Source organism: Melospiza melodia, chromosome 26, assembly GCF_035770615.1.
Source record: "Melospiza melodia melodia isolate bMelMel2 chromosome 26, bMelMel2.pri, whole genome shotgun sequence".
Classification (NCBI taxonomy): Eukaryota; Metazoa; Chordata; class Aves; order Passeriformes; family Passerellidae; genus Melospiza; species Melospiza melodia.
The window spans coordinates 1,049,374-1,171,269 of NC_086219.1; the positions used below are offsets into that span (position 1 = coordinate 1,049,374).

The 121,896-nt window shown below is 46.5% G+C and overlaps 6 protein-coding genes across 17 annotated transcripts; 3 read left to right on the forward strand and 3 right to left on the reverse strand.

Annotated features, from left to right (window-relative positions):
* The first annotated feature begins 15,994 nt into the window (after nt 1-15,994).
* On the forward strand, nt 15,995-37,814 carry PIK3CD (phosphatidylinositol-4,5-bisphosphate 3-kinase catalytic subunit delta). Of its 2 annotated transcripts, none has more exons than XM_063176819.1 (24): nt 15,995-16,069; nt 21,416-21,489; nt 21,853-22,016; nt 22,736-22,964; nt 23,531-23,754; nt 24,513-24,692; nt 25,292-25,441; nt 25,722-25,811; nt 26,553-26,774; nt 29,544-29,640; nt 29,945-30,075; nt 30,671-30,730; nt 30,876-31,043; nt 31,524-31,645; nt 31,808-31,951; nt 32,162-32,261; nt 32,845-33,023; nt 33,226-33,335; nt 33,595-33,673; nt 33,887-34,054; nt 34,394-34,517; nt 34,743-34,888; nt 35,128-35,260; nt 35,772-37,814. In XM_063176819.1, exons 3-24 carry the CDS (start codon nt 21,876-21,878, stop codon nt 35,907-35,909), a joined length of 3,135 nt encoding a protein of 1,044 aa, XP_063032889.1. In that variant the 5' UTR covers nt 15,995-16,069; nt 21,416-21,489; nt 21,853-21,875; the 3' UTR covers nt 35,910-37,814. The 2 variants fall into 2 exon arrangements, with proteins under 2 accessions (XP_063032889.1, XP_063032890.1); XM_063176820.1 differs by having other exon boundaries at nt 24,513-24,638.
* Nucleotides 37,815-37,949: 135 nt separating this feature from the next.
* CLSTN1 (calsyntenin 1) lies at nt 37,950-67,593 on the reverse strand. Of its 4 annotated transcripts, XM_063176821.1 has the most exons (19): nt 67,344-67,445; nt 58,502-58,624; nt 54,741-54,770; nt 53,176-53,371; nt 51,541-51,749; nt 51,167-51,316; nt 50,883-51,068; nt 49,546-49,794; nt 48,568-48,689; nt 47,663-47,825; nt 46,517-46,567; nt 44,706-44,863; nt 43,932-44,080; nt 43,223-43,449; nt 42,755-42,925; nt 42,055-42,200; nt 41,328-41,463; nt 40,892-41,076; nt 37,950-40,278 (listed from the first exon to the last, which is right to left on the reverse strand). In XM_063176821.1, the coding sequence occupies exons 1-19, from the start codon at nt 67,408-67,410 to the stop codon at nt 40,084-40,086; spliced, it is 2,913 nt and encodes a 970-aa protein (XP_063032891.1). In that variant the 5' UTR covers nt 67,411-67,445; the 3' UTR covers nt 37,950-40,083. The 4 variants fall into 4 exon arrangements, with proteins under 4 accessions (XP_063032891.1, XP_063032892.1, XP_063032893.1 ...); XM_063176822.1 differs by lacking the exon at nt 54,741-54,770 and having other exon boundaries at nt 67,344-67,593; XM_063176823.1 differs by lacking the exon at nt 46,517-46,567 and having other exon boundaries at nt 67,344-67,593.
* A 13,338-nt stretch (nt 67,594-80,931) lies between these two features.
* CTNNBIP1 (catenin beta interacting protein 1) lies at nt 80,932-102,047 on the reverse strand. Its single transcript, XM_063176773.1, has 5 exons — nt 101,988-102,047; nt 91,567-91,656; nt 88,976-89,097; nt 88,458-88,548; nt 80,932-82,764 (listed from the first exon to the last, which is right to left on the reverse strand). Exons 3-5 carry the CDS (start codon nt 89,069-89,071, stop codon nt 82,706-82,708), a joined length of 246 nt encoding a protein of 81 aa, XP_063032843.1. The 5' UTR covers nt 89,072-89,097; nt 91,567-91,656; nt 101,988-102,047; the 3' UTR covers nt 80,932-82,705.
* A 2,713-nt stretch (nt 102,048-104,760) lies between these two features.
* On the reverse strand, nt 104,761-113,429 carry LZIC (leucine zipper and CTNNBIP1 domain containing). 4 transcript variants are annotated; one of them, XM_063176771.1, is made up of 7 exons: nt 112,453-112,959; nt 111,286-111,421; nt 110,703-110,801; nt 110,153-110,248; nt 108,295-108,376; nt 107,296-107,358; nt 104,761-105,608 (listed from the first exon to the last, which is right to left on the reverse strand). In XM_063176771.1, exons 1-6 carry the CDS (start codon nt 112,551-112,553, stop codon nt 107,300-107,302), a joined length of 573 nt encoding a protein of 190 aa, XP_063032841.1. In that variant the 5' UTR covers nt 112,554-112,959; the 3' UTR covers nt 104,761-105,608; nt 107,296-107,299. The 4 variants fall into 4 exon arrangements, with proteins under 4 accessions (XP_063032841.1, XP_063032840.1, XP_063032839.1 ...); XM_063176770.1 differs by lacking the exon at nt 104,761-105,608 and adding an exon at nt 113,411-113,429 and having other exon boundaries at nt 106,957-107,358; nt 112,453-112,594; XM_063176769.1 differs by lacking the exon at nt 104,761-105,608 and adding an exon at nt 113,165-113,229 and having other exon boundaries at nt 106,957-107,358; nt 112,453-112,594.
* On the forward strand, nt 112,812-118,990 carry NMNAT1 (nicotinamide nucleotide adenylyltransferase 1). Of its 5 annotated transcripts, none has more exons than XM_063176765.1 (5): nt 112,812-112,917; nt 115,305-115,472; nt 115,902-116,085; nt 116,251-116,396; nt 116,772-118,990. In XM_063176765.1, the coding sequence occupies exons 2-5, from the start codon at nt 115,355-115,357 to the stop codon at nt 117,188-117,190; spliced, it is 867 nt and encodes a 288-aa protein (XP_063032835.1). In that variant the 5' UTR covers nt 112,812-112,917; nt 115,305-115,354; the 3' UTR covers nt 117,191-118,990. The 5 variants fall into 5 exon arrangements, with proteins under 5 accessions (XP_063032835.1, XP_063032834.1, XP_063032833.1 ...); XM_063176764.1 differs by lacking the exon at nt 112,812-112,917 and adding an exon at nt 113,201-113,282; XM_063176763.1 differs by lacking the exon at nt 112,812-112,917 and adding an exon at nt 113,569-113,710.
* Nucleotides 118,991-119,526: 536 nt separating this feature from the next.
* RBP7 (retinol binding protein 7) lies at nt 119,527-121,293 on the forward strand. Its single transcript, XM_063176772.1, has 4 exons — nt 119,527-119,683; nt 120,207-120,385; nt 120,642-120,743; nt 121,051-121,293. Exons 1-4 carry the CDS (start codon nt 119,569-119,571, stop codon nt 121,099-121,101), a joined length of 447 nt encoding a protein of 148 aa, XP_063032842.1. The 5' UTR covers nt 119,527-119,568; the 3' UTR covers nt 121,102-121,293.
* The last annotated feature ends 603 nt before the right edge of the window (nt 121,294-121,896 follow it).

Consider the following 121,896-nt stretch of genomic DNA (forward strand, 5'->3'; position numbering starts at 1 on the left):
TTCCAGGACATGTACCCGGGCGGGAATTACCACCTCCGCCGCCGCCGCCGCCTCTGCCGCCGCCCGCCCGCATCGCCGCCGCCGCCCTCGGGGATGGCCCCGGGCCCCGCCGAGCCCCGGGCCCCGCCGCCCTCGGGGATCGCCCCGGGTTCCGCCGAGCCCCCGCAGCTCCCCGAGCTCCGCCCGGGCCCCGCCGCTCTCCGGGCCCCGCTGCTCTCCGGGATGGCCCCGCCGCCCTCGGGGATCGCCCCGGGTCCCGCCGCTCTCCGGCCGCCGCCGCCCTCCAGGATCGCCCCGGGTCCCGCCGAGCCCCGGGCCCCGCCGCCCTCGGAGATGGCCTCGCTCCCCGCCGCTCTCCGGCCGCCGCCGCCCCGCCCGGTGCCCCCGGGCTGGCCGCAGGGGCCCTGGGCAGCGCTGGTGCTGCCCCGCCGGTACCCGCAGCTGCCGGCCCGCGGCCCGGCCGTGCCCCCGGCGCTGCCGCTGCCCGCCTGGGCGCTGCGCCCCGCCGAGCCGGGCACGGCGGGCACCTGCGAGCTGGGGACGAGGCTGTCCCGCGGCCTCCGCTGAGAGCCCGGCTCCGGGCAGGGCTCCGGGCAGCATCCACCGCCGCCGGATCCCCGAGAGCCGCCGGACCTGCCCGCAGGGAAGCGCCGCGCCGTGCCCGAGATGCGCCCCTGGTCTCCGAGGGGACCGCACCGGGCCGCTCCTCTGCCCCCGCGGGTTGGGTCTGGGGAAAATTGGGATTTTGTTGTTTGAGCCTCCAGGCAGCCCGAGGGAGCTGCAGCGAACGGTGCCGCGCGTCCTCTGGGTCTGAAGGGAGTCCTGCACAGGCCAGTCCTTGCCTCATGCACGGCGCTTATTCTTCCAAGGGTCCTTAATTTATTTTGGAGCTTTTCTTTCAAGATCTGTGGAAAAAAATATCAATATAGGTCTGGTTTTGGTCGAAAATACCTTAAACGAAAAACACCAAAGATACTTGGATTAATACTGGAAATCTCGTGGGTTTGTACTTAAAGTGAATTTGTATGGGATTTTTCGTACAGGTTATTTCATATTGATGCTGGTTATGTATGTTTGCATACGTTCATTGTTAATTTTTTTCTTATAAACCATGTTGTAATTACTGTGTAAGGATCTCTTCCCTTCTGATTTCAGGGGGAGTAGTTTTTATGCTTTTCTCTCCAAATAACGGTTCGGAGACAAGATATGCTTCCAATAAGAACCATGTTTTAAGTTTATGAGAGAGAAGAGTTCAAATACTGTTATGTGAGGAACAACACTTGTTGTATGTTATATTAATAAAGAGTATTTTCTAACAGTGTGCTTTCATAATTTAAATTATATTGATGCTTTTCTTGAAAGAAGATACAACTGAAATTCAGTTTTATAGTTGCTATTTTATAACTTTTATACTTAAAAAGCGATTCTAAGCGTCATATTTAAATTCCACCAACACGATGAAAACAGAGCTGGAAATATCTTTATATATTCCATTGCCCAGGTCCAGTTCATGGGAACTCCTCAGGATCCCTGTGTGGGCCCAGTGGAGACTGAAACTGGCCCCAAGAGGGGATTTTTAAGAGGGTTTTGGCGGTGGATTTGGGATTTTATATACTTTTATTTTATTTTATTTTATTTTATTTTATTTTATTTTATTTTATTTTATTTTATTTTATTTTATTTTATTTTATTTTATTTTATTTATAAACCCCTCTCCCGTAGATGAGTCGCAGCTGTGCCCAGTTCCGAAGGGCCGGGCAGTGATTGCGCCCAGGTGAGCCGAGGGGCGGGGCCTGTGAGGGCGGTGCCCCTCACGCTCCTCACCCTCACACCTGTGGCTCGGCGCTGATGGGCGGGGCCTGTGAGGGCGGTGCCCCTCACCTTCCTCACCCTCACACCTGCGGCTCGGCGCTGATGGGCGGGGCCTGTGAGGGCGGTGCCCCTCACCTTCCTCACCCTCACACCTGCGGCTCGGTGCTGATGGGCGGGGCCTGTGAGGGCGGTGCCCCTCACCTTCCTCACCCTCACACCTGCGGCTCGGCGCTGACGGGATCCGGACTCGCCCCCCGGGGGGATCGGGAGGGTCCCCACAGCCCGGGGGTCCCCGCAAACTCCCGTGCGCGACCCGGGGTTGTTCCTGGAGCAGCCCAGCACCCACCTGGCCGGGAAGGACGGGGCTGAGCGGCGACCATTCCTTCCACGAGGTCAGTTCCGTGGGCCGAGCTCCTTTCCCGAGGTTGGGGACCCGCTGCCCTCAGCTTTGGGGCTGTCTGGGGTGCAAAGGCGCGGGCAGAGCTGCTTTAACGTGCCTTAAGATTGCTCCTGCCGGGATTGTTCCTCTTAAAAACGAGAGACAATAAGAGTGTGTAAAGTGAATTCCGTAGCCCGGGGTGTTTTCTGAGGGGCTGCCAGGCGCTCGGGCAGTTTTGGCCGTTGTGGGCTCAGAGTGAGGATTTTTCCCTCAGCGCTTTGTGTTGCGGTAGCGGCGATGGGCTGCAGTGCCCGGCGCAGGCAGGGGGAACACAGGAATAAAGCGCTTTTTTACGGATATTTGCGGCCATTTGCAGCAACTGGCCGCTAGACGGGCGCCGTGCCGAGCGCTGTCCGGGCTCCGCGGCTCTCCGGGTGCGGCTGCCGCTAGATGGGGCGGCGGTGCCGCATGGCCGGGCATGGGCTGTGAAATACCGGGGCTCCCCGTGAGATAAATATCGGGCCCCCTCTGGAAAACGGAGCCGAAAATGCGCCTCGGTGCTGTGCCAAAGAGCGGTTCTGAAAGGCAGCCCGCGGAGATGGGAATGGTCCGTGCCGGCTGCACCTGCGGGCTCCTCCTGCAGCATCCCCGTAGTGCTGGGCTGGGGAATCCTCCCCGAGGTGAGGACGAGTTCGTGGATTCCCAGTCAGAGCAGTAGGGATGGCCGTGGCTGAGTTATCTGTGGGTTTGGATTGCAGGCTGCGTGTTCTGCCTCCTCCAGCTGCACCAGCCTTGCCTTTCTGTTGTAGCAGGTTTGGATAATGAGCAGAGCAAACAGCTCAATCTCTTACACGGGTGCTCTGATGCACCGCACAAGAGTTAATCAGCACCGCTGTCTGCCCTCTCCAGAGGCCGCTTCACTTGTCAGCAGGGATGGTCTCTTACAAAGAATGATTCAGAGCATTCAGATAAAGGCCCTGCTCTGAATCACCGCTTGTAGGAGCATCTCTCTTCATCAGTGATTTAAAAAGACAAAACCAATCTAAGAGCCTGGGAAGGCTGGTTACCTCTGATAGCAAAAAGAGGTGCTGGGAATCCCCCTCAGGCTCACTCAAGCTCCCTGCAGCCCCTGCCTGGCTTCTGTGGCTGGAACAGAGAGCTGCAGCATGGGCTGCACTTAACCCAGGGCATGGCTCATGGTTTGTAGTTTCCTTGGCGGATCTCAAGGGCTGGGGCCTCTCCTGAGTTCTGAAAGCTGAGGGTCCTTGCTGGTAAGATTCTCCCTGGGGTTTGTGGCTGCATTTAGAAAACCTGACCTCTGCTTATTTTTCTCCGAGTTATAGCCTTGGGTCAACATTCTTATAGGTTTTATAAATAAACTCCAGCCCAGCACATCCCCTTGTGAGCAGCAGAGAGGCTTTGGGCCGGACTGAGGAAATAGAGCAATCCCCTTTCCCACCAGTAGATATCAGACTGTCTAAGTCTCTCCTTTGTGTGGCCTCATGCCTGTCCTTCCTCCTTGGTTTTGGTGATTAATAATGGTTTTATGTGTTATGTAGAAAAGCAGGACAATTTATCTGCATGGGGCTGGGTTAGTACAGATGCAAAAGACTTTTGATTGACCAAAGCACGGTGCAGTGCCGATGTCTCTGTGTGTTAATGCCTTGATCTGATGCTGGGCTGTCGCTGGCTCTGGGAGGTGCCAGGTCTTTTGTGCCTTCCCCTGTGCACTGGCCCAGGCTGTGAAGGCTCATCCCACCCGAATTCACCTGGATTTTGGAGCACTGCCCAAGCTGTGTGTGGTGTTTGGCTTTGTCCTGGCTTTCAGCATCACCAGAGTTCCCAAGACATTTCCTCCTTTCCTCTTTCATCCAGACACAGCACAGCCAAGGTTATGTGCTGGGTGAAGCTGGGAATATTTTCTCTGCTTTGGAAGATGAGGTGCTGGTGTGTTTTTGGTGCTGGCATGTTCTTGGTGGTTTGCTTGACTTTTCTGTCCCCTACCAGTGTTTTTGCCCCAACTTCTTGATGTTTCTTCATCTCCACCCTTTTCATCTCTCAGCCTTGTGTTGGAGACTGAGGAGATAAGGGTGTGAGCAATGAAGAGTCCTGCAAAGCATAAAATTTGTGTCACAATTTGCCAGCGTGGGGTGAGTTGGGAGAGCTGTAGACAAGAGGACCTGCTGGCTTTCCTCAAAAGAGAGATGTGACTCAGAGTCCTCATTCCTTAAACAATTACATGGGCATAGAGTGGTGCAAACACCTGTTTGGACTGCAGCAAACCACAGACGGAGCTCGGCCAGCCTGCAGAATGGTCCTCGGGGATCTTTGAAGCAGCAAATCTGAACTTTTGAGGGTAAGGGAGTTATGAGCTTTCCCTTGAAGGCTGGGATGAAGTCTGGTGTGAGCCGTTCCTGGCGCCCTGTGGCCAGCAGAGCCCGGGAGCTGCCGCTGGGTTTCCCCTCCCTCCTCTCCGGCCGCCAGCTCCGTACCCGGTTTCCCGTCAAGGGCTGAGCGTTTCTCATCGAGAATGTGGCCTGTGGTGAGGGGGTGGGAAGGGAAGAGGGGGTGGGGTGAGTGCAGGGGAAGCTGGGGCTACTGCACTTTCATGCCTCAATCTGTATTCTCTCTCTCCTCTGCATGGCTTCCTGTTTTTTCACACCACTGCTCTTAGAAACAACAAGCTGCGAGAGAGCGGGACAGGGCTGGCGGTTGGAAGGAGCCCCTGGAAACACCTGCAGGAGGTCTGGGTGCAGGCTCTGGAAAAGGCAGGGCGTGTTTGTGGGCTCCCCAGGTGTGGTGCTGTCCCACAGAGGTGGCTCTGGGGAGGGGATGCTGTGCTGTCCCTGTGCTCCCCATGAATGCCCTGCTCGGTGCTGTGCCAGCAGCAGAACTGTCCATTCATTCTCCTCTTTGAGTTGTTTTCCTCTGCTGCCCTTGAATGGACAAATCTAGAATTTATCCTGTTCTAGGAGTGTCTACTCAGTGTCAGGATAATGCTGAATGCTGAATCACTGGTGCTGCTTCCTGCAGAATCCAGGATCTGATGCTTGGAAAGCCACCGTGCAGCCCAGGTTTGTCAAGTGTGGGAAATGAGGAAGGATCTGGTCTGGAGAGCACCAGTGAGGAGCTGCCCTCCCTTTCCATGACCCTGGGCAGCTTGCACAGCTGGACAAGAGTGAACTCTCAGGGAAGTGGTTCCCAAACTGAGAGCCAGGGTCAGTTTTATCTGAAAATTCACAAAGAACTGAAAATTCTCAAGAGCTGTGACTTCTGTTTTTAGGGGCCTGACAGGATTCTTAAAACACCAAGAAGTTGCATTAGGAACTGTGCTGTCAGTGTGATTTCTGTATTTACTGCCATGTTTCCTCCCCACTGTTTTGAGAGGGGGGAAATGGCTTGTTTGACCATAAGTAAATGGCAAAATTTGGAGAAAGGTGTCTAAAATCTGTAATTCATCTTCAGAGGTGAATAACTGGGTTGAGGCTGTGCCACCTGGGCTGTGTCACCTCAGTGTCTGAGCTGTGCTCTTGTTCAATGCTGCACGTTAGAGAGGCAGCAGGAGCCCTGAGCTCTAGCCAGTGTCATCACTGAAGAATGGGAGATTATTTTTAATCAGAAATCACTGTGCTGCTCCCTCATCTGCCAGTGAACCGAAGATCAATCCTCCAGAAGCAGCAATTTTTGAGGGATGGAGCTCCATGGCCCAGGATGCTTTGGCTCGGGACATGAGACAATTGGGAGTTTCTGAGATGCAATTTCTCACAGTGACATCAGGGCTTTGGTTTGTTGCTAAGTGACTCCCAAAGCTGCTCCTCTGGCTAATGACCACTGAGGGAAAGGTAAATAGAGGGTTGGGCTGCACAGCCTTGCTCTGGCACCCTGCTCTCAGCAGGAGGAGGGTGGGCAGCCAGGGAGCACAGCTGCTGCAGGAAGGAGATGAAAAATGGGCAAGATTGCAGCAATTATTGAGCCTTGTAAAAATAATTAGCCAGACAACAGCAGGCAAATGGGCCGGGAGGAGAAGGAAAAACAGCTGCCAAAGCAGAGAGAGAGGGAGGACGCTGCTGGGGATGGGAAAGGATGGGGAATTAGGTGAGACTCCCTTTTAATCAGTGCCTGGGGAGAGATGAAAAATAATGAATGAGCTTTGCATGCACAATGCACATGACAGCGGGACAGGGAGGGAGGGGACATCCCCTCACTGAAGCTGCTGCCACCAGAGGCTCCTGCAGGTTGAGTGCCATTTTTGGGGCTTTTCAGCAGTTACCAGTGGTGCCAGGTATGGTCAGTGATGCAGAGAGGGGAGCACAGCTTCTGCAATGTTTGCCTGACTTATCCGGGTAGGAATTGGTGCCAGGGCTGCAAGAGAACTGGACAGAATGTTGGTTAGTCCAGGTTTCTAAAGGATGGGAACAAATTTCTGTTAAGATTCCTTTTTCTCCTTCCTTCTCTGGTTCCTTGCAGAGCCAGCAGCAGGCCCATGAATGATTTTTGCGCTGTAATGCTGTGGTCTCTGATCTGTGGGCAGAGCTGTCTGCTGTGCCACAAGGATGCAGTTAATAAGATTTGACAGCGAGTCTCTACCATGTGCTAAATGTCACTTGGTGGTTGGTGATTTCATGGTGACACTCATTCATGTCTTCCAGATTAATTCCAAGCGTTCTTATCCTCCTGGTTCTGTTTCCCATGATGACTCTTCCCAGCACCTCTGTTTAGAATTTAGCAGGAATCCCTTCCTTGCTCTCTAAGCTCTTGCAGAGAGATTTTTCTGCATTACCTGAGCAAATAAAAAGGATTTGGGTTTTGTAAACCTGTGGAGCACACAGACAGCACAAAAGCTACAACTGCCTTGTATATTTGAGGACACAGCCTGTCACTTGGATGTTCTTAGTCCTCCCACCAGAAATTTTTCTTCAGTCAAGGCAACCAGCCAAAGAGGGGAGGGGAAAGGGAGATGCAGTGCAGGGAGAAGCCCCTGTGCAGGGAGCAATCTGCAGAGCTGCTGCTGCTGATGCTGTGCTCCTCTCCTGGGGAGAGCCAGCTGCACTTGGGGAGCACAGGGTGATTCACTCACCCCTAAGATCTAACAGATAATCTTCACGAGGTAAACAAACAAGTGCCAACCTCAATTACTACTAGAGTTCAGTTGTGTCTCTCTGTAATGGAAGGTTTCAGGGGAATTTTGGGGGAATTTGTGCTCATGCAATCAGAGCTGCTGACTTTTCATTCAGAGCAGAGAAAAACATTGTATTCAGAATCAGTTATGCTGCTGACTGGGTTTTTACGGCCTCTTCCTCTATTTTTTGTGACATAAGAGAAGCAGTGTGACTGGATTTAATTTTCTGCTGTAAGACTGATCCCAAGGCAATGAGTGGGGAGCACTGCTGGACAATTCAGAGTCTCCTGCCAGTGGAAGGAGGCCACTTTTCCCTGGACCAGTTTGCTGGGCTCCCTCAGTCTTTGCTAATTCACACGAGGGCTTGACATGAGCTTACCAACAGCAGCTTGCACCTGCGAGGTGTCCAAAGCACAGCCAAGGTAACAGGCACAACCATCTGGTGATGAGCTGGAAACACTGAGCGTCAAGGAGGTGATAAAAAATTAATCAAGGTTTGATTGTGCTGTGGCTGGTCACTGCTGCCCAAAGTGGCTGAAGGGCACTGGAGGGACCTTGCTCTGTCAGCTCTCTCCTATGCAAGTTTGTTGGGTGTTGTCATCTTGATTTTTTTGCAGCTTAGCAGGATTTGATGTGCTATTTTTTGTCATTTGTAAGCTGAGTAGATGCTTGGCTGCCTTTCCTCCTGTGGTCAGCTGGAACCCCACAAAAGAGGTTCAGGAGGAGAAGGGGAAAATGCTCTGGCGCTGCGGACTGAGCGATTCTCAGTGCCTGTGATAAATCTGTTACCACCAAACATCCTGCCGTGCCCATTGCCAGAGATAAGGGAAGACAAAGATTGGGTAAAGATGAGAGCCCTGGGGGACCAGAGCTCAAATGAGATCAGATGCCTGTATTTGTATTTTGCCAAGAGGAGGGAGGCACATTTCAAATCCCTGCGGGCCTCTGCTGGTTCTGGTTCAGCAGTGAAAACAAGAAGTGTGGGTTTGGAGGGGTTTGTGATTTGGCAATCTGAGGGGTCTGTGCAAATCTCCAGGTTTGCTCTGTGCATCCTGGCAGTGACAGAGCTGAGTGTGAGGAGCAGCCAGTGCTGCTGGTGTCTGTCCTCACCGTGTGGTTCCCCAGGCACAGCGTGAGCAGCAATCAATGAAGCTTTGAAGGAAGGGGAGAGTGGTAAATAAATAATGCACAGGGAGGAGCAGGCAGGGCATGACCCGTTAGCAAGGAATGGCTCTAAGTGGGTGCTGGCAGTAAAAGCCCTTCTGGCCCATGGGAGCTCTGTGCTTTGAATTTGTCTGGCTGCAGGGTGGGAGCCAAGAGATGAGGGTGGCAGACTGGGAAATGGCACAGGGAGAGGAATCTTTCTGGTAAAGGAGAAGTCCAAGGAGGGGAAGAATGTATTTTTAGTGACAAAGGGCTTCTGAAATGTTTCTGTTTCTGCCACCGAAGGAATCACATGTGTAGCCAGTAGTTGTGTTTTGGTTGGGGGCTGCCGAGGGTGGGAGGAATGTCTTTCAAGGCAAACTCTTGTCTGAAGAATTGAGTGAGTACCTCAGTTCCCCAGAGCACCCAAAGCACAGGGCTGTGTGCTCATTCCATTCCCAAAGCCCCAAAGGGTGGCTTGGCAGCGTTGCTGTGCTGTCCAGAGCAGCACACACCTGTGCAGCTGGTGCTCGTGGAAAGAAGGAGGATGCAAGATTCCATTACATTTTCCCATCAAATCTCCAAGGCTAATTCAGAAAGCCAAAGCCGTGCTCAGTGCTCTCCTTTTTGGCAGTGCTGTGCACTTGGTTCTGCTCTGTTGGCATCCCAGCATCCTTCCCCTCCTGCCTGTGAGCTCTGGGCTGTCACTGTCCCCTCCTCACCCTGCCATTCTGTCCCTTTAGCCAGCAGACTCTGCTCTGTGTCTCTGCCCATGGCCTTTAAAGAAGAGCAAACTGAAAATCTGGCTCCTGACTGCAGCTAGTTTGCAGCAGCAGCTCAAAACACCAAACAGAGTGTGACTGGGAGGAAGGAAATGAGAGGTTGAGTTTTTTCCTGTTGCAGGTAGCAAGGAAATAAAATAGGAAATTTAATGCAAAGTTACCATCTTGCTGAGCCCCCAGCACCACAGGCTGCAGGTGCTTTGTGGCTGCTTTTGTCTGATGGTTTGTTCCTCTCTGTGCCAGGGTAAATTCTGGATTTCAGGTCCATGTGGTGCTGCAGAGCAGCTCCCAGCAGAGACCCTTCGGAAAAGGGACACCCAGGAGGGGGGATAATACTGAGTTAGAATACAAGGGGAGTTGCTGGGAGCTGGACATTCTAATTCAGACCCTGGCTATTGGGGCCTGGTGAAAATGGACCTGTATCAAATTCAATCCAAGATCCTGACAATTTTCCAGCCCAGTGAATGAGTGGTTGCATGAGCAAAGGTTCCCAAACTCTGTAATTTGTGTTACCTTGCTGCCATTCTGGGAAAATGGAAAAATCGCCTGGGTGCTCAGGTGCCTCCTGCTGCTGAGGGGAGACCCACCCTCACTCAGACCTGGCTGCTGCCATGGTTTTAATGATTATTCTCCCATAACAAACAATGGAGTTTTTTACTTTACTTTTTGAACCACACTCGCCTTTGTAGCATATAATCCAAGTGTTTAACACAGTCAGGACTTGTCCTGCAATTTCCCAGTCCTGGTTCTGTTTAGGCTGGCGGGACTCTTCCCTTCTGTGAAATACATCTTCTCTTCTTTGTCAATGTTTTTAAAGACTTAATGAAAACAAACATTATCTATTTCTAGACCAAAATTAGCGGACAAAAATTTTGTGCTTTCCCGCTACTGAAAAGAATTTGTTTTTCCTTCATCACTGTTCCCATGGTAAAAGTTGTTACCTCCAGCTATGTAAATGAGCCTTCATCAATATGTCTCAGGTGGAAATTCCCCTTTTTGCAAATGGAAATTTTCCTGTGGTAACAGTAAAAATAATTTTCTTTCAGCTAGAGCCATCTCTCATTTTAGAAAAAAAAGAAGAAAAATTCCATTCACATTCCTTTTCTCCTTGTTGTCACTGGTGACTCATGCAATGGCCTTTGCTACTTATTTCTGACTCTTAAGTGATTTTTCAGGTGGCTGCTAAAAAATTCTTAAAGCATTTGTCACTGGCATCTGCCTCACTTGGTAACACGATACATAAATTCTGATTTTCATGCAGAGAGCGTATTCATTTGGGTTCTGAATGTTGCTTAGTTTGGAATACACATTTTAGATGTCAAAGCTAAACAAACAAAAACCACTGAAATACAACAAACTCTTGAGTCTGTGCAAAATATTTAGCAGAGGCAGGCACCTGCATCTGCCTTCAGGGTGCAGCCACCCACACACAAAGCTGCAAGATCCGGTCTTACTGGAAACAATTAATAAAGACCCCCAAAATTCCCAAACGGGATGAAGGGCTTTCCTTTTAGCACTGTGACTTTGTCACTGAAGTCTGTTTTTTGTGAGCTCGAGCTGTGCTTCTGAGTGTGGGAAGACTGTGTGCTGCTTTCCTTCTGGTAGCAAAGAAAAGGATCCAGAATCCCCTAACAGTAATTTCAAGAATAAATAGCGTGGTTTAGTTAAATAGGCAGTTGCAATTCATAATGGAAATGTGTGGTTTTAAAGATCACTCATTTGTGTTGCAAAGAAAGAAAACAACAAGAGAAAGGAAAGTTGTTTGTCCGTCCTGCAGAACAGATAGTCAGAAATGGGATGGAGCTTCTGGCATCTGTTTGACATTTTTTAGTTTTGTATCAAAACTCATTTTCAACAGAAGTCAGCTCTTGAGTGGCATTCCCTGAGAGGGGAAATGCTGTGTTTGTGCTGCAGCCATGCTCAGTGATGAAATCGTGGTGTGTTGTGACATTGCTGCTCTGAGCTGTGCAGCTCCACCAGCTGAAGACCTCGGCTGGGTTGTACAAACAGCAAAGCCCCCCAGAACGCCCTGTGGAACGTGAAGGAGCATTCCCAGTGCTCTGCATGCAGGACAAACAGCAAAAGCTGTGCCATTGGCACCGTGTGAGGAGCAGAACACGAGCCCCTTACCTGCCCTCAAAGCCCTGGGTTTGCACAGCAGCCTGTGCAGCTTTGCTGGGCATTTTTCTTTATTTGTGGGGTGTTTTGCCCAAACAATCTCCTGTATTTTTGCAGTCGGTAACTCCCAGTATCCCTGACAGAGCTGTAGCCTCAGGTGCCTGGCAGGGCTGGGCCAGCAGCATCTCCTGCTTCAGTTTGGTTGTACCTTCTCTCTGTTCTGGGGATGATTCGCTGTTACAGCACCCACCATCCACAGAACCTGCCTTTTGCCTCAGCACTGACTCTGGCACGGGCAGAGGTGATAACTCAGAAATTCTGATGAGGAAACAACGAGGAGGTACCAAAGAAGCCCTCATTTTGATAACTCTGAGGCAGAGATGCCTCTCGGGATTGCTCTCCTGTGGTGCTGCTGCTGGCCAGGAGGGAACCTCGGCAGCTGACTCAGGCCGTGCCTCGTTACAGTTCTGCTCTGCCAACGTTTACGGGAGAACCCGAGAGGAACACGTTGTTCCCAAGTCTGCAGTATCCTTCTTTTAAATACATAGTCACACAAATAAACCAGTGTTTTTATCTGGGCAAGGACACCAAATCAGGCCACTTTGGCCTTCAGCAAGAGGGCTGAGTGTCTTTGGCGTCATTCTCCCTTCTCTCTGTCATTTTGGGGTCACGAGATTGACGGCATTTCAGAAGTTTTTCAAACAGACTGCTCAGGTCCTTGAATCCCACCCCCTAATACTTCACCATCAGCTCCTCACAGCTTGTGAAAAGGTTTTTTAAATGGCATTTTTGTTTGAATGCACGGTCATCAAAGAGAAAACCGTGCTGATGCTTTGTTGTGGTTTTAGTCTCTAAAATCTCTCTTGTGGCAACATCAACAAGTAAACTGTGGCCTGGTTCCTGAAAGAAAAACAACTCATGTTATAATCACGGTGTCCTCAGCTGTCCCAAAGGCTGAGCTGTGTCACGTTTGTCTTCAGGGCAACATCCTTCTGAGCAAGTTGTTGGAGTGTAGATGGAGAGGAGAGGGAACAACGCTGGTTTGGGGGTGGGTGAAGGATGTCTGTCTGTCAGGGTGTGACAGACTAGGGGTGTATGGAGTGATGAGTCCAGGGAGCAGAGCTGGGGGCTCTGGGGGGATGCCCTTGTGCCTGTTCCTGTGCTCTGTGAGGTGCAGGTACAACACTTAGTGCAGTTTATCCTAATTCTCCTCATGTTGCTTGACAGGCATGGTGCTCGCTTGCAAGACGACCTGGGTACCCCAAATATATATATATATATATGTCTCTGTGTGTATGTGTGTTTAAATAAATGTTCAAAGCGTGTGTGTACATATATACATATGTGTGTGTATACATGTATATATGTGTACGTATATATATGTGTGTGTGTGTGTATATGTATGTGTATTTTAAAAAATCTCCAAAGCATGCAGCAGAGCAGCTCCCAGCAGACACCCTTTAGAAAGGCAGTGGGGATAACGTGTAGCACTGTAGTATTATTCTATAGAACTGAGAGCTTATGTGTAACATGCAAAACCAAACAGTGACCTTCAAATATTGGAGCAATTTGGCTTGGCCAGAGGATCTGGTGTGGCCCGTGGCTGTGCTCAGGCAGGTGAGCCCCACGGCTCAGCACTGACAGCCAGCGTGGATCAGGGCTGCGCTTTGGGTGGCTGTGATCCTATTTCACATCTTGTTGCAAAAAGAGCAAACAAAACCCCCGTCCTTTGAGTTTTAAACCCAAGCGGCTCCCAGCCGTGTCTGCAGCCCGGCGCGGTTTCCCCGCCGAGCAGTGTGAACCTTGAGCAGTGCTAACCACATGGAGCAGAGCCTCTACTCTCCTCAGGCTGCTCGGGCTTCCTGTTTGCCTCCTGGTGCAATGAAATGCAGCCACTCGGGCCTGTTTGTTTTTTTGTTTGTTTGTCTGTCTGTCTGTCCCATGCTGGTGAAGGATGAGGGAGACTCTTCTGTCCCTGTCTGGAAGCAGGGAATACACCTCCAGAAGTGTCACTATTCACATCTGCCCAAATCCCTGTGGCTTGGGACCCAGGAGGGCAGCCAGGGTGTTTGTGTCTCTGGGTGGAAGAATTCTTGCTGGGTGATCCTGGAAATACCAGGCTCTGGTGGTTCTGTGTCTCATTGCCATCCTCCCTCCTGCTGTTTCTCTGGAAAAGCTGACCTTGTCTCATCACTGGGTAAATTTCCTGAGAGTGGGACAGTGGAGACTGCTAGGCTGGGCTCTGCATCGTTCCCCAGGCAGGATAAGCACCCCCAGACTCAGCAGCAGCGTGGAATTGTGTGGTTCTGCAGATTCACCAGATTCAGTGGCACAGAACACATGCCCACAGGCAGAGGGAGAGCTTGAGAGCTGAGAACACAAAATTAACCTTTCAGAGTTCTATGAACAATCTGGGTGAATGCGAAGCAGGCTGGCATGGAGTGGAAATGGACACTGTGATCTGGTATGCCTTGCATGTCCCTCATGTCGGGTGCATTTGAAATAATTCCACTTGCCCTTCTTAGCAGTGTTCTCTTCCAATGCATTAGCCCTGTTTGGCTCTCGATAACACAGAAGAAAACTAAGTAACCCTCCCTTCTGTTCTTCCTGGAGGTCTCAGATCTTAATCTTAGTAGGTTGTGGTTATTTTTTCTGACCGAGTTCCTTTTTCCCTTCCCTTCAGCTTATGATGTCCAATTTTTCACAGGACACGTGGGCAAATGCCCTGTTGGTGTTCAGTACAGCTGTACATGTGAAACTTGGAGATGATGAATAGAAAAGCTGTTGAAAAGGAAAAAAAAATACAGAACAGAAACCAGAATTCCTGTAAACAGTCTGTTAAAAATATCTTCAACACATGTCAGGGCTGATGATTTAAAATAGACAATTTCTGAGCGTTATAAGGTCACATGGAGACACGATAGTATATTCAAACGCAGTTGAACAATGAATGTTTCAACAGTCACATCTTGTACTGTTGGCAAGATATCTGTGTTGCCAGCTAGTAATGTTCAGGGGAAAAAAATGAGTCAGATTGCAAGAATAATGAGCTTTTCTTGGACGTTAATATAGAGGGGGAAAAAAAGAATTTATACCTTAATCATATGTCTCAGCAAAAGCTTTAGGAAAATGGTGATTCTGGGAGTCGTAAAACTGCAGGACCAGGTGAGGTGACGCAGTAGCACAAACCATGCACTGTGCCAGGGCTTTTTGCTTCCATGTGTGGCAGTAAAATAATTAAAATCACAAATCCACATTCCCAATATTTTCTCATTTGTGACCTAAAATACGGTGGGCATTTCAGAGGAGATGTGTGAAAAGAGAGAGACTTTTCAGACGAGCACATGGTCTTTGAGTATCTAATTGCTGCTGAAAATTTAATGAGACAGAGAGGAATGATTGTCTTTGAACACTGGAAACATTTCTTGTCCCCATCTGCTGCTGCTTTGGAACCAATGATTTCCCGTGGCAGTTGGGAGAGCTGCACTGAGCAAAGGGTGCTGGCAGCCCCCGGGGTGTGAGAAGTGGGGAACTGGTGGGACGAGACCTTGCACAGGGCTTTAGTGCCTGGGTGGGCATCCCCTGCAGTGCATGGACCTGTACAACAGGTTGGGGAGAGAAAAAACCGAGTGGATAACCCTGTGTGTCATTGGTATCCAGCATTTAAAGGAGGGCTTGGTGGAAGTGGAACACCAGGCGTGTCAAAACCTACCCTGCTCCTCCTTTGGGCCCACGGGCACCTTGCCTGCCTCGGAGGTTTCCTCTCATCCCCCAAATCCACTAGACTCTGCTTTGGGATTTGGGGTATTCCCCACCCTTATTGCACTGTTACCCACTGCTAGTGCTCAGCAAGGTCTCTCCCCTTCTCTTTGGGGCTCTCTCCTTGTCTCCTACACTCCACGTCTTTTTCCCTCTGAATGTCCTCCCTGTTTTCCTCCCAGACTCGGTGTCAGCCAGTTTCTAGGGTTCCCACATGAAGAAAGAGCAGTTGTAGGACTGAGGCAGTAAAAGGAACGCTTTCCAGGAAAGGAGTGAATCCCAAGCCGGTTTACATCTCCTGTGCGGGCAGTTCCACGCACAGCTGTGCTCGCAGGACCTGCCCTCGCTGCTGCGCGGCCCCGGAGCGAGCCGCGGGTGCCTCCGGTTCGCCGCCAGTGCGGCACAGGGGGGCGGCCACGTCATGCTCCGGACACTCGGTGCGCTCGGCTGCCGGTACCGAGTGCTGCCGGTACCGACCGCAGCCATCATCGAGTGTTGCCGGCATCGACTGCTGCCATCACCGAGCGCTGCCCGCACCGACCGCAGCCGGTACCGAGCGCTGCCATCACCGACCGCAGCCGGTACCGAGCGCTGCCATCACCGAGCGCTGCCCGCACCGACCGCAGCCGGTACCGAGTGCTGCCATCACCGAGCGCTGCCATCACCGAGCGCAGCCGGTACCGAGCGCTGCCATCACCGAGCGCTGCCCGCACCGGCTGCTGCCGCGGCCGCGCCTTCCCCGCCGGCATCTCCGCTGCGTGCGGAGCGGGGCCGCGCTGCCGGGCCGGGGGCACCCGGACGGCACAGAACGGCCCCGGAACAGCACCGGGGCGGGGCGGGACTCGGCGGGCGCGGCCCCTCCGCCGCCCCTCGGCAGGCGGGGCCGGGGCGGCGCCGGAGCGGGGCCGGGAGCGCGGGAGCCCCGCAGCCCCCGGGACCCCCCGGCCGCCAGCGCAGGTGAGCGCCGCGACGGGGCCGGGCCGGGGCTGGGGAGCGGGGCCGGGCGGGCCGGGGGCTCCGGGGTGCGCGGCCGGCGCTGCGGGGCCGCCTGCGGCAAATGCCGGCTCCGCTCGGGCGCCGTCAGCGAGCAGCGCTGCTGCTGCGCTCGGGAAAAGCGCTCCAGCCTCACGGAGAGCGGGCTCGGCACAGCCGCTGAGCGGCCCGGGCTGCCCAGGGGCCGACGGACGGATGGATGGATGGATGGATGGATGGATGGATGGATGGATGGATGGATGGATGGATGGATGGATGGATGGATGGATGGATGGCTGTTTTGGCCAGTAACCACTCATCACCCCCCGCCGGCCCATTCCGCAGGGTGCTGCTGGTGTCTGCCTGGCCTTTAGGTGGCTTTGGCACATGGCGCGTTGTCGCCACGATTGTCCCTCCCGGGTAACACCTGGTCATCAGGATCTGCCCTGGTGCAGGGCTTGTGCTGCCTGGCTCAGCTGTTCATGTGTGTATCTGCTGTGGGTTAGCTTTGGATCATGTTTTTGGCAGGGCATGAGAGTCTTTTAAGAGCTCCAGAAGAGAGTCTGGAGCATGGCACGCTGTATGTGCCTGAGGTGGGAACCTGGAAGGTGAATGTCATGATGGAAGTCATTAGAAACCCGTGACTTGTGATTTGTTTCCATCAACAAGATGGACTCTGGTTTCTGGTGTTGTGGAGCCGTTGGGAACAGTTGAAAAAGCCTAATTTCAGCAACTTCTTCAGCTGGAAGCTTTCGTTTATCACAACTTCCTCCAACTCCCAGGCTCTGCCTGTTTTAGCAGTAATAGCAAGGGTGCAAGGATCTCGTATCCCTTTGCCAGCATTTAAGAGTTACAACACCCCTCGTGAGTTACAGGCTGTACTTGAGCATGTGAGAAGGCTGAAACACGGAGGAGTTTGTTGTTTGATGTTGTGCAGCAAACAGTTGTCAGGTTTGGGAACAGAGCTGTGCACAGTGCTGGTTTTCAAGCTTTTGCTTTAACCACTGAATATACATTTTCCCACTAGCTAGTTCCTCAGGCAATACTGTGAACTTGCCCAAAAGCTGATTGGAAGTTGCCACCAAGGTTCTCAAGTCTCCCATCAGATGCTTTTCTAGCTGTGTGATGTCTCTCTGTGGTTGATAGTGTTTTACTCCCAGAATGAGGAATGGCTTTACATTTATTTTTCTCTTAAGTTTCTTTGCCTGAACTCCTCCTTCCCTCCCTCTGGCTATTGCTCCTGGTTGGATCTGAGGTTCTGCTGAGCCTGAATGATGGCATATTGCTCTGGTGCTCTTCTGCAGCTGGGAGCCCCAAAACTGCAGCCTGTTTTTATCACCACATGTGCATTCTGCTTTCCTATCTCTTCTCTTGCTGACAACCCCTTTCATCATCAGCCCTGCACACAAACAAGGTTATCCCCTGTTCAGATCACATTAGTGTAGTTCTGCTTCCATTACTTTTCCCTGTGAGTCTGTTTTGTGGGAGTGTGTGTGTGTGAGGTGGGCATTGAACAATTTAAAAGCTCAAAGGAGTCTTTATTTCATTAAGAGAAGGGCCCAAGCCAGGGGAGTCTTCCCCAGTGCTTGTTTAAAGCTTGATCCTTGAAGTTTCCACATAACCAGAACAAATCCATGGATGGTAGGAAAATCCATGGTTCTCCAGTGACACCTGGATGCACAGAAGATGCTGATTTTTGTTAATTAACTGCTGGTTTTTATCAGCACCTCTGGTAGGGAAGGGGATGCTCTGTAGTGTCTCAGAGGCCTGAAGAGTTAGGTGGGGGCATTTTCATCCCTTGCCAGGGACAGTTCATGGTACAGCTACATCCATCTAATGGTTTGTGTAAGTAAAAGTCAGATTAATCAGGGGCTCAAAAATATCTAAGAAAAGGCATTGTCAAAGCAGCATAACTGTGTCTGGTATGTAGAGTTGGATGAACAATGAACTGCTGTTGAAAGAATGAGTGAATCAGTGCAGGCAATTGTGTGGCAGGATAGGAAAATCTATGCACAAAATGGAAGCTGATAATATGAAAAAAACCTATATTTGATTTTTATATTTGGTGGAGGTAGAAGTCGTAGGATGATAAACCAAGTAAAGGGAATTAAATATTCTAAACTAGGGTTTGAGGAAGATAAAAAGCCAGACTCTTGATTTTAGGGGTTGTTCAGTGCTTGAATGGTTTTCCACACTTTTCTAAGGAGTCCCCAGTGTTTTCCTACCTGGTTCATGACCTGAGTTTGACACTTGTGGGTGTGTGGAAGGAGGAACCAGAGACAGAGCTGTGGTGTAGGCTGGGTCTGTACTGAGGTTTTAGCCCTGTCCCAGAGGCTGAAGGAGAGCAGAGATGGCCCCGTGGCACAGCTGAGACGTGGATCCTGTGTTACAGGAGGCTGCTGGAAGCTGTGACAGAAACATCTGGGGCACAGGAGCAGATCTGGCCTGTGATACCAAAGGGAAGCAGCTCCAGCCCGGGTCTGTGTGTGCTGGGGGGACTGGCACTGCTGGATGTGAGTGCCCAGCTAACCCTGCCAGGGTTTGGGTTGCTCTCCCAGCTCCCATGTGCAGGCACAGTTTGACACACTCACCTGCTGCAGGATTCTTCCCCATCTGCCTTGCAGGAGAATTTGGGAGTTACTTTTACTGTCAGTCAGTGCTGAAATGACCTGTCTGCAGTGTGGGCTTGTTCTACCCTGTGACCCCAACCAAAAACTCAAGACCCAGCTGAAAACGCTGTCAGAGCACACTGAAGTGCTGTGAGAGCTCAGAGCTGGCTCAGCTCTGCCCAGGGTACTGACTGTGTGCTGAAGCCATGTCAGACACCTGGGTACCCCAAAATTCCATGGTCTCCTCCCCCAGCCAAAGCCATGCCTGCAATGAAAGTGGCTTCCTGCAGTCTCCCACGCAGCACATCACCTGTGAGCTCTGCACTGCTCATTTCCTATAAGCTAAGAGGTATTTTGGTAGTCCTGGGGGGTTTTGTAATTTTGCAATTTGTTTGTGGGTGTTGGAGCTTCCGTGTCTGTCTGATGCTGCAGCCTCGCAGGGGAACGCTGCTCCATGTCTGATCTTTTTGCTTTCTTTTTTGCTTTTTTTTTTTTGCCTTTTCTTCTCCAAAGCAGTTGCATGTTGTAAACACCAGAGCTGTGGTTCATAAACTTGACAAGAGGAAATTGAAATTTGTGTTAGTAGGTTTTATGTTGGCTAGTGGCTTGTTAAATAGTGGCTGGGTGGTTTCAGATGTGTCTCTTGGACTCTGCACAAATTTACCTTTCCTCAGATTCCTCAGCTGTGTTCTCTCCTGTAGCTGATGCTGTGCCTCTATTCCCTACATGGCATTCAGTAAAATTGAGAGTTTATTTCTCTCCTAGTGCATGGACTTATCCCATGTGGGAATCACCTCCCCTCTTTGCTGAGGATACACATTTATTACCTGCACACTAAATAAATACTACAGGGGGAGAGCAGCCTGTAGCTTTCCTGCAGAGTGAAGAATAATGAACTGAGGCAGAAGGCACAGGGGAAGTTGTGGAGTTGCCTTCATCTAAAACCTGAAATTTTGTCTCATGGTTATTTTCCTCCACCGCTTTTACTGCCCAGTGATGAAGAGGTCTGGGCTTTAAAAATTGACAATTATATTGGAGAATTCTTTTTTTTTTTTTTTGGAAGACTGCTGCAGTGAAAGACAGGGAGTATATCTCAAATTACTCCAGTAGTGTAAACCCTGCCAAAAAGGAGTGATGCTGCACTTGGCTGTTCACAAATGGCAGAACAACCCTGAGAAAAGGGAATTGTAATTACTTGTACACACGAGGTCAAGATAGTGCAGACAAGGTTGGAGAGCTCTGTTCAGTTTCCCAAGGCAAAGGGGAAGAGGGAAGTCAGGCAGTGCAGAAACACCCATCTAGGCAGAGCTGGGCTCATGAAAGAACTGTCTCATCAGATCTGAGCTCCAGCAAGGAGAACATTCTGAATTTAGCGATGGGAAGGGGAGAGACTTGGTAAACTATGTATTAGAAACTATGGAAGTCCAGAGTTATTCTTCCTTTGGTATATTCACACCAGGAAAAAATCCTGCATCCTCTGAATCAGGGAGTTTGGCAAGACAACGTGCTGATCTTGAACTGACACTGTAGTGCTCGTGGCTCAGGCAGGCACTTCATATTCTCTGGGATGTGGTGCCAGATAGAAACCCTCAGCAGGAGGAAGCAGCTCAGCCTTGGCTGTGTCTCTGTCTCTGCTGGTCAGCCGTGTTGTGCTAGTTTGCTGATTCAGGCTGAGGTAGCAGATACACCAGAAACCTGCTGTTTTTAGTGTTGATGGGCAGAGAACAAGGCCAGCTTGTTCTGCTTTATTCAAACTCATAAGCCTTGCGTCCTCCCCCCTTGCTGCCCTCCCTGCAGGCCCGGGGTGGTTTGTGGTGATGCAGGCTCTGTGCTGAGGAAGCAGGACAGATAAAACACAGCTCGTGTTTCTGGGAATCCTGACCTCACTGCTGACAGGGAAGTGGTGTGCTCCCAGGAGCTGGCAGATAAGCTGCTGGGCTCCTTCTCCTTGTGCTTGCTGGAGCCCAGGGCTGGCTCCTGAGGAGCTGCCAGCAGGACTCTGTGGTTTGGGAATCAGCTGCACTTTGCTCAGCTCCTTTCCAAGTCCCTACAGCCACGGCTGCAAAGCTGCGCTTTAAGTTGTGAATGGGGAAATGCTGTGCTGGGCTGAGGAGAAGGGACACAGACTTGCTCAGGGCTGAGCACCTTCCAGGCTGTACCACTGGGATGTTCCTCTGCTGACCTGGCAGGAAAACGGTGAGAGGCAATTGGGGTGAGCTGGTTTCTCTGCTGGGGTGCTTGCAGAGAATTGGTTGGAGCCACTTCCCTGCCCAGTGCCAGCAGTTCCAGAGTCTCCAGCACGTGGGGACACCACTGTGCCACTTGTCACATGTGCAGGAAACCAGAGGTTTTATTGCAGGAGCATTTTGCTTGTGGGCAAATGGATGGAGACTTTGTTACAGGCCTTTGAGAAAGGAAATGTCTGACAGGCTGCTGGTGAATGCCTTTTGTGTCATCCTGTGTTTGGAAACAGCAGCTTGTACCTGATAGCGTTCAGATTCTTGTTCTTTTTGCATTCCTTGGATGTGCTGGAAATAAATTGTAGCATCCTGCCAAGGGACAGGCTGCAGATGGAATTAACAAACTTATTCTGACTACCTCACCCTTCAAATTCATTTTTCTATACTTGTAGAGAGGAGATATACAGCAGAGTATTATTTGTTTGTGTGTATAAATTGCATGCATACTTGGAACCAGCAACAACCCTTTCTCCCTCTTGCAGACTGGAACTGAGCTCTGGAAAAACAAAGTGGAGCTTGGAGCATGTGGCCTGAGGATTGCCTTACACAGCCAGGGGTAGGAAATTGCTGTTTCTCTTGGCTGCTTGGTCATAGATGAGCTATTGGGACAATGCCTTTGTTCTCCAGAGAAGATAATTCTCTTATTTCTGTGTCAAATGCAGGTGTAGATGTTAATCCTGGCCTAGAAGGGATTAAGAGAGGGTTGCATTGAAATAGAAGCAAATGCTATAGTTACATGTGGCTCAAAGGCACTGAAGTGGAATTTTTACTAATTTACTAACTTTTCATGAGCTTTAAGGCTGTGCTGACCTTCCTTTCTTTGGGTTCTTTTGCACATTAATTTTCTACAGAGGCCAGCCCAGAACTGAGCAGATAACATGTAGTCAACAGCACCAGATTGTTTTCCCTTTTGTTGCAGGTGGTAGCTGAGCAGTGAGCAGGATGCCCCCAGGCATTTACTGCCCTACGGAATTCTGGTCCAAGGGGGAAAACCAAAGCATCCAGGTGGACTTTTTGCTGCCCACAGGAATATACCTAAACATCTCAGTGCCCTGCAATGCCAGCCTGGGCACCATCAAGCAGGTAACAGCCTCCTACCAGCTTTGGGTGACAGTCTGTGTTACAGCCAGGGTCATCCACTGCAGAGCTCTGCCTCCAGCAGCAGGCACTTAGGATGAGTCAAAAAAGGGATGTGGAGTCATGTGAGAGTGCTATCCACAGGGAGAGAAGCATCCTTGGGAACTGGATAGTGTTGACAAGACTTGAGAAGCTCTTGGCTCCTGTCCTTGGCATCCTGACAGATTTCATGTTACTGGGGGCAAGTTACTTAACCCAGTTTTGTTTCCAGTGTGAGTAATTGCTGTGTTGCACAGGACCAGAGTCAGCAGGTGCTTACTGTGAGATGTTCAGGTGGGGGTTATTTAAATGCTCAGACTGAGGGGTTGACATTGCCCGAAACAAAAGGCAGGCATGAGGAAAGGAAGTCAGTTAAAGGCACCTACAAATAAACCTGCCCAGCAGTTCAGCACCAGCTGCAGCCACCAGACCTGGCTGAGGAGCAGCCTGGGAGAGCCAGGGGGCTGTGGGGAGCTTGGGCTGTGCTCTGGCTTAGCTGTGTGCTGGGGGACAAGTGGTGGGTGACAGTGGCAGGGTGAGGGCTGGACAGGCCCCAAGGGCAGCTGGGTGGCAGTATGGAGGGTGGCAGTGTGTGCTGAGGGACAGGAGCAGGGTGACAACAGCAGGGTGACAGTATGGTGACAGCATGGTGACAGCAGTGCAGTGACAGCAGCATGTCCCCGCAGGTGCTCTGGAAGCACGCGCAGTATGAGCCGCTGTTCCACATGCTCAGCGACCCCGAGGCCTACGTGTTCACCTGCATCAACCAGACGGCCGAGCAGCAGGAGCTGGAGGACGAGCAGCGCCGCCTGTGCGACATCCAGCCCTTCCTGCCCGTGCTGCGCCTCGTGGCGCGCGAGGGAGACCGGGCCAAGAAGCTCATCAACTCCCAGATCAGCCTGCTCATCGGGAAAGGTCAGCCCGCCCTCATGGGCACAACATGGCAGCTGGCTCTGGGGGCACACGGCCCTCATGGGCACAACATGGCTCCGGGGGCACATGGCCCTCATGGGCACAACATGGCTCCGGGGGCACACAGCCCTCACCCTCATGGGCCCAGCATGGCTCTGGGGGCACACGGCCCTCATGGGCACAACATGGCTCCGGGGGCACACAGCCTTCATGGGCCCAGCACAGCTGATGGCTCTGGGGGCACAGATATTTCTGCTGGACACAGTGATATTTCTCACTTTCTGTCCTGGACAGCTTGGCTGCAGGGTGGGACACTGGGACAGCAGCAGGATCCTGCAGGGCATGCAGGGCACAATGCCTGTGCAGGGCCAGGGAAGGGGGTTGCAGAGTGCTGGGCCCTGGGGACAGTGCCACTGCACATCTTCCATCAGGGGCTGCTGGCAGCTCGGCTGACTCTGCTTTTGGCCACATGTTAAACACGTGTTCAGGGAGAGATACTGAGGAAAAGGCTCATTTCTCCCACTGGCTGCAGATGCTTATTTTGCCCTCCTCTCCTGCTCTGCACCCAGGTTTGCACGAGTTTGACTCGGTGCAGGACCCGGAGGTGAGCGAGTTCCGCACCAAGATGTGCCAGTTCTGTGAGGAGAAGGCGGCCCAGCGGCAGCAGCTGGGCTGGGCAGCGTGGATGGAGTACAACTTCCCCCTGCAGCTGGAGCCCGCCGCCAAGGGCCTCTCCTCTCTGCAAATCCCCAACAAGAACATTTTTGTCAACATCAGGTTCCAGTCTGGCGGGGTAAAGCACAAAACTTTCCTGTCACGGTGTTTGGTGGTTTGTGCTTTTCCTTTGGAAACCTCTGTGTGTGTGTGCAGACAGAATAATGTGTGCCTGGACAGTGATTGCATGTGTTCAGTGTTCATTCTCCAGATTGCTTTGCCTGTGGAGAAGGTTGGGAGGGAGCTGCTCTCCCTCCTGAACGTGCACTGGGTGTATTGGTTAGCTGAGGTTGCTGCATGTACATGGGCTGGAAACCTTTGTGGGTTTGGGTGGGAATCCAGCACAGAATGGATTGGAAGCTCAGGAGCCTGCTCAGCAGACACTGCTTGCAGGCACTGCTCTGTGCTGCCCCTGGGCCTCTGAGCTGTTCCTGCTCCTGCCTGGGCTCATGTTCTGCCTGTTGTGCCTGGGCACGAAGCAAGGTCACCCTGGCAGGAGAACAGCCTTCAGAGCAGTGTGTTTGAGCATGGGGACCCTTCCAGTCCCTGCCCTGCTGCTGCAATGACTGTGGGAAGGTTTTAAATGACTGGCAGCCACATAAACTGGTGATTCTGCTGAAAATTGAAGTTCCTGTTTTCCAGCCTTGTGCTTACACTGCTGAACCTCGCTCCTGCCCAGTTTGGCAGGAGGAATATCTCTGCTTACCATAGGCTGATGTGTGTGATTGTACCTTCCCTGCTGCTCCTCACTGCCAGCAGCAGGAATGCTGCTCCCAGTCTGTGCCACGCCATCCCTGTGCTGGTGTCTGACACTTTGCTGTGCTGTTGGGATTGCAGGAGAGCTTCATGTTCCAGATCTCCCCCTGGGAGTTCCCCATCGCCCTCATGACCTGTGCCATTAAGAAACAGGCCACTGTGCTCCGCCCCGAGACCGTGCAGCAGCCAGAGGACTACACCCTGCAGGTGAATGGGAAATGTGAATATCTCTATGGGAACTACCCCCTGTACCAGTTCCAGGTGAGCCTCGTGTCTTGCTTTGTCAGTGGCTGTTCCCACATGGCCTTCTCTTGCTGGGGACATGGGCTGGGACATGTTGAGAAGGAGAGAGTGCTGTTTGCCGGGGTGCAGCACATCAGTGACAGCACCTGGATGCTATTTAGGGTGAAAGGTACTTCCAGCAACCTAACCAATCCTTATTTTGGGGGGCCAATAGTCTAAGCCTGTCCCTGGGCGCCAAGTGCTGTGTAAATACATTTACAGGCTGTGGTTCTGGAAATATCTGCATGCTTGTATGGTGGGATGAGGGTTCTCCCATTGAAAGTTGGGCAAGTAATCCTGAATCATGTGCTCCTCTGGCAGGGCAGACTGCTGCTGGGAGTGCTGAATCCTCCTCAGTGTTTTCCCTTAATGCAGCCATTTGAGTCCATTGATGAAATGCCAGCTATAAAAGGCACTTCATATTCTCAGCTCTGGCAGCATGAGGCCAGTGAGCTGCAGGTTTCTAAAGCAAGAGGAGATAATGGAGAGCTGGGATTGGATTGTTGCTGTGTCCTTCCCGAGTCCCTGCAGGGCTCCTGCCCGGGCTGGTGGCTCTGGCTGACCCTGTCCCCTCTCAGTACATCCGCAGCTGCCTGCAGCGGGGCCTGACCCCCCACCTGACCATGGTGCACTCCTCTGCCATCATTGCCATGAGGGACGAGCAGACCAACTGCATCACCAGCCCCCCAAAGGCGGCCTCCAAGCCCCCTCCGCTCCCCAAGAAAAAGGTAGAGGGGACAGGGACCCCTGGGCTCCTCTGCTGGGGACACGCTGGGCTGGGAACAGCAGTGGGTGCTCCCTGCCCTTCTCAGGGCAGGTTCCCAGCTTTGAAATAGGGTGGCAATTTCCAGCCAGCCTTCCAGCCCCCTCCACAGCTTCTCTGGCTGTTTCAGGCTTCTTGCTCTTTTCTGTGGGACCCAAAAGCATGGAATGGGAGATGAGTTCTGGTGGGGGCCTTGAGAGGCCTTTGTTGCATCTGTTTCTAATCAGAACCCTTTCTGTTTGCAGCCATACTATGGCTCTCTCTGGTCCTTGGAGCAGCCTTTCTACATCGAGCTGGTGCAAGGCAGCAAGGTCAATGCAGATGAGAGAATGAAGGTGGGGACTGCCTCACTCTGGGGTTTGTACCTGTGCTTTCCCAGTCACAGCCCTCTGGTCTGTGTGGGGAGGACAGGGGTGGCTGGCAGTGTGACCTCACCTGCTCCTGTGGGGCTCCATTCAGCCCTTGGGCAGTCGCTGAGCTGCAGCACAACAGGGATGGGGAGGGAAGCGGGCAGACAGCAGCTCAGCATTGGAAAGAGCTGCTGCCCTGAGGTAATGACATTGTACAGGGCAGGGGACACCCAGCTCTGAGAGGAGTGATGGGAGAGGTGGTGGCTGGCAAAGGGAAGGCAGGAGGCAGCAGAGGCCTGGGATGTGTGGGGTGTTTGCCATGAGGGGGGAAATGAGGAGAAGGGGAACAGCTGCCCTTTGGGAAAGGAAGGAAACTGGGCAAGAACATGCCGCATTAATCAATATGCAAGTCTGCATGAAGTGACAAGATACCAATGCCCTCACTGAAGCTGAGTAAAGAGAGAGACTTCAGAACTGAGTGTCTGAGTGACCTGGGACTGAGACAGGAGAAGGACACCCTGTTCAGTGACCTGGGAATGAGACAGGAGAGGGACACTCTGTCCAGGGAGAGCTGCTCTAAGGAGAGAGTTCAGAGCTGAGTGTCTGAGTGAGCTGGGAATGAGACAGGAGTGGGACGCCGTGTTCAGGCAGAGCTGCCCTGTCCCCTTCCCCTGCAGCACACGGACAGTCCCGCGTGCTCACGGTGCTGTCCTTGCTGTCCCTCAGCTGGTGGTGCAGGCAGGGCTGTTCCACGGCACCGAGATGCTGTGCAAGACTGTGTCGAGCTCGGAGGTGAGTGTGTGCTCGGAGCCCGTGTGGCGGCAGCGCCTGGAGTTCGACATCAGCGTGCGCGACCTGCCGCGCATGGCCCGGCTCTGCCTCGCGCTCTACGCCGTCGTCGAGAAGGCCAGGAAGGCTCGCTCCACCAAGAAGAAGTCCAAGAAAGCTGTAAGTGAGGCCAGCCTGGGGCTGCAGATCGCATCTTGTGCTCCTGAACCTTTTTGCTTTCAGAAAGGTTCGTGTTATTAAAGCAGCGTACAGAGCAATGGCCAGTAACTGCTCCAGCAGGAGCAGGAAGCTGAGAAGTGGCTGCCTGTAAGAAAGGCTGTTTATGTGCAATTTCTTCTCTAGAAAGACCATTGAGAAACATAGCCAGCATCTGACTGGACCTAAAGAGGAATCACTTATCTTGGTGTCCCTGTTTCGCTCTTCTGCAACTTCCTTGTTCTGTAGTTGAGGTTAAACCATCATCTCTGTTGCATTTTCTTTCTAACAAGGTCTTTCCTGCATATCCCCAGTGGAGCAAATTGCCAGCTAGGGAGGGGGAATGAACTGAGGAATGTAAACATTGGTTATGGCAAGGTAACATTAAAGTGTGGGTTCTTCAAGGTCACTGTTCAGGTGTTGCAAACTGACCAAAGTGTTAAATCACCTTGGAAGCTCTTGATCTGAGCATCTTAATCAGAGGTAGTGGTATTTCTCACTTTCCAAAACTTCTACGCCATTAATAATTTAGCAACTAAAACAGATCCAACTGCAGCTTGTGATTTAATTGCTGATTTCCCAGAGAGGTAACATAAGCCTCAAGCTCTGTTCTTTATGAGCAGCAAAGGCATTTGTGCCTCTGCAAATTATTGTCTCTGTGACCACAAAGACTGTTCCCGTGCCTTAAGGGGATGGTTACTCATGCCATCTGTGCTAGAGTGCAGAGCAATGAGGCACTGGTGAGTGTGATGGGAAGATTTCAGTTCTGCTCACTCCTCCTCACTGCTGGGAGGTTCACTGAGCCTTGTTGTGCTGACATCAGTGGGGTTCTCAGGGTTGCTGTGCAGTCATGTCTGGGAGCAGCAGCCAGCTCACAAATCCTGCTTGTGGAGACCAATTTCTGAGTTGAAGACTTCAGACTGGAAACATTTTGAGGCCAGGACCAGGATTAACAGTTTTATTGTTTGGTTTCTTTTCTATTTAATAATAGCAGAACCCCAGCTCTTGTTGGAGGCTTTTGTTGGACAGAAGATCTGATTCATCCACAGGCTGGATGGTTGTGGTCACACTGGAATAATTTTCAGTTTTGAAGCAGTCAGAAGGAAATCTTGCTGTTCTGATTGACAAAACAGAGCCAGTCTGTTTAGCTGAGTTGTTAAGGGGATCTTATTCATGTGTGTTCTGGTGCTGGGGAAAGGTGGGTGCATTCTGATGAGCTTTTAGTATAAATTACAACATTCACCACAGCTGAGCAGTGAAAAAAGGAATTTTTCCCCATGGTGAGCTATAGCTCTGAGTGAGGTGCCCAGAAATAATCTCAAATGATTGTTAAGGGCAGGTTAGCTGATTTTTTTTGCTTGTTTGCTTTGACTGTTATTTTTTCCTTACTCAGAGGTTAATTCCATACATGTTGTTTATATGCAGACTGTCCAGAGCAGATAGGTGGGACTAAATCATTTACTACCACAAAAGCAGGCATGTTTGCAGGCTGGCTGGATGAGTCAGAGGGTTAATGTCACCCAGAGGGTTGGCTTTCAGTGTTTCTCTGAATCATGCAGGAGATGGCTCTCTTTAGAGTGCTGGATCCTTGTTTTGCTGGACCTTATCCACCAGAAATCCTGCCTTGTGTTTTGGCAGGCTCTGAGTTGTGGTTAGATGTCATTTACTCTGTTAGAAAAGGTTATTGCTGCTGCTGGTGTTTTATTTGGCTTTTCCCTGTTGTCTGGAAGCTGATGTCTCAAATGTGATTTCACTGAAGATATTTGGAGTAATCAAATCAGCTCCAAGGTTTGTGAGAGGCCGCTTGAAGTGACTCATTTTGTCACGTTAGAGGGAAATGGGGGCTCTGTAACCTCCTCCAGTGCTGGGGTGTCCTGTGGGGTAAGGCTGCACTGCCTGGAATGTTCCCCATGGAACCAGATGTGTCCCTGTGGCTCCATCCAGCGTGGCTCTGTTTGTGGGTGCCTCAGTGCAGGATTTCTGCCATGTAACCCCTTTTCCAGCTGTTTTCTGTGCTGTGCTCTGAGCTCTTGAGTGCTGCTGCATGAGGTCAAGTGTTCCATTGGGGAACCTGACTGCAGGAAAGCTGAGCTCACTTGTGGAATGTGTATCTGCTCTAGGGCTGGGAGCTGGGTGAGGGCAGGGGATGGGTTCTTTGTCTTGGCCATGTCCCAGGCACTTTGCTTGCTGGAGTCTCCCTCCTCTAAAATGAGGCTGGGTTGGATTTGTGGGGTTTATTTTGGGGGTGTGGTGAGGGATTGGCAGCATAAAGTTTGATTTCTATAGATAGTGTTTGTTATTGTACAAAGAAGCCAAGCCTTTTTTTCCTATTATGAGCTATTTCTAGCATCCTTTGCCTTGTTTCCCAAAATCGTGCCTGCTCTGTGTTCCCTGTTTCAAAATTAAAGTTCTTCTCCCTCCCCTCAAATGGTAAAATGTATGAAATGTGTAATAGTTTCCTCAAATATTGACTGTAGAGTAGCAAGGCCTTTTTGGAAAATTAGATTCTTCAGCTTTGCCAAATCTCGGGTGGCGAAGTTTCAGACACATTTGTGGGGAGCGTTTGGTGCCATTTGGCACCACACAAAAGACCCCAGGTTTTGGCAGGCGCCCGATGCCATCTTGCACTGTTAATTTAGGGCAATTCAGGAGGGGAGCAGGCAGGTGTCCCTGTGCAGGGGGGTCTCAGTGCCCTCGGGGCAGGGCAGCCCCCCACCAGCGCTGTCTCCGCAGGACTGCCCCATCGCCTGGGCCAACGTGATGCTCTTCGACTACAGGGACCAGCTGAAGACGGGGGAGTGCTGCCTGCACATGTGGTCCTCCTTCCCAGGTAGGGCACGACAGGCAGCTGCTCAGGGGCACCCGCAGTGTCCCCAGCAAGTGGAGTGGCCTCTGCCCTGAGCTGGAGCCCTGCCAAGGCAAGGCTTTGTTGAGCTTGGCTTTGCAGGTGTGGCCTGAGTGGTGGCTGCTCACCTGAGGGTGCCGCGTGCCCCTCACTGGGGAAGGCTCAGGAGGGTGAAGTGCTCGTGGCCAGGCAGTGCCAGGGCAGTGCCCAGGGACAGCCTCTGCTCTGCTTTCTGCACCAAAGCTTTGCAAGGTTTGGGCTCATGGGTTTTGTGTACTTTGTTTTTCAGATGAGAAAGGGGAACTTCTGAACCCCATGGGCACAGTGCAGTGCAACCCCAACACTGAGAGTGCAGCAGCCTTGGTCATCTGCTTCCCCAGCGTGGCAGCACATCCTGTGTACTACCCATCCTTTGAGCAGGTGGGGCACAGGGACACTTGTAGGAATTCCCTCACTGTCCCTTCCAGTGGGGAACCTCTGGAGCAGCCATCCACAGGGACTGGGTGCAAGCAAACTTGATTAATAGATACTGTTAACTGAAAATTTCACTTTATCCTCTCACCTAATGGACCTTTGAGTGAATACTTTTCTGAGCTATGAATTACTGAGGTAAAGCTGCTCTAATAGATGAGCATTTGTTTAAAAAATGAGTTTAACTGAGCTGCCTTCAGACTGCATTAGGCTCTGTAGGAAGGAAGAGGAATAAAGGGGAAATGAGTGAAAGTAGGCAGCTCCCTCCCTTTCAGCAGAGTGATAACATGCCGTGTGTGAGGTGGAGATTTTCCATCTGTCACTGCAACTGGCCAGACAAGTGGAGGAAGAGATGTGCCTGGTTTCAGGGGAGGAAGGAGCTCTGTGCTCCCCAAGAGGCAGGGTCTGGCTCAGAGCCTGTGCCAGGCACAAAGGGGAGCCAGACAGGGGGCAAGGGACTGCCCTCCAATGCAGCATGAGGTGATGGTGCCCACAGTTACAGAGGAACTGAGAGCCTTTCTCACCCTCTTTATCTGTGTCCCAGCTGCTGGAGTTGGGGAGGAATGGAGAACAGCCCCGAGCTGCCCCAGAAGATTCTGAGGAGGTGAGTCTGCTGGCATCAGTGTTCAGCTGCTGCCAGCCTGGTTTCATGGGCTGCTTTTACCCCTTGCCCCTGTCCCAGCACTTTCACCCAGCCCTGCAGGGCCCCTGTGGGCTGGCTGAGCCCAGGGTGTGCTCCTGCCGTGCAGAAGCTGCAGCTGAAGGAGATCCTGGAGCGGAGGAGCCACACGGAGCTGTACGAGCACGAGAAGGACCTGGTGTGGAAGATGCGCTACGACATCCGCGACCAGTACCCGCAGGCGCTGGCCAAGCTGCTCGTCATCACCAAGTGGAACAGGCACGAGGATGTTGCCCAGGTGAGGCTGCTGGGGCTGGCAGCCAGGGCTCCTGTTTTGGTCCATCTTTCAGTGTTTGCATTCCTGTGCTGTGTTTGGGAGCCTGCCTGAGCAGGGGTTTCACAGTTTTCTCAGGGAAGTTCCCAGCTGAGGTCTGGCTCTTCTGGGCTCTGTGTGGTTCTGGGAGCTGTCCCAGATTCATTACTGGCCAACAAGGCCTTGTTTATCCCTTCAAGAAACCGGAGACAAAAAAAAAAATCTGTATAATTCTTGGCAAAAAAAGATATCTGGATTGAATATTCTTGAATAATAGTAAGAGATCAGCACACGCCACCTCAATGGATCAGTTTTTGACCTGGTATCTGCAAACGTGCTGTGAGGCATCTATAAATAGTGATGCCCTGTAAGGAGCTGCTCTTTCACCAATAGAATTTCAGATTTATATCCATTGTCATAAAAGCCTTGTTCCTTTTTTAACTATTTTCTTTTTGATCATTACAGATGATTTCTCTGCTTCAGACCTGGCCAGAGCTGCCTGTCCTGAATGCCTTGGAGCTGCTGGATTTCAGCTTTCCTGACCGTTATGTTGGTTCCTTTGCCATCAACTCCCTGAAGAAGCTGACGTAAGTGCTGGCCCCAGGGGAGAGGCAGAGCCCTTTCTATTTCTGCTCAGGGCTGCTGAGGGGCTGTGAACAGCAGTGACAGCCTTGCCTTTGCAGCTCTTACAAGAACATTCATGGCAGTGAATACAAGGTCGTGTTTTCATGTTTCCTTTCTGTCCACAGGGATGATGATGTGTTCCAATACCTGCTGCAGCTTGTCCAGGTGCTCAAGTACGAATCCTACCTAGACTGTGAATTGACCAAGTTCCTGCTGGAAAGGGCATTGTCCAACCGCAAGATCGGCCACTTCCTCTTCTGGCATCTGAGGTGAAGAGCAAATCTTACAGGCTTTTTCTCAAAACTCAAGGGAAGCCAGCATTTACTGAGTCCTTCATTGCTCTGTGAAGTGGGAACTGCTACTTTTTACCTCGGGTGCCTCAATAATAATTATTCCAGGAGGACACAGTATTGTTTTTTATTAATTTCTTTTTGTCTTTTGTGGCTCTGCTCTAACTGCTCTGCCTGCTCCCTGCCCAGGTCAGAGATGCACGTGCCTGCTGTTTCCCTGAGGTTTGGGCTGATCCTGGAAGCCTACTGCCGGGGCAGCACCCACCACATGAAGGTGCTGATGAAGCAGGTACTGATTGCTTTGGGCCCTCCCTCTGCCTTGGGGCTGGTTCTCAGCTCTTGGCTTGCCCAAATTAATGTTAGCAGTAGTACAGAAAAGCCTTGTGAGGGCTGCTGGCTTTGGGGTCCCCTGTGGCTCTGGGGGTCTCACCCACACAGCTGCAGTGTGTGTCTAGAATGCTCTGAAATGTGCAGACCACTGCTACTACAGATCAGCTGTTCAGTGGGAGCTGATCACAACCAGAACTCCCCAAAAGCAACCAAGGGCAGGCTGGGCTCTCAGTCTCATCCTCTGCACTCTTCCAGCCAGGGCACCTCGCTTCTTCCTTTGGAGTGTGGTAATGTGCTTTATTCCTGCTGCAGCCATTATCCTGCAATGCATTTGTGCCCAGCAGAGTATCCACAATTAATTATGGATCTTCCTTGAGCAGATACTACTAAATTTGTTTTGCTGCAGTGTGTGAAATTGCTACAAATTGAAGAGGAAGTAAGAGATGGAACCAAGGTTTACATTTCACAGGAGATTTTAATGTTTTAAACTTTCTCCAGGAATTTCCTATTTGTTAACCCTGTTTTATCCCTCCCATTTTCAGGGAGAAGCACTGAACAAGATGAAAGCTCTGAATGACTTTGTGAAAGTGAGTTCTCAGAAAGCCACCAAGCCTCAAACCAAGGAGATGATGCACATGTGCATGAAGCAGGAAACCTACAGGGAAGCCCTTTCCCACCTCCAGTCCCCCCTGAACCCCAACATCATCCTTGCTGAAGTTTGGTAAGGGACAGATCTGCACCTCTGAATTTGTGTGAATTTTGTGCTTTGTTTCACACTGGAGCCAGGCTTTGGGTTATCCCAAGGTTCTTTCCTCATGGGAGTCCCAGGTCCAGCAGTGGGTGGAGTTGCTGTAGGACTGGCAGCTTGGATGGTTGATATTTTAATAGATGGAAACTGAGGGTAATATTTTTATTTCCTCTAGTGTGGATCAGTGCACCTTCATGGACTCCAAAATGAAACCTTTGTGGATTGTATTTAATAGTGAAGAGACAGGTGGAGGTGGAGTGGGTATAATTTTTAAAAATGGAGATGGTAAGTGTTTATTATGCTTGTGAAAATATGTCTTTTAGTGTCAAGTATTTACGGGGTGAGTGGGCCTAAATCTGGACCATTAAGATGTTGTGTAAATTAGGAACTTTAATGGTTTTGGGTGAGTTTTTGGTAGTAATCTGAAAATTAATATTAATTCCCCTCTATATTTCACCTGCTTCCCCCTTTAATTAAGATTTTAGTGCAGTAATTGGATACCTTTGAACAGTAAAATGATATTTTCCTGTGCAATGCTGCCCAGATCTGCGCCAGGACATGCTGACTCTGCAGATGATCCAGCTGATGGACATCCTGTGGAAGCAGGAGGGCCTGGACCTGAGGTGAGCAGTGTGCCCACAGCTGTCCTGCACTGACAGGGTGCAGGGGCTGCTTTCTCTGCAGCTCCGTCTGGTGTTCTGGGCAGCTTCTGTGGGCTGGGGAAAGAACTGCAGAGCAGAAAGGGAGGAGACAGGGCAGGCAAGGGAAAGGTTAAAAGTCACCACCGTGCATTTGTGGGCAGGATTTCAGTGGAAGGGTTTCTTTCATCTCTGCAGGATGACCCCTTATGGCTGCCTCTCCACAGGAGACAAGACGGGGCTCATTGAGGTGGTCATGCACTCGGACACCATCGCCAACATCCAGCTCAACAAGAGCAACATGGTGGCCACGGCTGCCTTCAACAAGGACGCTCTGCTGAACTGGCTCAAGTCCAAGAACCCGGGGTGAGGGCTCACCTTCCCTCCCTGCTCCTTTCCTTCAGCTCTGCACAGCTCCAGGCTGTCCCACAGGGGCTGTGGCTGCTCCCCTGCCTGGCACACCTGGAGGCCTCATGTGCATCTCATTTCCACTGAGATTGTGGACACCCCCTTATTCAGAGCCCTTCAGTTACAGACAGTTCTTGCAGCTCATTTTTGTGCAGCAGGGGTGGGAGTCCTACTCCAGAGAGCACTGTGGGAATCCAAACGAGCTCCCCTCCCTTCTGCAGCTGAAAACAGCTCTCCCCGTGGGGCTGTACTGGAGTCCAAAGTCAACTTATCTTTCACTCTTTCTTCCCTCTCCAGAGATGCCTTGGACCAAGCCATCGAGGAGTTCACCCTGTCCTGTGCTGGCTACTGCGTGGCCACCTACGTGCTGGGCATTGGGGACCGGCACAGCGACAACATCATGGTCAGGGAGACGGGGCAGGTAATGGGGAGGCACCTGGGCACGGGCGTGGTGGGCACCTGGGCATGGGCTCTGCCCAAAGCAGGGCACCTGGGCATGGGATGGTGCTCTGCCCAAAGCAGGGCCACTCTTCTCTCTCCCAAAACTCTATGGCCAGGATCTGCTCAATGCAGTAACTGAAAGGAGCTCAGCTCTGATCAGCTAAAAGAGGTAATATTCTGAAAATATTTTTTTTTTTATTTGCAGCTGTTCCATATTGATTTTGGTCACTTTTTGGGGAACTTCAAGACTAAATTTGGTATTAATAGAGAACGAGTCCCTTTCATCTTAACCTACGACTTTGTGCATGTCATCCAGCAAGGAAAAACTAACAACAATGAGAAGTTTGAAAGGTAAGTGCTGGGAGTTAAACTTGACTTCAGCTTTTGAAGCTCTAAATTTTTAGTATTTATTTCCACCATTAGTATTATAAGTATTTAGTATTTATTTCCACCAACGTGCAGCTTATAGCTGCCTGTACAGATGAAAGCAAATAAATTATTAACTGGAGAGAGCAGGGTTCAGACTGCTTAAGTGCTTTACAGAATGGTGGAGCTGGCAGTCCTCACTCCTTTGGCTGGTCTTTGCTCAGGTTCAGGGGTTACTGTGAAAGGGCCTACATGATCCTGCGGCGCCACGGGCTCCTCTTCCTGCACCTCTTTGCACTCATGAAGGCTGCTGGGCTGCCAGAGCTCAGCTGCTCCAAAGACATCCAGTACCTAAAGGTAAGAGGCAGAGCCCACACAAGGGGGTAAAACTGAGCACCTGATTTTGGCTGGGGGAGGAGGAGGAGGTCAGTGGGCAAGGCCAGATTCTTAAAAGCAGATGAGCTCCAGAACAGTGAGTGGATGGACAATGCCCTGTGCAGGTCCTGGTGCTCAGAAACCTCTTCAGGTTCTGCACCTGGAGGCAGCAGGAGCCTGCTTGCAGGGAAGAAGGCAAAGCCCTTGGCTCTCATTTCCTAGTTTGCCTCCTGAGTCGTAACCACCCATCCCTGGCAGGTGCAGAACACTTTTTCCAAGAGCAATACACAATGTGCTCTTTCCTGCACCAACAGAAGCAGAGGGTGCAAGTGTTTATCAGAGAAAAAGCCTCCTGCAACTGCAGGAACAAGTAAAAATAATTGATGGACACTCCATTGCTCCTTTCAATTGAGTAATTTCTTATGAATAAATGTCTTACTGGGTGAGCAGTGACTTGTTCAGTTGTGCACTGATTTGTGCCTCCTGCCTACAGGACTCCCTGGCCCTTGGGAAAACCGATGAGGAGGCACTGAAGCACTTCAGAGTGAAGTTTAACGAGGCCCTGAGGGAGAGCTGGAAAACCAAAGTGAACTGGCTGGCACACAACGTCTCCAAGGACAACAGGCAGTAGAGCAGGAGCTGCCCAGCACTGACAGCCAGGTGCCTAAGGACTGAACAGGGGTGCAGAGTGCAAGATCCCCCACCTCGTTCCCAGAGACCAGACATTGCTGCATGACTGAAAAACTGTTGGCCTGTCCTCAGCCACCCCACCCTGGCTGCTGAACATCCTTGGGGGACAAGGAGAGACGTGAGGCAATAAAACTACTGCATACAGTGAAGGTAGGTGCAGGTACTGTACCCTTGAGAACTCCTTCAGCTTCAAATGCACATTTGAATGAAGTCAAGACAGTTGTAACACCCCTCCAGTGTGCTAATGTCTGTGTTTCTATTTTCTTGAAAATTTAGCTGAGCAGAGATCCCCCTATGCCTGTAGCCTATCTAGGTCACCACTATTACAGCTTAGAGGCATTAACTTCAGCATGTGGTCACTCCTGCCCTGTGTCAGTGGCCACTGAGGTGGGTCAGCTCAAAGCACACCAAAGCTGACTTGGATAAATGCTTTTATTCTGCCTTGAGACAGGATAAAAACATCCAGGCTGTCATATTGCTTTCTGTCTGCTCCAGAAGCCAAAGTGTTCTGAAACTGAGCTGGAACTCAGCTACTGCTGTCTAGAACTGATGGCACAAAAGCAGCTTTGAGGTGGCCATTGGATCAGGTACTTTTGCTTTCCAAAGTTAGGCTTTAGTTGAGCCTCAAGTAATTCCATTTCTGCATTTATTTTGGTTTCAAACGTGAAAACGCTAAGATTGCATTTTCAAATTGAAGTACTTACTGCTTTTCATAACAGATGTTAAGCTGTGAGGTCTATTCATACAAACCCTGTTGCCTCTCAAGCACCTGTTGGTAGAAGCAGCAGTTCTGGCATAGAAGACACCTCATTTTAATTTAATCTAACCCTGGGAGAGCCCCTTTTCCTACACCTTCAGATGATACTGTGACTGAAGCACTCAGGCTCTAACAGCTACTTTGGTACTAGAGGGAAATACTGCAGGATTTAGAGCTCTGTGCAGGCTGATCAGTGAGAAACAGCCCTGTGCCTCTGCTCCATTTTAGAGAGTAAATATTGCTATTTCCTTGCTTATTAAACTAATTTACAGAGCAAAAAGTATGCAGAGAAAGTCCTGGGCCCTGTGCAAGGTGAGATGCACTGAAAGCACAGCCCCAGTCAGGTTCTTGTGGAAGGGAAGACACTACAATTCCAGAGCTGCAAAAGCAATTCTCTTGCAGTGCCAGAGCCTGGTGTTCAGGGTGCTGCAGCACTGGCCCCTGCTCTCCTCATCCCTCTCACAGCACAAAGGCCAGGCCCTCACAGATTGCAGAGCAGTGGCTCCTGTCCTGTCCCTCACTTTGAGAAGTGCAATAACACAAAGGTGTATCAGTATCAGCTGCAAGAACTGAGCACAGTTTTACAGAGCTTAGTCTGGAAAACTTGACTTACCTACGAGCAGTAAAAATTCAGTGAGTCATCGTGTGGACCTTCTTTTTTGTACACCCTGGGAGGGCATCTTGGATAAATCTCTGAGAGCTCTGTTGGGTCAGCAAAGAGCCTTTGACTCCAAACTCACAAAGCAGCAGCTCACCTGATGGTTTTCAGCAAGCTGACCTGTACTAAAGACTGAAACTTACAGAGTTTTCAAAAATGTTCCATTTCATTACAAGTGGCTTCTCATTTTTACAAATATGCTCAGAATGATAGACTTATTTCTATTTATTTAGAGATGTTTCTGTCATTATTTTTTTTTTAACTCTGTACAAACTGATTGTGCTTATTCTGTTGCCTTTGAAAAAGAAGTATTTTTTTAAGCCAAACTGTGGTTCTGCAAGAAGAGAATGTTTACATGTTTAGCTCTTCAGTTGCGGTAGGTACATGTTTTGTAAATAAGAAATAAAAGATATTGACAAATTGTACACAAATGCTGCCAAGTCCTTCTGTGTTTGAGAGCAATGACCACAAAACTCTCCTACTCCCCCAGCAGAGGCAAATTAATACAGTTTATATAACTGGATTCTATTTTGTTTCACTCAGGAAAATAAAAAATGCAAACAACCTTTAGAACCAGAAATTTATTGTAGCTTATAGACTTTCCAAACTGACCTGTTACCAATATACACATCTGAAAAGTTATACCCACAGTGGCTACAAACTGCATCAGGACATTACAACCCCTCAGTATTACCATTAAGTCATGATCAGTTTTGGTCTAAAATACAGCAGCTACAGCAACAGTATATGGAAGGATAAGTCTTCTACACATTAACACAGGACAACTGTCAGACATAAGTTAAAAGTTTCCCAGTTTACTTAAAACTAGCAGTTAATTACCACATAAGTAGTCAAAACCATTTTCCCATTTTAGAAATCTAAAATTTTACATTAAAAAAAAACCAAAACAACCCCCAAAAACAGTAAGCTCTGGTGTGGGTTCTTTCCCTGCTGCCAGGTCCATCTCTATTGTAAAGGCACTCCTCAGTCAGGCTCCCCCAGAGCAAACCCCATCAATCCTGGGGCTGCTCTGGGGATCCAGCTGTACAAACACGTGCTCAACCCTGATCTTTCACCCCTCTGTGCCCCTCTCTGGCCCTGCCCTGGCCTGGCTGGGGCACGCTGGGCTCTGCAGCCACAGCCAGGAGCAGCGGCTGGCGCTTGGCTTACCGTGCTCAGGAGGGAATGCAGGCCCAGGCTCCTGCTGCAGGCAGAGCAAGTTACTCTGTAATCCACCTCCACACAGATCAAGCAGAAATTCATTATTCACGACTCTGCATCAGACCAAATAAAGTTAAACAACCCTGCCTGACAGAAAAAACAGCCCCCCATGTTTGTACCTTCCAGCTACTGCCCTCTGCAATCCCAAATTGGAACTGGGATCAGAAACAACCCAAATCATATGAATTAACATGATTTCCAAGGGTTTCTGGTTGGATAATTTATGCTACAGTTTTTCACCAGCAGGAAAACACAATTACTAAGTGTAAACAAAGGCTTAAAACACCGACAATCTGTACAAGGGGCAGCAGGGGAGGAGCAGGAGTGTCCAGTGGTATCAGCTACACCCCAAACCCTCCCACTTCCAAATTAGAAACAAATGAACAAAAACCCCCCAAATCCCTATCCATGTAGACTGGTAGCCCAGGTGCTCAGACTCCCCTAGACCCCAGCCTGTCTGCAGTGTGCACAGCCCACGTTGGGCTCCAGGCACTCCCCAGAACTACCAGAAGCTGTGGCCACAGCCACAGCACACAGATCTGCCCACCATGCATGTAGTGTTATTTCCCCGATAACTTAAAAGCCTTTACGGCAAGCCTCAATTGGAGAAAAAAATAAAATTAAAACCAAACTGTAGTGCACAGGGGAGCTGAACCTCTGCAGAGGCTCCTAAAGCCTTTACAACTTCTCACAAGCTTTTCTGTTCCCTCTGCAAAACAAAAGGGAGATGAAAGAAGAGGAAGGAGTTCAAGGAGAGCGGGGCATGAGCACACATCGCAGTCAAGGCCAAGACAGAGTTACTGAACATCTACACTAAGAACTGTGCCCGTGCTCCTGCTGCAGTAGGATGAGACTTGGAATAGTTCATGCTGCATGATTTTTCACTTTAGCATGTTTTAAACCCCAATCCCTGTTTTCACTACCACAAATGACATAATTACATAATTCCAATATATTTACAAAATATTAAAAAGTCTTGTTAATCTTCTACATATTAACCTCATTCTGCCACTTTACACATGCACTAATTCGGGGGAAAAAAAATTAAAAGAAATCAACAGGCTGAAATGAGCAGCTTTACCCTTTGTCAACAAGCAATCCTTGCATCTTTTAGAAAAAGGAACAAAGCCAAGTTTGTTTCACTGAGCAAAAAAAGACAGTTCAGAAATTCATGTGCAATGGCTACAGAGCTGTAGAGTCACTTAGCTGAGATGACATGAAGAAAAAAGTGCAAGGTGGTTCCTCACAGAGCGTAAAAAAAATCCAGTCACTGAGGCATGGCTGAAGGAAGAGGTGCTAACTACAACCCTACACATCAGGAACTAGCTGACAGAACACAAACACGGCTGTGTGGGGGTTCAATCTACTGGCCAGAATGAATTTTTTTGTTTCAAACACCATGAATCCTTGGTACCAATGGAGTGTGTTACAGTGGAGTCTTCTAGAGCGGGAACATAAAGACAAAGGGAGCAGCTAGAATCAATAACTGAGGGTAGAGTCATCCCATTCCAGCTGCTGCTGTCTGTTAACATTCTGTTGGTCCTCCTCCTGCTCTCCCTCTTCCTCCTCACTGCTTTCAGACTCTGCACTAGTGATGTCATCTTCTTCTCCATCTTCACTTTCTTCTTCCTCCTCTTCCTCCTCCTCTTCACTGCTGTGTTGATCCTCGTACGTCTGTTCAGACAAAAATTAGCTGTCATTACCATACTGGCTAAAATTATTTTTGCTCTTTATTCAAGGCTTTATATTGAGGAAGAGCTATTGCAGATTCCTTGCTGGATTTAGCAGTTCAGCAGGAATTAGGCAGAAAGCAAAAAAGACAAAGGAAGCAGCACATTGTAAAAGAGTTCTGTGACAATCCTGGCACATCCTGGCACTCTACACAAATTGGCTCTGAAGGGTGATCCACTACTGCAAATTCTACTGGAAAAGGATCTTACAATAGGACACGGAGCATGAAGGTCACACATCTTTCTTGCCCCCAATTTTCTAAAAATTCAGATGTCAGCCACAGGAGAAGGAAACATCATAAACACAGATGTTCTGACAATAAATTCCTGCAAACACAGGCTGTGTTTAAGGCTCTGAGCACATGATGAACCCTAGTGCTGGACATTGGCCTGTAAAATCCCATCCTCCTTACCCCTGCAAGATCCCAACCAACTGCCCTTGGCACGTGGCACATTTGCTCTAAATTCCCAGGCCATGTCTCTGGCCCGTGCTCAGGGCTGGTGCTGCTCTCCCCCCGTGCCCACGGGCAGTAATGCCAGCAGCTGCCCAGGGTTACCTCCATGGGGTTGACAGTGATGGTGAGGGCAGAGTCGTCCCAGTCCATCTCGTTCTCCTTGCCCGTGTCCTGGTCCCGCATGGTTCTCTGGTGCGCGGCGCGGATCCGGAACACGCCCAGGATGATCATGAACACCAGGAAGCTCACACAGACCACAATCACCACTGTGGCTGTGCTGGGCACAACTGCAGCCAGAAACACAACGCTGGTAACTCTCATAGTGCTGACAAAAAACCCTCCCATCACCTGCCAGGGGAAATGGCTTTACACAAGTATTTAATTATTATTTTTCATATATATTACACAAAGGCAGTTTGTATACAGCCACTTAAAAGGTTAGTAGGAAAGTAAGAACTAGGCTTCATTTCCTTAAATATAATTACATCAATCTGAAAGACAAAAAACCAGCTCAACTTCAATGGCTGAGAATGCTGACCTGAAAAGGGATGAGGGTTTGCCAAGTTGTGACCAGAGAGATCAACAAAGGAATGATGCACTGGGTGAATGAACTGTGGCTGTGCAGCAATGTGATTGGCATGTTCCACTGGGCTGGCTGTGTGGATAACATTCACCTGGAGACAAACAGAAAGTGTTAAACTCCATAAACCCAACAGTATCATTCTGAAAAGATAAAAATAAAGAGAAAAAATTAAATTTTAGTGCCTTAAATGCCATTTTCTGCTGTACTTCCATCTACTTGATGTAAGCATACTAAATAATAATTAACCTGTAACCTGCTGCAGAGAAAATGCAATTTTAGCCTCTCTGTGCTTTAACATAATCCCTTAGCATCAGAAATTTACACAGTACAGTGAAGGGCCCGGCACATCCATCTGTGGCACCCCTGAAGTGTCACATAAAGCTCTCTCAGCTCTCTGGGTAGCACCATTCTCACTCCATTTGCTAAATTAATAATCTGTGTTCTCAGAGCAACCTTTCCACCTTCACACCTCCATTAGCCACACTATTTCTTCTACAAGCTATTTTATTTCAAGCTGAAACACAGAACTAAAACCACATTTCTATATAAAACACTGCCTGAAATGCTCACATTTCCTGATACCGATTTACAGGACAAAACCTACATCAATAACTGCTCGATTATCTCTCGGCTGAGGGACACATTTGCGTGCTGCAGGCCCCAGGCCCGGGCAGGGACCCACCTCCACCTGGAACTCGTTGCTGACGTAGCGCCCGTTGAGCTCCGAGCAGAGCAGCTTGAACTTCCTGTCGAACAGGGACGCCGTGCGCCAGTTCCTGTAGCGGATCAGGTGCAGAACCTCCTCGTAGTTGGCCATGGTGTCCACCCCTGGGGACAGACAGACACTGCTACAGCTCTGCCAGGGCACCACCTCAGAGCCCAGACAAACAGTACTCCGTGGCTTCACCTGAGGCTGCTTGGCCAACAGATTTTTAAGGATACAGAAAGGGTAACAGCAGTGACACACACGTGTGGCTCCACTGAAATCCTGTGGGTTGGTTTTGTGGTAAAATCCTAAACCCAGAGAGTCTTTGAAGGGATTCTGGGAGCTTTTCTATGGAATACTTTAACATAACAGAAAAGAATGATGCGTGCTCCTAGGCACTGGAGTACCCATGGAAGGAACAAGCCTTTTTTGGGGCAAAATCTAACTGCAGTTCCACAGCCCAGAGGTGACAGGCTATTTGGAACAGAGTAAAGAACAGAAGGATAGTTCTAGAATGCTGTATTTTCTAGAATCACAGCTTTCCACAGAATTGCTGTGCTTGGAATTCTAAAAGAAATGAAGTATTTGGAGTAAGGTGTTAGAAACCACCTCTCTAGAACTGCTCCCTGTGTCAGTCTCCTCATTCCCTCCCAAGAGCAGCAGCAGGAACCCCCACCTGTGATTATCATGCCCAGGTTGGAACTGCTCATCTCAATGCCTTTCTGCTGCAATCGTGTCATGTCAATCTCCAGGCTCTCTTGCTCCTGATTTAGTTCCTCTCCCAGCACCGTCACCTCACACATATCCAGGTTGTGCATGATCTCTTCAGATACCAAAGACTCTTGAACTAAAAATGAGAGAAAAAGCCAAAGATTTAAGCAGAAACACCAGAACAAATATTAAAATCTAGGCCTGAGGAGAACAAGTATTCACGAAATAATGATTTAAAAAATAAAACACAAAATATAAACAAGGGATATTTACATGAGGATAACGGCCTGGACTTATTATCATTTCCAGTTAAGTTTTTGTTAGCCCAGACCAGAGGATCAACACCTTTTTTCTCCTTACTGGATTGTGTACTAAAAGCCCACGGCTCTGTGCAGGAGGAAGATCCTGCCCGAGGGGAGGGTGGGACAGTTACCTGTAGGATCCTCATCGCCGTCCCCCTCGGGCTCCACCTCCCGGGTGATGGTGCTGATGATGCGCAGCTCCGGGAACAGGGACACGCCCTCGGAGCTCTCGAACTCTGAGGCGGAGCGGGCAAAGTGGTTGATGCCACTCAGGCTGATTTTTGGCTCCTCTGGCTGCAAGACCATGACATAGCCCTCCACAGAGGGAATGGAGACACAGGCCTCTTCATTGAAACACCTGAGAGACAGAAGCAGTTTTGCAGTCAAGGTGATTGTTTCAGAGGGAAGCACAATTACACACTGTAATTGCTTTATAAATTTTTGAAAAGCTGTCTCAGACCCAGGAGTCTTAGATAAATTCATCACTGCCCTGGAAAGTATGGAATAGCCACCAAGGGAGCAATCTCACAATTAATTTTTACTTACAGTTACCATTTGGCCTCATTTCTATGCTTTGACTTAGAGCCACAGGTAACCCCTTTAATGAAGCTGTGAGACTGGAGACACTCCCAGCACTCTGGCAGTACTTTGCTCCCCACCTTACACACTCCCTACTCCATTCTCAGGCAGAGAACAGAGCACTGTGGATAACATTTGCTGTACTGCAGTGTGGGATGGTCACACAGCCCAGGACTCCTTTGTTTCTCCCAAGAGAGGCCCATGAACACCAGGCTCCACCAGCCCCTCACAGGGATGCTCCAGCTCAGCACCAGGACACACCTGACAGTGCTGGTGATCTTCAGCCTGCGGATGCCAGGGGTTGGGAACTGGCGGGAGTTCAGGTAGGAAATGTGCTGCATGGCCTTGTCCACTCTGTCAATGTCATCCCCTTCTATGGTCAGCGTTGACTGGCTCGGGTTCATGTGGATCTGAAAACAAGGAGGAAAACCGTAAGAGAACACCCAGCTGAGTGACATGATCTGCAATTCAAACTGGAGCTCAGCACTGATAAATGCAGGAGAACTGCATCCATATTCAAAACAACAGGGTCATTATTTCCCAGCCTGGTGGCACACAGCCTCAGCTCCCTACTCACTGCCTTACCCCAGTGTCATGTATTTGTGTTTCATTCTTTAAGAAAAAATCTAAGCACATATTCTAGTTCTGGTTCTAGTAATACAGAAGAGAGACAGCTAAAAAAATAAGAGAAATTTAGCTCTGTTCACACAACCTTGCTACTGAAAAAGCCACGTAATCTTATTTTATGAAGCTGCTTGTTAAACATCTCTTATTAGACAATCTGCACAGCTGGTAAAACAGAGGCTTACAAATATGGAGTATCTCTTCAAGACTTAAAAGACAGCAGAGTAACTTACATTTTTAAGACCAGGTTTATAAAAGAAAAATTTCCTACTTTTATGTAATATTAATGCAGAATGCTACAAGAGATGAGCTTGTTATATCTGGGGCACCCTGTTAACTCTGCCAGCAAAACTTGTAACTCTGATCAGAGAAGGAATATACACGCTCCCCTTTGTTTATATGCAAATTTACCTTCACACCTTTACCAACACCATCAGCCATCTGCAAATCCAGCCCCTCCTTGCAGGTGTAGAGGCAATCAATCACCTTCTTGTTCTCCAGTTTACCAGAACGGATCATCAACCCTGCCAGGTTGCCTCGGAAAAACTGAGCCATGCGCAGTTCGCCACCTTCAAAACACGAGGGAGGAAAAACCTTCACTTGTCATGATTCTTTCTGCTTTTCTTTTGTAAAACAACAAGTATGCCAGCTGATACACACAGCATCATACACATGCAGGTTAGTTTCCATCCATTCTGGGTGTTAACCTTGTGATTATGTCAGGCACAAAGAAAGAACTGAACAGTTCACCATGCACGTGGCCTTCACAGAGCTGTGGCCACCTTGAACTGCCTGCTCCATGACAAACATCTCACAAGAAGCCCCATACAGCGAGGTGGTGCTCAGAAATCAAACACAATGGGATGAGCCATGAAACCTGAACCTTCCCGCTGGGTAACACCTCCTCCTACTCAGGACACAGGAGAGGATCCCTCCAGCTTGAGGGATCTCCACCTAAACCAGCCCTGCAGGCTCTCCCTGCACTCCAAGGGTAGAAAGGAGCTTTGTAAAGTCATTCAGCTCATTCTGAGAGGTGACCAAGAGTCACCTGCCCCCTCTAAAGGTGCCATCTTCTCTCTGCAGATTCAAAAGAGCAGTTTAAACCCAGGTAACTCAACTAAGTCTGATAAGGGCAACCTAACAAGCCCTTTATTCCTCAGTGTTTTTGAAGATGATGTCACCATGATCAACTAGTCCATCTTGCTAAATCCTGGGGCCACAAAACACCACCTGGAAATGTGCATTTTCAAGCCCATTACTTACTAAGCAATCTGACTTTGGAAAGATGTCTAACCTTGTTTTAGAAGTTTTAAGTGATAACAGATCCTTGCTACAACTCAAATATTCAGTGGTGAAATGTCCTGTTCCAAATTACACCATTTTCATATAGCTTCAGCTTCTGGAGCCCCTGGATGCTGCTTCCTTCTTGCCAAATTAAAATGTGATGCACAGCTAGAAACCTCTTGCCAGTTCCATCCAGACTATTCCAGCAATTCTTAAACTTTACAGGGAGGGTACCCATCTTGAATTCACTTTTAAAAATATACACTAATTTTAGGTATCCCAACTCAAGACACCGAGCTATCACTAAAATTTGTTATGAGGAAGTAACCCTGTAGCAAATCTGAAATACCTGGTACCCAAAGCTTTTCTGCTCATTCACAATTACAATTTTATATAAGTATCTGTGAGTATCCCCTGTAAATTACAGGTCTGTGGTTGTGAGCAGCCTGACCTAAATATGAGATCAGTCTTGTTCTGAAGAGGAGCAAAGGTACCCGAGTTCCAGAGGTGCTGCCCAATGTACTGAATAAATTCTATAATAAAGACACACTCTACATGCATAAATACATACATTTATATAGGATGGTGTGTGTTTATGCTTTAACAAAACTGGATGAAAGAGATTATAACTGATATTTACAACAGCAACTTTTTTCACCACTTCACTGCAATCACAACCGTTGCAGATTGTACATGGAAGTACATTTGGATGCAACCAAAAAAATACCCAAAACAAACAAAAAACCCCCCCAAAACTAAGCAGAAGTCAGCTGATGATGCTCTGCAAATAGAAGCACAATGAAGACACAAGCCTAGGAGAGGATTATGTGAAGGTCAATGGCCCGAATGCAATGCCTGCATTTCATGCTGTGTGCGAGATGAAGCAATGTCTTGGCTTAAAAATGAAATAAAACAGTAGGGAAAAAAACTCCAGCAACCTGCAGAGGTCTCGGGCACAGTTTCATTGTCATTTTCACTTCCTGTATATTCTGTAGAAAAGCAAGACAAAGAATGGGACACTAGGGAAAGGACCAAGTAGTTACAATTTGGCAAACTCTCAAATCCCAGAAAATACAAAGCAGCACATCCCCCAAAGCTTGCTTATACTGGACCCAGCTCCTCAAGGATTATGAGTTCTTGGAAACAAAGAGCTGCAGTGCAGGGGAAGACACATCACTGTGCTGGTACAAGAACAGTCATGGCACCACAGCCCAAAGAGCCCCACACACAAGCAGCAGCAAGAGCTGCAGAACCAGGAGAGGAAAGCTCACACAAACCTTTGTCTTTAGTAAGACAACACAACTCTAACAACTGGCTCCATATGAGGGGAAATTAATGCAAGAACCAGACTAATACAGTAAATCACCAAAAGGTATTGAAAGGTAATCAAAAGAAGCCATTATCAACACAGATTTCTTAATCAATAATATCGAGCAGTCAATTTATCAAATGGAAGCACCAAGCAATGAAAATCGGCTTCTAATTTTTTAAAAGAAATGTTCCAAGAACTTCTTTAGAAGGATAAAATCTTTTGTTCCTTGGAGACAAGCTGCATACACAACTTAGTGCAGCCTAAATAGAGCAGACAATAAAGCAGATGTCTATTTTTATAAGCAGAAATGGTAAAATACCCAAGAGACAGCACTGCTTGTGTTGCTCTGCAGAGCTGTCTGCTGGACAGGCTTCCATTGTTGAGAAGACTTTTCCTACAAGATGCTTTTCAACCTCCTTGAAATGAAGTGTTCTGCTTGGTAACCTGGAGTATATGAGGCACTGTTACAACTACTATTAAAAAAAGCTAACAGTATTCCCCACGGCCACCACAAAAATCATGTTGATGGAATACAGGCTGGTGAGCAGCCTTGCATTTCACACACCTGTGGCCAACGAGAAAACAAACAAACACTCATGGAAAAAATTACTCAGAGGAAATATGTGATACCAGCTTGGAGCAAAACCCATCTGCAAGAGGCAAAACACGTTACATTTCACACACTAAAAAGACCTGCTGGGTACCTTTAGATAACCACAGAGATTTCATTAGAAAAAGTTAATTAGAAGTATTAACAATTGTCAGTATTTACCTTGCCAGCATGCTCCAACCACCAGCTGTGTTTCTATCTTGGAAGGGTGGAGTGGGTAATCCTCAGTGACTGGGAAGGGATCATAGGAAACCCCATCCACGTACAGAGACACTGCAGGAAATTCAACGTTGACCACGTAGTGGTGCCACTCTTTGTCACACACCTGAACAGAGAGTTTTAAAAATTCTGTCATTTTGTCCCCATTACAGTTCAGTAATGAGCTGGTCCCATGTTTAGCATAAACATACATGCAGATGTACCAATGACCTACAACACAAGCCTGTACAGACACAGTTGATCTTTCACACACATGGCACACATCTGAAAAGCAAACTGACTGCCAAACATTAATAAAAAGTTTCTTTATTCTGTTGCCAATACAGGAAGCTGCATATACTTCCTTTCCTTTAATTTTTATATTAAATAACAGCCTATTCCAATCTAACAATACATTTCTACATGCATGCACATCCTGAAATACTGTTATAAGACAACCTTACTTGACAAAGGACAGGTATTTGCAGAGAGGAACTGTTAAAAAGACAGGACTATTTATCACAGATCCACGGGGCTGAGAAAATGTCACATGCTCAGAAGCACTTGAATGCTATGATCAACCTGGAATAAATACCTCCTGCTTTCTCATGCACTCCACATTAGAGTGCATCTAGTGAAGACAACTGATGTCACAGCTCTAAGACTGATGCTGTACTTTCTACTTTATATTCAAGATGAAAAGCTGAAGCTGAGCCTGCCACTCAATCACAAGTGAAACAAGCACTGCTGGGTTCTGCAGAACAGGAGCTTGGAGGGGCAGGAAGCATTCATCACTAAGGACACTGCCAGGGCTGTTAGTGGCTGCTGGCTTTCACCCTGGCACTGTACCCACGAGCTCCCAGGCTCACCTGATTGAGCTTCCAGTGGAACTCAGCAGGCTGGTAGGACTTTCCCTGGGAGGGGTCCTGGCGGAACAGGAACACCAGGCGGCAGTTGTGCACGTACAGGGCGTAGTGGTGCCGGTTCATATCTGCAGGCAGTTCAGTTAACAGCGTTAGCTCCTGCTCTGAACCTCACCAACAAAATGCACCTGCTCTGCAATCTCACACTTCAATACCAAAGGCACTGGTAGGCAGTAATCAATGCAGAAGTAAATCAGGCAGGGTAAGAGGAATGTAAAACATCTGCAGCAGCAGTGAAGGCAAATGCTCTTGAAGAACCCATGAGGCTCCAGGACAGACAGAGAAGTCTCTATCCTAACCCAACCTAAAGCAAGGCACAGCACTGAAGAGCCAGAGATAAACCTGTCAGCAGGAGAAAAAGAGCTCTACTTGCAAACAGAAGAGCTTTATTTTGATACAAATAGCAATTATGGAAACAGGGTTATCACATTTCCTTCCTCTTAATGGCATTTTCCAAACTATTGTTTCTGTGTCATAAGCAGAGAGTGAAATTATGCACAGAGTAAAAAAAAACTTAATCTCTGGAGAAAGAGAAATTATATCCTCCTAAGGAAAATAAAGATATAGCAGCAAATGCTGTCACTAGAGCTGATATGTGTGTCTTAATGTTTTTAGGCAGCATCAAGAACAAGGCTATCTTTGGAGATGCAAACTCCAGGCTGCAGTGCCAGAATAAGTAATCTACCACAGTAAAAGAAGTGCATGATGTAAACTGAAATAGAATTAGAAAAACAAGTCTGCCCAATCTGAAGATACATAATCGAAGGCCGAGCCTAAACAGAAGCACAACAGTGATTTTTAAAGTCAACCTCATATAAATTCCAAGAAAACCTTAAGGTAGAGAAAACACTGTCACATGTGCTGCCAGAGCACATAAAAACCGACCAACCACAGAGACTGTTTATAATTGAAGTATTGACAAACCTGTCTTGTCTGAATTGCACAGAATTGTCTCTTTCTCCTTGGTTCCGGGCCCATGCCTCATCCACACTGAAATCATGAAGGGCTCTTTGAGATTGACTGTGACAACACCATCTGGAATCTTCACAGCCTGGGTGCCGTTAAACTCAAAGACCTGGTCGCTGTCATGGCCATTATCCGTGGGCAGCCCCACAGTCCAGTTAGCAGCACTGCTGGGAGGGGGCAGCAGCTCAGCTGTGCCAGAGGCAGCACCTACAACACAAATGATCAAATCAAAACAGAAATTTAAAAGACCACCACTGGTTTCAAATTCAACTGTTTATCTCAGCACTAATTTCTCAGCACCAACTGTCAGGATTATGCACTGCCATCACCCAATTCTCCTTTTAAACAGTGTAGCACTAATTACAGGCATCTAATACCATGGTAACTTCCACAAATTTCACTTCTGGTGGACAACTAATCTCATAATAAGCAAATTCAACCTCCAAAGCTATAGGATCTGATTCTTCCTCTATCTCAGGAAGCCTTTCATTAATGCCACTTGTCCCTGAGCCCCAGGAGCACGATGCCTTTCTCTGGACACTGTACTTAGCTGTGAGAGCAGAAGTGATCCAGCTGAAGAGCGTGCACAAGCACCCCCTCCCAGCCCCCAGCACAGTCAGCAGCAGGTACCCTTAACGTCACACTGACCTCAATCAGGGAACAGCGCAGCAATTGCCTGGGTCTCTGGGGTTACATGCTACTCAGACTTTCAATTACTTTCAACTGCAGCCGAAGGCATAAATCATGAGTGATAATTTATCCTGTAATCTCAATTCTTCCATATGGCTACAAAGAGCTCCACTGACTTTTTGTAAGACCTTTAACTGCAGTGTAAGTGGATGCCAAGGGCATTTATTCCTAGGGCAAGCACGGTACAAATTTAACTGATCCAAGTTAAATGGTTTTTTCTTGGTTTTCTCTAGTTTTTCATCATGTATTTCTCAGATTGCAGCCGTTACATCCATCATGCTGAGAAAAGTAGAGGCTTTAACAGCTATACCCTTCCACACAAATTCTTCCAGCTCTTCAATATGAATCTCATGCAAGGGACATTATTAGTCTATGTAAGACAGCAGAGAGGCAGAAGAAAGAGATTCTTTACCACATTTGAGAATTATTGTAGAAGTCACCTTCAGGCAATTTCATGCCTTTTGCTGCCAGTGAGGAAATGAGTTGAAGGAAACTACGTGCAAATGAAGACCAGATCTACTCATTGATTTCTGGTCTAACATAAAATTCAAAGTAAAACTAGTAAGCAAGAGAGACCACTTTTATTTTAACAAAAGCCTTCTTACCACAAAGCCTGTGGATGGATTTCTCAGAGTAGGTGTCTCTATCACAGCCTTTACCAATATGGTTGGTTTCTAGTTCCACTGTTGCTTCCACTGAGGTTATTGGCTCATCACATGTCTCCAAATGCATCCCAGGGAACAGAGCCAAAGAACCAGTGCCAGGCTCGTATTCTATTCTTTTGCTCCAACCTGAATATTTATTCAAAGAAACAATATTAAAGATCTCTCGTGTTTAACTGAAGGTACCAGTAAATGCTAAAAGCAGAGAGGAAAGACAGCAAACTAACCTTGCCAGCCAGGCTTGCACGTAGGCTTAACGCTAATTTTAACCAACACATCTTCAGCAGCTCTCTTCTTCCCACAGTCATAGGCTGTTACTGTCAGTTTATACTGGTGTTCTTTACCATAGCTCAACTTTTCTGTGTTTTTTATATAACCTGACACAGAAAAAGGGCAATTGTCAGACAACAAGACAATTCTTCAGGGTCTGCATACAATGCATCCAGGTACCATCTATGTACTTCATACAGACTTGAATAAACTCATCTGCAAGTGCATTGCCCTGCACCGCTTGACTTTTCAGTGCCAGGCTCCAGGCCCTCCTGGCCAGGGTGGCCCCATTCTGTGCCCAGTGCCAGCCCACCCCAGCTCCGTGTCTCACCGTCCTTGTCGATGGCAAAGGGCACATCTGGAGTCACGATCTCGTAGCTGCAGATCTGGCTGAACTGGGGCGAGCAATCTGCATCCACGGCCTCCACCTTGAGCACGTTGTCATACCTCTTGCCCTCGATGACCGTGGCCTTGTAGGACTTCTCCTTGAACACCGGGGCGTACTCGTTCACGTCGTTCACCTGGATGTGAACTGTGGCCCTGCAATGACACACACAGGGCCTGCACACCCTGCTCCCCCAGCACTGCATACAGCAGCTCCCTCTGGATCACCTGGATGTGAACTGTGGCCCTGCAATGACACACACAGGGCTCCCAGGGCCTGCACACCCTGCTCCTAGCACTGCATACAGCAGTTCCTTCTCGTTCACCTGGATGTGAACTGTGGCCCTGCAATGACACACACAGGGCCTGCACATCCTGCTCCTGTTGCAAGAATTACACAGCTAGGTCAAACCAAGGAATAAGAAAGGAAAACCTGTGTTGAAGGTCTGTTTCCTGGGTACTTTAAACAAGGAAAAATCTGCATTTTACATTTGTCTTTTTTCCCTCCAGTCCGCTTACTTCCATGAATGTGAAGGTTTGGGTTTTGATTAATAGGAATATTTGCACCTGGTTCTGAATGACTGCTACTTTTCTCCTGTTCAAAGAAATGCTTTTTGGGTATTACAGGTTCTGCTAAATCAGCTTCTTTTTCACATAAAGCCATCCTTCAGCATTCCAGCTCTCAGAAACAAGCAACCACTGACTAATAAACCCAGCAATCTCAACTACCCTAACTAGGAAAGCAGTGGATGTTTCTTTAATGTATTGCTATATAAAACTCAAACCCTTGTATAGTCATAGAATAGAAAGGTTTTGTTTGCCACCAAGATGACCTCTGCTACTCTATTCCTCATCTTATTTATGCCTCTCTCTTTGCTTCACACAACTGCTCCTCTCCCACATGCTCTGCAGATGCTTACACCAGAGTGTCAAACAGTTATTCTCAAGTGGGTTTTCTAGAGACAATTTTATATTGTGGTTTTTCCTTAGAAAAAGATAAGCTAAAGACTGCTTTGTTCCCATCCTTTAATGTAGGCAGAGACGAGCCCCATGCTGTTGATCTTGGGTTCTCTGGTGGGGCTGTCTGGAAATGATAGAAACATGAATGCTTTGACATTTTGTTAAGCTTAATAGACTGACTTCTTGAACCAGTTTTTTGGATTTAGAAACTGAATTCCAAAACAAAGTCAAGGCCTGTTACCCCATTGCAAACTCTACCAACTCAAGACAGATTTTAAGTGTATCAGCAGTTTCCCTGCTTCTATCCCCAGCTGGTTCTCTAATATAAACCCAGAGACATCAAGGGATAAATCACCTAAGATACAAAAGAAGGGATGTCCAAGCAGTTCATGTCCATTTTGCTGCTCTTTTAATCACTATTATTGCCCTGCTTGAGCAGGGAGCTTGGACCAGATGAGCCAGTGTGGTCCCTTCCAAGCTGGCCCTTTCTGTGGTTCCGTGAGAAGCCTTCCCGGATGAACACTTGGTTCACATTTACTCTCAATACACAGACCATAAATCACCACTACAGGAGACCCCCTTGGAGCCAAAGTCTCCCTCAGCCCACCCCAGGCTGACTTACTTGTGGGATTTTTTGGCATTTGCTCCATCTGGTCCCTTCCCACAGTCGTAGGCCTGGATGGTGAAGGTGTAGTCCTTCTGCAGCTCACAGTCCAGCTTTTCCTTAGAGCGTATGATTCCCTCACCAGTGGATTTATCCACCACCACTGCTTCAAAGGGAACATTCTGCCCGTGGATTTTAAATCCACAAATCTCACCTACAGAGTTAAAGTAAAGATAGGTTAGAACTGGTCAACACGATGATGCATTTCTAAAATAAATGACCAAATATTTTGCAGCCAGGGGTTTGTGAGGGTCTGTGGACAAAGCAAGAGCACTGTGCTTTAAAATGGGTGAATTCTGGGAACTTTAGTAAAAAGAAGCAAACGTCTGCCTTCCAAGCAACTTGTTTACTTTGCATCCATTCATGCAGGAGTACAAAAGAGAAAAAGAGAAATGTAGACAGGCATTTCACAGGAGTACTTGAGACAGCTCTAGGGCAAGAGTAGATCTTATGTGAGCATACAGCCAAGGCCACTGGTAATACCTTCTATGCCAAGCTACTGGCAATAGCTGGGCAGCTGGTTTACTTTGACCAGAGCAAGAGGTTAAAATGCACAGTTACAAGTCAAGGGATGAAAAGGCTTCAAGTACAGGTTCAGCACCATAATTACAGAAATTCTGTCAACAGATCAAAGGACAAAGTCTTCCTGTGCAATGTACCTGGCTAAAATCAGGGAATCAAAATAAACTACTGAATGAGAAAGGTAGAAATACCAACTTCTCAGGCATCCATTTCAACAGCTATCTACTAACACAGGCCAAATGTTAGTCAAGGAAGCTCACAGCAAATGTTTTAGAAGGCTTTCCTTCTAGTCAAACTCTTCACCCTACAAACTTGGAAGAGAAGTCCCCAGCACATCATTTTCATCATTTTTAAACACATCACAGCTCTGTCTGGCACAGCTGGGTGAGCCCAGTACACAACAAAAGCCACTCAATAAACTGCCTGACCACCTACACTGTGTTTTTACCTCTGCAACTTGTTGTATTTTGCTGGGGATTTTCTTACACCAACAAACCCCACTGTTTTGCTGTTATAGTTGCAGTGGTTTCTTGGTACCAACAAAACACTCCTAATGAAAACATGTCTAGAGGTATTCAGAAAATGGGGGTGATTCATATTTTAAACCACTGAAGTCAGTCCTGAAGGGTGTGTGCTGCAGGAAGGTGCTGCAATGCTTCAGCACTTCACAAAGCATGTGGAACTTCAGCTGTCCCAAAGAAGTGATCTACAAGGGAAATTATCAGAAAATGCCAATTTTCCCCAAACAACTTCTTCAATGTCCCCACAATGTACAATAACCCCAAATGGTTCAAATGGATGTCTGATTTACAGATATTTCTAACCAAGGGTTTGGTTACATAACACTTTTAATCAATATATTTTAAAATAGAAAAAAACTGGGAGAATAAATGGGACAAAAGAGCATGACAGAATCTTCTGTTTCAGTGCTGATTCCCCATTTCATAACCAAAGTTAGTAGGTTAATATTCATAAAAGGGATAGAAAGAACCCTTTATCACCTTCTTTGGTGACTGTCACCTCAAAACTCTCTAAAGGGAAAAAAGACAAACCCATGTCAGTAACAGGAAAGGTTGAATGGGAGCAAATAAGGAAAAGGCAAAGATGCACACATTACACAGAAAAGCTTTGGAAAAACTGTATTTTAAAATTCCAGCGGTGATTTGCTGTAACTGTTACAATTTTAGAGTTTTAGTTATGGTAAATATGATTTAATCTTTTAACTCCAGGTTTTCATTTGGAGAATTTTGCAATATTTCATATGATCAAGGCTTTGTTTTCTCCTTTTCTTTTTTTAATAATACCAACTGCTAAATGAGATATTTTCAAAACTGCATGTTGATGAATAACTGCCCATAAAGTAGAATTCATCTGAATTTATTTACATTATTCTGTATAAAGTATTGCCATAATTAGTGACTAAAAATATACACATTCAAATGTAATCCTGATGAACACAATTTTAATTTAAGGAATGTGGAGAGGGAGCTATATGTTTTCCTAGCAGCATAGCATCAAATTTGACACAAAAATGGATGAAACACTATTGCAACAAAATTTCCTCTTAGGTTTGCTACCAGCTATGCAAGTGAGCCACGGATGGGACATGAGCAAAATCTGTTTGCTTAGGGTGTTATCTCCTCTATAGGACATTTCTTTTCTAAAAATCCCCCTCCCAGCCTTGCCCACAGCAGCAGAGCTCCCTTCCCAAGCAAACTGGGGCTGGTGGCATCAGCACTGTCCCATCCCAGCATGGGAAGTGCCTCCAGGGAGAGGGACCCCAAGGGCTTGATGGAATTTGGGGGGTTTTTTTAAAGAATCTATAGAGATTCTGCTAGATCCTTTTCAAAGCTCTCCACAGAGTCACGCTTTAAATTAAAAATTCCTAACCCCCACAAAATACTACTTGCATCCCAGAACAGCAAGGGGGAAATAAAGGACTGTGGCTGGGAAGTGGTTTTCCCCAGGGGTGGGGGAAGAGGGACTGAAGCCCTGGTACAGGCACATCAAAAAACCACGGGAAACACTTCAAACATCTGGCTCCAAAACCCTGCACTGCACATCCAGCTGTGTGAAGGCATCCAGATACAGTAGTGCTGTTTCAAATGTAACAGAAATTCAGTTCCTTTATGCACAGTAAAGGGGAAATCCCTGCTTGACAGCTTCAGCCATCAGATTGGTTTTAGGCACAAACAATAAACATACAATAAAAAATGTAACTGTCCTTTCTTTTATTTTTATTTTATTTTTTTTCAGCAAAACCACTTAGGATCAAATTCCAACATGATTCAATTTGTAATGTAGAAAAGAGTCACTGAGGAACAAGAATGGTCACTGTCTTCTCAAGCAGATGTGTAACAGTGATGGTGCAGAAGACTGATTCCATCCTGTCCCTATGTGCCAGGCAGCTTGACAAGGCAAGCTGGCATGACTACATTCACCCTGTTTCCAAAAGTGTATAATTTCACAATTAAAACCATACAATTAACCTGAGAAATAAAAATCTACATAATCCCACTTATTTTTGCACACCTGAATTTTAGGGTCCTACCCAGAGCACAGAGTGAGCACAGCAATAAATGTTACTTTTACTTGCCCCACAGTTCATGTACTACAAAGCATCTAAATGAACTCGTTTCGAGATGTTTCGACATGCTCGAAATTGAAATAAAGCAAAAAAGCTCTACTTAAAGTATTTTAAATCTGCAGACAGTTCAGAAGTTTCACAGCTCAGCTAGAGGGCACAATTAATTAAAATATCCAGCCTTTTGAAGCATGAATAAATTTGATTTCTAAGCAGGAGCACAGCAGCAAGGGCTGAAGCAGGCAGTTAATCCCGAGCAGTGCTTTGTTTGCTGTGAAAGCACATCAGGCCCGTGGGCTGCTCCCACTGAACCCCAGTGCTGGGCACCAGCAGGGTGTGTGCAGGACAGCTGTGAGCACAGCTGGGACAGGCAGCACTCACCCACCCGGGCTGCAGGACTGCTCCATTTCATGGGCACAAACACTTCCACAGAGCCCTTCAACATCTGTACAATTCATACCAGGAATTTCTATACAACCCTCATGTGCCATACTCTAAACTTAATTTCTTTAAATCCATTGCTCTGTTCTTGCTGTTTAAGAAATGTCCATTTTTGAAAGTCAAAATATATTCTTTATACAAATATATTCTGTTTATATGATTTCCCATTGACAAAAATGTTCATTTAATGAAAGCAGGTTTATACAATTTAGATCAACCCAATGGGAAAAGTCTCATTCAAGAAATGCTTTGACATTGGATTTTCCTCTGCAAACAAAATATTTGAAGATACTCTGACAGTACTTTCTTGAAAGCATTCCTATTCAAGAGGTATAAAACTGCCATTTTCAGAATCTGTTCAATGCTGCTGAACTACCAGCACCTACATTTAAAGCATTTAAGAACTGCAAGAGGTGATTCACGTTCTCCTCATCCCTGAGAACACAAGTGAGGCTTCCCATTCCTCTTCTTAATTAACAGATTTTGTGGATCCCAACACAATGTTCTGCGTTTGGCAATGAAAGTTTTGTCCACAGACAGCAGTTTTATTTCCAGTTAAGACAGTAGAAGAGCCTCTGCCATATGTACCCAATGCATGAGGAAGTTTGAATTTCAGAGGTTTAGCATTATCTCTCAACTTCTGAATAGCAAATTTACCATTATCTTCAACTTCATTGGAGATAATTACAGCGTTATGATAATGAACAAAACTGTTACTTTAAGCAGTACCCCAAGAAAATTGTGACCAAACTGCCATAAAACTGCAGCATTCAATGCAGTCAGCTGCTGAACCTTTCAAATGGCTCTTAATTTAATTTAATCACTCTCCTATCTCTTCCTCCATGAAGCCAGGCTAAGCAATGCTCCCAAAAATGGCTCATGTCACATCCTTTAGGTACTTCACTAGGATTCTTAACTCTCAAATTTTGCTTAACCAAATAAGCTTCTCCAAATATCCAATTTAAGCTTGTGTTATCCACTACAAGTAATTTAAACGCCTACAGATGCCCAATGGTATTTTTCAAACACATCTTTCTAACACTGTCAAATTCAAAAAAGGACTTTCCTTAATACTGCATCCAATTCATGAATACAGTATGCATAAACAAAAGTTTTCAGAAAAAAATCTACTGCAGAAGTTTGTAAGAAAATTGTCAGTCCTATGTTCAAAGTGAAGAATCAACCTACACTTGGCAAATATCTTGTGTATCATTCTCTATATTCTTCACTGGAGGAGAAAAAGCCTTCTCTTCAGCCAGAGGAAGTTGTACAGTTTTCAAAATACCCTAGACTGTTAAGCAAACTTATCATAGACATGCAATCCTAATTCTACTAATTAGTATTTTCACTTTATTAAGACACAAATAAAAATCACTAAGGAAACCAAACTCTTCAGAATGGTAAGAAAATCATTGTTTCAGAAGTCCCACGCTGAATGCTGTGAAATGTGGAATCTGAAGGACTGAGGAACAAGATAGACACTATGAAAACAAAAATAAACCACCAGAAAAATTACCATGTACACATGAAATTGAAAGAAGTAAGGTACTTTCTGTTTTGGATACTTGGATACAGCTGCAAACCTGAAATAAAACACTGGTCCATGCACACACATTTCCTAGGATCTAAAAGCTTTGAAATGTTATGCTGCTGTTAGGGAAAACACACTAACACAGAGCATTGCCCCCAGGAAAGCATTTGCACATCTTCAAACAGAAATGCAGATGAATTCCTTACCTGCAAATCGCAGAGGTGCATCTTTGTCCAGGGCTATTAGAGGGGGGTCCAGGAGCACCGTGTTGTCATTTTCTGTAACTATGCCATGATAAGTTGTTTCAATCCATGGCTTATGCTTGTTCACTGAAGGGGAAACAAAGTACCAAGTCAAAACAATGGAAACTGACAATATCTTTAAAAAATGTTTTATAATACTAATTTCTGTATTTTCCTCTTTTGCAATTCTGAATCAAAGTTTTAATAAACTAAAAAATTTGAGACAAAATCCTGGCTAAGTATGTGCAGAAAATTTGAGCGTCCCTGTAGGCTTTCCAAAAGTAACTCAGAGAATTTAAATTAGTTTCTAACTATGCTGGGATTTAAGATGCCCCTGAAGTGCAATTCAAAAACCTGCTAACAGCGATGGGGAGCTGCTGCCTTCAGTGCCGAGTGTGACACCAGCAAAATCTCAGTCAGAAACAAACCAGAGAACACGAAACACCAGGGTTTGTTTACACCATGCTTCCCCCCACCATGCAAAACCTGGGATACAGCTGCTGCAATATTCTTCAGAACATGAAGACTTGTTCTCAGGTCAGCTTTTTGTCCTGCATAGAGGGTTTCACTATCATTAAGAAAAGAGGTGGAAAAGAGAACAAGCTTCATTTCTTTAGTGGCTGTTTCAAGATACTGGGAAAACACTAAGAAATCTCACACGAAAGAATCCTTCACCTCTGCACAGAAGAGCCTCAAACTGATCCCCTGAGCCTGTCTCAGGATGACTGGTCTGCCTCTGCTGCAAAGAAACGCAGTCTCTTTCCCTGTCAGCCTCAAAAAGAGTTTTTTCTACTACATCACTAAAGATGCAAGATCAAATCATGTTACCTACTAGGCTGTCATCTACTGCGTGACAATCCAGCAGGAGAGTCCCTTAATTATTAAACATTTAGCTTTATTTTATGATCCCCAGCTCAGGTGCTGGAGTGTGACTGCCTGAGTTTCTCCTGGATGGTTACGTTTCCTTAGTAGCACAATTTTCCCACACGCAATTCTGGAAAATTTCATGTATCCAGCTGCTTAGAGCCTACTGGAAAACATCCTAAAGGGCCTGAAAGCTGCTCCTTACCAGACAAAACCAAGTAATCTTCAGCAAATGATGCATATAAGAAATGCTTTGCTAGAGGTTACAACAAACCCACCAAAGAGCATTCCATAGGCAATATCACCCAGGTTCTGGTCTGCAGGAGATCAAGAACTTAAAACTTATGAAATAAAAGTAAAATATACACTACAGCTTGAACACTAGCACACAGCTGAGTCCTGCTATTTCACCTCTCAAGAATTATATAAGCAGATTGTCATAAGGCAGGCAGAGATGGAAGGCTAACCCAGACTCTTGAATCCTGTCTCTTCAACCAACCAAAATGGATTCATGTCTTATGCCATATGCTTACCTAGGGGAATTAACAACAGTGATAAAAGGACACTTCAATAAAGGATTAAACCTAGAGAACTCATACAGGAAACCATAATACTCCCAATATGCTTCCCTCTGCAATCTTTTACTAGTTAGTAGCAACAGCAGACAGGATATATCATCTTCACCCATAACAATGCAGCAAGAAAGATCTCACAAGGAACTGCTTTAATGCAAACCCTGTTTAATTACTCCATGTGGTTTTACTTAATATGGCAACACTCTCTTTACCGCCTCAGTAGGCTCACACAGGCACACTTCCAGCATGCAGCACAGCACAGAGGCAGCAAATGCCAAGCACACTGCTCCATTTCCCCAGAGCAGCTCCCAGAACACGGCGTTTCAGAACAAACCTGCTCCTCTCAGGGGCACAACACACACTCCTCCCTGCCAGGGAAGGTGCCAGCACCTGCCCAGCTCTGAGGCTCCCGTGGAACACACCCACAGCTCTAACCTGGTCTCAAGAAAACCATCTCACCAGCATAGCTTTGGCTTCAGCGGCACAAGGAGGTCACAATTGTGTATTTTTATGTCAGTACATCCAGGACTGTTACACCCCAACTGAAAATCTGAGTCCTTTCATCTGTTCAGCTTCATTCTTGCAAGGACACCGCATAAAATACCAGAACAGATCTCTGCCAGAAAAAACCTCCATCTCCATTCTAATGCTTCTGAATGTGGATTACAAAAATACTTAGGTTTTTTTTAATGTTCTGAGAAATCTTCTCCTAATTTAGCAACCTCCTAAATCCCACTACTGCTGGGTAGGGAGTTCTATAAAACCTTGAAGTACTGTAAGCACATATGAACAGAATTTTGAGTATGCTGAGCATCTGCAGAGTCTAGTGAACCTTCAAACAACAGGCCCAGTTGAAAGCAAAGTCATGTCTTTTTATTGTGCTGCAGACAATAAAATCATAAAGCTTAAACCCCTTTGTGTTTTGGAAGGCTAAAGCATCACCAGATTTTAAAACATAAAGCTTAAATCCCTTTGTGTGTATGAAGGCTAAACATCACTGGATTTTAAAACACAAACTTACTGCTGAATACCCAGGAAAGGCCTGTTATCCATATTTGTGATCTACTGACTTCAGCATAACCACACACTGGAAGGAATTCTCAAGCTAGCATTTGAAATATGAAGTACAGCTTACATCACTGCTTCCCTTCAATCAAACTGAACCAAGTATTATCCTGATCTCAGCTGCTTAAATAGCATTAAATGCTGGACTGTGAAGGGGTGGTTTAATTGTCACGGAACTCCTGCAAGCTACAGAGGCTGTTCAAAGACAGACTGGTAATTTCAAACCAGAACAGCAGCCTGTCCCAAGCTTGACACTAACCAAGTGCCCTGAGCTGTTAATCTCTTGCCATTTAACTGGGATAAACTACACCAGTTTCCTTGAAATACAATATTCACACTATTTGTAAGTGCCTCAGCTGGAATCTGCTGTAAATCCCAATGAGCATTTCATCCAGTCAGGCGGGGGGAGCCGTGCCGGCACAGACTGGCAGACTTTGGGCACAGAAATGCCAAGGCCAGCTCAGCAGAGGCATCTCCCCATTTCCCAGGTGTCACCCTGCACAGGGACACCCCTGCCAGCCCTCCCTGCTGCCCAGCCTGACAGGACACGTCCCTCAGCAGAGCACAGCCACCTCCCAGGCCTGCTCTCCGCAGGTAACTGCTGCTGCTGCTGCACGGGAGGCACTGCACGTGTGCCTCCAACCCCAGCTTTGAAAATACCATTGCTCGTTGTCTCCTGGAGCAGAACAGACCATTCTGACCGTGCTGCAGCAAGGGGAATGCTCCTCAAAGCAAGGATGGATGGCTCACGCTGCAGAACACAATCCAGCAGATAACCAGCAGCAACCTTTTCCTGCTGCCTAAAAGAATTAATGAATGTAAACGAACAGGTAGGCAGGGCAGCTGGGTTTAGGGCTAGTATGGAAACTTTAATCACAAGCTATTAAGACAATCAGATTAATTCAGCTCTGTAATTTTAAAGCAAATACTAAAATTAAATGTACTTATCAAAGTCCTTTCTGAGGACTTCTGTTTTCTTCTTACAAGTGGTCGGAAGTTTATTTGACTCAAATGGGATCTGGCACCTACATGACCAAAGACTTAAACACACCTCACTCAGAAAGGACTGTAGTTGGAACCCTTTTTCTAGATAACTACTTCTAATATACTTCTGTATAGCCATGTTGCATATTGTTAGAACTGAATCAAGATGATTCATGTAAAAAAAATTCTTAAGAACTAACTGGTTAAACATACTAAACTTAGTAACAAGTACTAAAGTTTGAAAGCTATTTTGTTCAATCTAGTGACAGAAACAACAAAATCCTCATTCTGAAAATGTACCTTTGAGACCTCATGAAAAATGCATAGAAAAATTCACAAAAAGAGAACTATAGTCTCTGTTAATACAGATGAACCAGTAAAGAGTCCTTTACTTGTCCTGAAGGTCTGACAAAAACTGATTACTGTGTATCTTTTCTTAATTGTCTTGCTCTGGATGCAAGAGATCACAAGGAAGCCTTTCAGCGAGACAATAAAAACTCCAACATGTCTTACCTTGAACAGCTGTAATTTAGTACTGTTCTGATGAAATTTGAAGCTGTATCATTAAAAGAACAAATCTGTGTAGTACCTAACCACAGAAAAATACAGTCCAGCCAAGGAGTGAAGAGCTACACAATAAAATATGCTTCTCCACCCTGAAAGCAAAGCTGAATAAGAGAAGGCGTAGCCTGGCCTGATTACAATGTGTGTTCTGTCCTGCCCAGCCTGCCACTCACAGCTCCAAGAGAAAAGACCCAGGATTAACTTTGGGTATAAGAACTTGAAATAAACCAGTGGTAATAAAAAGATGTATTGTGTTTGTTTATTTAACTGGGTCTTCTCAAACCTAGAATTTTATCACAAGTCGTTGTCCTACAACCAGGTCCAAACAATGGGATAAAACTGAACAGAAGTTCTGCTCGAATCCTGACTTCCCTGATAGTGTGGAACTTACCCACAGCATGAGGCTCCAAGACAAACTACCATTCCCACTGCTGGGAACTGGAGGCAGCAGCAGAGCACGAGGAGTGAAGCCAGGAGACTCACCTGGAACAGCCAGGAGATGCCCCGGGACATGGATTAAGTGAGGGCATGGATATCCACCATTGCCCTCTGTGGTCCTGGCTGAAGGAAAACACAGTGGCTGAAATTCATCCCACACTTTCACATCTCTGTTTGGACTCTGCCACAGTCAAGGAGCACTTCTAACTCCTGCTCTGGAAGCTCACCAGCCATACACTGGAGCACAAGATAAATTTATAATCTATCAGTTGCCCACACTATCAGCCTGTACAATTAACACTACCTATTCAAACCAATAGCTGTAGGGATTCAACAGGGTTTCATTACATTGGATTTTGCCTGGAGAAAAATCACTTGTTTATCACCACTTACAGAAAGTTTCCTGTTCTCCACTGAACCAGTTGCCTCTATCTGATTTTATTTGTACAAAGATAGATGAAGTTTTGCTGTAAGCCCGATGAAACTAAGAGACATGCAAATGACTGATTAGAAACTATCTGCAATTTTTACTAACCACAACTGCAACAGAAGAAACATTCAGAGCACCCAAGACCTCAGACAGACAATATACTGACCAAATTTGAATTTGGATAAAAGCCTGTCAGAGAAAACAAAGATTCCACCACAAAACAGTTTAAATAGGATTAAGACAACAAAGCCTTAATTTCAAGTGAAATTTAAAATGTTTTACACTAAACAGAAGACTGAACTAGAAAACATAAGCCTTTAACTACAAACACTAATTTAATAAATGTTATCTTAAATGTTGCTAATTATAGTGCAAGACTGGAAACCCCTTCCCTTTTAACTGCAGTCATATATATAAACTTTGCTCCTTGAAAGGAAGCAGTATTCAGAAATACAGCAAACATCAGCCCAGTATAGCTGGCACTTCTGGCTCTTCTTGTTGACTCCATTTAAAAACAGGGAAACCCACTGGGAGCAGTAGCTGCAACTTGTTTTCAACCAGACACAAAGCAAGTGAGATGAGACCTAATACTATAAACAAAGGACAGACAGACACTTCTTCAAAGGCACTGAGGTTTCCAATAATCCCTTCTAAAGACTCCTAAGGAGGTTTAGTCCCTGCAGAAGCCAATGTGAGTCAATCAGTACAAAACAAATAAATTAGAGTGCAAAACAAGATTTATTTAAGACCAAGGCTTCCGCCTCACTGAACTCTCCCATGCTGAGGTATCATTTCTGTCTTTGACAACAATGATAATGCTACAAGATATGTGGCCTTTAACACCACAAACCACGTTTCAGAGAGACTTCCCCCAACGGAACTAAGGAGAATGAGATAAGGCTCAGAAAAATGGTAGAAGAGCTTTTCTTCAGAAAACTCTAATGCCTGTAGATGTTTTTTCCTCTCTGCATAACAGTTTCAGAGCCACAAGCCACTCAGCTATCACATATCTGGGCTTCAGGCAGGAAACACTGCTTTACCCAGAATACCAGAATGCTAACTGTGAGATGTTCACATTATGCAGAGCTGTGGCCTAAGCAGGGTTTAACTTCAACCCTTCTAACTTCCGTGACACACTGAAGCCCATGAGCCCAGCTTCTTCCCTTCTCCTTAGAAAAATCTTTGCAATTGTCTGCAACTGGTGATTTTGTGTCTGCAGAAACATTACAACCTCAAACCAAAGATACATACGTTTATTAAGTCTAGAGAAGTTTCTGTTGACAAATTTTCCGGCTATCTCAGCACAGACAGCACAACCTGCAGCCTGGTAACAAAGGAGAAGACAACCAGCACGGGAGTATTCCAAACACAATGTACACCGTGCTTGCCCAGACCACCTCTCCTCCATTTCGGTTTCCACAGCAGTGCATTATTTTAAATAACACATACAGAACAAGAGATTGAAATTGTTTACATGAACAGATGGCTGTATATAATGCTCCCCCAAGCACCATACATTGTAGAGAGGTCTAGTACTGGTTAATTCTCTCTCTTCTCAGTGGTTTCTTACTTTCATAAATACTTGAAGGCAAAAAAGTCCAGGCCACATAAACAGCCAAATTGTCTCTACATAATGCTTTAGGGTAGTGTTACATTTCCTAGCCTCTAGAAAGGAGAAAGAAACCTACCTAATCTCCAGCCCTATATTTAAAAGGCTGTTCCCATGTCAAAGAAACATCTGCAGCAAGACTGTGGTAGTAACAAAGTGGTTTGTGGTTTGGATTTAAGACATCCACAGCACCACAGAACTTCCTGAAATGATCACAGATCAGCAAAGTTTCTTCAAGGTAGTATTACTTCCATCAATACCCTTTCTAAATGATAGTGAGTTGGAAGGGCCCCAAGATGACAGAGGTCTACCACTCTGCCTGGTCAGGCCCATGGAAGCAGCTCCACTCCACTCTCCATCCTGCTCTGGTCAGAGACACACAGCTGCTTTAGCCACAAAAACAGCCAGAATGCACTGCTAGGTACTGCTATTCCACTGCAACAAGCTTGGAAAATATTTGGGTCAACTTGATCAATCACAAAACAAATTCGATTAGATTTAAGAGTTTTGCATTAGCTGGACAGGAAAATGCCTCTTTAGAACCCAAAATTACTCTCTGCACCCCTTAAAATAACTACAGGGAAGATGGTAGGTCAGCTAGCTCACGCCTGCCTTTTGGGCAAGATAGCATCCCCCAAACTCTATTTCCCTTTCTTTCCAACATCAAAAGAGAAACCACTTTTCACTCCCCTGTTCCAACAACAGGAATGGCAGAACCAGCAAGTCCAACTGTACTTGGAAAAAAAAAAAAAAAAAAAAAAAAAAAGGAACTGCCAATACATCACAAAATGGAAAGCTTACCATAAATGCTTCTGGACAAATGCCTTTCCTAACAACAGGGAAATAAAAACGAGTAGCCCTTGCAGCTTTTCAGGTGTCCTCCAGAGCTTACTTGTCACTAAGTGCATCTCCACGTAATATTATTAACAGGCCTACCTACAGCAGCCAAAACGCTGCAAGGACTAAGGCAACTGCACACACTAAGCCGAAGCAGCCCTCATTCTGTAACTCAGTTATGTGTGATGAAGTTAAACAGATCAGGACCTGCAGTCCAGCAGCTCTGTAGGTCTGACTGAAAACAGGTACTGCCTCCAACAAGCTGCAGAAAATCTGCCTACCAATGCCGTTCTGGGTAATGCTGCCTAAATTTGCCATTTGTTTCCAAGCAGCTTTCTTGGAAAATGGTTTTTTGATCTTAATCTTATTCCTGATTTCAAACGGTGGAATTCAAAGACACCGTGCTTGTGTACTGGTGTGGTAAATACTACATTTAACGATTCCAAGAATGCTGGTGAACAGATTGTACTTGAGGGATCTTACTCAGGTAAATAATGGCCACTGTTAGAACAGCTGGCAGAAGACTTCCTAGACATACTACAGCATCAGCTTCTTCATGCCACATAGGGAAACTGCATCAAGATGGGTCCGTAACGAGCTGGTTTTTAGATCAAGAACTTCCCTTCAACGTATTTATAAGCCATTTTACAGCTGCACTTCTAACGTACGCTGCTATTCAATGCTCTTAAATCTCATCATGCGATCAGCTGAATCTTGCAGAAGCAGCATTCCCGATGCCAGGGGTAACCTTCAGGTGAGGAAGCGTCTCCGAGCCTCTCACTGAAGCCTGCTGGGGAGCAACCCCGCAATGCGTATGATGCTGCTGCTCCTCGGGATCAATCAATAGCCACCAGGCCCGCGCTCGCATCGCCAGCCCGCCCGCTCCGGCCCAGGCAGGCGCTGCTCCGGCTAATCCCGCACGGAGCTTTGCCCCGCCAGCCCAGCCAGGCCCGGCCGCCCAGGGGTTTTATCCCCGCTGCCGCCCCGGCTCTGCCCGGCCCCGCTCCGGCCGGGTCTGCCGCTGGACCCTCCCGGCAACAAGTGCCGCCCCCCGGCCGCCCCGGGCCCCGTTATGTAACCGGCGGGCGGACACAGCGAGCGCCGCCGCGCATCCCCCGCCGGGCCGGGCCGGGCTGTGCCCTCCGCGGCTGGGAGGGCTCGGGGCCGCTGGGCGCAGGTGAGCCGGGAGGACGAGCCGCCATCCCCTCATCCCTTCTGCAGGTGCAATGGCCGCGGCGGAGTCATCCCGGCCCCAGCTCCATCCTCCCCCTTCCCCTACCCGCGATGTCCGCCCGCCTCCGCGCTCCCTCCCCTGCGCAGGGCGCCAAGGACACCGTCCCCTCGCCCGCCCGCGGCGCGGCTCGCCAAGCGACCCGCACCGTCGCCCTCGCCGTCGCCAAGGCGCCGAGCAGCCTCCCCCGCCCGTCCCAGCCGCGTTACCTCGAGCGGCCGCGGCCGCTCCGCAGAGCAGCGCGGCGAGCAGCAGGCGGGCGGCGGGGGCCGGCATGGCAGCGCGGAGCGGGGACGGCAGCGCGCAGCCCCGGCTGGCGCCCCCGCTGGTCCGGGCTCCGCTGTGCGGCGGGCGGAGGGCTCGGCTCGGCCCCGCGGAGGAGGAGGAGGAAGAAGAGGAGGAGGAGGAGGGAGGAGAAGCGCTGCGCGGCCCCGCTCCGCTCGCCGTCCCTCCCCTCCCTCCCCCGCCCACCCCGCCGGCGGCTCCTAAAATGGCGGCCGGGCCCGCGCCGGGCACCAGGCGGGGGAGGGAGCGAACCAACGGCGCGGGGCGGGGGGCGCCGGGAGAACCCATTGCGGACCCCCGCGGGCTGCGGCGCGCCCCGCCCCCGGCGCTGAGGGCACTGCGGCACCGCCGCCATGGCGCTCCCTCAGGGGCATAGCCGTGGTGCCTCCATCACGGGCACCGCCGCTCCCTCACGGGCATCGCTGTGGTTGCTCCCTCACGGGCACAGCCATGGTGCCTCCCTCACGGGCATCGCCGCTCCCTCACGGGCATCGCTGTGGTTGCTCCCTGACGGGCACAGCCGTGGTGCCTCCCTCACGGGCATCGCCGCTCCCTCACGGGCACAGCCATGGTGCCTCCCTCACGGGCACCTCCGGCCCGCCGGGCCTGGAGCGCCGCCGCTGCTTCGGGCGCTCTGGGCTGCGTTTGGCTTCTTTCTTCCCGCGGGCTGAACTGGGCTGCGGGCAGGGAGCAGAGGGGCCTCCCCGGCGCATCACACGGCTGACGGAACCTGGTGCCCCTCCAGAGCCTCACACAACTGATTTACATTGGTGCCCCTCCAGAGCCTCACACAGCTGAGGGAATCTGGTGCCCCTCCAGAGCCTCACACAGCTGATTTAAATTAGTGCCCCTCCAGAGCCTCACACAGCTGATTTAAATGATGCCCTTCCAAAGCCTCACACAGCTGATTTAATAAATGCTGATTAAGCCCCCAAGTCGTTAGAAAGAGTTAAACCCCATATGAAGCTATTTAAGAAATAATTAACCCCATATAAAGCTATTTGAATGCTTTCGCCCTAACATTCACACATCTTTTCAGAAAAAAAGAGGAAACCGCTGGGTTTTACCCAACCCAAAGCTGATGCCACACTGGGAATGGGACGCACAAACCCAGTCAGCAGCTGGGATGGAACAAACTGCCAACACCTGGTGCTACAGCATCGGGTACAAACAATCACAGCATCATTTAGGTTGGAAAAGACCTTTAATATCATCAAATCCAACCATTAACCCAGCACCCCCATCTTGCTGTTTTACCAGCTCTAGAAGTGCAATCCTGCAGCAATGTGCCCAAACACAAACACACCTTGGTGCTTCACCGAGTCTGCCCTGCAGAGTAACAAACCCTTTTAGTGTAGGGATTTCTATCGATGCAAAAGATTACTTCTGTTTAGAAAAATTTCAAGTGGTATCTAAATCAAGAATATTCATTAAGTTGCACAGAGCTTGTCCTATAATAGAAAAGTTCTCTGCTCTACTATCCAAAATTTCAATGAGAAAATATTTCAACAAAGGAAAAATAATCAATTCCATTATCTGAGTTTTGACAATTAAAATGCAACCAACTTATTTTATAATTAGATCTGACTACTCATGGTTTGTACCTATTAGCCATTTCACTCCCACAGTGAAATAAAAATAAAGTCCAGAATGTTCAGGATCCTAGAGATGTGGTATTTCCTTATATTCTGTGCAATTTAAATACCAAGATTGATCTGTGCTGGAAAAGCCTCCTCCTCCCTCCTGAGGCAAGCCCAGGGCTCTCTACCTGGTCACCCCACACTCGAGATGGAGGAGGAACCAAAGGTGAGGAGCCAACCTACTCACTGCCCTGGAGCAGCCACTCGGATCTCAGGAGGTGACAGAATCTGGTCTGTCCGAGCCAGTGCACTTGGGTGTCCAAAGGAAAATGTTCTTCCTCTTCCACGCTCCAAACCAACCACTTTTACTCACAGCTCACTGTGTCTGCAGAGCAGAGCAGGACCCTGAAGAGCCATACCCTGAGGGAACATCCCCAGTTCCATCCTGTGCTCTGCAGCTCTCCCTTAGCCAAGGGGCTCCACATCTATTCCATGGACTGTAGGGCAGCTGCTCTATCAAGAGCTAAGACATCTTTCTTTTTTTTTTAAATAAAGCTAAAGCCTCAGTCTAAACCTCCTTGATTTCTCAGCCTGGCTAACATATGCTGGATGGCAGATCATGTCAGAAGAAGCCTGGAGCCCATCTGTTGCCAGAGAGCTGAGTCTTTACATTCTGCCAACGCAGCTTCAGCTGACAGGGTGCTACAAGATGTGTTTTTCTTTTGTATGGAGAGTAGGACTGTCCAGCACACTGTGACTCTCCAACTGGGCTTACTAATACACCGAGTAAGAACCACCCCATTAGCAAAGATTTCCTAGGCAAGATCTCATCAGCTGAAAGATGATTGCCCATTGATGAATACACAGTGTAACACATACCCAGTACTCACCCAAATACTGGATTTTCATTAGGAATCTAACTGTGGACAGAGCTTTAATGTCAAAATAAAGGTATCTGAAGAGGGCTGAATGTCTGGCCAGTCAGCATTCACATACACATTCTCTATTAAAACATTTTTTGCAAAATAAATTATCATTAGGTGTGGCAAAAACACATTTTAAAAGAGCTCTGCATTTCCCTTGGGCTGTATCGTACATTTTAACAGGAGAAAGCAGAGCACCATGGAGCACAGTGAGAAGGGGACTTCAGTGTTACCATCAGGACTCGTTTAAATTGTTCTGATTCTGCAGAATTAGGAAGAAGAGACACTTTTAAGAGAAGAAATGCTATGTCTGAGAAAACCTTATTTATTACACAATGACACTACCAGCTCAGATGAATTAATCAGCTGAATCAGTCATGCTGAAACTGGGAAATTTCCAAGGAAGGAGAAGGCATTGATGGCATTTCACTTTCTAAGCAAAACTCCTCCGAGTCAGTTGTGACTAAGGCACTGATTCAGTAAAGCAAACAATTCTTCAGGCTGTATTTTAGGATCAATTCAATGGCTTTGTTTCCTTGGGTGACAGAGGTTTGAAGAGGCAGTTGAGAGGTTGGTACAGACAGGAAGGGCCCTGCACACGAGGTGAGGCAGCCACATGAAATCCTGATCCCTGTCACCATGGAAGTGCCACTGGCACTTACTCTGGAAGTGCAGCAAATACAACATCCTCTCATTTTGTGTCACAAAACTCAATTTGATTTCAATCACCCGGTGTGGCACCTGCTGTGCACCAGTCCTGATTGCTGTTAGGCAGGAGCTGTCCTGTTCCTCCTGTCTGTCAGAGAAAACTGCATTTCCCATGCTGACAGAGAGCCTCACTCTATCCCAAATGCCACATGCCATTATTTCAGAGAAATTCAGGGAACTAACTGCAGCAACTTCATTTTACCACTTATCTCCCTCCTACTCTCTGACCTGCTTCTCCGGTTCCAAAAAACCATTGATCTTTATTTTATTGGTAAGCAACAAAACTGGAACAAATGGCTCCTGGCAGAACATGTTTTCTGTTTCAGCTGAAAACCTATCGGCCTGATGTCCTTGAAATGCACAGTGTGACTAATGCCTGGCTTGCAAGGACCCAGGAGGACACATTTATTGTGCTTGTCAGAGTGGAGCTGAGCAGCCAGCACAGGAAAGATTGGGTGATAGGGAAAAATGAATGCATTTGCCTGCTCCTGAAAGGCAGGCAATGCACACTGAATACAGGGAGCAGCAGGACATGCTCGGGTACATCAACATCAAATCTGGATCTGCCTGTTGGAGCTCAGGATCATGAATTATTCTGAATACATGCAGAATATTAGACTTGACTCTTGTTTAAAGGGGGATGAAAGGAAAAGGGCCCAAATTTCAAATAGTCTAGAACTGCATTGAGAAAATGGTTATCTTTAAATAAAGAGTCTGGAACCAAGCGTGGGCTTGTTGTTTTTCATCTCAGTGCAATTAATGTCTGCATAGTAGTGTGTTTGCAGATGATGATTTCTTTTAATGGGAAGTTAAAACCCAGCTTTACCTCCTCTGCCAGTTTATCACAGCTGCCCCGAAACCACTTCTGAGAAGGGACCGATTGCCACAGAGACCATGCAGTAATTAAGCTCATGAGAGAGCTGCATGCACACCCAAGCTAAATATTAGATGAGGGAACCAGAGAGCAGCCCATGAGAAGCTGTAACAGCACCACTCTAGCTGCTCCCATCCCCACTGGAAAAGGAAATAGGACAACCCTGAAGTATTTGGGGAATTTGAATGTTGGTGTTTTCTGGTTCTGACATGGCTGAAGAACAAACAATTATGAAGCTAAGAAAAAGATAATTTGGGGTGAATATTAAGGATTAATTCTGCACAACAAGGTCTATGAAACCCCAGAATACTCTCATAAGGCAACAGGCAGTAGTGGCATCTTTTGGGTCATTCAAAAGAAAACTCCACAACACAATGCCAGAGCAATGCCCCTGCCAGCTGGAAGACAAAGCACACACAGGTAACCAGTTAGATAATTTCTAGTCTTGCTGTCCCCAATACACACACTCTGAAGACAGGCATAAAACTTGAGTGGTTTTAGATTCAGTAGATTAAGACTTTATTATTATTATTTTTTAATGCTTTGGAACCTGACTGTATATTTTAGAGGAGAAAAAAATTACAGGACTGGTTTTCCCCACACTTGAAAATTTCCAGAACTGCTTTGATCATGTATGAGAATTGATTTAGGGGATGCAAATGAAGGCCTTGGTAATGTGAAGAAGAAAATCTTCTCCCCTGACATTTCTGAACGTTCAGAGAATTCTCAACAAGCCATTGAAGTAGGGGTTCATCAGAGACACAAAAAGAAAATTCAATAAGCAAAGAAGTACATGAAACCAACCAGCTCCCTCACAAGAAAACCAGCAGCATTAGCAATCTTTCTACCTTGTTCAATTCTTCTTCCTGCTCAGACTTACCTTCTGTAGCAAAATATGCATCCAGAAACATGAAAGCAATGAAGGGGAGATGCAAGTCCTTCCTTACAAAGAGAGACTGAATTTTCTGCATCATCATTATAATATTTTACAACTCATTAGCACCTTCCATCCCAGGATCTCCGAGCACTTACAAGCATTAATTAATGCACTCTCACAATACCTCTGTGAAGCAAAAGGCAGGTGTCTGGATACTGTGGTGACAGGTGCATTACAATTGAATAAGACAGAATTTCCAGGCTTTCCATTTACATATTTAGGAAAGAAGGGAACAAAGAGGGGAGAGAAAATTAACAAGTGCTGCAATAGCTTGAAATACCTCGAATCAAGATATACTGTAAATACCTTGAAATACCTTGAAGAGACTGGCCTGCAAGTCTTTACCTGAAAAGCAATACTTGTTAAGGACCTCAATAATATTTGGCTTTATTAACATGAGTATTTGCTGAATGAAGAACTCAGTTTTTTCCCCACTTCCATCAGAGATGTCCCTCAGTGTCTTGCCCCTACCCCATTTCTCTGTCTGACAATGCAGTCCAGTAACACACCTGGTATAAAAGGGTGGGTGGATAAACCAGCTCATGTATTTGCACCAGGTACTGGTGACAGTGTCTCAATTCTCAGCTTACAGATGTTTTGTATTCGTGAGGCTCATGGTATTCTGCAAACATCTGGTCACACAATGAGGTTTTCCTCTCTGCCTTCCCCCTGCAAGGGAGAAGAGCCATGTGCATGAGTATTCCCCTCCCCAAGAGCCATATGGGAATGTAAAGGCATTCTCTGAATTCATTACCCGGCCCCACAATATGATTCTGCCTTTGTACGGGCAAGAAAATGGATGTTAATTTATTCCTTATTGCTAATTTGAAAAGGAGCACAAACACAACAGTTCCATTGCAGAGACTTCTACCAAGGGTGTAGTTTAAGTCCAATTATATGCTATTAGTACATTTGCTCTTTATTCCTGTGGCATATTAATTACATGTCTGGTATTCTGATAATTAACACAATTACACTCTTTATTTTCTCCTTTCGTAGCCAATATTCTTGCATTTTATTCTGAAAAGTAATTTTCTGTAGGTAAAAGGAGCCAAATCACCACATATTAATAAAATCAAGCCATGGGTTTTCTAATGAGAGAAGTTCCAGCAGTGTTCTTCAGCAAAAAGAAAGGCAGATGCTCTCCTGTTGGGCTGCAGCCTATCTCAGATTCCAAAATGAACCAAATTACTGTCCCCTAGTTGTGTTTCCAGCATGGCAATCAGCCTGAAGCAGCAGGGCCATAAGGACTGTACTGGCACTGCCACACAAAGCTCTTCCAATGCCACCACACATTCAGAGCCTCCCTGGTACCAAAACCTCTGATCTCCCACTGGTATCCATGAAACTCAAAGCCATTTAGCAAATACAAGTGAACAAGAAGATTTACAACTGCACAGGTCATGCACAAATCAACACTTGGCAGATACTGCAAAGGAATATTAAGGAACACAACAAAACAAGCACTGTTAGTGCTGTAAAACATCAAGGTGGGTAGATTTTACTTAGTTAAGTACATACAGACACCTCAAACATTTGGGGGTTTACCTTCAGGACAAATGATTGTTCCTTGAAAAACAAGTTACTGTTTCTGTGAGGTTTTCTCTAAAAGCAGATCTTGAACCTCCCACTGGTCTCATATGCTATGGCTACAAAAGTCCCACAATGGAAAGAAAGATTGCAGCAGTTTTCTTCTCCGTTTTTTTGGAAAGGAGGAGAAGAAGGAGCAAAATGTTACATCATTCTGCAGTGGTAGAGAACCTGGTGGAAGGTTGCTCCTCCAAATCCCGTGCCCAGGTGTGCAGCAGGTCTGGCTGCAGTACAGCTGTGCATGCAGAAATTGGGGTGTCACCCACAGAATCCATGTCCCTGCTCCTTCCCACAGACAGCAGCAGGCACTCCTCACTCCCTGCCCTCTGGTACCCATTTCCCCACATTTCCCCACATTTCCCCAATGAGGAAACCCAAGGCTGCAGCCACAACCCCAAGAACAAGTCCCTCTGCACAAACCCCATTACGCTGGTTGGTATCAGTGAATCAGTTTCCAGGATCTGCACTGTGAATAATTTTCCCAGATTCCCCTGAGGCAATGTTTTACCTACATAACTTACCTCTTAGAAAGTTTTTAAAAGTCCCTTTTGAAATTATCTGGTCAGGAGGAAAACCCAATTTTGGTTTTCTTTTTTTCCTCTCTTTTTCCCTCCCTCTGTCTAAAGTTCCAGTGCTCCCATTTTCATCCTGGCAGTGCCCTGGCTATTTAAGTTACAGCCTCCCCAGACACGAGTGCAGCTAAACCCTTTGTCATCTCCCATATTTATTTCTGTTCTGACAGATAGCAGTGCTGACCCTTGCTGCAGTAAGCCACTGCCCTCCTGGCTCCTCTCTAATTGCAGCTTTGCTAATCACGTTCTGATCAGCAGCCGCGGAATCGCTGCCGCCGAGCGGGGCACGCAGAGCCCGCGGGGCGGCTCGGACACAGCTCAGGCTCCCGTATGGGGCAGAACAAACCTCACAAACCTCACAAACCCCGGCACTCAGCGGGTCCTGTATGGGGCAGAACAAACCTCACAAACCCCGGCACTCAGCGGGTCCTGTATGGGGCAGAACAAACCTCACAAACCTCGGCACTCAGCGGGTCCCTCCCCAACCAATCCAACACATGCAAATGAATCGGAGGGATTTACAATAATTACCCCATCCCAACGTGTGCTGCTTTAATGCATCCATTGCATTGTTAACTCCGTGGTTTCCTCTGCTCAGTGAGGGAAGGTAAAACATTGCCAGTGATTGACCTTTTGGAAAATTATATGCCCACCTCTTTCATGGGATCTACATCTGCTGGACCCCACAGGATCTCAAGGACCATCCCACTACTCGCACAAGCATTCAACAGCCATGGATTTCCACCTCACCTGGACCTTTTAACGTTCCAGACCTTCTCTTATTTTCAATCTGGACAAAGAGCCTCTGAACTGAGACTTTTTACTTTTTCTCCTTCTGCTCTATCCACTGCTGTCTGTCAGAAGTGGATCAGCTGAAGAAGCGGAATGACACACTGTCTTCTGCAAAAGGAAGCGGGGAGGGCTTTAAATCCCACGTTGTGTTAAATGAGTGAAGTACAGAGCTTTGGAGTGCATGCTAACAGCACACACTGCCCCTGTTTACTGCTGCTTCAATGAGGCATTGTCCATTGAGTGGAAGTAAACAGCTTATGAGATGAGACAGGCATATCATCCTGTCTGAAGCCCAGCTTACACAGGCAGCTTGGTGTGGGAGTGAGGAAGAGCCTCTGGCAATGACAGGCGCCTGTGGAACACTGAAATACAGCCCAGCACAGGTCAGGTATTTATTGAGCTGATCTGAAACTCAGCCTGATGCCCAGGTTTCACTGAATTGAATGAGGGGTACATGATGACAGCTGGAACTCCAGAGGCTCTGCAGTGACTGAGGAGCCCTCAAACTGAGCAAGATGCAGAGGAGTGAGTCTGCCTGCACCAGAGTAAACAGGATAAACCTTTTCCATTTGTTAAAGCCATGATTTATGTACAAGATTATCATACGCCATTCTAGGTCCTAATCCTGGACCTTGAAGCAGCAGCAGAGATTAGAGCCTCTGACCATTTCCTAAAGCAATGTCACTGGTAACCAGTGACACATCTCAGGCAGAAAAAATGCTAAAGCAATGAAAGGGAAAAACACCCTAATTGTCTGTAGAATATCCTTTTTATTCCTCCACTGAAAGGCACACAAATCCACATATCACACAGTAGATATGCACAAGAGAATTCAGCACTAGAACATCTTAGCATCCTTTTCCCTCAAGCATCTCTGCTCCCTTTGCTGCCCCGCTCTCATTCTGCCTAACAGCTCCTTAATCACAGTATCTGTCACACACATAAAATATTATTTAACCTCCAGCACAGAGGAAAATGCATTTATAACCTACTGGGGTTTCCCCTTTAATCTCTCTCTTTCTTCCCTTACTGCTTCCCCTCTCTTTTTAGTAGCTCTGAGCAAGAATGGTGCTAACAACCTACACAAAGACTCATTCAGGTCCAGACAGAAACCAACTCTGCACTCTTGTCAAGACAGGAGACTAAAAAAACAACACACACGACCTCTTCTTCCTACCCAGGTGTCAAACACATCACAAAAGCAGTGATGCTGCTCTCCTGCAAAGATGCCAGTAAGAATTACAGAACCAATTTAATTGTGACTGAGGCTCAACTCAGCCACAACCCAATCCAGCAGATAAAATGTTATGATCCCTCAGTGATATTTAAGAGCACTTGTGTTTCAAAAGTATTTTTGAGTCTTTGCTCTGCAGCAGCCTGACACAGCTGAATTTAATGTTCCTTCTGTTTGGGCAGAATTTGAGGTGTTGACTTTCAGCTTTAAGCATGACCAGGTCTAGGATCTGACTATGCCAAAGATCTCGTTCTCTGGGATCCATCTCACCAGTACTTAAGTCAAGGTGCTGTTCCTGACAAATTCTCTATTTAAACCCCAGGAACCTTCTCTGCAGAAGGATGTGAGCCAGCAATCTTTGCACAGGCACTGGTACCAGGCTAGTCTACTACTTACTAAAGCAGGTACACTCTGAGCTCTGCTGCTTTTGGTCTCTGCAAAACCCTTGTTGTTACTGGGATGTAGTTTATCCAAACACTTCTCAGTTATCCAAGTCTCCCCTCCTCCTTTTGACAATGGCACTGGAAGTGAAAAGATTTAATTTAATTCCTTGCACTGCTCCAATCCTCTGACATCTAGAATTTGCTACATTTAGAGAGCAGAAAAAAATCAGGTAAAAATGATGATGTAGCTACAACAGCCAGGGTAAGTCCACATGTCCCATATAGTTTCAGAAGTCTGTGAGCTCAAGGTCAAGGTCAGACTAAAACAAAGGCACTGCTGGACACCCATATGGTGTGAGAGTAGTTAAGCATGCACAGAACCAGCACAAGGCACAGCTCCTTTCAGAGGGAGACTCTGAAGTGCTGCTGGCAAGGCAAGGCAAAAGCTTAAGATTCTGTCTAGCTTAATTATCATCTTTCTGCAGGCTCAAAGAAGCTTATGAGAACACAACAGCGAGGCAGAATTCTCCTCCTGTGCTTCCACCTACAGAAACTCATCCCTTCCTGACCTGCCCCTACTTCCCTCCCCTCACACCCCAGAGATTCTGCAGAATCGAGCCATTAAAAAATAAATCCACCATAGAGGAGAGACTGTGCTGTGAGCGGTTCTCCTGGCAGGAGGCAGGGCTGTGCCTCCCTGTGCTCAGGGAGCAGCACTCACCCACTGCAGGCAGGGCAGCGCTGCAAGAGTGGCAGCAGGGCTGCAGGAATGGCAGCAGGGCTGCAGGAATGGCAGCAGGGCTGCAGCCATGGCAGCAGCTCTCACTCACTGACTGCAGGAATGGCAGCACTGCAGGCATGGCAGCAGCACTCACTCACTGACTGCAGGCAGGGCAGCACTGCAGGAATGACAGCAGCACTGCAGGAATGACAGCAGCACTGCAGGAATGACAGCAGCACTCCCTCACTGACTGCAGGCAGGGCAGCACTGCAGGAATGGCAGCATCACTGCAGGAATGGCAGCAGGGCTGCAGCCATGGCAGCACTGCAGGAATGGCAGCATCACTGCAGGAATGGCAGCAGCACTCACTCACTGACTGCAGGAATGGCAGCATCACTGCAGGAATGGCAGCATCACTGCAGGAATGGCAGCAACACTGCAGCCATGGCAGCAGCACTGCAGCCATGGCAGCAGCACTCCCTCAGTGCAGGAATTGCAGCCAGGCCCCAGCTGCACACAGGACAGGCACACACGGTGCAGGCACACTCGGCGCTGCCTCGCTGCTCCAGGTACAGCACAGAGGGCTGAAGGCAAATGCTCACTGTCCATTCCAATCAGGTCAGGGCGACTGACACTGTGCCCTCTCTGATTAGGAGGTCACAGGCAAAGCTGAACACGGATTACAGAGCTCCTGTGCCCTCCTCGATGCAGACACTCCCTGCACTCCATTCCGTGGCACACACAGCATCCTCTCCTGCCCTGTGGGGATTGCTGCACTTGTAACTGCAGCAGCAGAGAGCAGCAGGAACTGGAGATGGTGAAAAACTGAAGTACAGAGGCACCAGTCCACATGTGGGTTGGAGTCACTCTTACAGTTGTAAAACAAGGGCTGAAAGTGTATTTCCAGAGTTTCACGTGCCTCTGGAGCACCATTTAGTACCAAGGAGAGTCAACCTGGAAAATGCCAAGGCAGCATAAAGCTCTGTGCATAGAACCATTTCATGCTGATACACGAGGCAGCTTGTGAGCAGGCCAGCTTATAAAGCTTCAGATTTTTTTTCTCTTTTCCAAAATAAACAATCCCCAAATTGAAGTTCTTCAGGCTACAAAGGAAGCCAGCCAGGTTGTTTACAACATCCAGCAGGAATCCTGCTTAGGGCAAATCAGCTGCAGAGCAAATGAAAGCAGAGCTCAGGAGGCAGGAGATGATTTGTCTTTGCATGGGAACCTACCTCGGTGTGGCAGGGAACAGATCCAACCTCCTACCCTGGTAAGCAGCAACAATGCTGCTCCCTGCTAACAGCACTCTGGTATCTGTAAAACTCTAACTCAGAACTGCTCTGCAGCTTCAATGGAGCTTCCTAAACGCCCTTTTTTGGCCTCCAAGCTTTGGAACACTTTGTTTGTGATGGTAACAGTGAGGAAAAGATGCTACTCACTAGGGACTTCCTTTGTGCAGACTGAATAGACCTCGAGATTCCTTAGACTTCCAGAAACTGTTCCTCCTGCACTCTTGGTTTCTGCTGGTGCCAGTGCCCTGCAGCCTTTTTGCTGCCACAGCTCTGCCACAGTTCTTGAGGAGGCAAGAAACCAAAAAGAAAGCTGAAGGACTGATCTTAAATGACTCCAAATCACATATTCCTCTCTACCAGTGCACTCAGTGTATTTCATAAATAATTTCTAACATATTTTATACATTTAATTCAAAGCTTTTAACTTCTAGCCTTTATTTTTCCCTTTTGCAGTGCAGAACACTGGTAACCTCAGGCATGGCACTGTTCTATTCTTGTAAGGGATTCTCAATAGCCACAGGAATTTATCCCACATATGATGCCCATGTCTCATTTAGACAATCTCTGCTATAGGTGATGGGTCTCTCTACTTCATGGGCCATTGAATCTTCAGCCTTTAACAGAACTAATGAGGCTGCTGGTGAATTAGAAAACTGACTTTATGGAACTGAAACAGATGTAATGGTCAAGCATTAGAAACTCTCACACAGGCCATGGAGGATACAACTGCTAGTAACTGCTTACCTTAGGTGGGAACAAAAAATCTCAAAAGACTTTTAAATTTATTTAGTGATCCAAGCTTCTTTCAGGCAGTATCTCCTTCCAAAGTGTTGCTGTGCCTCCAGCTCCCAGGTTCTGCTACTCCAGGGTTTATTTTAGGACCTGGGAGAATCAGACTCAAAGCCTGTGAGAATGGTGGAGCCCCATTTTCATTCACAACAGGCCATGCCAGACACAATGAGCTCCCAACAACTGCAGCACCTGCTGCCCACCTGGGCAGGGAGGAGGGTGGGACTCAGCTCTGAATCTTCTCCTCAAGCTCTGCAAAACACAGTGTGTTGTGAGAGGCAGATGAGCAGCCTGGCAGTGCAAGTACAACAGCACATTTGGAATCTCTAAAGGAACATTTCTCCCCAAAAGACCACCCAAAGAGTGTGTGCTTTTCTTGGAAGATGCCTCCAAAGCTTTTCCACTCCCTTTCTGAATGCCTTAAGCACTATATGGTGGATAATTGGACTACAAAGCCTTTTCTAGTTACAAACATATTTCAAATTAGATCTGTGCTCAACTCTGGCCTCTGAACATTTGATTTCCTGGTTTCATTGGTAATGGTTTACTTGAGAAGGCAAAAGCACAACAGCAAAGCTAGAGAAATCTGTACAAACAATAAACAAGTCCCCCATGCTGATGCCCTGTCTCTTCCTCAAAGGTGAAGCCAGGTGTTTTTCATTTGGCAGCTGAGCAGTGTAATAAATCAATATGAAACAAGAGTAGATATTAAAAACTGCATTTTCCCCCCTGCCCAAGAGTTACATTTTCAGTGAGAAGATCAAACCACACAAAAGATCAAACCACTTTGCTTACTGAAAAGCCTTAGCTGCTGAGGAGTGCCCTGGATGGCCAGGGAGGATCAGTGTCAGTGCCAGCCCAGAGCAGCCAGAGTCACAGGAGCCCCACAGTCAACACTGTGAGAGCTCCCCCCTCTGCACCAAATTCACATCAAATGCTTCTCAGGCAACCAAGTCAAAATCTAGAGAATCCTTTGGGCTCATTCCTGGTTTATTTTAATAAAGAAATTTCTTATCTGGCCCCAACAAAAAGGGGTAAAAGATTTACTTTCACATAGAACTTTACAAAGCTGCAACTGAATCAAAAGGAGCATTTTCATAAATAGATGTACAGTTGCTCTCATTACACAGTATTTATTTGCTCAAGATAATTTCTTCCTTGTGCTCACAAGTCTGTTCTTCCTTTTGCAGACAGTCCATGGTTTCTCTCCAACTTTTCCCCCATTTTGAGACCACAACAGCATCCTGTCAGCAGAATTTCTGGCCATGAAAATGGTCATGTTGTCACAGTTAGATTCTAGAATTGTCACTGTAAATAATTAACAACCATAGGAAAATAACCAGAAACAGGTAAATTGAGTTCAGGTTTAATAGATTCTGAAACATCTTGAAGTCAGTGCAACCCACAGCAAAATCCAGAAGTTTTGTAAAAACCACCTGCACACATGAGAGAGAATGAAGTGCTTGGTTTTAGGCAGCAGTGCTGGAGACTCTGTGCAGATTCCTGAACAGTCAGTGCACCTCAGGAATTCCACTGCAGCTTTTCCAGCCTGTCAAGGTCTGTGTGTGTTCTAAGGCCCTGCAGCTGCAGAGAGTGAAGCTGAGAGTGTCCCTGTACCCTCAGTGCTGGACAGCCTGAAGCAGCACTGCTGCCTCCTGAGCAGTGCCCCAGGAGCCTGCTGCTCTCCTGGCATCCAGAGAATTCCCCTCTCACCAAACAGCTGCAAGGAGGGAAACCACGTACAACTTTTCAAGTGACTAGAAACTTCAGTCTATTAAAGCCCAGTGCAAGCTGGATTTAAGTTAATGATCATTAATTGTTCCTAACGTGAGAGCTACTCTTGTGCAGCAGTTAAAGGGTTAAGGTGGAACTCTGCAGTATTTTAAACCAGTTCACATATTCTCTATGTGTACAAATTTGGCAAATTCAAGTCACAGCCTCAGATCTCATTCTTGCAACTCCTGCAGAACATCTCCAGGGAAGCAGAGAGAAGCCCTGGGCAGGCAGGAGTGCCAGGGCTGGGGCACAGCCCCCGTGCCCACCGGGGCTGGGCATCCTCGGCCTCCAGCCTGGCCAGGTGGACTTCCTGAGCCAAAACTGCTTTGACACATGCTCCCAAAAGAGCTCCAGGCCATGGAGCAGCTGAGTATGGAAAAACTGATTGCATCAGAAACACTGCAGCCAAAAGGAAATCAAACCATGACTTCAAAGCCAATCAAAAAACCAAAACAACCCCCCAAAAGCAAGCGTTTATATGTGTGTAGAGGTAATAAATATTGCAAAGCACATTTGTCTTTTCCCCCCAAGTCAATAAGTATAAAGAAATAACCAATGCACCAAAACATCAGCTTCCTGCAATGAAAACGTTGGAGTCAGCAAAATACCTGCAAGCCAACTGAAGGGAAAGCTTTTGCATTGTCACCCAATCACAAGTTGCTTCCAGTTCTATGCAGCCAAATCAAACCCTCTTCAAATTCACAACTTTGACCTAAATAAGCACCACAGCATGAAAAGCTTCTTTAGAAGTAGAATGTCAAGAGACTTTGTTTAAAATATAAAATAAAACGTGAGATAAAAGGTTTCCATTGGTCAAGTTTGAAAAATTGCCTTCCTTTATCCAACCACAGCCTGTCCCTTTGAGCCAACCAAAAGCACACCTTTGGGTTTGTCCTTAATGAACACAGCCCAGCTGAGTTGCAAAATCTGACAGGAACAGATGGCTGTGAGATGCATTCTGAGGGTTGGGCAAAGGGAAACAACATTACAAAGGAGAAGGAATACCAAGGAACAATTAGGGTGGGCAGAGGAACTTATTAATGCTCAGCCATCCTCCTCTATCTTCAGGAATCTCACTGTCCTCTCCAGTTCTGTGTTGTTCAGGTGTCCTGTAGTTACTGTCTTCTGTCTTCTGTCTCTGACCTGGAAAATGCCATCACAACATCCTCAGCACCTGCAACAACAATGGATACAGGAAATCTGTGCCATAATTACTTCCTTTAAAGAGCAGTACCCTAAGTGTCATTCTAAACACCCACACAACCAACAGGAAAGGAAATGACAAACCAGGGAATGCCAAACCACCACCACTGCCTGTCCCAGCAGGTAACTGCTCAGCTCCACAGAATCCTCTTCCAGGGCTTTACAAAGCTCAAATTCAACTCAGATGGAGCACCAGCATGCAAAATTCCTCCAGTCCTTCACTTGAAGCATATCAACAAGCAAATCTCAGTTTTGTGCCCCAAGCAACTTCTGCCCATACACCTGCACACAAGGTAAAGAGAACTAATAAAAATGCCTCATCTGATCTCATTATATGAATTCCATTTCTCAGTTATCTAATCTGCTCTTCAGTTGCAATATAGCAGGAAAAGTGGCCAAAATGGTAAATTTAAATTCCTCTTGCTAATGTCCTTAAAAGCTAAATCAATGCTCCTGAAATGCAACTGCACTTACTTTTATACACTTCACAATTTATTTGTTATATGTACTTAAAGGAAGAAATATTAAGGACCAAGCAGTAGTAGTTTGTTTTTCATATGTAGGGCCCTTATCTTATATAAAACTACATCAAAAACTGCTCTGATGCACCCTCTTGCCAGCATTCAGAAGCCCTGCAGTCATCTCCCTTTTCATCTCCTGCACAAACTGTTTCTTCCTTGATCAAAACATAAATGATATATAGCACCAGGATCCAGCTCAGAATTAACAAGCTGCCTTGTTGGTTTTAAAACACGCAAGAACTACCAGCCCCTGAAGAAAAACAAGGATTTCACTTGCAAGGATGGTGACAAAGCCTTGGATGCTGAGGGGCTGCAGCAGGAGGAGGCCAGGGCAGCTGCAGCAGCAACTCCAGCAGCAACTGAAGGGGCAGGAGCAGCTGGAAACACCTGGCAAGCACAGAGCCTCACCCAGCACAGCATCAGCTCCACTCCTTCACAGACCTGATGTTCTCCTGGGCTCTCCCTGTCCCAGGGTCTCAATGGAACAGAATTCCTGCAGGTTTCCTTGCCATCCCAGGCAGGAAAGGAGGCTGCATCCCAGATAACCCCAGAGCTCTGTGCTCCTGCCTGCCCAAGCAGGAACCTCCCAGAGGCCACTGAGGGCACCTGGCCACATCTGGAGATGTCCCCCAGCAAGAGAACCTGGGTGACATTTGTCCAGAAAAAGCTCATCCACGTTTCCCAGCATAAAAGCAGGTTTTGTTCCAGCCCTGCCCTATAACCCAAACCACCCAGAGCCAAAGGAAACCAAGCTAATGAGGCTGCTCATGAAGCAGCTCTCCAGTGCCCGTGCACAGACACAAACACTGCCAGAGAACAGAGCTGGGCCTTCTGTGTCTCAGGGAAAGCAGGGACCCACCAACCTGAGCTGCTCCTGCAGCCCCACTTGGCTCCCACAAGGGATGTTTTCCGAATAAACAAGTAAAGTAATGTAAAAAGCAGAGCACAGGTTATGAAGTTAAGCTGCACATGGCCAAGAGGCTGTGACTGAGACAATGGGATGTGAACCACGTCTGCTTGGAGCACATCCTTCACTGAGCTCTGCACTTCCAGCAATTAATGTACAGAACAATGACAAAGGCACACTTTTACCTGACCTGCATCTGCACACGCAGCTGTCCCTTTTCTGGGCACACATTTCTGCCCTGAAATAGAGACTCACAACCTTCCCAGTGAAATACTCCTTATCTTTTATGAGCAAAGCATTAATTGCCACAAACCTTTAGACATTCAGATACTTCTCTCTCTGTGTCTGCCTCACGCTTTCTCACCCTTGTTCTTCCTACAAATTAACAATAATTAACAGGTGGGCTTATGTCCTATCTTAGAAAATAATAGTGACAATCTTACCCCACTAACTTCCAAAAAATCCCACTGAGATTATGTTCCAGTTGCAGCTGGTTGAATTGCTGAATTTAGAGTTATTTTACACCTCTTGTTCCTCAGTCTTAGCGAGCCAGGATGAGCTGAAGGTCAAATGCCTGTACTGCAGGGCACTGCAGCCTGAGCTCAGTGTGCCCCTGCTCCCTGCCCACCCCCATGGCAGAAAGCTTCCCCAGGGGGGCTGATGCCAGGGCCAGGACCTGGCACAGAGCATGAACCCAGCAGGGTAAGGCTGCATTGAAACCTCACCACCTCAACACCAGAGGAGATGCTGACACCTCCAACAGCTGCTGTTCCCAAGTGCTCTGTGAATGAGAAATAGATTCATACACCTGATTTGCTTGTAGTCACCTGCAGAATTAATTAAACCCCAAAAGCATTTAGAGATCAGAAGGTTTAGCCTGTTGGGAATTTCTAAAGGCTGCCAAAATTAAAAAAAGAAATTCTTCACTTCACACAAGATCTTTGCATACATACATTTCTTCAACCACCTTCCAGCAACAATCTTCTAAACATTAACTCTTCCCTGGAATTCCCAGCATTAGCATCCCAGGCTGGCATTCTAAAAATACCCCATGCACTGCTGAGAGCAGCAGCACACTGAAACAAGCCTTGTGCTCAACAGAGTGAAAGGGCACTGAGCAGAGCCGGGTCTCCATTCTCCAGCAGCACCTGCCAGGCCATGGGCAGGCTCCCCTGAGCCCCACAAGCAGCCTGGGGGGGTTCTGGTGCCTCACCCAGGCAGGCAGTGTCTGCATGGCAGCCCTGCCCTCCCCACGGGAGCAGCTTCTCCAGAACAGCACCACACTCCTGTTGCTATAGGAACACCAGAGCTGCAGCCACCAAGGTCTCAGCACAATTCCCATCCCTGCTTCCTCCCTGCACTGCTGCCATTGCCAGAGCAGAGCCTGCAGCCAGCCCAGAGCCAGCCCAGCCTTGGAAACGCAGGGAGCTGGGGAACAGGGAACATGGGGCTGATGCAGGAGATGCTTCTGCGCACAGAACTGCCTGAGAGGCATTTTGCTTGCACTCAAAAATATGTGAGAAAGCCTGAATTTCATCAAGTGTGAGCTGCGTTAGCTCTTGCTGCAATGCAGGCAATACCAGTGTGTGAACATCCCAAAACAGCTCAGGATTACATCCCCTCTCCAGCACACACACTGGTTGAACTGAGATGCCTCAGGGTTCCTCAGTTATTCTTGGAGCCATAAAAACAAACAACAAACACTCCACAGATGTCAGCTAAAGAGCTCCCAGAGTAAAGAAAAACACCCTGGATTTTGAACTTTAGTATAGGTGAATGATTGAAAAATAAAATGAAATTAATATTAGACTCAATTACCATATCTCCTTTTCCAATAAAAATAAGGATAAACTGAAGGGGAGTCAGCCTTCAAGCTTGATTTAAAACTACAGAGATATTCCAAGATGCTACTTGATCCTTAGACAACAAACAGAGTCTCAAGAAGGAGCTTAAAATGTCAGAGATTTTGGCCTTAGCAGTGGCTCATGGAGAGTTTATGGCACAATTCAGCGGGGAGAGCAAAAACTCCTTCCTTAGTGCACTGCCACATCCTGACACCATGGACACAGAGGGCAACCAAAGGGGCTCAGACAGAGCCACAGAGCCTGCCCAGGAACCACAGCAGGGACACCAGAGGGACAGCACAGCAGGGACAAGCTCAGAACTCTACCCCATCCATCCTCTGCACTCTTACCAAGGAGACCCCACAAACCAAAACAAGCTCCTGGAAGTGGAGCCAGGCTGCAGCCCTTGAAGGGACACACAGAAAGCTGCAGGTCCATGACAAAGCTCTCAGAGTGCTCAGGCCAATGATGATGTCATTCTGGGTTTTGGGACAAAATGGGGATGTGAAGTTACCTTTGTGTCTTTTGTGCCTGCTGGAGGAAAATGGCTCTAAAGATACATCAGGGACACGTCAGGCTCAGAGCAACCTGTCCTGCTCTGGAACAAAAGGCTCTGAAATCCACTGAAGTGCTAAGTTGGTGTAAGTTACTCCCTAAATAACACCTCTTTTTGTTGTTGTGTAAGACAAGCTGCACAAAGGAAAAAAGAAATCCTCCAGAGGAGATTTAATGAAAACACAAAAGCAGGGAAGAAAATTCCTTTAAGCAATCTTGGAGCAACAGAACAGGGAGTGTGTGGACTTGCAGGGCTGTTCCAGCACCAGGCAATGCCATCTAGTGGAGATGGGATCTCCTCCCTTAGGGTGGCACATCCCACACCCATGCCATGGTATTCCAGCTCCCAGGAATTCCGTACCCAGGCCTTCCTGTTTCTCTGACCCAGGATATGGCAGAGGGCACAGGCAGCAGCAAGCAAGGAGCATTATCATTACTGACTGTGAGAAACTGGAGAGATTTCCAAGCAAATCAAAGTCCTGAGCAATAAATTATTGTTGCTTTTGTCTGTGGAGCACACTACAGCTTCAGCACCACTGTAGGAAGTATCTGTGTCCCCTGGCTGGGCTTCTGCTTTTATCACCTTTTCTTCGCCAAAGTGCAGGTAATTCAGCTTTGATTTCACTGGGAAAAATGTAACATTGAAGGATAATGCTGAAAAATGCCAACTGCAGCTAAGTCTCTCTTACCTGAACGTGTCTACCTCAGTTTTTGACAAGAAACAAGAAAATTCTCACTTTAGACTGGCAGAAAAGTTGTGTATTTTGGCTCAGAATTCCTCAAGCATATCCACCTCCACCAGCCCCCAGCTATGCAAGGAATGAGCACAGCAGCAAGTTTGTGCAGGTTGTGTTTGTAATGGATTTCTGGATGTCTCAGATCTACACTAAATTTCTGCTCAGATCTTTCTGGCACGAGTCTTACGATGCTCCTTCCGTTCCAAACTGCACCTTATGAACGTGACCTGGCACGAGGGCTGTGCAGGGCAGGGAGAGCAATCCAGTGACAAACATTCAGGCCCAGAAGAGATGAGTGAACCCAGAGCAGCTCCACACAACTGTTTACCAACACTGCTGCACAGGATTGACACAGCCAGCACATCCCAGCCTGCAGGATGGGTTTCAGCAGGTGGCAAACGATGCTGGAAGTCCGGGAGGCTTCAGGGGGGGTTTGCTGAGGCTGCTGCCCAGGGGAAGCAGCTCCAGGGCAGAGGGAGGGCACAGGGGGCACAGGGCAGCACTCACCCTGGTCGATGGAGTGCTGGGGCAGCTGGGGGGCACTGGGGGAGCACAGGAGCACTGAGCAGCACTGGGGGCACAGGAGAGTCACTGGGGAGCACTGGGGGCACAGGAGAGTCACTGGGCAGCACTGGGGGCACTCACCCTGGTCAATGGAGTGCTGGGGCAGCTGGCTCAGCGGGGGGACACTGGGGGCACAGGGCAGCACTGGGGGCACTGGGGGCACTGGGCAGCACTGGGGGCACTGGGGGCACAGGGCAGCACTCACCCTGGTCGATGGAGTGCTGGGGCAGCTGGCTCAGCTGGGGGACACTGGGGGACACTGGGCAGCACTGGGGGGCACTGGGGGCACTGGGCAGCACTCACCCTGGTCGATGGAGTGCTGGGGCAGCTGGGGGGCACTGGGCAGCACTGGGGGCACTGGGGGCACTCACCCTGGTCGATGGAGTGCTGGGGCAGCTGGCTCAGCTGGGGGACACTGGGGGGCACTGGGCAGCACTGGGGGCACTGGGGGCACTGGGCAGCACTCACCCTGGTCGATGGAGTGCTGGGGCAGCTGGGGGGCACTGGGGGCACTGGGGGCACTGGGCAGCACTCACCCTGGTCGATGGAGTGCTGGGGCAGCTGGCTCAGCTGGCTGTTCACCACCCCCGCGTACGTGCGCAGGAACTCCTCCTCGCTGGCCGTCAGCTGCGGGCACGGAGGGGACACAGGTGACACCCGAGCCCCCAGCACAGCACAACCCACCCCAGCAGGGACAGAGACCACAGCACCCGTGCTCTGCTCCTCGCCACCTGCACCACCCCTCACTTGTGCACAGCAGCCTGATGGACATCGTGAACCCGTGGGCAGGTTCAGTGCCACCTTAAAACAGCTGCTTCACTGGCTCCTTCTCCAGTAATGAAGAACTTAAAATCATTTATCTACATATGGTAATTCCAGGCATCACAAGCCTTATCATATTTAAGCAAAAATCAATTGTGTTTAAATGATAACAGTTAAATCCAGGATGGCTCAAACAATTCAGCATTAAGAGCAGACCATCACCTGCCCATCTCAACAAGCACTACCCCAGTTAGTCCAAAGTGGTCTGAAAACCCTGTGAGGAGAATCTTACGTTTGATCCCATCTTCCTGAGCATGAGCAGCACTCTCACTTTCTGCTGAATGTACATCTCCTCCGGACTCTTCCCGGGGACACCCTCACGGTTCATTCCCCTCCTGCCAGCTCCTGGATTTCCTGCAGATACAAAATCAGAAAACTAGAATAGGCAATGGGGTCTAACAGGAAATAGAGGAAAAGTTTAATTTCCAAAATACCTGTTTTCCACCAGTGGAATATCCTGGGGGAGCAAGGAATCACATCCTTCCCCAGAGAAAATGTCAGCAGCTAAACTGGGCCTTACACATCCAACTGAAACATTCACAGAGGCTCATGCTCACATCCCCACAGCTCATTATCTGTGGTTATGTTACTGCTTGAGCAGAAAAGGAATTGTAAGAACTAGATGAAAGAACCACCCTGACAGAGCAGTCCGTGGTTTGGGGTTTTTTCCATAAATAAGCACAAGCAGAATGAAAACAGGATGCAGAATGCACAGCCATCAAGCCCACAATGGCTAAACAAAAGCTGTGTGAAATCTAAACACTTAAGTCTTCCTCCTCTTTTTCTTTTTTCCTTTATATATCATAGAAAAAGGCCACTGCGTTACTGTAAAAATTACTAAAATTTATGAAACGGTTTTGGAGAGAAAGCAGAACTAAGAGGAGCAGGGAAATAGTATTATTTAAAAGCTGAGGTTTTGCTTCTTATTTTAATAAAAACAATTATGTTCTGGAATAAACAGACTGTGCTATCCAAATTCTATAGCACAAAGGATGATTATTATATGAGTATCTGGTAATTATTTAAGTTCCACAACAGGGTGTTTACTATGACAAAAAAACCTCAACTTTTCACTCCCAGAACTGGGTCTGGTCCTGCTCCAGCCTATAAATGTGATTTCCTGACCCCCATTAATGAAGGGAACACACGACACAAGGCCTGCATAGGGAAGGCTGATCCCAGCAGGTTCAAACAGTTTTCCCAGTAATGTTCTCCTGCAGTCATTACCAACCTCTCCTCTCACTTCATATTCATTATTACTTTTAAGGGAAAGTAATCTGGGCGTGGAAACCGTTTAAAATTACACAGAGGCCCTCCTGAGTGAGTCAGAAGTAATGCAAACCTGAGCAGCAGCTGCTGGGACAGGCTTTGCCACCCACACCACTGAGCATGGAGATAACAGCAGGAACAAGTGAGAAAGATCCATCACCAGCCCTCCCTGAACACGTCTCAGTGGGAAGAGCTGCACGGAGCTGATTTGCTGGAGATGGCTCTGCCTGGAAACCTGCAGCCTGTACATGTGCAAGGTGGTGACTGCTGGGGCTTTTTATACAGCCAGCAAACTGCTCTCTGAAGGGGGAATTAAACAAACCCATCATTTTGCCCAGTGTCAACTCAAGTAAGTAAATTGGATTATGCTGCTGGGTTTATTCTCCACAGTGCAATTTACTGAGTGCTAACAAGTGATGCCAATAGTAAGGCAATGAACAAAATAAGATAGTGGGCAAGAGACATTAAGTTACACACATCCAGAGACTGATAAAAGAATAAACATTGATCAAGATATCCAACCAGTCTGAAAGGTTGGGACTGGTTCTTAATATTGTAAATACTTTTCAAAAAACATTGTACTTGAAAAGGGAAGCTGCTGTACTAGTAACCAACCAACCTAGGAAAGAAAAATCACAAGAAAAACTGAAATGCAGTAAGACATCTATTGTTTAAAAATGAAACAGAATGGATGGATATCAGTAGGTGGCACCATCCACAAGCACCAAGAAAATGCCACAGCTGCCCCCATGCAAATGAGGAGGACCCCACTTCAGCACTGCTCTGCACATCAGGCATTACCAGACCTGGTTTGGTCACTATTCATTGTTTTCCACCAGAACTATCTTCCAGTTGTTTATTAATTTTCCAGCTTTAAAAAGAGGTGATGGGAATTCCTATCCAAGCCTGGCTCTTCTGAAGTAACCTTCAGCCAAGATGGGTTTGTCACGAAGCCACCTATTGAACAGGAAGGATAAAATCCTAAAGCCTGCCCATTCAGTGAATGCTTCACACAATTAGGAAGCAGCATGGGGGGAAAAAAGCACCCAATATGGCTCAAAAATATGCACAGAGAGGAAAACTAAGCTTTCAGAGCACCAGCACTTTGCTCTCCCCACACCACACAACCACCTTGCCAGCACAGCTCCTCCTACTCAATGACACTGAAGTGGAAAGACAAAGGTCTTAAAACAGCACTCAGACCCCAGCATGAGAAATGGGAACATATCTCTGTTTTCTTGTTACATAAAGCTTTCAGAAGACACAGTTTAGGATGACAACATTACCCAGCATATGCTACATGAGAAAATTTCCAAACCCACATAGAAAGCTGGTCCATGCCCAGATGACAGCATGATCCACATTTGCAAATGAAGCACTGAAAAATCTTTTCAAAACACTTATCAGCTTAGTTCTCTCCAGAAAGATGCATTAATATGCTACACATTATGAAATGCTCCTTAAGCAGCATTTCCCTGCCCCCACAAATCTCTCTGGCTCATGGATGAGTGGTCACTCATGAGTGGTCCCATCCCCAACCAACAAAACACATACCTGCTTCTAAAAACCACAGGAGATCAGATAATCCACGTGTGCTGTCCTGACCAGTGACTGGAGCTGGGAAAAATGTATGAGGAAACTGCCCTGTGAAAACAAATGAGCCAAGAATTACAGAAGATACTCAGCTGAAGCCCAGAAAGATCCTTAATTCAATACACCTTCACTCCCAGCCTGCTTTAGACTCAAAATTCAAAAAACCGCACAATTGTCTGGAGCTGTTAAACATAAGAACCTTTTTATGTGTAAAGTTTTTTACAATCAAGCCATTCTTCAGCTGCAAGATTTCCACCCTGGCCATGCCATTGGCATTCCCAATCACTTGAGAATGAATTGCATTCAAGCTTTGCATTCTTTAGGCAGCTTTCAGCACAAAACCCAGCTGATAGAAGCAATGGGATCTCAGCTGAATCTCTGGGAATTGTGTGCCTGGCACTGCAGGAAGAGAGGCCAAAGGCTGGTGAGGCCTTTGAGAATGCACTTTCTATATCAGATCTGGAGCTGGTCTCTCCAGGTGAGGGTGAGGCAGATGTGCAGAGCCAACAGGGAAGTTTGGGCTCCTGTGCTCACCTCTGGCAGCAGAATGTGGATCTACTCCCCAGGGCCACTTTTCCATTCCTTTCTCACAAAAAAAGAGTGACCCCTGCATTTCAAGAGCTGCAGTGTCAGTCAGGAATGACTGAATTCTTCACTAAACTCTGTTAAAAGAATAAATGCTTCAAGCCTGTCCTGCTGCATCCAACACACTGCAAATGGACATAATTGGGTCACCTAATTCTCCCTTGTTTGCCAGGCACAGGCAACGAAATTTAGTTCTCATTACTTTCAAGATGATTCACATGACAGAATAATAAACAACAAAGATCTATATATTAGAGCCAACCCTGCCAGCTCAGATTTGCCAAGGAATAATGTGAGTCTGAGAACACCCCTCCCCTTGCCCAGCAGGACAGAAATGTGTCCTGCAGGCCAGCACTTCCCTCCCCACTGCCTGCAGAGGGCTGGGTGAGGATCCCAGGCATTCCCCCAGCCCAGCCAGGCCCTCCATGTGGATGGGCAGAGCCAGGAACGCCTGACATGCCCACCTGTGTCCCTCCAAAGCCCCTCCTGGGCTGGGCAGAGGCTGGGCACCCCTGGCACCCCTGGATGGGCAGAGCCAGGAACGCCTGACATGCCCACCTGTGTCCCTCCAAAGCCCCTCCTGGGCTGGGCAGAGGCTGGGCACCCCTGGATGGGCAGAGGCTGGGCACCCCTGGCACCCCTGGATGGGCAGAGCCAGGAACACCTGACATGCCCACCTGTGTCCCTCCAAAGCCCCTCCTGGGCTGGGCAGAGGCTGGGCACCCCTGGCACCCCTGGACGGGCAGAGCCAGGAACGCCTGACATGCCCACCTGTGTCCCTCAAAGCCCCTCCTGGGCTGGGCAGAGGCTGGGCACCCCTGGCACACCAAGCACAGGCAGAGGCTTCCCACTCAACCCTGTGGATTGCAGCTGCAGGTCTGGCAGGGCAGGAAGTCAGAGAGCAGAGGAAAGCAGACACGGGTTTGGAATGGGCAGGTGGAGGAGGGACTTTACCCCTAAAAACACCTGGGCTGCTTTGCAAGGATGTTACCCAAGTAATGTAACAGCTAAGTACTGCCAATTTTCCCACTTCCAATTTCCTCACCTCTCCTCATTGCTCCTTGTTCTGAAAACTCTCTAATGAAAACAAAATATATTTCTTCCCAAAATGAATTAAAAGACCACAGTGGCTTTCTCTTCAGTCACTGACCCCAGATACAACAGTACATAATAAAAAAATACTGTAACTGCAGTTAGTCTTCCCTTTTATTCTTCTTTCCTAGCTAGGTTTAGAACATCAGCTATTGGGGTTTCACTTCAAAAAAATGCAGACAGGAGAAATCTGTACTCAGTTTAACTTGTCTGTTTTACCAACAGATGGAAACAGCTCCTCAGGAAACTCAAGCTTCACCAGCAAGAACTGTTTTGACTGAACGCCCTCAGAAGAAGATTCCAACACACAGCAACTGAAAATTACAGATTTGTAACTGCATTTCCTTCACTTCCACCTACACTGGTATGAATTCAAACCCTGGAAGGGACTTTCTGCTGGACAATGTCACAGGTAAGTTGATAATTAGGAACTCCCAAATTCTTCTGACTCCCCTCCTGTCACCTTTTTAAATAAACAAACAAAAATTTCACATCTCAACAGAAAAATAGACATGCTAAAAAAAATGCATCTTTATAAATTTTGCATAAAGGAAGTTACTTAAGCATCCCATTCAGTTTTAAAGCCGTGCTTATTTAATGCAATGAGAAAGCAACATGAGCTGTAGTCCTCTGTAATGCTGAAATTCCTAATGACCACATTTTACTGGAATGGGAAAACACGAAGTGCAACTGAGGAATCTGCACAGCCTAAATTAAGGGGGACAAAAATAAAAAGGCAGTAAGCTGTTGGAAAATGTAGTATTTTACATATTCAGTCTTAATAATTTAGGGTACTTAGAGCAGCCATCTGGCAAGTTCTTTAAAGCCTAAGTCACAGCTGACTACCTCTTTAACATCTTACAGCATTTCCAGTTATAGCCAAAAGAAACCCAACAGGAGTTAGTTCAGCTACAATTTATTTTTTTGTTGAATCTGACTGGTTCTGTTGAAGGCAGTGAAAACCCTCAATTAATGGGAAAGGATTATAAAGCTCAGCTGAGGAGTTATGGTGAATAAACCCGAGCCCTGCAGGTTCCCTTTGCTCCACACAGGTGGAGTTCAGAGCAGCAGGAAGGGTCCCTCTGACTCTCTGATATCATTATCAAGGTTAAGCCATCCCCTCCACAGTGCCACCACCAAGCACTGCAGGGCTTCAGCATGGGAAGCTTGGAAGTGCAAGGGGATGCTGCCCCTAATTTAAGCCTTGTTAATTTTCAAATGATATTTTTCAGAGAACAGTTAAGAGCCCAAAGAACCTTCCAAGCTGGAGCCTGAAACCTGAAGTCAGGAGCCAGAGTCTGCAAAAACCCTGCTACAAATTTTCCTCTAATTCACTCTGACTCATGACCTTCAGTCACAGGCAGCTGGAGACTGGATTAATTCCCATCTCCAGAGGGATACAATGAAGAATTCATAACAGCTACCTATTTATAGGTGAACAGTATGAACTGAAATATTTAATACGGGTTTTTTTTGTCTTCCTTTCTATGTTCAGTGCTACCTTTTAGTTGACTTCAGAATCTGAACCCAGTGTCAGATTTAGGTCAATTTACTGCTGGAACTCCCAGATGTGGTAGGTTCACATCTCTTAAATGTTAGATTTAAATTTTTAACGAGACACTACAGTCCTCCTCCTTGAAGGAGGACAGGAAACAGCCCCAAACATGGCCATTTATTCATGAAACATTTATGAACACAAGCAGGGGGTTTTCTCCCCAGTGCTGGAACACCTCTCAGAGCTTCAAAATGGGCTTCAAAAGTACCAGTGAAGTGCATTCCACAGAGCTTCCCATATACCAAAACAGTTCTTACATCAATGCTCAAGCTGACTTAGAAAATAAATTTAAAAAATCCTACTATCATAATCACCACTTTAATGAAATTAAAATTTGCCTCCTGACCTTCAGGCACGCACAAACCAGACAATTTCCCCCCCTTGTCTCAAGGACAAGACACTCTCACATCTCACACAGTTAAAAGAGGCAGCACAGGGTTTTAGGTAGTTCACGTCAGTCAACTTGAAGCCTCTGAAATTAAACGTAGTAACAGCAACAAAACCTGAAAGAAAGCCTTTCATTTCACAAAGGTATTCACACTTCAAAGATGAATGTGTCAAAAATTCTTAAAAAAGTGACAGCACTTTATAAAGAGCAGTTTATACACAAATTGCACCCCAGTCCAAGAGACAATTCCAATATTTTACTCACAATCGTCCCCAACAGCTGCAAGGACAGTGCTGCTCCTGTCCCAACCATGGGCTCTTCTCCTATTTAAAACAAAGCTACAAATCTTCTAGGCAGGAAATTAGGCACTAATGATAGATAGCCAATGATTTAATTACCAGGTATCCCACTGAAGAATTACTGCTAAAAAGTGTTCAGCATCCATCATTAAAATAGAACATCAGAGCCAAAATTTGTATGGCTTTATCTGTAAATATTTTATTTCAGGAACAGAAAATTTCTGGAGAAGATTTCAGCGCCACTTCTGGAGTGACCAACTTCTCCCGCCCCACACACACAGTGCTGGGTGCATTTAACCTGAAATGGCAGAGAGCACACGTGGTGGCACAGAAAGGCTCTCTCCCCTGTGTGTGTACATATATTCACATATTTTTTATATATGTATTTATAGGCATTTCTCTGGTACTTATCTAAACAGGATCTACAGACAGCCAGGTATTAGTGAGAGCCCTCAATGTGGCGCCCTGTAATTTTTACTGACATCTGACCATCATTATTGCCAGGTCACAGCCATTTCACACTGCAAATGCCTATAAATCTGTTATTGTAGAAAGATTATGGCCAACAAGATTTTTTAAAAGCAATTAAAACGTGAGCTGTTATTAGGTTGGTGACTAGTTAGCATTTTAGTATTTTGCAATAGTGTATCAGAGTACATTGTTAGGACCAGACACTCTCAGATTAATAGTTCTTTACTACCAAAATTGTGAAACCATTGGACAGCAAAATTAAACAGTGTTCTGGCCTCATACATCAATAAAATCTGCTGTAAAATGTGACAAACACGGCCCCTTATGTCTCCCAGTTATCTTGCCTCTTTAGGAAAAAAAAAAAAAACAAAATTCTGTGCTGCTTTCCCCATGGATGCTCTGAATAATGAAAAAGAGCAAAGAAGAGGTTTCAGGTCTGAATCAAGGTTTAATTTTCAAAACCATTTAAAGAGATCTATTATTAATAGCTCTTGCTGTGAGTTGAACTAAGAATTAATGGCTCTTTGTCTAATAAGGCCACAAGCCTCCATCATGTCTGTGGTACCAAGCAGAACACAAACTCTGCCTCCTCAGTGCCCCCTGAGCAGCAGCAGAGCTCCTGGAGAAATTGGGGCTTTTGTTCCTAAGACCTTCATCAAACAATAATGCACAAGGCTTTTCCTGGATAGTGTTCCATAGGCTGGTCTCAGTAGAGTATGCCAAGTATGCCAGCTTCTCTCTTCTCTGAAGGACTTACTAGAAACAAAAAGCACAAGAGGAGGATTTTTGTTCCTTCCTTAGGTCACCAAACAAGGCTGTGCTGCAAAGATACCTGATGGACAGAGGAGGGAGGAAGGAAAAAAGTCCTTGTCAGTTTTAAGAGAGTTGAAAACAAATCCCTGACTACACACCAATTTTACCATGAACATCTTCCTTTCCCTATGTTTTGGCCAAGTGGGCTTGCAAGGAAGGAAACCTTGCCTTCAAGAGACTTCGTATTTCTCAGGAAAATGGATGCAATTTCCTTCCTGCCTAGCCACCATTCTGAATGCTACCTTAACTCCACGAGCTGTGGCACAAAGCTGCAGGAGGTGAGTGGTGTGAGAGCTGCAGAGTCCCCTCAGCACTGAACAAACCCAGGGACTGCAGGGCCTGGGGCTTCAGTGAGCCCCCTTCGGCTCTGGGACTCAGCAATTCCTGAGCACAGGGGAAGGACACAACACACGTGTCAAAGGCAACCACATGCAAAAACAGTAATTCAGATTAATCAAACTGCAATACATAATGATAGCAACAACAGGAGTTAGCCCAGAGAGCATTCACAACAGAGCTCGAGAGCGGCTGATCCTTACACAAGTTAAAAGCACTGCAAGACCCCAGGAGCAGGACTGCACCCAGCCACCACCAATTTAAGGCAGAATGGGCCAAGAGAATGACTGGAAAAGCAGGCAGATTTCTGCCAAACCACAAGCACAGTTAGGTATACCTCTGTTATGGTTAGCTGCTCAACAAAAGGCAGGAGCTGACAGCAATTACATCTGAAACTGCAGCTACCAAGAGCAATGAAGTGAACCCATGGAAAATGAAGGGCCAAACTGCAGTGCCTCACACGTGCTGCTTCACACACAGTACTTCATTTAAAGATTAAAATGTGTTTTGTAAAACTTACTGAACTAAGAATCCGGACAGTGAAACAGAATGGTTGCAGTTCGATGTGAACTGTGAAAGGCTTATTTCACCAAGTTCATTGTAGCTGCTGACCAAGACCTCAGCAATAAAAGTTCTGTTTAGCACACCCTGATGTTTCTGACCTCTGAAGTTAAGCAAAACCTTTCACGAATTCCACATAAACCTACGACTATTATTTGGCATCTACAGACATTCCTGAAAAAAGGCAGCTAAGAAGACATGAATGCTTCTATTTTTCTCAATTTGGCATCAACTCTTGAAGTTAATTATATTGTAAGTGTTATTGCTGATTGGTTTTGCATAAACATTCAGTTAACTGTGTTTATCTTGAAGTCTGATATTGCCACCCCCGACCAACTGAGCAAGCTGCCAAGGCACAAAGAAACTTCCAGTTTCCCACATAAGATCCAACACACTCAAAGTTAGGAAACTCCATTAAAATTACATTAAAATGGCAACAGGCACCAGAGATCCTTGCAGCTGCACTACCCCCTCCTCAGTTTTACAAAAAGCCTTCCTTCAGTGGTTTACCTGAAGTTGTTTCAGGATTTATGTTCCTCCTTTACAGCAATTCTTCTGTAAAAATTTAGGTCACATTTCCTTTAAGGGTGCAAGTCCATGTGTACTTATTTAAAGCTCAAGGAAATTAATTAAAAGCTCCTCACTGACTTCACTGTGCATTGAATCAGGACCTGGATGAGTTCAGAGGCAAAACAATTACACTTTAATTAAACATCTCCACCTTCATGTGAAGTAGTCAACTAATTTTATGGAAGGATAAACTGAGTCAGAAGGTTTCTGAGCTTGGTCATGGTCATAAACAGAGTTGATTACCTAAGTTGTTTCCATATTTTTTAGCTGCCCTTATAACACAGAGAAAATGGACTTGGTGAAAAATCAAATAAATTCCTGGTCTGTGTATTTGCATAGAATAAAACAGAATGTCCTGAGACAAGTGGAATGGTTGTACAAATTTACTGACTCCACCTCTGTTCCCCAATCAGTAGCTCATTTAGTCACAGGAATTCCAATAATGCAAGAAGTTGAAATTATTAGGAGGTTTTTTTGAGATTTTTAGGCTGTCTTGTTTGTTTTTAAATATCATGACTAATTATATCTATATTATTTTTGAAAACAGAAATAGGCTTGGCAGATTTGAAATTTGTAAAACCTTGGATGTATTTACTGAAAAGCAAGAAGTATGACTCCACTTTCTGAATTCAGACTGACATTTAAACCCTACAGGAGCTCTGCAGGGTTCTGTCAGATCACCAGCAGCGAGCAGAAACAAGAATGAGCTTTCCTCACTTTTTTGAGTACTTGTTATATAATGCTTCCTCAACACTAAGGCTGAAAATAAATCTGAGAGTCAGGAGAGTGTATTCCTCATTCTAGTACTAACTAATGGGTTTTGGTAATTTGCTGATCCTTGATGTCTTCTCACCTCTAGTTCTGCTCCCTGTGCTCCATCTGCACTCTCGCGGCAATGGAAGCTCATGGACAGGGCACAGCTCTTCAAAGGGAAAAAGAGCTGTAAGAGTTCTCCATTCTCAGAGATACAACACTGAACAAAGTGGTTTGGGGTTTTTTTCCCAAATGAAGTTACTTGGTAAAAAGTTTTCAGCACATTTCAAACCCATTTACTTATAACTTCTCCCTCATACGTAGAAGTAAGACCATTGAATTACCAACACTGGATGTGGAATAGGTGACAATGTTTTCATTCCAATAATTTATATCTTTGGTACACATCACCATCAAAACTGGGACTGGTCACACAATAGCTTTAGCCCAGAACATAAACATTTGGCACATTTGGCAGGACTGCAATTTTCCCAATCACTTCTGCACTACACACCCCATGGTGTGGTGCAGCTGTAGCAGCTGCCTCTGTCCTTGCTGCATTTCAGCAGGAAACCCAATCTGATCACAGCCTGCACAGTTTTGCCTGTGCATGTATAGGAATATTTCTGATACCAAATCCTTTTGTTTTGGAAAAAATTCTCCTGGAAGTTTCTCCCAGCATCTCCAACAGCAGCCCCCCAAAGCCTATTGCCTTTCTGTGCACAGCACTTGGGTGGATGTTTGATGCTTCAAACTAGGTCAGATGCTCAGGAGGGTGCTTTGTAGTCAACAACCAACTTAGGAACTGAAATACTTGGTAAAAAACATAAATGTTTGTGTTGGTTACAGATGACAAATATTTTGGAGAGGAAAATCTTCTATTAAACACATATAAATAGATCTAATTCTGACAAGCTGTTTCCCAGGCAAAGCATCAACCTTGAACAGCTTAACCACATCAGGCACTTTTAGGTGTTAGCTCTGTTTGCCCATATGCAACTGCAGGATGATTTTTAATTTTTGGCAGCAGATATGTATCACAGTCATTGTTAGCAGTTACAAAATCTAGGTTTTGTTTCCGTTCACTTCTGGTTTTGTTTAGAAAACAACACAAATTGTTTTGGAAACATCTCCCTCCTCCTGCAAAGTGAAGCACTCTCAAACCCTGGATGGGGGAAAGGATGGAGGGGAGCAGAAAGGGACACAGCTACAGATTTCCATAAACCTGGGATTCAGAACTGGCTTTCCCAAACACTGCACAGGATGTTCTGTCAGTGACAGGAGCAATAACTGATTTGTTCAGACAGGGCCAGGGGCTCCTGCTCACTGTGAGGCACAGCCCTGCTGATGGCACAGGGACTGGCACAGGGACCCCTGCCAGCCCAGGGATGCTTTCCCTGCTCAAGATTTCATTGTACTGCACCTCAAGAGGAATCCTGAAAGCACTCTCTGCCCTGTGTAACTTTTCCATAACTTGTTGCAAGGCATACAATGAACTAAAAGAGAAAATTGCTTTAAAGCAGATTTGGGTCCAACCCATTACCAATTAAGCTTTTCATAAATGGCCTTTGCTCCTGCATTTGTTCAGTCCTTCTTCAGAGATTTATTATTTCTATGTACCACATCAACTAAGACAGCACACAGATCCCCAACAGCTCTAAATTACACAGAGGGAGCTGCCAGTTTCTCCCACGATGCCAAAGATACAATAACTGATGATGCCTTTTCAGCTGAGGGCAAAGTGAAGCAGCAGAAATGCATCTAAAGTACACCTGTCACCATTTTCCAAATTAATCTGTTTGTAAGGCAAAAGTGGCTTGTAGCTTGGTAAGAAAACCAGCCTGTATTTTCTGTATGCTCTCTCACCTTGAATACCTGTACTTTCAGAATAAACCCCACTGAAGTACATGTTTAGCCTCATTTTTTCACCATTTACATAGAGGTTCTCCTTCAGCAGGCTATTTCACATCACACATGAGCTTCAAAACTAAGCAAGGCCAAAAGAAATTGAAAGTCTGTGCGTTCAGCAGCCAAAAAAAATAAATATAGTAGGATTTTGTAAATGTATTTAAAAATACGTTCTTAAATACTCTCTAATCATGCCTCTCACCATACTGGAGCCAGCTTAGACCAGGACTGTGAACCAGCACACCTAACTTGCCTCCAATGGTGTTTTGATTCTTTTTTTAAATCCCCACATCTGCAGAATGTCTCATGCTCATCTCACAGAGCATCAAAGCTCATCCCGTTCAACATGCCAGGATGAGGAATGGACAAATAAAAGATGATATACAACAGAGCAAAATATTCTCTTCTTGAAGAGAAAGCAAACCCGAGTCTGTGAGGCAAACATGCCCTGATGGAGCACATCTGGATGCTGAGCAGAAACGAGGATCACGTCTCATCTGTCTCTGATACATTCTGATCCGGAGGGTGATGCTGTCCCTCTCTCACGTATCTTCCCAACAGGTAAAAAACTAACGTGTGCCAACAAACACCGCCCATGTACACTGAAAGTTACCGAGTGCTGCCTCAGAGGCTGCGGAAACCCAGTTTTTAGCCGAGGCAGGATTACCCCGAGGGAAGCCCTTCGGTAACCACAGTCCGAGAGGCGTTTGTGCAGCGAGGGCCGGGATGCCAGAGCACGGCGGGCGCAGGGGCTGCCCGGCGCTGGTACTGCCGTCCGTGCCCCCGGTACTCCCCGGGCAGCTCCGGCTGCCACCGCAGCGCAGCCATGCCCGGGGCGGGACCCCGGAACGGGCGCCCGGTGACGCAGGGGGTGATGGCAGAAATGAGAACGGCACTCCCGTACCTGTGCCGCGGGGCCAGGGCCTGCCAGCGGAGCGGGGAGCGGGGAGGCCCGGCCGGCGGAGCGGAGCCGGCCCGCAGCGGAGCGGAGCGGAGCCGGCCCGGGCCAGCGCCTTTGTTCGCGGCCGCGCACAAAGGGCACCGCGCTCACCTGGTGCGGGGCCCGCGGCCCCGGCGCTCCGGCGGCTCGGGCGGCGGCGGGGCGCGCTCGGCACGGGCGGGCGAGAGCAGCGGAGCGGAGCCGAGCGGAGCCGCCTCCTCCTCCTCCTCCTCCGTCGTGACTCACCGCGGCGGCCCGAGGGAGGTGCCTGGGCGGCTCCGGGGGAGGGACCCGCCGCGTCCCGGCGCCCAGGGCAGCGGCGGCGCCGCAGGCAGCACCCGAGAGCCGGCCGGGAGGAAGGGGCGGGGACGCGGGGCAGGGCCGGGGAAGGGGCAGCGCCGGGGAAGGGCCGGGCAAGGGGCGGGCAAGGGGCAGCGCCGGGGAAGGGCCGGGCAAGGGGCGGGCAAGCCGGGCAAGGGGCAGCGCCGGGGAAGGGGCGGGCAGGTCGGGCAAGGGGCAGCGCCGGGCAGGGCCGGAGAAGGGGCGGGCAGGCCGGGCAAGGGGCAGCGCTGGGGAAGGGCCGGGCAAGGGGCAGCGCCGGGCAGGCCGGGCCCCGCCGCGGGACTGCTCAGCCAGGACAGCCCGGCACGCACTCACCTGAGCAGCATCCCCTGGAGGAACGCGGTGCCGAGGTCCCGGCGCTCCTGCTGTCCCTCCCGGTCCGGGGCTGCCGCGCTCGGGCCGCCCAGATCCATCCCAGCGGGGCGCGGGGCTCAGTAACGCTGCGCTAAGAAAGTTAAAGACACTGCAACATCCAGTATAGCCTGAGCTAATTCAGCCAATACAGAAAATGCCAGCCTCCAACTAGAATAAGTGGTCATTTGGTCATTGAAGCACTCAAAAATAAAGTACATTGACTGAAGCAGAGTAAAACCCCAGTGAACACAGAGAGAAATTAATTAAAACTAAAACCAAAGAATACACAAGCCACCAAAGGCTCTTCACCCTGCTCCATCACTCATCTGCATTATGGTTTCCCACTAGGTTAACAGTAACCCTGCCTCCTTACAGGGTGCATTGGTGAGGCCAGCAAGGTAAGTACAAAATTCCTGGAGATGAAAATGCTTTGTGAACCAAGTGTTATTTAGAAAAACGCATCTGTTCTCCACTCGGTATTTAACTTAATTGCATAAAGATAGTCACAGTAATGAAATAGGTGGCACTTCCTTTAACAGCTTGATACTTAATGACATCAAAGCCCGATGCCACTGAAATCCAAACCCCACTGCCAGCTAATGAAGGGCTTAACATGAAAGCCTCTGCAAAGAGCAAACCCAAGCCTCTGACAGGAACAGGAATGGTGCAAATGTGCTGGGATCTGAGATCACTGGCACATACCCACAGCACAGCAGGCAGTAATGATTATTAATTATTTAAGAAAAGAACATAAGAGCTCCAGCATAAGCTGAAAAAAATATGCAGAAGCATTGCACTGGGATCCTCCAGTTGGATTACTGTTAATTAGCACAGTACATGAGTCTGAGGGAAAGATCTAAAAGCATCTTATGCTAGTGGGAGCATATAATTAAGCCATCATTTGCATCCTTGCAATAGTATGAATTTCCTTACTGATAACATCATGGGCACAACACCATTTTATGACTAAGTACTGTCTAGCTCTCCTAATTCAGCTGGCTGACTGTACAGCAGTGCAATGCAATCTTACACATCAATTTAACATCCTGCATTTATTTAGGAAGGGTTTTAGAAGGGAGAGATACCACAAGGCTTCCTCTAGCCTAGGAGAATTTTAGATTTATTTTCTTAAAACTGAACTCCTGCCCCACCTTAGTTTATTCCCTTCAAGCTTACCAAGACAGTTAGCTATCAAGCAAGGTGACATCTTGCCATCAGCCACTTGTATCATCATAAGACATGATGGATGCTCAAGAGGCCTCTCAACTATGCTAGGTCTGCAAGAGATAGAGTAAAATATTGCTCATGTCTCATGGGAATGCACGGAGCCTCCCAAAGCAAACAGAATGCAGAACTGCACATGATCAAATCTGTTACCTCCCAATCACCACGCTGCCTGACCTAACCCTCAGCAAGGGAATGTCAGAAGTTTAATTATCTAAAGGTTAAGTCTAACATTTTTACAAGTATTGTATAAAGACTTGATATTATTTTACCAAAATCTATCAGATTAAATGGATTTTTCTTTTCAACAGCTTCTAATCTCTTGTTTAATGAGGCTGCTGTTTATTCTAGTAAGCCAAAACTTCATGAAACCTTTTCCTCCGAATCCCTGCTTGACTTAGAAAAATTCTCTCAATTCATCCTTTCCTTCCTGATCTCCATTTGTTTCTTAATCAGCTGGGAAATTCATTTAGGATTCCTTCACAGCACAGCTGCTTCCACCCTCCATGTCCCTCTGTACTTGTTGGCATCCCCCTCTCATTAAGGGCTTCCAGCAGCATCTGCACACACAATCCCTGCTTTCATTATCCATGATTCAACCACACACAACAATAATGAAAACCCTTTCTCTCCAAGATATGTGGGGTACCCAATGAAGGACTTGTTTTTAGTTTGGGATTCTTTTGTTAATATTTTATATGTCAGACTTAGTCTGGTAATTCAAATCCATCAAAATCATGCATTGATCCCACTTCAGCCAGCAGTGACGGAGCCTGAACTGCCTGGCCATAGGGTGTCATTTACACAGAGCTCTCTATCAAAATGAATTTGACTTTTACAGGCAAAGTAGCATGAGAAAGTAAGGGATCTCTTAAGAAATCTTGTATTTTTTCTTCAGCACAAAGGTAACTTGCTACTTTTCCATTCAAGATCAAAGAAGGGAGATAACTCAAGGAGACAAAGATAGAAGAAAGAGAGGCAGAATATTTGAAGCTTCAATTTTCTAACACTTTTTCCTTCAGATCAGTACAATCACTGAATTCACTCTATAGAGAAAGAAGATTAAAAAAAGGAGGTTATATACGGCCAAAAAAGGACTCTGGGAACTTTGCTGATGTGTTTAAAGCTACTGTACTTTACAGTTCTTATTTCAGAAGTAAAATGATAAACAAAAAACAAAGCACTTTTAATCTTCAAAGCAATGTATGATCAATAACAACTTCACAGCACTTGATATTTAAGGATCACAATCTGTATTTTACTCCAGGAAAGAAAGATGTGTACAGAATGAGTGATCTGCCCAGGTCCAACACGGAACTGGGGATGGGACTCACACATCACAAGCTTGTTTGTTAAACACAAACCCATGCTTTCATTTAGCAGTTGTTCTTTTGTTATCAGTTTTTATTTGAGGAAATCATTATTATAATAAATAGATTATGGACTTTTTTTATACAGCCCCTGCAGAAACATTTGAGGTGGTGGTGGAGGTACATCCCAGGATTATTTAGCAAAGTATTTAGCACAACACACCAATTAACTTACTATGCCTTAAATCAATCTAACTATTTCAAGAGGTTACTTAACTCTCTGTAAGGGTCAACACATGAATAGCTTCACATCAGCAGCAGCTTCCTTGTTAAATCACATTTATGGCCAGGGCTTTCTGCAGGACACAGCCAGTCTCTGGGTAGAGCTCTGATTTCTGACCCTTCACAGCTTCTGAGAGAGAAGTCTGACGCAACACGCTGAATCTTGCAATACTGGTACTGATCTCAGTCTCATCTCTGTCCATCTAAACCACCAGAGATCCTTCCAAGAGCAGAAGAAGCAGATGTTGGAAAGATGTTCAGTCAAGGATCAATTTAATTGGAATGTTACAACTGCCCGCAGTACAGGTATTTGCAAAAATCCTGAAATATTTACACACCAATTTAAAAAAAGTTTCTCCTGGAAACGTACACCTGTCAAACTACAAGGAAAAAGATTTCCATGTCATTGTACTGTAAACTTTTTGTGAGTGCTGAGAGATTTAATTTACATAATAATGCTGCAAGCAGGCTGGGGGTGTATGGGGAGAGAGTTCCTTAGCACCAGTAATGAGCAGAAAGGAAAAGAAGGCAGCTCCAGTCCTCACAGACTGTTTTGCTTCCCATAATTTCAGAGTCTAATAACGCCTTTTAATAAGCTGCTCTCAGCTATGAAGCTGCAATCAGCCTTTGTCAGAGAACACAATGCTGTCCCAGACAGAAAATAGTTCTGCTGGAACGGACAAAAGACCCCTCCTCAATAAAGGCTTTCTAATAACAGGGAGAAAGCATAATTTGTTTTTCACTGATAGAACTTCTATCTCCTTCCTGTATCCTTTCATTTCTTAAATGCTAGATGTCAAAAGTATATCTGTTAAAGCAAAATACAGTCTAGAAACACATTTTCTAGTCTACTCCAGTCCCAGTTTACAATTAGACAAACTTGCTAATTTATAGGGTATTTATGCCCTGTAAGTGCACTCTAAATGACAACTGAGCACGTTAATTTTCTGTTTCTAGTCAATGCTACCCACTAAGTCTTTGAGCTAAAATTCAACTACGAGATTTCAAATCCTCCTAAGCTTAGTTTATTCAGGATCCAGGGGAGACACAGACCCTCCCCTCTCTGTAGCACCACCACTGAGATTGAACAACACTTGCACTGATCACATAACGGGAGCTTTTTTGGTTTCTACTTGCAAGCTATTTCATGCCCCCTCTGAAATAACAGCAGTGTGCAGTTACACACCAGAGCTGAAGGAAGAGCATCTCACTGCCATGTCCTATCAATTCCTGTCCCTTCAATACACAAGGTTAAATGACTCCAGAAGCCTCCCCACAGGGCTGCCATTGTCCTCAGCCAGGGCTGGGACACAAAGTGCTCATTCATGTGCACGGCAAACAAGCAGCCAAGGGCCAGTGATCAACATCCAGGCTCATTTTGGGTCTTCTGCAAACAGTTTGTAGAAAGATGGCATTTCAATAAACTACATCCATTTTCCAAAGCTTCAATGCCTTCCTAGCACAAACTACTTAGTGGGGAGTCCAGACAAAAATTAAGACAATGTGAAAAATCACCCAAAAAAACCATCAGGACCACTTTGTAAAAAGATCTGCTTGCTACAACCACATGCAAAAAGATTCAGTTTTAATAGTTAGAGAAATACACATTCAGAAAAGTTCAAAACAACTGACTCTTTCGAAAGACAGTCACACCATGCTTTTGTTTTAGAGTTCCTCTTAGTGTTCAGCCTCAGAGCTTGTATTACTGAAAGGGTACAGACACCAAGGTCCCAAAGTGCACTTAAGGCTGTTTACTTCATATCTTCTGGTTAAGGACCCAAGAGATTTAGGGCTTGGGTTTTTTGTTTTGCTTTGCTTTTTTTTCAACATGTAAGAAATAGAAAAACCAAACGCAGTATGACCAAAATCCAATGCTGCTGATAACTGGAGACACAAGCCTCACGAACCTCTTCATTGTTTTGCCTTTTCTACTTCAACACTTGCAAGAGCAAAGACCTTGTCTCCTGATCCTGAGGGGGGAAAAAGCATTTTCAGTAAGTATTAGTGGAAATTGTGCATTACCTTATATACAATTTAAATCAAGCAAAACATTTGAGATCCAAAGAAATCAAACCTACACTGAAAACTTGAACACTTGAGCTAATTAAAAAAAAACCCACAAAAGCTTGCCAGGTCTAGAGCAGCCATGTCCTACTGTGCCTGGCTGGGATGGAGCTCCCTTTCCCCAGATTCCCCTGTAGAGCTGTGCTTTGTGTTTGTAGCTGGAATGGTGTTGGCACACCCCCACACACAGAGATACTGCCAAAGTCCTCTCTTGAAGAGAGGGTTCTCACCTTGCTTACACTTCCAGGGAGGGCAGAGCTGAAAGGTAGGGCACCCAGACAGTTTATTTGTAGCCTGAGCTAGTATGGCACGTTCCTGCCACTCATAGCTCTTTCATCCCAGTTTTAACTACTACTACAGTGAACTGTCTGCTCATTTAATGCCCTTTGTAACTCAACTCTTGATCCTGTCAACACAATCAGAGGTATGACAATCATGGCAGGAAGAGTGCTTCAAAGCTGTATTTTGACAATGTGCCAATAACTGCCAAATTCTCTGCATCAAGCAGAGGACACAGCTCTCCTGAAGAGTGTCTTTAATGCAAAAAAGATCTGTGTTTAACTCTAAGAGCAGCATCTCTGCCTGAGACAGACTACTCAAGCCTTCAGCATGATGGGCACCCTTGGCATTTCATGGATGTTTGGCATTGGATTTATTTGTTGTGTTACTTTTTCCTTATAGTAGTTTATCAGAATTTCATTGTTAATAAAACATATATTAACATTTAATGGCATGAATCTCTTGTTCATATATTCTCTTTCATAGGGGAACCAGACATACTTCTAAAAATCAGTGTTCAATGAGGCAAAGCAATCACAAGTTATATGAGAATGAAAACTTACCAAGGTCAGTGGAGACTCTCTCAAATTGGCTCAGGGCTGTACCAGCATTTGTTGACAAGAACATCTCATCATCACCAGTGAGCTAAATCAAAAGAAGCCACAACTGTGAAGCTGATACCTTAACTGTGCATGTTCCCACCATCTACGTGTGCATCCACATGAGCTAGGACAGGTTACAGAAATTGTCCATTTGCAGCTTTTGAGTGGCAGTGTTATCTGCCCTACTGAAACCTAAAACAAAAAACAGAAGCTACTTCCCCTAGCACTGAATTTTCCCTCCCTGGCTCCTGCCAGCCCAGGCAGTGCAGTGCCAGCATGTGCAGTGTCAGACATGCCTGCACATGCAAGTTTCAAGTTGATTTGTAGTGATCATTTTTTATCAAAAGGTCACACTGTACCTGTGTACCTGAACTATGCCAAGGTGTCAATAACTTTTTTGTCACAAGGTCAGTATGGTAATGAACTAAGATCTAAGCTTACTTCCTATCATCTACTGAGGAAAGGAAAAAAAAAAAAAGGCAGTCACTGCCAGCTTTGACCATGTTAAGAGCCAATGACCTAGAAATGGTTCTCTTCCTTTAAAGTGACATTTCCCCATGTATATTTTACTTTTATGTATGTGTTCTGATGCCTTGTGACAGATGCCCATAAAATATTTACAATAATGAAGCAGTAACCTACATTTGGAAGGTTCAGATATGCTAAGTTAAAAGTCATTTAATTAGCCTCAGATACACATCTTTATTACAGCAAAGCATGTGTGTCAAACTCTTCACAGTGTTTGCATCAGTTTATTTATTAGAACTATAAAAATCAGGTACAGATATTCAGGATGATGTTGGAATGAAGGAAAACATATTACTTACCTGCCTTTGCTGGCTTTGTTTGCAAGCATACAGCTACTTAATACTTTGCAGTGTTGTGCAGACAAACATGCAGCATTTGCTGTCATTGTTCACATCCAGAACAGATGTGAGACTCCTGTCCTAGCAAGCCCTCTGTGCAGCAGGCTACTGATCATTTCAAAAGGTTAAGAGTACAGGTCAGGGTGTGGTGAAGTGGCTTGATGCTGTGGTCCAAGGAACTCATTCCAAGAGGATTAGATAGCTTCCTGCATTCGGTTCACAACCTTAACTAGCTTTTACGTATTTGCAAAAGATTTTTCTCCTCTGACACTCAAGCAATAAAATATTGGGAAAGCCTTTGCTTTGGAAACTACTTGGATTGCAGCTCCTTTAAGTACTGCATTTGATCTTCTCCATGACATTCCTTCATTTCCTAAAAAAGCTACACTACAGAGATACACAGCAACCCATTTTCTTCATATACCATCTACAAAGAGAAGTAACTTCTCTTCCTCCCTCTGGTGGCAAACCCAGGGCTTTTTCTGTCACTGATGGATCACTGGGGCAACAATGAATTCATCACTCATCTCTCCAATTTCCTTTTCTCATACCCAGGGGTAGGCACAATTGACACTATAAAAGTGAAGCTGGACACATGTCAGAGGTCTTGAATAGTTTCTGATGAATTGGTGGTAGATGGCCAGTAAAAGATTTGTTCTGTAGCTTTTATAAATACCACCACCTTGTACCAGCTGGTGTGTGATTCATGCATACAGCCTACCAAAGGAAGTATTTAAAAGTAGAAACAGCCATACAGAAAGGTACCAAACTATTTGATACATGTTCAGCTTCAGAAAGTTTGGCATTAAAATGGAAGGACATTTATGTAATGTCACAGCAAGTTGCATTTTATCATTTGCTTATAAAATTGCAATTTCTTATTTTAATTATTTCTAATTCCTCCTAAATAGACAGAAAACTCTACCCACCTGACCATGATACCAACCCCTTACCTTCTCACCCAGCTTTCTGAGGGCTGTCAGGATTTCCAGTTTCTGTTGGGTGTACAGGTCTCGTGGCAACTTCCCAACCATCAAGTCTCTGTCCATCTGCACAGCAGGGGAGAAAAAGCCAAAATATATAAGCTTCCATTATTTCACCCAACACAACAGCACGAGAAATGCAACAGCCTAAAAATATCATCAGTAGCAATGGACCCACATCATCTGGATCTTCAGTTTAGATCTCTGAAACATCGAATGCACTCTCCAGCCCTCAGTACAATCACAGACTTTCTATTTGCAGCTTCCTCAGTTCACTCTGTTAACCCCATTTTTGCTTTGAAGCATGAAGATAGGAGATAACTCAAGAAATACACATGGTTGCCCCCATTACCTCAATAAACATTTAAGACTGAACAAATATTGAAAGAGAACTTCTCCATCTTTTTTGGACTTTATGACCAAGTTTTCCAGTACACTCAGTGCTTTCCTTGCAATCCTTACACACTTGAATCAGACTGCCTCAAATGAACAGCTTTTGCAGGAAAACAGAAGCCTTCACCTCTGCCAGTCTTGTCCTCAATTGCCTCGGCTGCTTCTTTGCAAACATCCTAATCACTTCTGGAGTTTTAAAGGCTTGGCTGATGGCTGCTTGTATTGCCTGCAAGGAGAAGAGCAAGAATGTGATTCCTGTTAGTCCTGGTCAAACTGCAGCAGCAGGACAAGATTAATGAGGGCTGGAAAGCATCATTAGTATCCTCTAAATCATATGATATACAGAACTCATCTTTTTTTTCATAACCATGGAAGTGAAATTTTAAAAAAATACCTTTATGGAGGGCTTAAAGAATCCTCTAATTAATGTAACTAGACTGAGAAAGAGCTGTGAAACTTTTCATTACTTAAAGTCCAGGTCCTAATCTCCTATAATGTTAAGGTTGTAATTCATCAATGGGTTTTTTTCCCTTTTCAAATGAAGACACCTATCCAAGTTTTTTACACATACAAGTGTAATAAATTAGGAAATACATTAGTTACATAGATCTATATTTCACATAAAAATTCTAGTGAATCACTTGTATCTATTTGCTATTTCATCAACTCCAAGCAGAACATGAAGTTTTTTAGCAACACATCCTCCTTACCAGCTGCATGCCACTGAGCTCATCCACCAAAGTCATATCTCCAGACATAATCTTCTTCAGGGAGTCATTGAACTCACTCAGCTGCTCAAGAGTTTCTTTTTTGGTCTCTTCATACTCATCTGCATCCAGCTCCTCTCTAGGGAGGACCCAAGAAGACACACTGAATTACAGGATCCAGCCTGGGACACCCATGGGGCACAGAGCTTGGTTCTCCAGGCTGCACTGAGGAGCTCCCATCCCTGCAGCCTGCTCTGCTCTGCTCTGGCCCTCTCAACTCCCATCCAGCTCATGCGCTGCTCAGGTCTGCACCCCTCCCAGCCACCTGCATGGCTCTACACCCACTGATGAGAAAAAAGCCCTAGTAATGAACAAGATATCCCACACCTGGAGCAGTATTTAGAAGTATTTTTGGATCTCAACACAATTATGTGGTGAGATTGTCTTGCCCAAAGCTGCAGTGAATGAGATTATCTGAGAAGCCTATCTCACACCCAAAGCCATCCACTTAGGAATAACTGATCCTGCTGTCTAAACCTTGCCCAGTTCCCAGAACAGCACCAGCACCCCACAGCAGTTCTAATTGTTCTTGGAAAAGATACGTACTGCTAGGACAAGCTGGAACTAGAGTCAGAAACCATCTAAACACAGGGTGCTTAAATGCAACTCCTAAAAGAGATACAAGCCCAACCTTCTTGATAATTCACTGTCTCAAACTGTATCAACACACATAAGACTAATACAAAATCGCATGAAGAGTTAGACAAACAAAAAAGTAAACAATGCAACCCCCCCCAGGGATCTATAATTATAAGAAAAACCAAAAGAGCCCCAAAAGCTATTAGTTCACTCCTAATAAAAATCCCATAGAAAAACTGTGATTTTTGTGAACAGCTGTTTAAAGTTTAAAAGTCACACTGAAATATAACATTTCAAAGAAAATACAGAGTATTTCTGCTAGCATTTTTCCTAGATATATAAAGCAATCATAATAAAGGTTTTTAAAAATAACTTTTACTGACACCAATATCCTACTTAATTTAAAAACAGAAAGCCACAGCAAAACACAAAATAAGCTTCCTCCTAAGATTTTTGAAAGGTAGCACTTTCTTCTGCCAACCACTTAAGAAAAATAATACCATATAAGAGGAAAGCAACTATTTATATTACCTGCACTCTTCCAGATCTTGAAGTTGTTGCATTAATCTGTCCAACTGCTCCTCCAAGTTTTGTTTTAGTTTACTGGTCTCTGTTGTTCCTCTTGAAGCCATTTTCTGTTTTCACAGGAAAATGTTGTTTTTACATGACACTCCTAAGAGAAAGTACATTTTATTGTTTGTATCAACCACTTATAACGTATTTCAAACACTCTAAATATTAAAATTATGCAATATCTTGCTGACGGAATGTTTAATCACAACACCCGGAGATCCTTGCAGTGGAAATACAGAAATGCCAGGCTGCGTGCACAGAATTATCTCCACAGCAAGAGGCGGTTCAGAGGGCACTCCAACAGCCACAGCACACACAATCAAGCAGCAACTACTGAAATACAGAGGCCCCGCTACAGGACACAATAGGTTCGACTCCTCAACAGCCCCTCGGACCGCTGTTCAGGAGCCAGCCCGGGTGCAGGTGTGCGGGGCAGCAGGAGAACCAGCGCTCCCGGGGATGGTGCCGGGCGGACACGGCGGCCAGCGGCCATCGCGGCCCCACAGCCCCCTGAGGGAGCGCGGCCCTCGCTCCGGGCCGGCCGCGCGGCCTGGGAGGAGCGGGAGGAGCGGCCGGAACTCGGGCGCTGCCCGGGGCCCGCTGCCCGTTCCCCGGCCACGCTCCGGCCCCGCTCTTCCCCCTCCGCCCGCCCGGCCCCGGGCTCCCTCACCCCTCAGCCGGGCAGGCCGCGTCAGGGCGGGCTCATCCCGCTCCTGCGGCGCCGCTTCCGCCGCGCCCGGGCCAATGAGCGCCAGCGGCCCCGGGCCCGGCTGAGGGCACGGCGCGGGGTGAGCGGGCACGGGGAACGGGGACAGCGGGGACAGGGAGCGGGGCTGAGCGGGGACAAGGAGCGGGGACCGCGGGGACAGGGAGCGGGGGTGAGCGGGCACGGACAGCGGGGCTGAGCGGGGCTCACCGGGGACAGGCGGCGGCGGCGGGGCTTGCTCGCTGGGCGAGGACCGGACCCTCGTGCAGGCCCGCGGGGGCGGAGAGCTTCGGAGGGTGTTAGTGAAGCGCCCAGCGACGCCCACATCATGCTTATATTCTATGTATATACCCATATATAAGCATATTTGACAGATATTTGCCTCTGAAACATAAATGAGATTGAGCAAAGCATCCTTACCTGCTTATCCCCAGAAAGTGGCTGGCAGGGTGGGCTCCAGAGCCATCCCAAGACCTGCTGTAGGCATATTTTGGTGTCTTTTAGTGCAAGGTGAGTTTATGAGGCAATTGTTTCTGTAAACTGTAAAGTTAGGAGCATGAAAAGGGACATTTGACTAACTCCCGAAAAAGGTACTCTGTATTTCCATCTTAAAATTTTCTACTTTTTTTGCATTTTTTTTTTTAAGGAAAAAATAATTTCTTTCCAGTTTTGCAGCATGTGTCACTCTGTTGAAAGTAGGATTTGTGCATTACAAAGGCAGTCTAATTCCTCTCCTCTCTGTTCCCATAGTAACTCTCCTAGCCGTGCCCTGTGAAGGCTGCATTTCAAGTACCACCAGCCGTTCCACTGCTGAGCTACTCTGCAGTAATGAAGAATATTTTAAAAGTTAGTGAAACTATTGAAAGCACAGAAAAGTACTAGCACTTACAAAATGTGAAGCTTTGCAAGCATTCCTTTTATCCACGGGCTGTTTGATGTTAGGACACGATCGCTGTTACCAGGTTTGGCTGTGATGGTGTCTCAGCGCTGTGGCTGCTGTGAACATCACTCAGCCCCTCTGTCAGGGAGACACAGTGTGAGGGTGACCTCGTGGGATTTTTCCAGGTGGTGATGTTGCTGTAGAAACAATGGCAGACAATTCTGTGCTCCTCAAGATGTCTCAGACATCTCACAAACAGCAACAGCCCATTGCAGTTCTCCTTTGTTAGGCCAGATGTGGGAAAACATCTTGGCAAACCAGAATATTCTCAGGAAAAAATACAGAAGCAAAAATGTGTATGAGGTGTGAGGAGAAATTGAATGATAATTAGTGAAATTTCCTTATTTTCAGCAATTCTTAAGCAGCTTTCTGAAACTGAAGCTCAGAAGCGGAACAGAACTGTGGTATTTTAGCAAAGGGGAAAACCCCCAGTATTTAATTGCAGCTTTTACTAAACTTCTGTAATTTACTATTCTTCTCTCACCCTTTCCATTGGTACACCTAACACTTGCTGCAACACAAAGCAGAGTGACTTTTCTCGTGTTTAGTCCATAGCACTATCTTCCCACATATCACACTGAATTATATAAATTACCCCCTTTAGATTTTATATTTCAGAAAATGTAAATAAATCCCAAAGAAATGTTGACACTGTTCTCCTCCAGAATTTAACACAATATAATATGTGATACAGTCTTGGTTTTATAATCTTGCTGGAAAGGGTCACTGCAGTTGAGTAGCAAGACTAGGAATGGTCACAGATGTTCTATTTCTCCCTGTGAGCATAGAAGGAAGTTACTTAACAAGGAAGTTCCCTGCCCACATGTCCCTTGGCAGTTGATTGGCACTGCCATCTTAAAATGGTGCAAAGTTCTAATAAAGTTTGTCCTGCAATCAGGACTGATAATCTCTCCACATGAAGTTTAAAATGAGCTGCTTTTCCACAGAGTGGGCAGTACGCCATCCTCTCTGGGCAAACAGCCTCTTTGCAGTTATTTCATATTTTAATCACTTAGAAACTGGACAAAGAAGTGTCACATGGACAGTCACAGGCCAGGTTGGTGGAAGAAAAATACAGCATTCAATTTGATCTTGAAATTTTATCTTCTGCTTGTTAGCACCACAAGTAAGTAACGATAACTCTTTCTTGTCCCATTCTTGTAGTGGCTGGCACCAGCATTGTCCACTGGGCTCCGTGGCTGTGAGCAGTGGCCATGGAAGATCCTGACACGAAGACTGAAGTGGTGCTGCTGGCCTGTGGGTCCTTCAATCCCATCACCAACATGCACCTGAGGCTGTTTGAGCTGGCTAAAGACTACTTCCATGAAACAGGTAGCATGGTTATTTATTATTCAGAATAGCTTTGATAACCAGACACTTCAATGTTAAGGTGAATATTTTGTGGCTATGAATGCTTGACAGTGACAAATATTTAGCAAATGCTAATTTGTGTTATGTGTTTATGTCTTATACAAAGGCCATTTTGAGAGAACTCATTTATGTGTTGCTTTAATGAGCTAAAGCACAGGGTTTATAGTTTACAGAAATATATCTTACAGAAATATCTTTCTGATACATCTTACTAACTCCTTCATTGTGCTGCCCTGACAGTGCAGGAGTGTCCTGTATTTTTCCACAGGACTGGCTATCAGCTGCCTTTGCACTGCATAATGGTTATGTCACAGGTTAAATACAATGCAGGGGAAGTAACATCTGCTCAACCACTTCTCATGTTCTTGTGCGATGTGTTTTTCTCCACAGGAAAATACAAAGTAATCAAAGGCATCATTTCACCAGTGGGTGATGCATATAAGAAGAAAGGTCTGATCAGTGCGAATCACCGAGTGACTATGGCAAAACTGGCTACAAAAAACTCAGACTGGGTGGAAGTTGATGATTGGGAAAGCTGCCAGAGCGAGTGGTTGGAAACACTCAAAGTTTTAAGGTATTCTTCAGCCAACCTCTAAAGTCTCACGAACCTATAGAAGGATTAAGAATGGTGTTAACTCTAACAAGTTGGGATAATTGCAGAGAGAGGTTCTTTGGTAGGCCATACTATCCCAATTTTTTCCTACATCTTTAAAATACCTAAAATACATCTGTTTTGCAGGTATCATCATCAAAAGCTTTTATCTGCTGATGTCACTAATAGTCTGCAGGATGATGAACCCATAACAAAGCTGGGACGGAAGAGAAAACAGGAACCAAACAGGCATGAGCCCATTAAAAAGAAAAATCAGAGTCCAGTTGTAAAAAGTTAAGTCTGTTTGCAAATTAGATGGTTAATGATCCTTGTTATTTCAAGAGAATTGCACCAATGAGTAACTTTTATGGTGGCTCCTGGTTCTGGTGTCACTCAGTAACTTTATTCCCTTACATTCCACAGCATAAGGCATTAGATCCCTTTAATGAAGGGACTCCCATAACCTTTATTCAGAAAAATCCTGTGTTATGGTTACTAATTATAAATTATATACTCTGAATCTGTTTTTTTAATTTCATTCCATTGTCTCATCTCAACCAAAGATACAGAGAGAAAGGGAGCCAAGAAATTAAATGTCCTTGTGAAGTTTGCTCAAATCTGCCAAGCCCCAAACCAAGCCCTATTTCTCATTTAATTTTCTCTTTAAGGTGTCCCACAGGTTAAACTGCTTTGTGGAAGTGACATGCTGGAATCTTTTGGAGTCCCCAATCTGTGGAAGTTGGAGGACATCACTGAAATTGTGGAAAAACACGGCCTTGTGTGTATCAGTAGGGCCGGAAGCAATGTTCAGAAATTCATCTACGAATCGGATATTTTGTGGAGACATAAGAATAACATTCACCTTGTGGAAGAATGGATCACAAATGATATTTCCTCCACCAAGATCCGGAGAGCCCTGCGGAGGGGCCAGAGCATCCGTTACCTGGTGCCGGACGTGGTGCGGGCGTACATCGAGAGGAACGGGCTGTACAGCGCCGAGAGCGAGGACAGGAACGCGGGGCTGCTCCTGGCTCCATTGCAGAAACACGCCAGCGAGCCCAGGAGCTCACAGGCACTGAACGACTGACCCGCTGGCTGCTCTGGAAAAACACATTTCATACAGGAAAGGGTGTTTGCTAGGGGCTGGTTGGGGCTTTTCCTTAGGTAAATAGGGGGCTGATTCCGTACATCTGTAGTTAGCAGTGAGGTTTGGTGCACTCCGTGATTGGACCTACACAACCTTTGTCAAGTCCAGTAATAAGATGTTCACATTTTAATATTTTGTCCCAGTGCACTGAAGGGAGTATGAGAATTCACATCGGTACATGAAAATTGCAAATGTATAACAAATGAAAATGTTCTGATTAGTTTTAACTCACACTGCTCTGCTGTTTATAAAATGATAACACAAATATTTTTAATAACTTACAGTGTCTTAACAAAGTTATCTGGTTTCAAGATGTACATTTGCTTACAGTAAATCTATGTAATTTTTTTTTTAATTGTCAACATGTGGTTCACCTCAAAAAAATTATTTAGCTCTATCCTGGAAGGGAAGAATTTCCTCCTGGCTGAAGTGGTGCTAGGTATAGCATGCTTTGAGCTGCTTGCCTTTGAGATATGCAGCTGCTTGTTTGCTGTCATGCAATTTGCTTCCAGAAATGTCTTCTACTTTACTTTTCTATTCATGTTTCCAGAGCTGTAATGTTAAGCTCAGTTTTGTTTCTGATGGAAGGACAAACCTACCTCAGGAACTGGTTTGAAGCCATTGATTTAATAGATAGAAATTAATAATAGTGTCACTGCACAGATTCTGAGACACTTGTCCCTTTATTACAAATAATACATTGATTTCAAATAATAAAGTTTCTTTTACTTTTGAGCCATAAGTAGAATATAATTATATTTAGCCAGAATTGTTTTCTGTTAGTAGAGAGAAAATGGTACTATATCAATACTGGTCATAAGTGAAATATTTTTCTTTTTGAGAAATCTTGTTTTGAATCTAACAGTGTATTGTCTGTATTATGTGAACATAAGCTAGAGAGGCACTGTGACTGTTGGTGTGATAGAATTCTACCTCCTTTTATTTGCTGCTATCTCATTTCTGTTTGTATTATGTGCCTTATTAAGAATGCCAAGGTTTGCAAGCCACTTCTCATGAATCAACAACTCTTTAGAGGTCTTTGTGTGAGGTTTAAGTACTGATGTACAGAAAGAAGGACCACACCCCAGACTATCTGCATAATTTAAATTAAAATATTATATCTGGACTTTGGCACAGGATTTACCAATTACTGACTTCTCTTTGCTGGCACGAGTCAGTAGTATTGCAACAGTGCTTTACTACCATAACCTCAGAACACCAAATTGTGGGTGAAATGTTACTATTTGAGTCAAGAGGAAACAGTAATTTTCATTTCTCAGTGCCATTCCTGTTTTAGTGTAGGTTAGAGAACAATATGCAGCTGCAAACAGGAAAGAAGCTTTGACGTCCTGAGTTCCTTCTCGCGTGATTCTGTGAGTCATATCAATCACACTGCCAGCTCCAAAAATGGAGCTAAACTTTGGGGAAACTGCTCTGCAAAATATTGTCCTTCTTATTCAGCCCAACACAAGTCAGTAAATAAATAAATGTAGTAGGTATAGGTGTGTTTCCTCACCTCTAAATCCCTTATTTCCTCACTTCAGATTCTCTAAGTCCTTTCTCTTCAAATTCAAGCATTTTTTATTCACTTTTCAAAACACAGTCCTGGGTCATCAGGGATTTCTGTCACTTCTTTGCTGAAGGTGAAGTCCAACACTGAAGCTTATCTGCTGTGTCATGCATTCTGCTGCCTGTGTTCTGCCACAACATGTAGCATCTAATAAAGCATCAGTGGGAACAGCTCCTGGATCAGCTCTCCTTTATGTGTCAAGAATAGAAAGCAAAGGCACGAGCTACATCTCCTATTTACACAAGATTACTTTTTGAATTCTGTTTACTACTCACTCCAGACATAAACCAACATGATATAATTCTTATCTCTGTGCCATAGGTATGGCTTTAAAATTTGTTGATATAACACAATCCACAGTTTAACAGTCAGTCCGTGTCTGTTCAAGTACAGCCTGTCTTTACAGGGGTACATCACCTTTTCTACAGATATGTGGATTTCAGATCATAAAGCCCAGATTTAATAAACTTACAGGAAATCTTAGTAATGACAAAATCAGTCCCTTTAAAGTATACAAGATGGACAAAATGGTTTAAGCCAGTTTTTGGCTTGCATTGTGGCTCTTGGGCTATTAACATTTGCTAACACAAAGATTTCAGACACAATGAACTTTTCCCTGCAGCACAGCTGAAGCCATTCTACAAATACCCTCTCACCCACTGGCTCAGCACCCTTCCTCTCCAGCAGAAAGGTCCTGGGATGTAATCCCACCCACAGGCTGCCCTATAAAAGGCCTAGCTAGAAAACTATGTTTGTATTTCTGACTGCTTCTTCCTCCTTCTGTGTGGCAATGCCTGTGGATTTCAGCGGAACCTGGAACCTTGTCAGCAATGACAACTTTGAAGGTTATATGGTGGCCTTAGGTAGGTGACAATACCTGCTTCTGTCCTTTCTCCCTTCTCCCTCAAGGGTCTTCTTGAATTAAGTAAGGACTGCCCTTCATTTCACCCTGTTTAAGGTATAGAATGCCTTAAAGAGAGTCTTGTTAATTATTTCATTGCCTTTCCTCCAACAAAGGATGAGAACAGGCATTCACCTCTTATGGGTGAGTGGGGGTAAAGTCTGAAACCAAGTTTGGGTGTCTCTGTGGGGGAAGCCAACTGTCTCCAGGAGTCTTCTGGCTGAAAGTCCTGGAAATACTGCATAGGAATTGTACAACATCTGAATAAACTGGTTTTCAAAGAGTAAAAAGTACAAGAGGACAACCTACTTCGTGTAACACACAGCTTTAAACAAAACAAAAGGTTCCAATAAAACAACAAAATGCTGCGTAGCAGTAAGGTCAAACTACTGTAAGAAATGCTTCTGGTAGGAATAAAGGTTAATTCCTGGCTGCCAAATTGCTGGTGATAAATACAACTCTGATGTTTTTGCCTTCTGTCCAAGGTATTGACTTTGCAACGCGCAAAATAGCAAAAATGCTGAAGCCTCAGAAAGTGATCAAACAAGATGGTGATTCATTCTATATCCATACCACTAGCTCATTCAGAGATTATTTGCTTGAATTCAAAGTTGGAGAAGAGTTTGAGGAAGATAATAAAGGCTTGGATAACAGAAAATGCAAGGTAAGAGGGAATATTTGAGGCTGTGGCAAAATTAAGATGCTATGATCAATCCAGACACTTGAACTGAAATTGTTTCAAAAATAGTATTTGTAGTTCAAGACAGCAGTGGGAGCCTGAGTTACAGACAAGGAGTGTCACTTTCACTCAGGGGTAATATCTAGGTCCTCTTTTATCCAGGAAAATGCACATTTTCTGTAAGTATCTTGCAGAACTGAGACAGACATGCAGAAACACATTTTTGTTCCCTGTTCTATAGAGCCTCGTTACCTGGGAAAACGACAAACTTGTCTGTGTCCAGACTGGTGAGAAGAAGAACAGGGGCTGGACTCACTGGCTTGAAGGGGATGACCTCCACCTGGTATTGACTTCAGATTTCTACTAATTATATCTCTGTATGGCAAAAATTAGATTTATAATGTGATCACAGTGTGCATATGTCTTCTAGCTCTGTAGGATGTGTAATGGATGGTACATTGTGAGCATTCTGCTCTGAAGCAGCTTCATTGTTTCACTGTGTAGTTAAATTTGAATGTTAAGTGTAAGTTATTAGCGTGGCCAGGTTGGTGGTAAAGGATCTATGTTCAATTTGGGAACTGTTCCTTTAAGTACTATAGATATCTATACTCTTGGGTTTTCTGTTTGTTTGTTTTTGGTTTTTTTGGTAGGAGCTTCGTTGTGAGAATCAAGTCTGCAGACAGGTCTTCAAGAGAGCTTGAGTGTGTGTGGTGTGCTGGGTCCTGCCTGCAGGGCCAGCTCTGCTCAGGAGCCGTGTCCAGGGAGGGCTCTACCAACAAGAACTGGCTCCTGTACCTATTAACCTGAGTGGTCTGAAGTTTCTGGCTCAGGAAATAAGTCTGCTGTTGTCAGTGTTAAAGGTCTGATTTTTGCTAATAAATGCCTCAAACCAATGTTAAGTATCTTGGTTTTGAATCTGTTTTTGGAGGGAAAAAAAACCAATCCAAAACATAAGTGATGAGGCCTGGGTCTCTAGGTTATCAAAAGTCAATTAAAAGAAGAAAACCTGCCAATTCTAAGAGGAATTCAAAGAGGCAAACAAAACAGGGGGAATGGGATGCTGATAGAGAAGGGAAGATAACAAATAATGAAGCCAGCAACAGAAGGTATGGATTTATTTTTCAAAATGCTTCTCTTTAAGGTGTAGACTACTACTTTACCTGCTTGTGTCTTTCCCACTGTTGTGTGAGGTGCCATATTGTGCCAGAGCTGCTTTGTTCTCAAAAATAATTAAGTTGAACTTACCAGAAGAAACAAGGCTGTGGTCAAATCCCAGAACCATGAAGATGGGTCTGAGTGATCCATGAAGATTCCAGTCTGCAAAATAATTGAACTCTGTAAGCACATATACAGAGGGAAAACAATGCTGCTTTAGTTCAGCTTTGTTTGCATACAACTGTTAATTAAATATTTTTCTTTATCACTGTGTGCAGTATTGCATAGAAAAGTTTTTCTTGTGTGAACATGTAAGTTGTCAGATAAACTAGGTAGCTACA

Bases quoted from the DNA above. Each gene is read 5' to 3' on its own strand.
- NMNAT1 (XM_063176765.1), top strand. From the start codon at position 115,355: ATGGAAGATCCTGACACGAAGACTGAAGTGGTGCTGCTGGCCTGTGGG. The intron at 115,473-115,901 runs GTAGCATGGTTA...TTTTCTCCACAG, and splicing joins AGACTACTTCCATGAAACAG to GAAAATACAAAGTAATCAAA. The intron at 116,397-116,771 runs GTTAAGTCTGTT...TTTCTCTTTAAG, and splicing joins TCAGAGTCCAGTTGTAAAAA to GTGTCCCACAGGTTAAACTG.
- PIK3CD (XM_063176819.1), top strand. From the start codon at position 21,876: ATGCCCCCAGGCATTTACTGCCCTACGGAATTCTGGTCCAAGGGGGAA. The intron at 30,731-30,875 runs GTGAGTCTGCTG...CCTGCCGTGCAG, and splicing joins CCCCAGAAGATTCTGAGGAG to AAGCTGCAGCTGAAGGAGAT. The intron at 33,336-33,594 runs GTAAGTGTTTAT...AATGCTGCCCAG, and splicing joins AATTTTTAAAAATGGAGATG to ATCTGCGCCAGGACATGCTG.
- RBP7 (XM_063176772.1), top strand. From the start codon at position 119,569: ATGTTTGTATTTCTGACTGCTTCTTCCTCCTTCTGTGTGGCAATGCCT. The intron at 120,386-120,641 runs GTAAGAGGGAAT...CCTGTTCTATAG, and splicing joins TGGATAACAGAAAATGCAAG to AGCCTCGTTACCTGGGAAAA. The intron at 120,744-121,050 runs GTATTGACTTCA...TTTTTTTGGTAG, and splicing joins AAGGGGATGACCTCCACCTG to GAGCTTCGTTGTGAGAATCA.
- LZIC (XM_063176771.1), bottom strand. From the start codon at position 112,553: ATGGCTTCAAGAGGAACAACAGAGACCAGTAAACTAAAACAAAACTTG. The intron at 111,422-112,452 runs GTAATATAAATA...GGTCCTCCCTAG, and splicing joins CAAGATCTGGAAGAGTGCAG to AGAGGAGCTGGATGCAGATG. The intron at 107,359-108,294 runs GTAAGTTTTCAT...TTCCCCCCTCAG, and splicing joins GAGAGTCTCCACTGACCTTG to GATCAGGAGACAAGGTCTTT.
- CLSTN1 (XM_063176821.1), bottom strand. From the start codon at position 67,410: ATGCCGGCCCCCGCCGCCCGCCTGCTGCTCGCCGCGCTGCTCTGCGGA. The intron at 53,372-54,740 runs GTGATAAAGGGT...TTAACTCTGTAG, and splicing joins GGTGACAGTCACCAAAGAAG to GTGAGATTTGTGGATTTAAA. The intron at 46,568-47,662 runs GTAAATACTGAC...GCTTTTCTACAG, and splicing joins GGTTGGAGCATGCTGGCAAG to AATATACAGGAAGTGAAAAT.
- CTNNBIP1 (XM_063176773.1), bottom strand. From the start codon at position 89,071: ATGAACCGTGAGGGTGTCCCCGGGAAGAGTCCGGAGGAGATGTACATT. The intron at 88,549-88,975 runs GTAAGATTCTCC...CCGTGCCCGCAG, and splicing joins TCAGGAAGATGGGATCAAAC to CTGACGGCCAGCGAGGAGGA. The intron at 82,765-88,457 runs GTGAGTGCTGCC...TTGTTGTTGCAG, and splicing joins CCAGCACTCCATCGACCAGG to GTGCTGAGGATGTTGTGATG.